This window comes from Macrotis lagotis, chromosome 2 (genome assembly GCF_037893015.1).
Source record: "Macrotis lagotis isolate mMagLag1 chromosome 2, bilby.v1.9.chrom.fasta, whole genome shotgun sequence".
Taxonomy (NCBI): Eukaryota; Metazoa; Chordata; class Mammalia; order Peramelemorphia; family Peramelidae; genus Macrotis; species Macrotis lagotis.
This window is the reverse complement of record NC_133659.1, coordinates 294,839,891-294,984,069: the sequence shown is the minus strand read 5'-3', so window position 1 is coordinate 294,984,069 and position 144,179 is coordinate 294,839,891. Positions and strand designations below refer to the sequence as shown.

The 144,179-nt window shown below is 35.8% G+C and overlaps 1 long non-coding RNA gene across 2 annotated transcripts; it reads right to left on the bottom strand.

Annotated features, from left to right (window-relative positions):
• Positions 1–59,623: 59,623 nt before the first annotated feature.
• LOC141511743 (uncharacterized) lies at positions 59,624–143,197 on the bottom strand. Of its 2 annotated transcripts, none has more exons than XR_012475382.1 (4): positions 143,121–143,197; positions 132,503–132,593; positions 63,710–63,891; positions 59,624–59,710 (listed from the first exon to the last, which is right to left on the bottom strand). It is a non-coding gene; the product is annotated as an uncharacterized LOC141511743 (long non-coding RNA). The 2 variants fall into 2 exon arrangements; XR_012475381.1 differs by lacking the exons at positions 132,503–132,593; positions 143,121–143,197 and adding exons at positions 100,690–100,720; positions 100,990–101,131.
• Between the last annotated feature and the right edge of the window lie 982 nt (positions 143,198–144,179).

Here is a 144,179-nt window from a genome sequence, read left to right as displayed (position 1 = left end):
TTGGCAGCGATGTAGTTTGAGGTTCGACTGTTCTTGTTTATAAAGGGAGAAAACTCTGCTCTTCAAGTTTACTTGAAGGTGTCTGATGTTAATTGGTCAGAGAACATAGGCTTGAGTGTTAATTTGTCAGAACACATGGGCTAAGACTTGTGCACAGTCCTTTTGTAACTCTAATAAGCCTGAACATACATACACAAATATATACACATTTACATGTGTATATATACATATATGTATTTATATATATACACACATGTATATATCTGTGTGTATGGATAGATAGATAGATGATAGATAGAGATAGAGATAGAGATAGAGATAGAGATAGAGATAGAGATAGAGATAGAGATAGATAGAGATAGATGATATATAGGTAGGTATAGGTATAAGTATAGGTATAGGTATAGGTATAGGTATAGGTATAGGTATAGGTATAGGTATAGGTATAGGTATAGGTATAGGTATGGGTATAGGTATAGGTATAGATAGATATAGATGATATAGATATAGATATAGATATAGATATAGATATAGATATAGATATAGATGATATAGATGATATAGATGATATAGATGATATAGATATAGATGATATAGATGATATAGAAAGATATAGAGATAGAGAGAGAGATATAGATATAGATGATAGATATAGATATAGATATAGATGATATAGATGATATAGATGATATAGATACAGATATAGATATAGAGATAGAGATAGAGATAGAGATAGAGATAGATAGAGATAGATAGAGATAGATAGAGATAGATATAGATAGATAGATATAGAGATAGAGATAGAGATAGAGATAGAGATAGAGATAGATATAGATATAGATATAGATATAGATATAGATATAGATATAGATATAGATATAGATATAGATATAGATATAGATATAGATATAGATATAGATATAGATATAGATATATAAACACTGGGCAATGTTTTCCATGTTCATGATTAGTCTCTGACCCTCAGAATCTTCATTCTCTGGGAGTTAATCTCCTATCTGTAGGACTCTGGGTCATTTATTTAACTCTTTAGGTCTCAATATCCTCATCTGTAACATTTTTCAAAATGTATTATATGAGTTAACAAAGTCTGAACTCACTGGTGGTTTAAGAAAAATAATTTCACTTTAAAGTTTAGAACTTCTAAATAGGGCAACTGACTAGATATTTCAGTCAATACATTAGACTCTTAAAGTTCAGGGTAGGGCCCTGGTAACTTTACCTTATCTTTGAAAATCTGAATCCAAATAACCATTCCAACCTGTCATATTATACCATTTAACAATGTCTGGTTTCAAACTGGACTACATACTATTCACTGAATATTCCCCTCATCTCTTCTACCTAAATGTTATTACTCATACAGTTCTTAATATCTATTACACTTTTCTTTTTTAATTATATAAATATTTTATTTGTTTTCCAATTATGTGCAATAGTATTTTCTACCAATCATTTTTTTGGCAAGGTTTGGAATTTTACAATTTTTCTCCCTTTTCTCCCGCCTCCTCCCAACAGAAGGCAATCTGATATAGTCTTTACATTTGACTATCATATTTTTCTCCCACATCTCCACTCATCCTGAAATCCTGCTTGCTTCTCAAGCCAAGGTTCTAAAGTCAATTCTTCCCTGAAGACTTTTCTTAATATCACCATCTTCCCACCTAAAGGGGATCATCACGGTCCAACTTGAAAATTTCTACTAATGGAGAATTCATTACTCTATGAGACTTTATTCTGTTGGTGTATACCTCTGTCAGTAAGTCTACTTTTAGGGGCGGCTAGGTGGCGCAGTGGATAGAGCATCGGCCCTGGAGTCAGGAGAACCTGAGTTCAAATCTGACTCAGACACTTAATAATTACCTAGCCATGTAGCCTTGTCCAAACCACTTAACCCCATTGCCTTGCAAAATCCAAAAAAAATAAAAAAAAGTCTACTTTTATGCTAATGCAAAATTTTATCTCCCTAGCACTTCTGTCTTCTGGATTGAGTTCTGGTCCTAATGACATAAAGTCTCAGAGAAGGGTAGTCTCAGTCCCTTGGATTGGATTTTTGAATATCACTCAAGTAACCAAGACCTCCACCAAATCCTGTCCTGATGGCCAAACAAGTTTACAAATGAAAACAAGAGGAAGAGGGTATCATATCCAGGAAATCTATATGTCACTAGTATCCTTGTGTATTCTTGTTGTTTTAGGGCAATTTAATTTTCTTTTTATTAACTGTTCAATGACTGCTAAATACCTCATTTCATCCCAACATCTAACCTGCACTAAATGTCAGAATTAGAGCTTTCTCTAATATCTTCTTTTTTTTTCAAAAGTAAACATGTCCTGCTCCCCTTTTACGAAATATTCTCCAGACTGAACTTTCTTGATTCTTGCAACTGATCTGTCTGTGGTATTAGAATACACTCATTATCCTGAACACCCTTTCTAGAACTACTCTAGCATCATTATACTTCCTAAAATGTGACTTCTCAAACTAGATATATAGCATAACATTTGTAGTCATTATTTCAGATGCTTTTATTTATCCAGGCTAAAATTGAATTATTTTATTTACCTACCACATCATTTATGTTGATTTATATTGAATTTGTAGTTCCCTTAAATACAAGAATTTCTCATATTAACTACTACCTAGTCATTATGTTCATTTATTTTACATTTATTCAAATTTAATTTTGTCTTAGAGAGAAACAATGGGTTGAAATGTGATCTTGGAGTCAGGAAGACCAGGGTTCAATTCCTACTTTTTACATATACTGTTTATGTGACTCCATGTAAGTCACTTAACTACTGATGGCTTCAGACAACTCTGAGACTATTAATTTTAGAAGAGTTAGCAATTCTGGATTGGTGAAGGAAGTTTTCCTAGCCAAGAACATACTTAAATGAAATCACAGATCCAAACCAAAAAATAAAGTCTTACTATGTCTTACCTCTCTTTCTGCTCTGCTGAAACCCTTTCTGAATCCAATTCTGGCATCCCCCTATCAGTTTTTCTTTTACTTTCTTGACATCCTCAAAATAAATGGTTTTTTGAATTGAACTGAAATAAGCCTAGTTTTCAAATGCTAGTAAAGCTCTGCCCAAGTTCTAAAAACCATTTTGGGGACAATTGAGTAATACAAATATCAAGTTACTTCTTACTTAAATTAAAGCAAGTAAATAAACTCTTGCCAAAAAAGGCCAATGGGGGGAAAAAAAGAAAAGGTTGAAGCAGTATCAGGTGAAGGGTAATAGCCACGCTGCAATGCAATAAATTTATCATACACGAAATCAAAAGTCTATTTTAATAACAATAGCTAGTATTTCCATAGTATTTTAATGTTTGCCAAGAACTTTGTTCACATGATCTCATTTGAGCAGCCCTGTGAAGGAGGTATCATTATTATCCCCATTAATCAGATGAGAAAACTGAGATTGAGAGGCAAAGTGATTTGCCCAGGGTTACAAAGGCAAGAGTTTGAGATAGGATTTGAATCTTGGGCTTCCTGACTCTAAGGTCAATGCTCCATGCACTGCCCATCCTCTTTCCAAGTGGCTGCCTATTAGAATCAAGATACAAAACTGCTGAAATTTATTTGACTCATCCAACTAGCTAATGGCATTTTATTAAGTACCATGTTTTACAAGGCACCATGCTATGGGTACTGGGCCTACAAAGACTAAAAGAAAAAGAGTCTTCACCCTCAAAGAGTTTGCATTCAACTGAGAAGATACAACATATATCAACAAATACAAAGTAATTTCAGGGATAAGAGAGAGAGCTAAATTCTTGGGGAATTAAGGGAACCTTGGTGTAGGAGGTACCACCTGAACTAGAATCTGAAGGAAATTCAGATGTCTAGAGGCACATGTTAAAATCTATGACACTTTTAAAAATTAATCTCTCATCAGAGCTCCAGAACATATGATTAGTTGAAAATCAGTTATGTAGTGTTTTTTCTTTTACCAAAAGGGTCAGCACTAATGTGTATTTAGAAATATAATTTACATATTAATTTTCACTTAAACATAATAATTTTCCACATTTCTGAGTAAGAAAACAAGGAAGATTCCAGAGGAGAAACCAGAAGCTGACTCCAGTTGAATTTAGAATCTCACTAAATAATTTTTTATTCCTAAGAATTTGGAATTAGCTGTGTCTGTCTTAAGTTCCAAGTAAAGAGATTTATTCTGTGTAATTAAATCATTCTCTCTCTATGAAGCATAAATCCAGTACAGAGCAGATTCAAAGAAAAATAACTTCTGCAATAGCATGCCAGGGAATCACCACCAACAAAAAGATAAAACTACAGATGAGAGGAAATCAACAAATTCGAGTGTATTCGGAGAGAACAATCATAATGTAGAAGGGTCCAAAGACTGTGATCTATGAAGATCATTTGAAGGACATAGATATTTAACATGAAGAAGGAAAGATTTGATGGGGAAGAGAAGGGAAAGAGAGGATAATTTTTATAGTACTGGAAGTATCATAGGGCCATATATTTAAAGTTGGAAGGAAGTTAAGAGGTCACGGAGTCCAAATCTCCTATTTTACACATGAGGTAACTGAATCACATCAAGGTTAAATAATTTGCCCAGGGTCACAAAGTGTTTGAGGTAAGATTTGAATTCATATCTCCTTACCTTCAAGTCCAGGCTTACTATCATATGAAAAAGAAATCAGACTTGGCCTCCTTGACCCCAGAGAAGAAAGCCTAGGCAAATCACCTAATTATTCTGTGTCTCAGTTTCCCCATTATAAAATGAGTAGTTTGGATTCAATGGCTTCTTAGGTTTATTCCTATTCTAAATCTAGTTATTCTTTGAGTCCACAAACTGAGAATTATCACCACTACCCAGCAGAAATTTCAAAGAGTCAGTATTAGAGTAAAAAATAGAAACATCCATTAAGAAAAAAGAGCTGTCCAAAAATATTAGGAGTTGGGGCAACTAGGTGGTGCAGTGGATAGAGCCCAGAGTCAGGAGGACCTGAGTTCAGATTTGACCTCAGACACTTAATAATTACCTAGCTGTGTGGCCTTGGGCAAGTCACTTAACCCCACTGCCTTGACAAAAAAAAAGAAGAAAAAATATTAGGAGCTATTTTAGGAGATCTTTAATCAGAGTTTTGATAAAGATAACTGATGGATCCTTTGAGACTCAGTCCAAATGTTCTCTTCTCTAAAGATCTATCCTGATCTAATCAACTGCTAAGGCTGACCAGAAATTATTTTGTCTTTAATTAGATTTTGCATTTAATTAATTGTGCTGTTTCTTCCCCTGCTACCCCCAAATAAATTACTATTTCATTAATTGTCTTTGTATCTCCAATGCTTAGCACATAATTGACAAATGCTTATTGAAAGATGGCAACATCATCCTAGGGAAAAAAGTACTGGTCTTTATTAAGAAATAAAAACTGCATTTAAATCCCAGTTTATTCACTTTTGTGACCTTGAACAAGTTACTTAACTGCACTAGTGTCACTTTCCTCCTCTGCAAAATGAGAGATTTCCACTAGATGACCTCTTAGAGACCTTCCAGTTCTCTAAAAACTGTGAAATTGAATTCCTTTTCATGAACAACTTAGAGAGCAGATGATGCCACTCTATCATTCTATGATGACATGACCATGCTGTGTTACCCAAGCATGGTCTTTTATTATGGTCTCCAATGTTGAAGTGCACACACACACACACACACACACACACACACACACACACACAAACACACTCACATACCTATAGTCCACTGGATAAAACACTAGGGTTTAAGTCAAGAAGTTCTGGTTTCAAATCTCCCTCTGACACTTACTAGCTCTGTGAACCTGGACATGTCATTTCACCTCTAGGTTTTTTTTTTGCCTCAGTTGTTCACATCTGTAAAATTGAGGTAATAATAGTCCCTACCTCCCACAGTTATTTTGAGGATCAAAAGAGATAATAAATTGTAAAGCACTTAGCACAGTGCCTATAATATAAAATCACTATATAAACAAACATTAGCTAATATTATTATTATGGTCACTTAGTATTAACCTTATCTCCTCTCTTTGTACTTTCAAGTGGACAAAAAGCACAGGCAAAGGCATGAGGAGAGCCAACCTAAACTGAGCCCTTGAGTTTTTGTCAGCCCAATGAGCCTTAATGGGGGGAAAAAAGAACTTTAAAAGAAAAAGTCTTCTGACTACCTTAGTTTTCGAAACCAAATCTGAAGTGCTGAGAGTGTTCTGTGTTAAAGGAACTGCCACTGGCTTCCACCCACCCGCCTTCCACCACAAATAGAACCTCCCAGCATGCAGTTGGTGAGAACTTGTACCACACAATTTTATTTAAACTATTGTGCAAATGTCTACCCTTCAAGGGAGAAAAGGAGCATTCTAAAGAAAGCTAAGAAAAAAGGTTTCCATGGGGGTTTTGAAAGCAAACACATGCAGCCCAGCATGAGCCACTGAAAATCAGGACAGGGGGTGGGAGGGCTGACCTGTCTTTTTTCCCAAATTCATTATGTTTTTACTCCCCAGTATGCAAGGATTACCAAATGCTCACCAAACTGTCTATGATCATTTGCCACTGGGCAAACCCCCATAGAGAGCTAATAAGCACTCAGAATGAATGCATACAGTAAAAAAATTTTAAAAGAAAATCAAAAAACTAGAAGGTTCTTGGATTCTTTGAAGTTTTGATAGAGAATAGTTGAATAAAAGTACTATGATCAGAAAAGACTCAAGAAATTGTAATAAGTACTGGTTGATTGAAAAGGAATAAACATTCAAAAAATAATATTTTCTTCCTGTGAATAAGAAAAGAGATGTGGTGGGAGTGGGAGAAGGGGGGCTAGAAAAACAAAAGAAAGAAAAAAAATTATTTGACTTTTACAGTAACTGAAAAGAGAATGAATCATTTTCCCTATTTCTTTCCCCCTCGCCAACCCACAGCATCCAATGTGACTTTGTCATAAATATTCTAAGGATGTTTCACAACCACAAACCAGAGGAGGGAGGGAAAAGTACAACTTTTTTTCAATCAAATAATAAGTTTCTACCTACTTAGTGATAATAAAACAAAACTGGTTTGAGAGTAGAAGTTTTGAAATTATTCAAATAACATTTACTAGTTGGAAAAATTGAGTTCACTCTGTCATTTGTTCAGTAAAGTCAAGTATTGTGTTTACTATGTGTTAATCATAATACTAAGTTATTGGCTTATAAAGTAAGGTAAAAATATAGTCCCTGTCCTCAAGAAGCTCCAATTCTAATAGGGGAACCAACACGGAAAGAAGTAGGTAACAAGAGATATCCAGAGTAGAAGGAAGGTAATCTGACTGGGGAAGTATCTGTAACTAGGGGACCTAAGAAAGCCCTTCAAGAGTAAATGGAATTTGAGTCTCGATGAGGTAGAAGTCAGAGAAATGGAAATGAAAAAATACAAAAACAGAGAATGGGCGATGGAGAAAAGTATTTGAGAACCTTCAAGTGGGACAATGTTGTTGGAATACAAACATTTATTGGGGACTCAATGGAATCAAAGCTTCATTGTTAAATGAACATCTATCTGCTCTGACTTTTCCCTACTATGGCTAAGTAAATCTTTGTTTTTAATGGGCAGATGAATTTCCAGTTTCTCATTTTATCACAATTTCAGACCCTATCTGAATCAGTCCCGGCTATGAAGTGAAGGACAAAAATTTCATGGAACCTGGGAAGCTTCCAAAGGCATTTTGAAATTACCCTTATTTAAAGAAGACAACTGAAGAGCAGAGGAGTCCATTCTTTATGGTTCAGTCATAGCATCTTTAGCCCTTGAAACCTACTCCATCCCAGGAGGGCTCTCACAGATTATACCAATGTTTTTTCCTTTCCCTAGCATCTTCATCTCTGAACCTTGCAGAAGCAGTGTGAAATAGTAGAAACTGAAATGAATCAGCAAAATCTTGGTTCATATCTCACATTAGAGTATGTGAACCTGAGTCTCCATCTGTTCATCTGCCAAACATGGGAGAGAATAGTACCCATCTCACAGGGATGCTTGGAGGATCAGATGCAATAATATATTCATACCTTTAAATGATACATAAATATGAGCTCCTACTATTATCTTACTGCAAAGTAGACAAATGCCCATTTGACAGGAAGGGGAAAGAGCAGGAATGAGTCACTTAAACTATCAAATGGTAGCTATAATTCACTCAGGACCTCATCTCACTTCTGCTAATGCAAATTCCATTTCAATGAAAATGGTGAATAGAAATAGAAGGCTTAGTAGGTTTATTGAAACACATGGCAATTTCAGCTTGTTTTTTTAGTCAAGCCCTTTAAAAGTCTTTATATAAAACTCACAGATTATTTTTGTGGCCTTTAAAAAGAAAAGTTTGAATTAAGAATCAAAAGAAAATCATTTTTTCTCCATACTTCAAACTCAGAAAGGCAATACAGGCAATACAATATTTTTCTCTTATGAACTCTGTCTTCCCCATCATCTTAGTCTCCCTTCTATTGTTTAACATGTGTGAGGCCACAGAAAGAAATGAAAAATGTTCTAAGATGCAGAATAATTCATAGATTGAAATATCCAACTTATTTTGCATGATTTTTCATTTGCATCAGTGATGGTTCTACATTGTTTTCACTTATGGACAAAATGAAAGAGTTTAATAGAGTATGTAATGTAGTTATGTATTCTTATCTTTGCAAGTGGAAGAGCAAATCCCATGTTCAGTAAATACTTTGCTTCTTTCTTTCTATTGTCTGTTGGATTTATAATCTGGTCAATGATATTTCCTTAGATGGAATATATCACAACCCAAACAGGTCTTCCTCATCCTGTACCTTTTGTCCATGTCCTCCCATAATTCCTCCAAATAAGTTTCATTCAGTTTTGGAGGTTTGGGGTTTTTTGGGTTTTTTTAAGGAGGGGAATGGTTTAGGGAGGATTTGGAACAGACAGAGTCTTTTCTTTAGATATCATTTCCTAAATATAATCATTTCTTAGACTTCAGAGGCCATCAAATCCAATTCCTTCAATTTACAAATGAAATCAATCAAAAAAGTTGATATTAGAAAATTTAATTGACTTGCTTAGTATCACAAAGGTTAAAAAAACAGGAAACCACTATGACAATTTATCAGCCATTACCAGATTTCACTATGTGACCACCCTACATCTTTTATGTGGTTTCTGAATAATTGTGCTGCAGCCTGCTCACACTAATCATGCACCTCTCCATTGCCCTATGGGTGACCCTTATTCATTCTGTTGTTTTCCCTTTTTAAAAAAAATATTTTAATGCTTTTTTTCTTGTTTTTTTTTTTAACAAATAAGCTCACAATTTAGTTTGGTTCCTACAAAGCAATGGTCCCACCAAGCCACTGTCACTTCCCAATACCTCCCTCAATTGAAAATATCCCCTGTAACAAATAAGTCTAATTGAACAAAAGAAATCAACACATTAGCGTAGTAGTTTGTCATTGCTTGTTGGGTTGAATTTAATCAAACCTTATGCCCCTTGAAGGAAACTTCTTTATAATATAGGTTAGATGGTCATCAATTCCCAACATATAAGACACATCTCTATTAAACTTTAGCCTTGGGTCTCAGATTTTACGTCCAAAATTTGGTTCACTCAAATTTTTAATTGAGCAATGTAAATGGCAATATTTCTTCAATACAAAAATAATGGAATTAAGCAAGTAAAATACATTCCATTCTAGAAATAACAATTTCTTACATAGAACTAAATGACCCATGACTTCCGTAGTAATAATTAGAACAACTCACATTTACATTCGCACTAAGATTTGCAAAGCACTCTCCTTATAACAACCTAGTAAGTTAAGTACAAGTGTTTTCAGATGAGGACATTCAGGCACTAAAAGGTCTAATGAGGTGTCCATTCCCTGATCTACTGATCATTCTACCCTATTATAATTTTTGTCTTCCTTATCCATTAAAGAATACTGCCTGCTTCATAGAATTTTTTCCTCTTTTTTTAAAAACTGATTTAAGGCAATGGGGTTAAGCGAATTGCCCAAGGTCACACAGCTAGGCTATTATTAAGTCTCTGAGGCGGGATTTGAACTCAGGTTCTTCTGACTCCGGGGCCAATGCTCTCTATCCACTGCACCACCTAGCTGCCCCACATAGAATCTTAAAATTGGAAGGAACTTGAGATTGTATATAGTTACGATACTTCATTGGACTAACTAGAACATCAATAAGGAATCTCTGTGATTGCCTAATAGGGTGATCTATGGTTATACTGGCCTGAGTTTGATTTGGACAATCCTTAGAAATTCAAGTCTGATATTGGAATGAAATTCAACAGTTAATTAAAGGAGATTTGCTTAGCCATAGAAGATGAATGCTGCAAGGACACAGGGAGTTGATTCAGCTCCCCTACTTAGGAGCTGCCCAAGATTGCTCCCCAGCTAAAAATCAGATTAGGCCTGAGTCCCTTGGGGCTTTTTTGGTACTCAGACAACAGGAAGTGGTATCAATAGACCTGAATCAATAAAGGATGGTTTTGATAAGGCAGAACTAATCTAACTTGAATGAGGGCAGGAAGGATTAGGATATTGTACCCACTGAAATCATTTATAATCATTTATTTTTCTTTTAACAACCCTGTGACAAAGGTAGAGCACAAGAAGTAATAGTGAAGATTAAGAAACTGAGTCCCAGAGAAAAAAGTGACTTGTCCTGTGTTGTATAGTTGATTAGTGACAGAGCACAATATATTCCATCCTCTGTCAGCTTCTGGGAAAAGCCAAGCCCTTCAAACATGTAAATGAATAAATAGAATTTAATTAAAAATTCATGATAGTGTCTTTTTTAAAAAAAGAGTTTTATTAATTGGAAGTTGGTATGGCACAAACTTGGGTTAGACCAACAACTCACACCCTATTCCAAGATAAGATCAAAATGGATATAGGATTTAAACAATATTAGGATAAAAACAATATTATAAGCAATCTAGGAGATCAAGGAATAGTTTATCTGTCAAATCTATGGAAAGGGAAGCAGCTTATGACCAAAGAAGTGATGGAGAACATCATTAAAAACAAACTGGTTAATTTCAATTATATTAAATTAAAAAGCTTTTGAACAGACAAAACCACTGTAACCAAGATCAAAAGAAATGTAACAAATTGGGAAACAATTTTTACAACTAGTATTTCCGAAAAAGAACTCATTTCTAACATATACAAAGAACTGAGTCAATTTAAAAAAAAAAAAGCCATTCCCCAATTGACAAATGGCCAAAGAGATATATACAAAGACAATTTACAGATGAGGAAATCAAAGAGATCTATAGTCATACAAAAAAACTGCTCTGGATCACTAATTATTAGAGAAATGCAAATTAAAACATCTCTGAGATACGACCTCACACCTCTCAGACTGGCCAATATGACCAGAAAGGACAATAATCAATGTTGGAAAGGATGTAGGAAATCTGGAACACTAATACATTGTTGGTGGAGCTGTGAACTCATCCAACCTTTCTGGAGAGTAATTTGGAATTATGCCCAAAAGGCCAACAAAAATGTGCTTCTCTCTCCAATATTATCAATTGACCTCTTACTTACTAAATCTAATGGTCTTTTCACAGTATTAATTGTTTTAACCTCTCCATTGCAGTTAACAGCATTAGCTAACCCATAAGTAAATATAAAGTCTATACAAAGCAAATACAAATTTATTTGGAGGGATCTGGAAAAGTACCTTAAAGGAAATAGCACTTGGGATGAATTTGAAAAAGAAATAGATTCCAAGAGGAAGGAACTGAGAAGTGAGTATATCCCAGGTCAACTTACAAAGTCACAGAGATAGGAGATGGAATGTTTTGTAGGGAGAACAGCAAGTAAGAGTTATGTGAAGTAAGTCTTGATAGGTAGTCTGTAGCCAGACAGTGAAGGACTTGAAGAACCAGACAAAATAGTTTGTGCTTCATTAGTCAGGCAATAAGGAGCCACTAGAGATACATGAGCAGGGGAGTAACAAAAATGTTTGAAGAGTCAATACCATTTTGAAAAAAAAAATTTAAATTAGAAAAAGAATACCATTTTGGCTGTTGAGCAGAGGATGGATAAGAAAGAGAGGAGAACTTTAGGACAATGCTAATACTCTCAATTGTACTATCAACTTTAATTCATCAGAAAATGGATGAATGCTTTATAAACTTACATTCTAAAATCTAATCTAACCCCAATTTGCTTAGGGGAAAAAAATGAGGCTTGGTTTTAGTAATTTGCTCACCATCAATTCCTAACCTTAAATTCTAATTGTATGATGTTGATTCTCAAGTTAGTTGCAAATCTTTCAAAGTTTTTTTTAATATTTCCACAAATCTGTGATGATAATGGCATGCCCAAAACACATCATAATTTATCAGTATTTTAGCTGATGATTTAAAATGTTGCCCACGTGTGAATAAAGCACCGGCCTTGGAGTCAGGAGTACCTGGGTTCAAATCCGGCCTCAGACACTTAATAATTACCTAGCTGTGTGGCCTTGGGCAAGCCACTTAACCCCATTTGCCTTGCAAAAATAAAAAAAATAAAATAAAATGTTGCCCACCTTTTCATGATATTCTCTGAGTTTATCTAGGAAAACCTTTGAACAATCTTTTTTTGTGATGGTGAGTGAATTACTAGATGTGGCTGAGCCTCCGTTTTTTTTTTCCCTAGGTAAGTTGGTAGCATTTGATTTACACTAGTAAAACTGAAAAACCCAGGGTCACCTCCTCACCACAATATGGCAGTAAAATGAGAATGATGCTAACAAGGAATAATTCCTCCACTATACAGGGGATTCTTGTCTGAGATACTGGGATTCCTTAATTAAAGGTTTCTAATTTCAATTTCCTTAGAGGGGCATTTTGGAGACTCATACAGGTATTAGCAAACTGTGACTATAGTGTATCCCTGCCCCTCACCATCCAAAATCCCAGAAAAATGTAAATTCCTTGATAGGAACTAGCTTACATTTGTATTCATGTCCTTAGGACCCAGAACAGTCCCTGGCAAATAATCAGTAAGAGTTTAGCAAATGTTGGTTCATTGATTCATTAAAGTCTGCCAAACCCTGAATGTTTAAACAATTCTAAATCTTTGAGTGTTTTCTCTAATTACTTAAAAAAGGAAAAGCAATAAAATAATTTTAAAAGACTTAAATGAATACTTGAACACAATAAATGATGCTGTATATTTCCATAGCCTTTGTTAACTTACCAAGGGCTTTAAACTCATTATCTCATCTAATTGGAGCTTCAATGGATACTCGCCAGACACCAAACATGAAACTTTTAAATGCAGTAGGTAATCATTAAAGAGACATTAATAAGTGCCAAGAACAATTTCACACATTTATGCTGGTCCTAGAATTGGATTCTGAGAAATGAGCCAGTTCCCAGAAATAGTTAGTCACTTGATGAGAGTGTTTCTCATCTGGAGGAAAGCAGAATAATTCAATCATCAATCTGTATGATACCATAAATAAATAATTCACTTATTTCTCTTCTCCTTTTCCTCCTTCTTTCTTTGTATCTAGATATTAGGTATCCCCAGTTACTCTTTTTTTCTTCAGCAAGTGTGTTAATTTGACTGCTGTGATTCATTAGCAGTTTGAGTTACTACCTGAAGAAGGAAATTAAATAATGGATTGAGTCAGCATAATTATTGTTTCAAAAAGTCATTTCAGAGGGCAACTGGGTGGTGCAGTGAATAGAGCAGTGGCCTTGGAATCGGGAGGACCAGAGTTCAAATGTGACCTCAGATACTTAAAACTCACTTAGCTGTGTGACCTTGGACAAGTCACTTAACCCCATTGCCTTGCAAATTTTTTTTAAAAGTCATTAGAGGAACTCAGAAATTCACCAAAGGCAATCCAGTCCCATCACTTCCTCCTCTTCAAACTGAGATCCAACTTGTTGTCCACCTATTCTAGTTGTCTCAATTTATAGAAACTGGTGGATAAAATCCACAAGGGGTACAAATTCACGTTAGGACATAAAAACATGGAATGAAAAGATTCAGTTTGTCCAGTAGAGTTTACTAGCCAATCCAATATACAAATGAAAACTGGTCATTGAAAAGAGAAATGCCATTACAACTCACTTTCATCAATCAATGGATCTGGAAATCTCATTATGGATTCTCCTTTCTCTAGTGCTAATCTTAACACATTGTCACTCTGCGATTCTTGGTCTATGTCTTTCTATGAATACTCTATAGGGAAGAATCCAGCAAGGAGGCCTTACTCTGAATCTTTTCAGTCAATCAGAAAAAAAAGCATTTCTTAAGCTCTTTCTCTGTGTCTAAGGATTCAAAAAAAGGCAAAGGTCAATCTTTGTCCTTGAAGAGCTGACAATCCAATGGGAGAGACAAGATATAAATAACTATGTATAAACAGACTATATATGGGATAAAGAAAATAATCAACAGAAGAAAAGCACTGCAGAAAATGAGATTTTAGCTGGAACTCGAAGGAAGTCAGGAGATGGAAATAGGGAGGGAGAACATTTCATATTCAACCAGTGAAGATGACCTAGAGTTAGGAGATGGAGATGAATAGCTGTTCTAGGGGGCCACTATCATTGGGAATAAGAGGCAGGGTATATAAAACATAAGAAGAATAGAAAGGGGGCAGCTAGGTGGCGCAGTGGATGGAACACTGGCCTTGGAGTCAGGAGTACCTGAGTTCAAATGCGGCCTCAGACACCTAATAATTACCTAGCTGTGTGGCCTTGGGCAAGCCACTTAACCCCATTTGCCTTGCAAAAATCTAAAAAAATATATACAAAAAAAAAAAAGAATAGAAAGGTGGCAGGGAGGACAGTGCTAGATTTTGAATGGCAAATAAGGGATATCTTTTAATATCTTATCAATACCAGGACAATACTACTTGATTGGTTCAGTCCTCTCATTATTCTAGTCAAGATTAAGTGTTTCATAATAATAATGGCATAGCTAACATTTAAACTGGAATCTATGATTTCTAAAGCACTTTACATATATTATCTAATTTGATCCTCAAGAGAACCCTACCGTGAAAAATTCCATCAAATAAACCAGTCTATGATAATCCAAAAAACATATTAGAATGTCATTCTCACTTATCAAGATATCCTCATCAGCCTAGGCAGAACATATTTCCTAGAAGTAAAATAGGAAATAAAACACAAAATTTTAATTCACTTAATAAGATAAGTGGCTGAAATCTAACCCATCAAAAGATGTAATGTTTTGTTTTTACTATGATTTCTTCTCCTCTTATGATACAGCAAACAAAGAACACATTAATTCAGTTTTTTAAAAGCTATCATAATCTTATATGTTGGCTGTTGTTCTTTATAGCTAAACTTTAATGAAGGTAAACCTGTTGTTGAATCAGGACAGGCAGACTCAGCTGTATAAAAATCATATAATGGAGTAATGGAGCAATTGATTGGAGTTGCTCTGTGTTTGAGGAGAAGTGAGACACCATCCAGGAGTCACAATAAGAAAACAGACAAATTTAAGAAAAATTAATTCATTTTTAATTCTTGTCAATTTTGTCCAAAAAATAATCCCAAAATGACAAGAAATGTGCAACAAACTTCCAAATACTACCGAGGTATATACAAAATAATTGAATTATGGCCTTCCACAACAATGTAAAACAAAGGACTGTATCTTCTTCTCAGTTGGTCTCAATAATTGCTGAATACAATGCTGACTATGTACACCATGATAAGATGTCTGTCATGATTCAGTATTTTGACAATGAACTAAGAACAATTTTGAACAATGTATATTTTTTTTTCAGAAGTGAGTAACATGTACTCAACCTCTTCTGTTCTTGGCATTCTTAAAATTGAATTGTCTGGGGCAGCTAGGTGGCACAGTGGATAGAGCACCAACCCTGGAGTCAGGAGTACCTGAGTTCAAATGCAGCCTCAGACACTTAATAATTACCTAGCTGTGTGGCCTTGGGCAAGCCACTTAATCCCATTTGACTTATTTAAAAATAAAAAAAAACTAAAAGAAAATTTTAAAAAATTGAGTTGTCATCCATGACATCTTTTTTGACACATCTGAGGAAGATTGGCTTTAATGTTCCTTCAGGTCTCTTCCAGTTGTAATATTGCTAGTCCAACTATCTCCAAAACACAGTCATCAAGCATTCATGACACACAAGGCATAAAAATCTTTATTTGTTTGGAAAAGAAGGAATTTACTTATTTTGGAGAAACTGCAAACAAACACATTTAGCAGTGAAGTTGGAATAAAACTAAAAGCAAATCATGCATGGATCATAGAGGAGATTCTTGTTCAGGTAATCCTTTTTTCTAGAGCAAGGATAAACACCTAGCCGCCCCTAACAATATAGTTTTTAAATGAGTATTGCTATAAAGAATCATAAATGCAATAGGAATATCTATTTGAACATACACACTTTAGGGCAGAAATATGTTCACTAACCCCAGACAAAGATAAATTTGTATAGGTAGATTTGGCAAAGGAAAGCTTTTTACATTAACATCATTGAAGGTATTAATTCAAAGACATAATTAGGAGAAGACTGTGGCTCAGCAAAATTTCAAAATACTAAGGAAACTTTTTTCCTTATCCAGCAAATCACAGAATGTACTTGTCTATTTTGACTACTGCAGTTAACTTGAAATAATTCATAAATGCTGTATCCAAAAGCAAATGTAATTAAAGATTCAAGCCTTCATGTCATGAAACCTTGTTATTGTACTATTATTACAATACTCAATGGCCAAAAATGCAAGAAACCCCATTGTTCCTTTTCTATGAGATAAAAGAATGGCAGATTAACATTTTTTAAAAAGATTTGATATTAGAAATTATAGGTGACAATCTCTACCTAATGATTTCTCATTCCATTTTCTCTCCACCCCCTCTATTTTATTACTACTATCTCAGAAAATAAAGAATCTCTACTTGAATCACAGTGTTCATGTTTGTCTTTGGGACACTTCATAGCCATCATTTTAAGGGAAAGGACCTTCTATGAGTTTCTCTGTCAATATGATCTGTTACATTTGAAATGAAAAATCTAATAAGATCAAACATTTCAAATAAACATAGTTGCAAGGTGTTTGATAAATTCAAACACCAGGGTAAAGACCACTATTCAACAAAAGCTTTTGGTAATACTAGAAAGCAACTTGGCAGAAATTAAATTAAAACCAGCATTTCACACCATATAGCATAAGAAGCTCCAAACAGAAACATGGCCTTGAAAGAAAAAGCTACATTAAAAAATTTCTAAATACATTCCTCATCAGTTATAAAGAGAAAACAATGAGACGTTACATGTATATACCATAATTTGATGATCAGAGAAGGCTTCTTGATCAAACAAGGGATAAAGAAGATAAGAGATTAAAAGGACAACTTTGATTGTATAAAATTAAAATACTTTTGCACAAAGCCAATGAAATTAAAATTGGAAGAGACAAAAACATTGCAGCAAATTTCTCTGATACATATCTAATATCCAAAATACATAGGAAACTGATTCAATAAGAACAAAAGTCATTATTCAAAAATGATAGTAATGGGGCTGCTAGGTGGCATAGTGAATAAAGCACCAGCCTTGGAGTCAGGAGTACCTGGGTTCAAATCTGGTCTCAAACACTTAATAATTACCTAGCTGTGTGGCTATATATATATATAATATATATATATATATGTATATATATATATATATTATATATATATATATTATTATTAACTCATTTGATAAGATTCTCATAACAACTCTGTGAAGTGGGAGCTATTATTATCCCCATTTTACAAATCAGGAAGGTGAGGTTGAGAGAAGTTAAATGATCTGCTCATAGTCATACTTCTGGTAAATGTCTGAGTCAGAATTCAAACTCAGGTCTTCTTGCCTCCTGAGTCAGCTAGATAAACCAGTGTGATTGTGCCAAATGGAAAGTCAGAAAGACCTGAGTTTAAATATCCTGCCTCAGATAATTAGGCCCTGTGTGACTGTGAGCATGACCCTTCACCTCTCAATCTTTCTTTTCTCATCTGTTAAATGTAGATAAGAATAATAATATTTAACAGATTTTGTAAAACCCTTTGTAACCCTCAAAGTACTTTATAGCTGTTATGGTGTTGGTAGTGTTGGTAGTGGTTGTTCTCTTAAGTCCAGTTCTCTCTCCCCTGTATCACCTACCTTACAACATATAAATGGGTAAACAATAGGAAGTGGCATTTCACTAAAGAAGAAATCTGTGTTATCAGCTATCACATGAAAAAATAATCCAGATAAGTAGTAAAATGTGAAATGTGAAATAAAAATAATTCTGAGCTTCCATCTCACTGCCACAAGTTTGATAAAGATGACAAAAGAATAAATGACAATTGTTGGTGGAGATGCAAGAGAGTAGATACGCTAATGGATTTGTGGATTATGTAAATTGATATATCCATTCTGGAACACACTTTGGTGCTATAATCAAAATGTCAGTAAACTGTGAACTTGTGGATAAAACCTTTGACCTTGCATTACCACTAATTGTCAAATACTTCAAAGAGATCAAAGAAAGAGGAAAGGTCCCATATGCACAAAAATATTTATTGTACCATTTTTTGTTGTAGAAAAAACTGGAAACTAAGGGGGTGACCATCATTTGGGGAAAAGCTGAACAAATTCTAGTATATAATGTAATTCATATCATTTTACCTTAGGAAAAATTATAAGGGATATATTTAGAAAAACCCAGGAAGACTTCCATGAACTGAAGAAGAATAAGTGAGTAGAGCCTAGAAAACAATTCCCAAAATGCCTGTTATGTTGTAAAAGTTAACAGCTTTGCAAGATTTAAGAATTCTAATCAATGAAAACACCATACATTATTCCTGAGGCCAGATCATTCAGGATCAATCCCACCTAATAGAGAAGTAACATGAAAGGTGTGCAAGGAGGTGATAGCACACAGGGGAAAAGGAGTGAATGAGTCATAGAGATCATGATGCAAGAAAAAGAAAAGAAGAGAACATCAATAAAGTATTTAATATACCCTGAAAAGAATAAATGGCATTTAGAGGATAATATAAACTATAAAAAGTTTCAACATTAATATAGTGAATTTATTTTATAAACAGACTACATGTTATAGAGATTTGGACTTTCTTATGCAATACTCTTATTCTGTTATTGGTATAAAGAAAAATTTCTATTTTTGGAGGGGGCTGTAAAATCAAGGATAATTTAAAAACTTTTAAATTTTGAATATATATATGTGTGTGTGTGTCTAAGCATACATAAGTAAACAAATATTTATGTGTATAGATATGTAAATTTACATATATATATTCTGATCTCAAAAAAATTCTAGAATTTGGAGCTGGAAAAGACTTGGAAATCATTCAATCCTCTCACTTTACAGATGAGGAAACTGAGACTCAAAAGGGATGATTTTAATTTTTGAATCAAACAAAAAGCAGGTAACAGAATCCAGTTTTGTGGTTCAATTTCCTAACTCTCTCTCTCTCTCTCTCTCTCTCTCTCTCTCTCTCTCTCTCTCTCTCTCTCTCTCTCCCCTTCCACCCCACCCTCAATTCACTATGGTCCAGACAACAGAAACTTATCTGGTTAATATGAAATCTAACTTTGCTTGAACTCACAAACAATTGGAATGAATAGTTGTTAGACACTATAGAAAGAAACAGGGGTCTGCAAACCAAGAAACTGTGTCCTGAGTTCTATTGTCTCCCCTGGGAATTGAAGCAATAGTGATTTCTTAAGCCAGGTTGATTCTATCGAGTGCAACAATGTGTTCCAGGCAGTCAGCATAAGGAGAGAGAGACAGAAGATAGGAACAGAGAGTCCTGAGCACAATCTTGGGGAAAAGATGATAGTAATTTTTCTATAGCTTTAGAAATAACTGATAGCAAGTCTCTTTATTTTTTATGTTCATTTCCTAGAATCACAAAATCCTATTCAGAAGGAACCTAGAGGTGGACTCATTCATTCACAGCAGGTAATACCAAGAGAAGGGGAAAAGAGGACTAAAAGGTTTATTTTCCACAGCCCCTTAAATGTAGTTCCAAGAAATACACTTGTGGTTTTGGTCTTGTTTCGGTTGTCCTTTTCTATTCTAAGAGCAGTGAGTGGAGCTCACAGCAAAGCATGAGCCATGGAGAGCTTGGGTCCTAGAATCTCAGGTCAGATATGGCACCTAGATCATCAGGAAGCCCTGAGAAGCCAAGGTCCTAAATGCAAGTCAAGATTGGGGGGGCTGGGGAAAAGGGGGAAGGGGAAGGATAGAGTTTAGACAAAAACATTGGTGGGACTTATGCTATGTAGTAATCAAACTGACCTGTAAAACTCCTATAGCCAAAGAGACCAAAGTGGTGCACAGAAGTCTATGCACCTGTGATATTGAGGGGAAAGTGTGTTTGCTCTTATTATACCTTTTTTGTTTGGGGTTTTTTTTTTTTTGCTTTTACAAGGCAATGGGATTAAGTGACTTGCCCAAGGTCACATAGCTAGGTAATTATTAAGTGCCTGAGATAGGATTTGAACTCCAAGACCAGTGCTGAATCCACTGAACCCCTCAGCTACCCCTCTTATTATACTTTTTAAAATTAATATTCCTTTGTAAAAACTAATCCAATATTGGATACTTAAAAAGAACAGGATATCCTAATTACTGTGCCTATGAAATTAATGATGGACAGTCATGGGGAGCTTCTCAGCAGCAGAAGTGAGAGGCATTCCTTGGGGTACCAGAGAACACTTGGCTCTCAGACAGTGGGGTCCAAGGTCACTCATGTTATACATGTATATAATAATTTCTCCCCACTACCCCATAGAATGCGAGTTCCTTAAAGGGGAAACACTATTTTTTTGTTTTTCAATCTCCAGTATTTATCCCAATGCCTTGTGCTAATTGACTGCTGTCATTTGTAGCCCCAATCCTTAAAACAATTCTATGTACATAAGTAATCAATTTTTTTATTTATTTGTTCATTAATTATAGAGATTATATTCAATGACCTGAATAACACATGTGTGTATAAATATATATATATATTATATATATATATATATTAAACATATTAAATGCATTTTCTTACCTTAATGTTGATTATGAACCTGAGGAACCTTATACATTGAAGATCTTTGAAATAAACCTCAAAGTCAATGCATTTAATTTTATATGTGAATTTTCCTCATTATATAATAGCACTAGGATCACTTCCTTACATATAATTAGCAAAAGGAACTATGACAAGTGTGAATTAAGGAAATAAACTAAGTTTTGGATGCTGCCAGAGAAGCATATCCATATCCAATAGTCATATTTTTCCCTGTTGCTAATGTCAAAAATAGATTCATGGAATTCTGAATGATGCTAGCTTTCTATGCTAAATAACAAAATATCAGTGTTCTTTCTCTGCAAGCTGAGTTATTTAAAATGAGTTGCCAAATAAATTATTTTTTCAAATAGTTGCTGACTACAATGTAAGTTACTTCTCAGAATACTTAGGTAGCAACTGTTTAGAGTCATATCCTGAATTGTTTTCAAAGTTGCATGAAACCAGTTACATTAATAACTCAGATGAATGCTTTTTCCTCCCACAATAAAAAAATGACAAGAAGGATGGGTGCCTGTACAAGTGCAGCCTTCACTGGATAAAATGGGCAATAGAGACAGCTGGCCTTCTGTGTCTTGAAAGAGAGAAGAAGGAATAAATCATCCAAACAGATGTAGATATTATTTGGGGCATTTTTGCCTACATATGTTCACATATTATTTCAGCATGGTAATGCGAGACGTTAAAGCAACTTGGGCATATCTGTGGGAGTGAGGAATCTCTCTGTGAATGAAGAGTGTCTTTATTCAAGGGAGTGCAATGGAAAATGAGCCTTAACAATAGCTTCCCTTTACAGAAAATCACTGTTCTAGCCGCCTATATTCTACAGCACGGGAGAATCTATGGATTGGAGTCAGCGTGTCCAAGTTGGAATAATAAAGAGAACACTGTGTGGTAATGCATACTTGCTATGACACTCATTAAAATGTATTTTCCTCTGTGGAGAATTATAAAGCAGAAGGGTGTGATAACAATGATCTCTGCATTAATAATAAGTCACTAGACACAAGAAATTTTTCATAATAGGTAGACTCCATGTGGCACAATTTGAAACAATCTATAATTAAAAGCTATTTCCTTCAGGTGGCCTGGAGGTGACCATAAAAAGAAAGATAAACTTAAGGCACAACTGAAATCATTCTAAATTCCCATAGTAAACCATTTAATTTCTACCTCATCTACCTCATCCTTTACATCTTGGCAAACCCCCATGTCAGATTATTCCTACCAACGATCTCTTCCATTCTTGCTACACAATAGAGCTGGAGGAATTCTATGAAGAAGAGGGACAAATGAAGTGACAAAGAGGCCATAAGTTGCCAGTCTTTGTTCTCCACTTTTCCTGGCTGGTAAGAAGGAAGACAAGAATATGATAGCAATGGCAGACAGCTGCATACTTTCATATTTGGGGCAGGGTGATGTAGTGAATGTTTTAGGAAGACCTGAAATCAGATCATACCTCTTATTCTTGCCAATTATGAGATTGAGTTCAAATCTGGCCTCAGACATTTCCTAACTGTGTGACTATGGCTTAACCTTAACTTAAACTTCTTTACTTCAGTTTCTGAAATGATCTGAAGAAAGGAAATGGCAAACCACTCTAGTATCTTTGGTCAAAAAAATCAAATGGAGTTATGAAGAGTTGAATACAGTAGAAACAACTAAACTTTAAAGAGAGATATTAATGTCACAAAGGTATTGATAGCTAGGTTATTAACTAAACTTTATTTCTTGGGTTTTTTCTTATGCCCTCTCACCTGGTACAAGTGTGTTTGATTTGGAGGCACATATCCAGAATTTCAGCTTTGGGATTTCATATCTACCCAGTTTAAAGTTGACTTCTCTCCCCCATTATCTGGTATATTGTGATTTAGTGAAAAGAAATATCTCTGAAAACAGCTATGAAAACCCTCAAAAGCTTGGGACTGGGGCAACTAGGTGGTGCAGTGGATAGAGCACTCACCCTTGAGTCAGGAAGACCTGAGTTCGAATATAACCTTAGACATTTAATAATTGCCTAGATGTGTGACCAAGTCACTTAAACCCATTGCCTTAAATAAATAAAAATTTTAAACTACTGAAAAAAGAATATAGAAATTGGAACAAGACATCCTGGGTTTAAGTATTGGTTGTTGCTTAGTGACTTCAGAAACTTAACCTTCCTGAACTTCCATTTTCTCAATTCTAAAAGAAAGATAGTAATATTCACATTACCTACCCTCATAGGGATGTCATGAGGATCTAATAAACTCATCAATATAAAGCATGTGAGAAATCATGTCATAGGAATTAGAATTTATTTACTTTTTAAAAGGTCTATAAGGCTCTTAATCAAGCATTAACCTTTTTTATTGCATCTTAATTTCTTTGTAGAGGCATTTGGTATATCACTCTAGATTATCAGTCAGAATCAAAAGACGTAAATTGGGATCTGATTTTATCATTTAGCTGTGTGACATTAAGCAAGGCATTTCATCTCTCTGAGCCTGGTTCCCTCATTCATAAATTGAGGATAAGATGGTATCAAACAAAATTCAGGTTAATGCATGACTAAGGAATATTTTTTCTTCCGATTCCAAGTCTAATATAGAATGAATCATTTATTTATAAGTGACTTATACATTCTCAGAAGCATGAAGGAAGTATCAGGAAATATTATCATTTCCTTCTGATATATCACATTTAATTAAAGAAACACTTATTAAAAACCTACTACAACAATGCTTTCAAAAAAATAGTGGCTTGAAAAAGTTTGCAAAAGGCTTTGCAAATATTATTTCCTTTGATTCTCGCAAAAACCCTAAGAGGGGGCACCATCATGATACTCATTTTACAGATGAAGAAACCAAGGCAGGCAGAAATTAAGTGATTGGCCCAGGAACATTTAACTCTTAAGTATCTGAGACCAGACTTTAAGTCAGGTCTTCCTGACCATTGACCCAGGGCTCTATCTAGCCTGTCTAGAATCACAGAATGAGAGGATCAGAGTTAAAAAAAAAAAAAAAACCTCAGGAAATATTAAATTCAACTAAATAAATGTATATTTAGTACTCTTTAGCACTCCTATGGATCAAGCTTTATACTAAAACCAATCCTTGCCCTCTGGTCCAGTACATACTTAGACAGAAATTCCCACCATAACCTATCCAAGAAGTGACAATTCAGCCTCTTCTTGAAAATTTTCAGAGTCAGGGAACTTGCAACTACTTCTGGTGATGCAAGAACCCCTTCTCCTTCTGGAACATTCCAGCCCAAATCCTGAATCCTCTATGTAGCTTAGGAGTAACATCATTGAAGATAAAATATTAATTCTTCAGTAATTTTGCTTCTTCATCCATTCAACTTATTCCATAAAGCACTGAACATCTCATCACATAGGTGAGGCTTAATAAACAATAGTTAATCAAAGTTTCCAGAACCCTTTTTACTAGATTAAAGGTACTGGCACTGATGCTCTGGATATCTTCCAATGTTCGTCATTCCATTCAGCCTTTCCAAATTTGCCCTGTAGTTTCTGTCGAATAAGGTATTCTTTTGTACTTGCATTTCCAAAAATGTTTAATTGTGCCCTTTTCACTAGCTGCCCCTCACTGTTCTTCCAGTTAAGGCAATATTAATCCTTGTACTCCAGAATATGGGTAGAAATCTCTGAGAGGCACAGGCCACAAAATGTAGCAAACATAGGAGGTCATTGATATCATATTAGCCTCATTGGTTATTTAGATAAAATTAATGAAACATAATGAAATAAGGAAAAGAGCCCTGGATTTGGAAGCTGAAGACCTTAGAACCAAACATCAAATCTGGAAACAAATCCAGAAGTCATTTTGTTCAATTTCTTTATTTTACAATAAAGTGACTAAGACCCAGCTAGATTAAGCAACTTGTTAATTAATTTTATAATTTAATATTTATATTTTAATTCATATATAATTATAATTTAATTAATTAATTAAGATCGAATCATTTATCCTTTTAGGCTCATTTTCCTCCTCTGTAAAATGATAGTTTTTGGATGATGTTCCCTAAGGTCATTTCCAGTTCCAAATCTGTGATCCTACAACTCTCTGAAGTGGAAGTTTGACAACTAGTTATCAGGATCACTTCTTTCACCTACCATACTTAAGAATGAAGTCTCAAAGAATGTGCACGCTACACAAGAGCACCTGGAAAGAGGGGGTAGTTATCTTGGTGGCCTTAGATAATTTGTCTTTTTTAATCAGATGATTAGTGAGTCGTTAAAAAATTAGAGAGCTGGTAAAGATAGAGTCCAACCAAGCTTTGTCCTGGAGAAGAGTTTAAAACTTCAACTCTTTCTCCTTTCTTTGCAGAAAAAGAAGAAAAATAAATAGGAATACTGCACATAAAGTCATCCTGTTCATATATTGGTTGATTTTGTTATGCTGCTTTTCCCCCTTTGTCATTTTATCTTCTTTGTTATAAGAAGATAGGGATGGCTTATTGGATAGGGAAAAGGGAGGGGCATAGTCAAAAGATAAACATAAACTAAGCAGTTTGTTACTGAAAATAGCAAGTATTTTTGCATAAAGCAAAAATAAAGTCAACTAACTGGTAAAAGATATTGCCTTTATCATAGATGAATGTCTTGATGTCTGAAAGAAGTGGGAAAATCATTTTGACTTAACAAAAACCAGTAAATATATAAACTATATAAATATATATAAAACTAGTAAAATATATATGAAGAAACATCACTTTTAAATGAGATTTTAGCAGTATGTGATGGAAAATGAACTTTGACATAAATATAAAGATGATAATTATCTTGTGAAATTTGTAGGATGGTGTCTTATTTATCCATGAACAGTCTAATAATTTTAAAAAGTAAAGAAAAAATCTTTATTTTATTAAAAACTAGACAATATGAGTATGTTGAAACAGGTCAAGGACATAAAATGATACGTTGAACCATGTTGAGGTCTTTAGAGCTGCAGAATATTATAGTCCCATGGTTCCTTTACATACAGTTATTTTATGATTTAGGAGGGGTAAAACTAAAAACTGAGAAATTATATTAGAAACTGAGGTGCAATTGAAACTACTGCCCCACAGAGATCACCTAAAGATTCAAGAAGTGAAGATTTTTGGAATATTATGTTGACCTTTTCTATCTGCTCCAATTGGAAAGGGAAAAACAGAACATACTATTGCTGCTTTGCTGTATAAGGAGAGCTGGTGAACCTAGTTTGCTCTGCCCAGAGGATCACTCTGGTCATAGTTAAACTCTATGATCTTTTTTGTCTGATTGAACAACGTACCATCCTGGCAAGTGAATAGTCTGCTGGACTGGGTCGTATAACACAGGTATAGCCAGTCTGAAATGGAATTGTATTATTTAAAGGGAACAGCTCATTCAAAGTAGGAATGCATACTTTTTCAATGCCCATTTGAGGGCATTTAAAAGAGCTTGCAATGTTGAAAAGAGCTAGCAAATGCTAAGCGGATTTATCTACTTGGAGAGTAGAAAAGACCAAAGAATAATTCCCCGACGGTAGCCATTTTTGTTGAGTAAGGATAGTTTCTGAAAGATAAGAAAAGTCTTCAGGCTAGAAATGCAAGTTATCGCTAACATAGGGGTTTTCTACCTTCCTTCCAAGTTTTCTGTAAGTATGTGACCCAGGCTTATGTGTGGACTATGAAATATTTAGCACTTGTGTGCCTTCTTCATACCTAAAATATTATCTTCTTTTCCCTTATGTTAGATGCTTATTTGTAAGACTTAAAATGTTCATGTAACACTGGAGTTTTTACAAAGGAATAGTTACATCAAGGAAGTAAAATCACAAATAGACGGAACTTACTATCTCCCCTCCCCCCAAAAAATATAAATCCTCTGTATCTGAGGAAGGGAAGAGGATTGAATTCATGGCTTTGTTTGGCTCTTACCTTTGTATGCTTTCTAGCAGTTCCAAGTCCAAAATCCTTCTCAGTCTAAGTCTAGGCTCAGGCATCTAAGGACTTCAAGTCAACCTGGATGACTTGATACCCCAATTTACAATATTGTCTCCAAGGTCATTATAATTTGATGGTTCAAGCTCCCAATTTATACAGATCTCTTCTGGCACCTGAGACTAAGGACAAATAATGCCGAGCAGAAGCAAAAGCCAAAGAACCATTACAATTTTTCTCCTAATCTTGCTTCCCTCCCCCTACCCCCCACAGAAGGCAGTCTGTCAGTCTTTACATTGTTTCCATGGTGTACATTGATCTAAATTGAATGTGATGAGAGAGACATCATATTGGAATTTAAAATTCTAAACAATCTGGCCCCATCCTAACTTTCAAGTTTTCTCACACTTTACTCTTCTGGATACTTCTGTGACCCAGTCATACTGCCTTACTCCTAATGCCTCATATAAGACATTCATAAATACTCCTGTCCTGATGTTTTCCACACCTGGAATGCACTCTCTCTTCACCTCAAATTCTGAGAACCCCTGACTTTCTTTAACAGTGAGTTAAATGCCACCCCCTCCAGAAAACCTTTCCTATTCCCCACTGCTTCTAATACTTTCCCCTTTAAGAAGACCTGTCAACCACTCTGTATTTATCTTGTACATATGAAAAATAATGTGCAGAAATATGTATATAGAGTATATGCATGTATAATTGTACATATAGAGAAAGAGACATCTATCCATACACACACACACACACACACACAAACAAATACACTTGGTTCATTTGGTTAACATTTCTGTTGTGCCTGACCCCTCATGACCCCATTTGGAGTTTTCTTAGAAAAGATATTGTAGTTCGTTGCCATTTACTTCTCCAATTCTATTTACTAATGAGAACCTGAGAAAACAGTGACTTGCCCAAGGTAATTGTATGAGGTCACATATCAATTCAGGAAGATGAATCTTCATGACTTCAGATCCAGCACTCTATCACCCCTACACCACAGAAAATTTACACAGATACATTAGATAGAGAGAGAGAAAGAGAGATAGACAGACAGATAGATATATTGAGAAATAGAGGGATGGAGAAATGGATGGTTAGATAGATAGACAGACAGAGAGAGAGAGAGAGAGAGAGAGAGAGAGAGAGAGATGATAGATAAACAAAGATACATATACACATATATATGAATACATATGTGAATATATAAATACATACCTAAATATATATGTTAGTACAGAGCTGATGATATATATTTGTGTGTTTGTGTGTGTGTGTGTGTGTGTGTGTGTGTGTGTGTGTGTGTGTGTGTGTGTGAATGTGTGGAGAGGGGGAGAGAGAGAGAGAGAAGAAAGTTTTTGGAAAATGGACAATTTTGACTTTTTTTTTTTGTAGGCAATGTTGAGCATAATGGAAGCCGATGCTTGGTACATAGGAAGGACTTAATAAATGCTTGGAGGGGAAGCTAGATGGTGCAGTAGATAGAGCACTGGCCCAGGGGTCAGGAGGACCCGAGTTCAAATTCTGTCTCAGACACTAAATAATTACCTAGATGTGTGAACTTGGGCAAGTCACTTAACCCCATTGCCTTGCCAAAAAAAACTATATATATACATATATATGTATATATACATATATAAATACTTGAAGATTAAAATAATCTCAGCAAAATTTTAATATCTAAAAAAAGAATCTATACATTATCATGTTACCAACAAACTCAGTACAAAAAGGTAGAAAAAAGAATTTAATTTAAAAATTAATAAAAATTCAATTTTTGAAAGGTAGAAAAAGAATTTAAAATAATTTTAAAATGCATAAAATATTTAGCAGTCTATATACCAAGATACACAGGAATAATTTGAATTATTACAATTATGATTACAATCACAAACTACACTTTGAAGAAATAATAATATAACTGGAGAAATGTTAGTGGCTCATGGGTAGGTTAAATCAACATAACAAAAATAAAAGAATTATTTAAATTAATTTTATATTCAGTACCATACATTTCAGCCTATCAAAGAATTACTTTAGAGAGCTAAATAAAAATAATTAAATTCATCTAGAGAAAAATGTTCAACCTTTTAGCTCTTCTGGATCCCTAATATTTCTACTCTCCCCCCAAAAAGGAAGGTATAAATATCAAATTCATTAGCTCAGAATACCATCACCATATAAATATCAAATTCAATAGCTCAGAATACCAACACCATATAAATATCAAATTCATTAGCTCAGAATACCATCACCATGTCAGACTAATATTCCCTGCTAATGATTCTTGATCTATTCCATCTAGTAATGGCCATACTGTTCATCAAATTTAAGCTCTAGTGGCTGCATACAAGATTTAACTATAGAAAGGTGATAAGCAATATAGCCTTCATGGTGTAAACTATTATTAACCATATGAGTTTAAATGACACATAGATATAGGGTTAGGGAGGGTTTTAGAAATTATCTAGTCTAATATCTTAATTTAGAGATAAGCAAAACGAGACCTGGAGCCATTAAGCAACTTGCACAAGGTCCCACAAGAAGGAAGTTTCATAAATGTAAAGTAAAACTGGATCCTCTAACTCCATGTCAGGAAGGTCACCTGAAGAAAGTTCAGTTTTCAATGGATTCCTGCATCTCTACAAATTTTCTCTATCTTCCCCCTCATTAAAGATTCAATGAGTAAAGATCTTACTCCACTATGATATAACCCACATGGCTCTGTTCAAAACTCTTCAGATATCGTCATAGACATACTACAGCACATCAGCCTATATTATAGTACAATACTATAGTACAGTAAGGTAGCTATCCAGACTAAGAATATCATTTTAAAAAAAAACATAGTAGGCTTATTTCAACCCCTTCCAACTCAAATTTCATCTCTGGGAAACAGACTTTACTTTGTCATAGATCTATCTTTATCTGAGATGTAGGATGTTACTTTAACTACTATGATCACTGTAGCTCATCTTCTCCCCTATTAAATTTCCTACAGCCACTAAGGCTATGTACCTAATTCTAAAAAAAAAAAAAATGTTATGGCATCATGGCCTCTTCTTTATATAATTTTCTATTTGAAGTCACAGAATATAAATTGAATTTTTTAAAATTAGAGTTGGAAAGGAACTAATAGTTCACTTTATCCAACACTTTCCTCAACTGGAGCCCCCATTAAAATAATCCTGATACTATATCTACATGAAGACCTCAGTTGATGAGAAGCCCATCTTCTCCCCCAAAGGCAGTCCAATACACTTTTAGATAGCTCAAAGTCTTGCTAATAAGCAAGTTTTTCCTCTCAGCCAACCAAAGCCTACTACCTCTGTGACTTCCAACCAGGGTTTCTGGTTCTGCTTTCTGAGGTCTGGCCAGAATAAACCTGTTTGTTCTTTTCCATGAAAGTTTTTCAAATACTTAGACACTTATCATGTTCCTTCCCTCTCCCTAAAGTTTTCTATTCTACAAGCTAATTCCCCAGCCTTTTTTATGGAGCCTGATGAATTTTTCCTATGCTTCATATTTTTTCAAAGATCTCCCACAATGGTTTGGCGACCATAGCTACCAATCCTTTCAGCACCTTAAGGTGTGGTTTGTCAGGTTTGTGAATCAGACTCACAAGCTAGATGACTTGTACCATCTTGTCACTTGTCTTGAGTACAGATAATGTATTTAATTTAATAAGTATTTATTAATGTAACATGCAAGATGTACAGTAAGTTGTGTGTTGTGCCCTTGCATCTTATGGGTGTCTACATGGGTCTGATTAAATATGATTTATAGGGAGACAAGAAATGACATCTCTAGAGTCCTCTCTGCCCCCATACTCACTGAACTGTCTACAAAGGAGATTTTGATTCCTGCTATAAATGGAAGCAAAAGATTAGCTACAGAAGCTGACCATTCTGCTCTCTTCAGAGCCCCCTAAATATGATTACTTTAGAGGAAGTGATTTTAAATTCAAGCAAGTTTCAAAAATAACTATCCTTTAATGAGGAAAGAGGACCCCAAGTTACATATCCAAGGCTTAACTCCCATCCCACCAAATTCTAGTTCCAAAATGAACATATAGCAAAAAAGCAAATAATCCCATTTATCCAAGCCAATAGTAAACATAAATTAAAGAAGGTATACAGATGACTATATATATATATATATATATATATATATATATATATATATATATATAGTCAAACAAGAAAAATTTCTAGATCTCAATCAAAGGAAAATTCTCTAAAGTCTTTCTCAGAACTCTTGTCCTTCATGCAAGCAAGAAGTATTGAGTCCTAAGTCTTCACCAGTGAGGAGAGTCCCATACAAACAGGATTTGATTAGTTAGATGAGTTAGATAAATTCAGGAAAATTTATAAAAGCTGATGCAGAGAGAAGGGAAGAAAACCAGAATTGATCAAATGGCAACAATATAGAAACAACAAATAACTTTGAAAGAATTAGAAATTTTTATTATTTTTATTATGCCATTTATTTTTTTCCAATTACTTGCAAAGTAGTTTTCAACATTCATCTTTTTGTAAGTTTTCGAGTTCCAAATTTTTCTACCTACCAACCCTCCCTTTCTTCCCCCTTCCCAATGGCAGTGAGCAATCTGATAAAAATTATACATGCACAATCATATTTAACATATTTCCATGTTAGTCATGCTGTGAAAGAAGAATCAATCTTAAAAGGGGAAAAAATGAGAAAGAAAGAAAAAATATAAAGAAAGTTTTAAAAAGTGGAAATAGTATGCTTTGCACATACATTGATCATTTTTCTTTTTAGTCATTTTAGCCAATCTGATAGATGTGAGGGGACATCTCAGGGTCATTTTAATTTGCATTTCTCTAATCAGTAATGATTTAGAGCATTTTTGTATATGATTATAGATAGCTTCAATTTCTTCATCTGAAAACTTCCTGTTCATATCCTTTGTTCAGATCCTTAATCAATTGGAGAATGATTTGATTTCTTATAAATTTGACTCAGTTCTCTATAGAAATGACTCCTTTATCAGAAACACTAACTGTGTAAATTGTTTTCCAGTTTTCTGCATTCCTTCTAAAAGAATCAGGAATTTTAATCAAAGTAGTGACCAACCACAGTTACAGAGAATTAATTACCTTACCTGAAGGAGACAAATATTTTGGGACATGGTTCATGCAGAATTTTCTTTCCTGTATTCAAATGGTTTTTATAAATGCGTGTGTGTGTGTGTGTGTGTGTGTGTGTGTGTGTGTGTGTGTGTGTGTGTTTTCATTCTCAATTGATTGATCTCAATTTTGGGGGGGGTTTTGCAAGGCAATGGGGTTAAGTGGCTTGCCCAAGGCCACACAGCTAGCTAATTACTAAGTGTCTGAAGTCAGATTTGAACTCAGGTACTCCTGACTCCAAGGTGGGTGCTCTATCCACTGCACCACCTAGCCACCCCCAAGACTTTAATTTTTTTTAAAACATCTACCATTTCCCTCAAGGCCCAGTTATCTCCTAGGTACATAGAAGACAAAAATTATATTTTATTATTCTTTGTGTCTTCCTACAGTAGTTTTGTGTCTTGCATATAATTGGCACTCAAATCTTCCTAGAATGAATTTATTTTTGGACCAAACCTATGATTTCAGAACTAGGAATCTCCTAGGGATAAAACTCAATCTCAATGCAAATCAACACTTGCTCCTAAAAGTAGCCTAGAGGCAGCAGCTCTTTAGTTTTATGGGTGGGTCGTGAAACTCTGTTAGTCAGGTGAATGATGTTTTTGAATGTTTAAAAGAAAATATATAGGATTACAAAAAAAAAACAATCATAGTGAAAGACATTTATCAAAATAGTAAAAATTTTAAAAAGCCATAAATTTATGGATTCCAAGGGTTAAGAATGTCTGTTTTGAGCAACGTACCCTGGATCACACTACCAGAATATATCAAATATAGGACTTCAGCCACATCTTCCTGATTCCATTAATCTATTGATTGCCTCTTTGAGGCTCATGATTTGCACAAAGTATACTTCCTATTCTTGTCCTTTTTCATTTTATTTATTTGCTGGACATTTTTTGTCATTCTGTACAGATACCCTCAGGAATAATTTCAAACTCTTAGTACAATACATTTGTTCCTATTCACTGGAATAAATAAGAGACTTATAATAAGGTATAATAAGGTCTGTTAAGAGCTTCCATGTTTGATGATCTCCCTTATGTAGAATAATCATCTTATGTCTAGAGTTAAAAACTTTCATAGGTTCTGTTCATATGTTATTTGCTACCAAAAAAGGGCATTGCCCCATGGAAACTAGAGAGCCCAAGTACTTCTCTTTTGAGAGTTGTTTGAGATGGAAAGTAATTATATATAGCCACAAGACAAATAGCAAAGGCAAAACTGTAGGTTAATAAAGTTCTGTGAGTTTCTCTTCAGATTGAAAAGACACTAGCAAAATTTTCAGACTGACTTGTAATTTTTGTCTCTGACATAATATGAGTAAGAACACAAAAGAGTAGGGTTTTTTTTTTAACTGAAAAGATAAGAAAGCCAAATAAGACTGCCTCTCCTTAACCACGGCTAGCCAAAAGTTTCTCCTACAAGGGACAGTATAAAAGAAATTTAAAACCACCTGCAAGATTTTTGATGCAAATCTGATTGATCTCAATAACTAACTTCAACAATTTGCACTTTTCATGAGAGCAAATTAAAGTGTTTGAGGTTCTTAGCCCTGTGCTGATGGAGCATTCTGTCATTCTAACTCAGTAGAGGACAGATTCACTGGAATCCAGGGTAGCCCATGCTATAAAGTTTTGTGTGTGTGTGTGTGTGTGTGTGTGTGTGTGTAAATATAACAGTTATAGCAAATAAAGTTGCTTAAGGGCAGAGTAGTCTAAAGGAGGAATGTAGGCTGGAGAGAAAACACAGAGACATTATTTTAAAAGAACCATTCCATGAGATCTCTAGATCCTTTGAACACTGTTTCCTATATCCATCCTGGTTTATGTTCATTGTTGTTCATAATCCTTAGTTCCCCTGTACCCAAGCATTAGACAGAAAACAAATCATATATTGGAGCAGAAAAAATCAGAGAAGCTACTTTGTATTAGAAATTTTGTGTCAGGAAATGATACACATACAGGGAAACAGTAGTAAAGGAGGAAAGAGTAATAAATCAACATACAAATTCAATTCAGCAAATATTTATTTTATACTTCATATATACATATTCATATGTATGTATATAAATGTAAATATAGAAATAGATGAAGATGGAGAGAGAGATAGAGATAGAGACAGAGATAGAGACAGAGAGATAGAGATGGAGACGGAGATGGAAAGAGACAGAGAGAGATAGAGAGATAGAGATGTAGATATAGATGATGTAGATGTAGACGTAGACGTAGACGTAGATGTAGACGTAGATGTAGATGTAGATGTAGACGTAGACGTAGACGTAGACGTAGATGTAGACGTAGATGTAGATGTAGATGTAGACGTAGATGTAGATGTAGGTGGCAGGGGCTACAAGGTGCCAAAATAGACAGTGCCAGGTCTGAAGTCAGGAAAACTTATCTCCCTAAGTTCAAATTCAGCCTCAGACATACTGTATGACCCTGGACAAGTCACCTAACCCCCTTGGCCTCTGTTTTGTCTTGTGTAATGTGTAAAATGAACTGGAAGACTTCAGTATCTTTGTCAAGAAGACCTAAATGAGAGCATAAAGCCAGATGGTTGGAAAGGTATAGATTTAGGTCCCAACTCTGACATATACTATGGACTCTGTAGAGTTGTGTGTGTGTGTGTGTGTGTGTGTGTGTGTGTGTGTATGTGTGTGTGTGTGTAAGTATGTATGCATAAATAAAATCACCCAGATAGCAAAGCTGTTACTGTACGCTTAAGACACTGTGGGCTTTGGAATGTCAAAGGCCAAAGTACAGGTCCTGATTTCATACCAGGAGGATCCCCTCATTCAAGTGGCAACATCATAGAAACCAGGGTCTAATGGGCTTGAGAGTGGGGATGAGGGTAGGGAGCTAACCTTTTGGTTAGGGCTAGGACTTTCAGGAAAACTTTCCTTAGGACCAAGGGAGAGTTAAATATTAGATAATTATATTTATATATGCATATATATATATACATTTATATATGTGTATGTGAGTGTGCATGTCTGTTTGTATACTACTTAACACCTGAAGAAAAAAAAAAGAAAGGCAATTATGATACATAAGAGGGTCTGGTCTATTTTAGTAGTCTCAGGAAAAGAAAGAAATGGAAAGAATTGGGGGGGAGTGGTATGCTGAGGAAGAAAAGAAAGCAAAATCACTATCTTACATAAGAGAAGTGCATTCAATGGAAAATACTTAAACATAGAAGAAAGAGTAGAGGAAATTAATTTTATCAAAAATCTCACTGGACAAAGGAGAATTGAACACAATAACAAACAACCTCATATATATGAACATCTAAAGATCCTAGTACAGCAATATAATAAATTCAAAAGAGAAATAGGAGGGGATAGAAAGGAGGACAAAGAATGGAAGAGTTTAAGAGGAAGTAAAGGACAGGTAAGAGAACAGATATAGACAGAACAAACTCCAAAGTCAGAACAGAAATACAAAAGGGGATTAAAGGAAAGAAAACAAGAATTTAAACCTGAGATCAAAGTGGAGCAAGGAGACAGGAAGAGGAGCAAAAAGAACAAAATCAGATCATTTCATTTATAGATAATTACAATGTTAGGAAAATTCTGTCTCTTTTATCATCTTTTTTATTTGTAAAGAGAAGACCAAGAGCAAAAAGAAGAAAAAAGCACATGTATGTGAGAGTGCAGAAGGACATGATGGAAATAAATATATAATGAGAAAACATGTAAATGGATGAAATCATCCATAGTAGAATGGATTAGGAAAAAATAATTTTATATTTAAATAATATTAATATATTATGTTTAAAAGTACCAAAAATAACAAATCAAAATCAATATGTAATATGTGTTTATGTGTATCTAACTATCTATACTAAATAGCGTAGCATCTAAATGCTTTAAGGAAAAACTCAAATTGCAAAGGAAAATAGTAAAGCCATATAGTAAGAATCCTCATGGTATCCTGATCAAAAGATAAACAAGAAAGAAAATAAGCGTTCAAACAGAACTTTATGAAAATAAAAGAAAAGAAGTTCTGACCATCACTGAATGGGAACAGAAAAGAATTTACATATTTTTCAGTAGCACATAGAAGCTTTACAAAAATGAACTGTGCATTAACACTTAAAAATTTCTCCAAAAAGAGAGAAATACTATAGATATCATTTAAAGGTCACATTGCAATAACAATTATATTCAACAAGACCCTTTAATGGAGCAAATAACATATCAGAACTTATGGGACATAGTAAAGGTAGTTGTTAGGAGAAAATGCTTTTAGAGGAAAAAAAATCAACAAATCAATGAACTGAGTACATAACTAAAAAAAACCCATAGAATAACAAATATCAAAATTTATGTACTTTGGAGACATTTATTTCTTATCCCCTCAATGGCATGTGAACATTTACCATATCATATGTTTGAATAAAACAAATACACACATTTCCATTGCAAAATTAAAATCATCCAATTAAACAAAAAATATGATAGTATCTTTCCATGCGGAGAGATTAGAGAGTTGATTGCCTCTGAGAGACAGACAGTGACAGACAGACAGAGATACAGAGAGATACATAGAGAGAGACACAGAGAGACAGAGACAAAGAGAGAGATAGTAGGACTAGGGCTTGCAGGAAACCTTTCCTTAGGACCAAGGGAAAGTTAAATATTTGATAATTATATTTGTGTGTGTATATATATATATATATACATATATATATATAATTTATACATGTGGAGGTGTGCATGTCTGTAAGTATACTACTTAACTCCTGGGAAAAAAAAAGAAAGGCAACTATGATACAGAAGAGGGTCTGGTCTATTTTAGTAGTCTCAGGAAAAGAATGAAATCAAAAGAATAGGGAAGGGGCACTATACTGAAGAAGAAAAGAAAGGAAAATCACTATCTTACATAAGAGAAGTGTATTCAAGAGAGAGAGAGATTACTTCTGGGAGAACTGTGATGATATATAAGGGAAGATATGTCATGTATAGACATTCTATAACATATACTAGTTGGCTAACCATGTGTTTTAGAAGAAGGTCTTCAATTGACTACAGAGGCTGTTAAAAGGCCTTCATCATCACTGCTTACTCTTTTATCTCACTAGCTCTTGGCACGTTCAAAGTTGTAAGGGGGAAAGGATTTGAGAACTTCTCTGAAATCATAAGGCCCAAGAGGGACCTTGGTCCTTAGTCTTTGTATTGTTCTTTTGTGTTCTTGGTGAAAGAAATAGAGCGGTCCAGAGTTGTGGAGTTTGAGGGCTTGCAGCCAGTAAATCACAGATAACCTGAGAAGTGACCTTCAGAAAACTGGTCCAGCAACAACTGAGCCAAGGGCCCACCAAGAGAGATGAGAATGAACTTTTGTCTGTGAACTTGATGGGATTGATGCTATATTAGAACTGAAAATAAGTTGAGCCCACTTTCCTCCAGGGAGGATTATGCCCCTGAGATGCTAAGGAAAATGTCTACATATTTCTTCTTGCTATAGTTATGAAATAAACATCCCTTTATAAAAATCTTGTGTTGTGATTAAATGGAACTCAGGTTTATGTGACCACCTCCTAACAATGTGGGGAACATAGTTCAAGGATTTGACATTAGAGGACAGATACCCCAAATTTAGAGTACTCTAGAATCCTAAGGGGAAAAAAGGAGAGTTTTCATACTAAGGAGGAAGAGTTTTCCTACTAAGGAAGGAGAGTTTTCATACTAAGAGTTTCCTACATCAATGAATTGATAGCCATCAGCAATAGCAAGAACAAAAAACCAGCATACAAAAGCACTGTGCTGACATCAAAATAAAAAATAAGAAAACTGAAAATAGTTGACTTATATAGCCCTTTAAACAATTCAAAGGGCTTTGTGAACATTTTATATTATTTTGTATATGCTTTTACTTATTTGTCTATGTATACACAATATTTTTTCAATAGAATAGTTCCCTTCTTGAGGTAAGGATTTGTCTTTGTCTTTATATTTTCAGTGCATGGCAGTATATTTTAGATATGCTTAGCAAATTTTTGCTGAATTCAATTTTAAAAGTTTATTGGAGGGGCGGCTAGGTGGCGCAGTGGATAAAGCACTGGCCCTGGAGTCAGGAGTACCTGGGTTCAAATCTGGTCTCAGACACTTAATAATGCTTGGGCAAGCCACTTAACCCCATTTGCCTTGCAAAAACCAAAAAAAAAAAAAAGTTTATTGGAAAACAAAGTCTAAGTCTAAAAGTCTATAGTTATCCATTCTTTATCATGGGGACTTTTATAATCCCCATTAATACACCAATAATGTATATTTCTGGCTGAGTAACATTCTTTACTACCCCACTTCACACACACACACACACACACACACACACACACACACACACACACACACACACACACACATATCCCCTTTTTTCCTCTCCCTCTTCTAGCACAATGTAGTGTGGAGAACAGATAGGATCATGACAACAGTAAATGGAAGGGCCAGATATTTTTAAAAAAGAAGGCTTTGTTCTCACTTTATATCCTGCAACTAAATCCCTTTCTATATTATTTCAAGGATTAGAGAGAAATCCAGGTGAAACAAGTGTCAAAAATCTGACTCTCATTTTTCTCCTAACATTAGATTTTGGCTCACTTATAACAATGACAGTAATTGATACTTATGAAATCTCCTTAAAGTTTTCAAAGTATTATATATATATATATATATATATATATATATATATATTGAGAGAGAGAGATATTAATAATAATAATAACCCAGCCCTGGAGTTAGAAACACCTGAATTCAAATCCGTCCTCAGATACCTAATGCTTACTTACTGTTTGACCTTGAGCAAGTCACTTAATCCCATTGCTTTGCCAATAAAAAAAAAATAATAGCTAACTTTTACATTCCTTTAAGGTTAAAAAAAAGACTACATATATTAATCTCATTTAACCCTTACAATAATCCTATGGATTAGATATTAGGCCAATTTTACAGATGAGGAAACTGAGGCAAATAGCAGTTCCATGGCTTGCCCAGGGTCACACAACTATTAAGTATCTGAGGCACAATTTGAATTCAGGACCACCTTGACTCCAGACCTAGGTGAACTGTGTCACCTTGCTATTTCTTTGAAATGTCACCTCAACCTTGTCTTCACAAGGCATAAAGAATGTTTATTATCCTCATTTTATAATAAAACTGAAGCTGAGAAAAGTTAAACAACATGTCCAAGCTCTCACAGTTTACAAATGTCAGAAGCAGAATTTTCCATCCTCTATGATGAGAACTCCCTCTTTGATGCACACAGAATACATATTGGGCTTTTGGGGTTTTTTGTTTGTTTTCTCTGTGTGTGGGTATTTTTTTCAGTTTATTTATATGCTGAAAGTATTTTCCTGGGAGTCATCGACTCTTTGTAGATGAAGGATGATAAAGGGGAACTGCATTAACTCTGAAGTCTGAGGATTTGTGTTCAAATCTGCCGGTGTGACCTTAAGAAAGTCACTCTACTCCTTGCCTGGCCTCAGTTTCCTCCTTTGAAACTCAGGACTCAGTTATCTTTGAGATCCTTCTAGTTCTGGTATCATGATCCTGTACCTTCAAATATAACTCCAGATTCTGGGAACAATAGAATAACTTCTATGTTTTAGTTTTAGAGCTAGAATGAGCTGCCTGATTCCCATCAAAGAAACAAAGATAACCCCTGAAGGTTGAGTTTAGAAAACTGACCCAAGGGACCCAAAAGAAACGCTGAATAATGAATTCCCCAGTTTCTGGCAGTGAAGTGTCACTGTGGCAAGAGGCTGGATCTGGAATCAGAAAGACCTGATGTCAAATGATCCCGGGCAAATCTCTTCTGCCCTGTTTGCTTCAGTTCCTCATTTATAAAATGAGCTGGAGAAGGAAGGGCAAACGATTCCAGCGTTTTGGACAAGAAAAGTCCAAATGGGGTCATGAAGAGTCAGAACACAACTGAACAGCAACAACACTCCCTAGCTTACCATTCTAAATGGCACGTGATTATGCCACAGACATAGCTAAAAAGAAACCAGGAGCTTCTGATCTGTTGATCGTTGCCCTTGTACAGTAAAATAATGTTTTGGGAACTACTGCAGCAGTACTATTTGTCAAATAATCCCCAGTCTGCTCTCATATTTGGAGTATGTAGTCAAATTACTTTCTCAGCCAAATAATTGAACTTTTAGTCATTTGGGAGTGTGGTTACTGACCAATTAACTCAGGACTTCCATCAAATGACTAAAACTTTTTGGCATTTAGTAAATGACTAAAAATATCACCATGACCCTAACCGTACCGTCTCCTCTATAAAAGAGAGCAAGACAAAAACCAGTACAACTTCAGAGAAATGTGTCTCCTGTGATGAAGCTCTAATAACAGTAGCAATCTTGCATCTCCCATCTTTCCTCCACTCACATGGGTATCACCTCAGTCTGCGTCTTATTCATTTCATAGTTGAATTACTGTAATATAGAGTCTCCTAATTGTTCTTCCTCCTTCTAATCAATCCATCAGTCAAAAAGCATTTATTAAACACTTGGCAGGCAATAGAGACACAAAGAAAAAAGCAAAAAATCATTTTCCTGCCCTCAAGAAGCTTACATATTCACAAGGGAGATGACATTTACAAAAATAGGAAATTAGATTCATTAAAAAAGTATTTTTGTACTCTGTACTGGAACCTTGAAGGAAATGTCATTAGCAATTAGATGGACTGAGAAGAGCTTACTGTGGACGATGACATTTATTTGAGTTTAATCTTGAAAAAGATCAGAGATTCGAAGAGGGAGATAAGGAGAGAGAACATTCCAGCAACAGGAATAACCAATAAAAAGGCATGGACATGGACGATGGTGTGTTGGGCATGAAGAATAGCAAACAGGCTGGTGTGTCCATAGAGTGTAAGGAAGGAAGTCATGTATAAGAAGACTGGAAAAATAAGAGGTGCTAAGATGTTAAAAAAAAAAGTTTGGGGGTGGCTAGGTGGAGCAGTGGACAGAGCACCAGCCTTGGAGTCAGGGGGACCTGGGTTCAAATCCGACATCAGACACTTAATAATTACCTAGCCGTGTGGCCTTGGGCAAGCCACTTAACCCCATTGCCTTGGAAAAAATCTAAAAAACTAAAAGTTTGAAGACCAAACAGAAGAATGCATCCTAGAGGCAATAGGGAGCATGGAAGTTTTGCTGCAAGAAAAGGCAGAGGAGATGTCTTGGGCAGACTGACACTTCATGAAAATGACTTTGACATATTTATAAATGATTGAACAAAATGAAAAGAGTCGAGTCGAAGAGTCTAATTGGGGAGGCTCCTGCAATAATCCAGATCATAACTAATAAAAGAGTCCAGATCTGGATCATGGCTATGCAGGTGGCAAAAGGTGGCCATATAAGAGATATGTTGTGAAGAATGAAATGAACAAATCTGGCAAGTGAGGATATGTGAGGAGAGTAAAAGTATGGAAGCAATAATTATATTATTATTGTGAACATGAGTGACTGGGAAGGTGGCGGCACCCTTAATAGTAGAAAGTTACTTGCCTCTCTAGGTCATGGGCATCCAAGTCTTTCAGTCACAGGATGCATGAAATCCAAATACGTGTGAGCTATTTGTATTCAGTTCCAATTACAGTTAAAATTGATCTGAAACAGCTAGCAAGAAACCTGGCAGAAATCAGATATGAAGTCGTAGCACAGGGCTACTATAGATTTCATGTGCATTCCAGTTTATACATGTTTGTTCATTGGGCAAAAAAAAAAAAATCTCAGGTAGACTACACCCCAGATTCTACCAGCATTGGTTACAAGCATTTTGTTGGACATCTAGGCTCCAAAAATGGTTTGAAGGATAGAATGAGAAAAGTCGCTTAAGGAACAATGAGTCAGTCCCTGTGAATAGTAGCATATAGTGACGAAGAGTTTGGAAAAGAAAGTAGGTTTGGAGAATATGAGATGCCTAGAGGACAGTCCATTTGAAATGTTCAATAGGCAACTGGTGATAGAGGACTGGCTCAGAAGAGAGACTAAGTTTGTTTAGATAGATAGATAGATAGATAGACAGATAGATAGATAGATAGATAAATGGATGGATGGATGGATAGATAGATAGACAGATAGATAGATTGATCTAGGAGTATTATACAAAGAAATTGATAATTGAATCAATAGAAAATGATGAGATCATCAAAAGAGAAAATATACAGGGAAAAGAGAAGAGAGTTCAAAATAGAACCATAGGTACACTAATGGCTAATGGTTATGACATGATTGAAGATAAAAAAAAATTAAGGAATGATCAACTATGGAGAGAGAAGCAAGAGAGAAGCAGCATGAAGAGAAGAAAGAAAATTCAGTTAACAATGTCAAATGCTTCAACAGGGTCAAGGATGAAGACTGAGGAAAAACCATTAGATTTGGTAATTAAGAGATTATTAGTAGCTATAGAAATTGCTGTTTTAGTTGAATAATGAGGGAGGGGAAGCAGTTTGTATTTCTTCCAACAAACTAAGGATGCATTCTCATATATACAAATACCATCCACAGGAAAAGTGAACACACAGAGGAAATTTGTATGGAAAGGAACACACAAAGAAACTATATTTAAAGAATACATGGGACTGAGACACCCTCCCTCCACAAGGATGAAGAGGTATCTTGCAGTTTGATATTCTGGGGCCATCAATGGTCTCCAGAGATGTCACCAGTTTCATAAGCCTTATAGTCTTCTTTGCCAGGCAAAGCACTACTGGCCTTTTGGTCACTATGGGATAGTATTGCACTTATTTCATGATCACCTCCCGTCCAGTCTAAGTGGTTGTAGAACTTTTCTCCAATTCTAAAGTCAGCAAGCAAGGTATCATCATAACTCTATAAGAGACCTATGGATCAGTTCTACCACATTTCTTTTAGCTTAAGTTTCATCTTTTTTAGGAAGACAGGGTTCCTCATTCATTGTGTTACTAAAGGAAAAAAAAAACTTTAACTTTCTTCACCCCATAAAGAGAGATCTATTAGTTCACAGAAATATAGTTGGGGGTGGCTTTCCTCTCCAAAAGGATGTATCTGACTTCAATGGTCAAGATGTTTCAGAACACAGAACAGTCAGGGCCTTTAGAATCTTATAGGTACAATTTCCAGTAGTTACCATAAGGCAGCACTGGGTTTTTTAATAATTAATTAAGAACTAAGACCAAATATCAAACAAAAATGGTGTTCCTGCTGTTCTTATATATCTCATAAGCTATTTCTTCTCTTAATGAATCCCCCAATATCCATATAACCATGGGTATGAACTCCCTCTTAGGAATGTGGTAAGGATGATAAAAAACACTTTAAGTAAATATTTATAAATTTCAAAGCTTAAAAAAAATTTATGGAACAGAGTAATCAGGTGGCACAGTGGATAGAGCACTGGCCCTGGAATCAGGATGACCCAAGTTCAAATCCAGTCTCAGTCACTTAATAATTACCTAGCTGTGTGACCTTGAGCAAGTCACTGAACCCATTACCTTTCAAAAAAAAGACTGTAATGTCCTAAGTCTCACATATTTTGCCTTCTATATAAAAATAAAAACACAAATTAAGTTTATTTGCCTTCCTAGGTCATGAGCATCCAAGTCTTTCAGTCATAGGCTACATGAAATCCAAATAAATGTGGGCTAATTATATGCAGCTTCAATTACAGTTAAAATTGATCTGAAACAGCTACCAAGACACCTGGCCAAAATCAGATATGCAATTGTAACACAGAACTATGATAGACTTCAAGTGCCTACTAGTTCATACGTGTTTGCTAATTAGGCAAAAAAAAAATCTTAGGTAGGCTGCACCCCAGAATCTACCAGCATTTGGCTACAGGAATTTTGTTGGTCATCTGGGCTTCAGAAATGGCTTGAAGGATAGAATGAGAAAATCTGTCTAAGGAACAATGAGTCAGTCTCTGTGAATAGCAAAGATGAGTTTGGAAAAGTAAATTGGGATATGACAGTGGAGGGCACTGCATGAGTTTTTAGAATTTAAGTAACAGGAAACTATTGAATGTTATTGAGCAGTGAAATGACTTGGCAGAAGTGGTGCTTAGTTTTAAAAAAGTGATCTGATCATAGAGTTAGGGAGAAGAGATTTGAATCACAAAGATCAGTTAGGATGCAATTTTAGAGGGCATAAAGAAAGGCAACAGGAAACAGCAGAAATGACCCTGGAAAGACAACTTAAAATTTTTGAAAGAACACTGCATTTTTCTTAGAACTGACTTTAAATCCAACCTCTACTACCCATTACTTGTGTGATCCTGGGTGGGCAACTTACTTTCCCCATTTTTTTTAAATGAGATCTCTAACATCTCTTAAATTTTGATACCCAAACATAGTACATTTTAATACCCAAATAAGAGAGTACCTTCTGTCAGTATCAATGAGATCCAAGAAGACAATCTTATTTATTCTGTCTTCCTGCAAGTCCCTATCCCCTAATATTTTATTCTTCCTACTCAAAAAAAAGGAAAAAGAAAAAAAATAGTACAGAGCTCCCTTCTGGATAGTCTAACAAGACCTTTGGTATTTTCTCTTCCCCATGAAAGAACATTTACATGTTGTTAAAATTTTAGCCCATCTCTTTTCTTCAAACTCTGTTCCATTACCCTTTAATACTCTCTCCTCACCCCCAAAGTCATTTCAGATAAATAGCTTCATTAACACTGAACTGGGATTCTTTACTAAAAACTGATAGTTCCAGTAGTTTTTTTTTAACATTTTACAAGCTACTAAGCCCTCTCCTAACAAAGACTTTGTCTTTTTTTCCTTGACAACCTCATGCATTTTGGAACATTCTGACCTAATATACATAGCAACCAGTTACCAAAAATTTATATAACAGTACAGCTTTCTCCATACCACCTACAGGAAAGTCCTTCATAGAGCAAAATGAGTAATTAGAGGTGCCTTGAGAATAAAGGACAAATACTGTCATGAGTTATTTATTTACTATATTAATGCAGGGATTTTTAAATTTTTTAATATTTTGTTCTGTCTCTCACTCCCCCCTTCCATACTAAACAATTAAAAAAGAAAAGAAAAAGAGACCCTCAAAACAAATATTCAAATCCATCAAAACAAATTCCTGCATTGTCAATGTCCAAAAACGTATGCCTCATTCTGAATTTTCTAGTCCATCCATTACTCTAGTAGAAAATGTGCATCATGCTTCATCAGGTATACTCTGAAATTACAGTTGGTCTTACATTGATCAGAGGTCTGAAGTCTTTGGGCATTGATTTTCTTTATAATGTTTTCATTATATAAAACATCTTCTTAGTTCTACTCACTTTAGTCTGCATCAGCTCAGAGAAATCATCCTAGTTTCCTCTATAACTAGTCATCTTTTCATTTCTTCTGGGGCAATATTTCACTAAATTTGTCAACAATAATTGTGTAGCCATTATCCAGTAGAAGTCACTTACCCTTACTACTATTCCCCTTAGTTTCTTTTCATTGCTTTTACTAAGAAAAATGTTGCTATATATTTATAGAGATGGATATGGATATGGCTATGGATATGGATATAGATGATAGAGATAGAGATAGAGATAGAGATAGAGATAGAGATACATATACATATACATATACATATACATATACATATACATATACACATACACATACACATACATATAGATGTATATAGACAGATAGATGGCTTCTTTTTATCTCTCATGGATCTCTTTGGAGTATAGAGTCTAGTTGTAGTTTTACTGAGCTAATTCCATATTATTAGTTAGTTCTCAACTCTACCAACAATGCATTAGTTCTTCTATTCTTTAACCCTTCCAAAAATTGCTATTTTCCTCTTTTTTGCCATCTTTACCAATTGGATGGGTATGAAGCAGAATCTCAGAATGTTTTTGTTTGTATTTCTCTAATTATTCATTAAGGATTAAGTGAATACTACATTCCAAATGCTACACTGGTTTTTTTTTTAAATTTTTGCAAGTCAATGGGGTTAAGTGACTTGCCCAAGGTCACACAACCAGATAAATATTAAGTGTCTGAGGTCAATTTGAATTCAGGTCCTCCTGATTCCAGAGCCAGTACTCTATCCCCTGTGCCACCTAGTTGCCCCTACATTGTTTTAAAAGATCTCATTTGGTCCTCTGAGAGGTAAGCACTATCAGCATCACCATTTTACAGTTGAAACAATTGAGACAAATACAGAGGTTAAGTGATTCGTCCAGGTCACACAGATAATAAATGAATAAGTCAGGATTTGAACTCAGGTCTTCCCAATTCCAAGCCCAGAATTATCTATTCTGTCACCCAAACTGATTTGGGGGATTTTTTTTTCATAAAGTTATTGCTAGTTTGCATTTCTTCCTCCTAAAACTTCCTATTCAAATCCTTGACCATCAGTTTTTTGATGAAAAGCTTTGTTCCTGTGAATTTGAATCAGTTCTTTTTCTATATACTAAATATATGTGTGGGTTCATTTTATTTCACCTACAAGTCTGCTGAATTTATTAATTTTTCTATTCATTTTTGTAAATTCTTTAGGGTTTTATAAGTTAATCATCATATTATCCATGAAAAGTAACAATTTTGTAAGCTTTCTGTAAGTAAACCATCATATCATCCACAAAAAGGGACAATTTTGCTTCTTCTTTGTCTATATGTATTCCCTCAATTTCTCTTACTTATTACATAGGTTAGCATTTCTATTACTGAATCAAATAATAATGAACATAATAGGTACTCTTACTTCATTAGAAAGGCTTCTAATCTTCTTCCTTATATATTTTCCTTAATTTTATATATTATTTATTATATTAAGAAGAGATACATTTATTTTTATTCTTCCTAGTGCTTTTAAAAATGAGTGTTGGGGCAGCTAGGTGGTTCAGTGGATAGAGCACCGGCCCTGGAGTCAGGAATACCTGAGTTCAACTCCGGCCTCAGACATTTAATAATTACCTAGCTGTGTAGCCTTGGGCAAGCCACTTAACCCCATTGCCTTGCAAAAAAAAATTAATGTTGAATTTTTTCAAAAACTTTTTCAGATACCCAAAGTTAAATAAGACAAAACTGACTAGATATGTATAAACTGTAATATTTGAGGTTAAAAAAATCAATTCTATGGCCCCAGAACAGGGACAGATATAAAAAAAAAGCTTATGGGTTTAAAGATACTAGAAATTAAACAGGAATTTTCGATGTGAAGTACCCATGAAAAGAGAAATGTCCATGTTTCTTTGGTTCTATAGTCTCATCAGAATGGATATGCATTCCCATACAAAGAAAGCAAAAAACAAAGGCCCTGCTCTCAAGGGATTTACATTCTAACAGGGGAGAAATCATGAAAATAACCATGTATATATAAGATAGACAAAGTGCAAATGGAAGATAATCTTAGAGGAGAAGCACAATGTGGGTGAAGGAACAAGATGGAAAATGCTTCCTTGAAAGGATGGGTTCTGAACTGAGATTCAAATTAATTGATAATTGATGGAAATAAAACTTTAGCAAAATAGCAGAGCATAAAACAAACCCATACAAACCCATATAACTCATCAATTTTTTTGAATATTTCTAATTAAAGTCAGCAAAAAAGACACAGGAAAAAATACATTTAAAATAACTACAGAATGGACCAAATTTTTGGAAGTCCACCGACCAGATACACACAAAAACTATTTTCCTGCAATTCTAAAACCTTCTTTATAGAAATAAAGGCAGATTTAAACAATTGGAGAAATAATAATTTTTCATGATTAGAATATATTGGTATGAGGGGCGGCTAGGTGGAGCAGTGGATAGAGTCCGGAGTATACCTGAGTTCAAATCCGGCCTCAGACACTTAATAATTGTGGCCTTGGGCAAGCCACTTAAACCCATTGCCTTGCAAAAAAACTTAAAAAAAAAAGGAATATATATAACAATTAAACTTCAAAGGATTATTAGTGTATAAAGCTAGAGGGACAAAAGTCATCTAATGGAGCAAAAGAACAAGATACCAAAGGAAAACAAAAATTAAAAAAAAACCGGGGAAGTCTTGAACTATATAGTACAGAGCAGAAATTATGAAAACTATTTGGTACTGGTTAAAATGTATAATTGATAAGTAGAATTGAATAAATACATGAGATCCAGAACCAAAAGAAAAGAAAAGAGCCTCAATGAAGAATTTAAAGAAAATATATAAAAACAAACAGAAGGAAGTTCAGGAACAAATCAAGATGGTCTGTAATAACCATGCTGAAGTGAGTATATAAGTAAGGAAAAACAAGCTGTACCAAATGAGATTCAAAGTTCCATATAACATCCTTTTCTCTCCCATTTTTGATAAATGAAAATGTTCACTGTTATTGATTTTTCCTCACATTCAGAATAAAATATTAATTTTTTTAAAAAAGATATAGTTGGGGCGACTAAGTGGTACAGTGCAAAGAGCACCAGCCCTGGAGTCAGGAGAATCTGAGTTCAAATGTGACCTCAGACACTTAATAATTACCTAGCTGTTTGACTTTGGGCAAGTCACTTAACCTCATTGCCTTGCAAAAACCTAAAAAAAAAAAAAAAAAAGATATAGTTACTGGTGGGCCAACTCAGTGAGTTGCTCATCCAATTTGCATTTTATGTACATTATAGGTCTTCTGAAAACAATGAAGCTTGTTGGAAAAGGAAAAGCATTGTAATGCTCAGGGACTCATTGCATTCAATATGAATTTATCCATGGCAAATGGTGATGGAAAACCTTTTTATCAATAGGGAAGCTCCTTTTTGGACCCTGTGCAAGACCCTGGTGAATCTTCCATGATATTGGTGAATACCATGAGTGAGCATTTCCTGCTGGTCTTGACCATAATACTTATAGTGAATGTTACAAAGAGCAAATGAGGTAAAATTAGTAAAGCATTTTCTAAGCCTTTAAGTGCATTTTAAATAATTGCTATAATTATTGTATTAGCAGCAGTTATTATATAATGGATAACACTTGTTCAGTGATGTGATTGTGAAGAGAAAGATTACTATAGATTGCCTCATCTTTTTCATTCACATATATAACTTCTTAGCAAGCTTTCTTGTAAAAATGTCTCTCATAATATTCCTTAAAAGCAGAGCCTCAGGGTGGCTAGGTGGTGGCACAGTGGATAGCGTATGGGCCCTAGAGTCAGGAGTACCTGGGTTCAAATCCAGCCTCAGACACTTAATAATTACCTAGCTATGTGGCTTTGGGCAAGTCACTTAACCCCATTTGCCTTGCAAAAACCTGAAAAAAAGAAAAAAAAAAGCAGAGCCTTTTTCGAAAAATCATGTATTCAATACCATGGAATGACACCATAAGAAGCAAAGAAGATAGAGAACTCAGATAAACCTATGTGAACTGATGCAGAGTTTAAAAAAAAACAGCAAAACCAAAAGAAAAATGTACATTATGACCCCAGCTACATAAATGAAATCAATGTTAGATAAATATTTCATAACCAAGGGCAGCAAAACCTTGACCAACTACAATTGACAATCACTTGCTAAAGTCCAAGAAAATGTATTTCCTTTCTTTTAATAACAATTCATAATAGGATAAAGCCTTAATGGTAATCATTGGGGTTTTTTACTTAAATATTTGCCAAGGAGATTCTATGTTGGTAATTTGTTAATGTATATGTTTAGATTTGTCAACTTTATTCATACCAAATGCATCAATTAAAGTTCACAAATGAAAATATTAAACCTTAAATCAAGGAGAAGAAATGTGGGAGGAGAAAATGAGTGGAATGTATTAGAACAGGGGTTTTCTTTGTATTCTTATGTCTTTTATTTTGCACATTTAAAAACATGATTCTGAGGACTCCATAGGTTTGGCCAGTGTGACAAAGGGATCTGGGGCGGGGGAGGGAGGAGTAGAGAATTTCTGAACTGGATCACTGAAAACCCCCATACAGCTCAAAAATACAACCTCCTTCCATTGTCTGGTGACTCTCTGAACACTGATTTTGGCATTCAAATACTACGCAGCATCATATGACCAGACGTATTTCCTATCATAAGCTTCTGGAAGGTAGAAGCCATTCTTTAAACTAATTCTGCATCCTACCTAAAAGTTCAGAGTTCTGAGGCATTCAATAAACTTTGAGTTAATGAATCAATAACAAAACATTTTTTCCAACCAACTTCCTTCAAAGCACAACATGGGTGTTGGATTATAAGAGAGCATTTTCTGATCCCCCTCACTACAGTTGAAGTAACCCTATGTTATCTGTATTTACTTCCCTGGCACATATGGAATCCCTTCAGTAGACTGTAGGTTCCTTGCAGGCAGGACCCATTTCACTTTTGACTTTGCATCACCCTCCCCCCATCCAGCCCTGAGCATGATTTCTTTGAAAAATGGATACCCAATAAAAAGTATGTCAAACTCAAATAAAGTTGAATTCAAACTGCATTATATGAAAATGGTTCTTGGGCCTTTAGCTTTAGCAACAATTTTGGAAATTGGTCATTGGTGGACATAGTCTATCTTTAATTTGGAGCCCCTATTCCAAATGAAACATCTCTCTACCCTAGCCCATCTTCACCATGGCAACACTTGGCTGGCATTGCCCAACTATACACTCAATAACCCATGACTCAATGTGCGTAAATGGCAAACTTAGCATTTTCTGAGTTTATTTTTAAGTCTCCTTTTATGAATTTTTTTTAATTAATGAAGAAGGGAAGAGTACAATTAATGGGAAAGAAGAAAATATACTGAGGGGTGGCTAGGTGGTATAGTGGATAAAGCACCGGCCTTGGAGTCAGGAGTACCTGGGTTCAAATCTGGTCTCAGACACTTAATAATTACCTAGCTGTGTGGCCTTGGGCAAGCCACTTAACCCCATTTGCCTTGCAAAAAAACATATATATATATATATATGTATATACTGAAAGGAAACCCAAGGTGGCATGTGCTTTCTAGAACACAGATTTTTAACCTTTTTGTATGTATCAATGACTTCTGAAGTGCAGCTACTTGGGGCAGCTAGGTGGGACAGTGATTAGAATGCCAAGCCTGGAGTCAGGAAGACTTCCTGAGTTAAAATCTAGTCTCAGATAATTACTTCAGTTACTCATCTATACAATCTGATCTGGAAAAGAAAATAGCAAACCACTTTAGTATTTTTGTCAAGAAAAGCCTAAATAGAGGGCAGCTAGGTGGCACAGTAAATAAAGCACCAGCCCTGGAGTCAGGAGGACCTGAGTTCCAATCTAGACTCAGACACTTAATAACTACCTAGCTGTGAGACCTTGGGCAAATCACTTTAACCCCATTGCCTTGCAAAAACCTAAAAAAAAAAAAGGCCAAAATGAAGTCATGAAGAGTCTGACATGTCTGAAACAATTAACAGCAAGACTCATCAGAAACTCTGGAGAAAGTAATGGATGCCATCTCAAGATGTTTTTAAATGAGGAGAAAGGAATAAGCAATTATGTAGTACCCACTTTATGCTAGACTCTGTTTTAAACCCCTTCACAAATACTGCCTCAATGAATCTTCGCAATAATCCTGAAAGAGAAGTGCTATTATTAACCCAATTTCATAATTGAGAAACTGAGGCAAATAAAAGTTAAATGATTTATTCGAGGTCACCAGCTAGGAAGTGTCTAATACCAGATTTGAAATCAAGTCTTTCTGGTTCCATACCCAATGCTCTACTCACTGTATAAATAAAATAAAACATATAAGATTGCCAGAGAAACCAATTATATTGAAATGCAGTTATCAAAACATAGTTGTTGTTATATATATATATTTTTTTTTAAAGTTTCCAGGTGTCAGGTGAAGCAGTCCTATTCTAGAAGCTTTTGTCTTTATTTGATTTCTTCTAGATTCAGAAGCCATGCCATAGCTAATATTTCCTTCACAGGACACTTTTAAATACATTCCATCCATGTGGAGATGGGCGCCTCATAACTTCATGACACTTCCCATTTCATACACCCCTCATGGTATTTTCAAACATTCATAATTTCTCTCTTTCTAAACCACTTGTTTAGAAAAGAGCTCATCCTGAACACTCTGTGCTGTCATGAGCCAGAAACAATTCTGTACTCTCATAATCCAGAGACAATTTTCTTCAGTCATCTTTGTGAACAAAAACATAACCAAATTTTTGCACCGAGGGGGAAATTATTTTTATTTCTCCCCTTCAAAATATGGCTAAAGGGAATTTCCTCACACTCCCCAAAAGATACACTTTGGGCCAGAAACCAATCATATAGCAAGGAAAAAGTCAGGAGGGTGCAACAGCTTTTTCCTAGCTTACAGCCTAGTGATCACCAACCATCTGTCAGCACCTCTTCTGGTAGCTGTGTCTCTATAGTCCACCAAGAAAGAGAAAAAAAATTTGAGAACCCAGCCATGTAACTGCAGGGGAAATAACCGGAAAGAATGGTGGAGCAGAATAGTTGTGGGTAAGGAGAGACACATGGACAAAACTCAGAGCTTTGTTTTATTTCAGTTTTGTGACTATTAGATCACATGAGGAAAAAAGGCATTTTCTACAGAAAGGGAAACTGTTCTCTAATTCACATATGCTTAAGGAAAGGGATCTATATTCAGCAAGATTATATCATAGAGAAGTTATTCCTCTCAACTTCCTCCTGGGATTCAGGGGTCAAAGTAGTTCAAAACTAGCAATGTTTTCCAAGAAGAAGAAGAAATTTGAAGGAAAAAAAAAGAAAGAAGAGAAGGAGGAGGAAGGAAAGGAAGGGAAAAGAAGGAGGATGAGGAAAAGGAGAAAAAGAAGGAGGAAGAAGAGGAAAAGAAGGAGGAGGAGGAAGAGAAAAAGAAAGAAGAATTAGAAGAAAAGAATTCACACATGGTGATTTGAAGTTTACAAAATGCTTATCTTAACAATAATCTCATGAACTGCAATTATTTTAACCATTTTACAGACATGATGCTTAGGGATTGTGACTTCACTTTGTCAGGGAGAGTGAAGAAAATTCGATGTACTACAAGATGACCCATTATTAATTCCTTGCTAATCTGACTCTAATGCAAGTCCCTTTTCTTGCCCTTTTTAAAAAATCCATTCGTGGTTAGCTAATTCTTTCAAGGGAACTGAAAGTTCCTAGAAAAATAGCTAGAAATGAACCAAAATCAGATGTTGTCATGATTTCTCAGAGCTAGAACGAAATGATCCATAGGATTACTATGAGAAGTCTACTTCAATCAATTCTTTCTGAACCCAGAGCTATGGATCATACACTGAAGGAACCCTGGTTTTAGAAGGAGCCGGGCTTAACTCTGTTACGTATTAACCATGGGCAAGTCACTCAATGTCATTTATTTTCATCTTTCTCATCTGCAAAATGGGAATAATAGTAATTGCATTATCTACATTGAGAGGTAGCATGGTATAGTACAAAGGAAATCTCAAAGTCAGGAAGACTTTGGTTCAAGTCCCACCTCTGACACAAATAAGCTTTAAGACTATAAATTTCACAAGTTTGGAATTCTCTTTAGCACTGAAAGAGTTAGTGGACAACCCATGTGCTCACCTGATACCCAAATAAAGCCCAAAGGAAATGAAGAGAGAGCTCTCAGCAAGTTGAGAGGATTCAAACTTGCAGGAAGAGATGGACATAGATCCATTTTCTAGTCCTTCCTTTGCTCTCCAGAGAATATGCATGTTCACGTCTACAGAGATTTTTGTGTCTTTGACTCACAATTCTACAAGTACATTTGATGATGTATAGCTTTTATTCCCACATATTGAGGGATTCAATACCATTTAAAAATATAATATTAAAAGAACAATGTTATTCAATCTTTTAATGATCTTTTATTTAACCAAGTCTCCCTATGGCACCAAGCCTAGAGGAACAGAGGCTACTTCCAATAGGTTGTTCCAATCCCACTGCTGATTAGCCCAGAGGCTTTGACCTACTCCTTTGTAACTTGTTTTGGTTCAACTTTCAATGAACAACCTGATGGTTCTCTGCTCCCTGGGACTCATTGTATTGGTGTTGAACTGAATGAGAGCACCCAAAAGGTTTCACCCCTGTTAGCTCAGACTCTTAAGGTCAAACGATCTAGCCTCAGCATTCTCAGCATGTGCCACTATGCCTAGTCTCCTGGTTTATTTGCTTTCTCTCCTGGAACAGAGGTGCAAGTTAAGCCCCCAAAATAAGATTCTCACTTTTAGAAATCAAACATCCATCTCTTTGTCTAAGTAGCTCCTGGATTTCCTGTTCTCCAACCATCTTTACAATGAATACCTTCTTATAATCCTGGGCTTAGTTCACTGCCTGAATAGTAGAGTTAAAATCCACCCCCTACCACACCTCCAGAATTTGGGTTATGAAGTTTCAAGCTATTTGGAGCTTGCTTTGAAGAGACAGGATCCCACTACCCTCAGGTCAAGATTCTACACCAGAAAGAAAAAAAAATCAAGTATAAGACATAATCCCCATAATTGCATTCTAAATCCAAAGGAAAAAAAATTTATCAACATTTTAAAGTTGATAAGCTTTTGATAATTCTATTTCTGAGCAAAAGAATTGAAAGCATCTTTGCCATCTACCAAAATCAATTAAATAAAGAAGATAAACTGTAACTGCAAACTCATTCAGAAGCTATAATTGCTGAATTAAATCCATTTTAAAGAATTAGTGCCATTTTCACAATCTAATGTAAAGAAAGAACTCTTCAACAACTCAGGAAGCAACTGAGAGCTGAGCTCTAATCCAGGTACTTTGAGGTATCATCGCTGATAGCATTTAAATCCTCTGTTGGCTAAAGAAATAAGAGAAAATGTTTGTTTCACTTGGTTGCTGGACAACGGTACTGGTTTTGATTCCGTTTCCAGTCATTTTTAAAACAGTGACAAGATTTTGAGAACAAAACAGTATCATCTTTCACCCAACTTAATAACAAAAGATTTGAAAACAATTTGTCTTGGTGGAGTCACTATAACTTACACATATTTTGTTAATTGTTTTCTATAATTTTTATTTCAGGGCATTTGGGAAAACGTTTTGCTCTAGTCGTGATTTATACTTAAATTGTACCTGACTATAATTCTGTCCTAGGTTACAGAGCTAACATAGACTTCAAAGCTCTGAAATCTGTCACCTTACCTCTAAGTACACAAAATCGCGAGATGACATGGTTCAGAAGTGGAAGGAGACTTAGAGGCCATAAAGTGCAGTTTGGTCATTTGACAGGGAGAAGGTAAGCATTGTAGAAAGTAGCCAATAGCTTCATTTTGAATTACTCCCCTTCCAGACTGTAATTCAAACTGATCTTTTCTTCCATAAGAGCAAAATGACACCTTCCATATCATTATCTTGGAAATGCCTGTCCCTCAAATCCTAGAATTCTACCTTACCTCTGCCTTATGATATGCCTCACTTCAGTCACCACCTTGTAAAGGAAATCTGCCCTGCTATATTCAGCTACTAGTGGCCCTGTATTTATCTATTTTGTAATTACTAGGAATTTCTTCTTTTTAGATTCATTATATATATGCATATACATAAATATGTATATATGTATACAAATATATGTATGTCTACAAATGCATAAACAGAGAGTCATAGAAAAAAGAGGAAAGAGAGACAAAGACAGATAAACCATTTATTAATTACTAACAATATGCTTGCTGGACAGTGTGCTAAGATGTATAATTACATATATTCTTGCTCATTAGAATATAAATTAAAAATTATAAATAAATTTAGTCTTAATTCACTGTATCTGTAGAGCCAGAAGACCTGAGTTCAAATCCAAACTCTGTTTTACTTTGTGACCTTGAAAAGTCTCTTTAAGCTTCTTGGACTTCAGTTTCTCAGTGATAACTAGATGACCTCTAGGTCTTTTCCAGCTCCAAATCTATGATTTATGACCATGGAAATTAAATGAGTTGATCAAAAAGAGGCATGTCATTTTTCTTTACACTTTTATTCTTACTTCTTTACACTTTAACATCATATAATACATACATATAGAAGTGTTTATGTATATAAACATACATGTGATAAGTGTATTTGTGTGTATATAAGCATACACATAAGCATGTCACTTAAGGAAACAGTTATAGAAGAATTATTTGCAAAACACCCATTCTTTAAATAATTATCCACTATCTCTTTAAATGTAAGAATAAATTATGCTATAATTGAGTCAGCAATTTCTTTAGCCACTCTCTAATTAATGGACATCTATTTTCTTTCCAATTTTTCGCTATCAAAAAAAAAAGTGATGCTATAAATATTATGACGTAAATGGAACCTTTATTTTTTCCAAAGACTTCTGTGAGTATACATTCTTTTTTTTTTTAGGTTTTTTTGCAAGGCAATGGGGCTAAGTAGCTTGCCCAAGGCCACATAACTAGGTAATTATTAAGTGTCTAAGGTTGGATTTGAGCTCAGGTACTCCTGACTCCAGGGCTGGTGCGTGGGAATACATTCTTCTGCAGCAATCTATTGGTCAAAGGATATCGACATTTTAGTCACATTATTTGCATTATTTGCCTACTCTAAATTGACTCCACTCCACCAACAATGTACTAGCATGCCTATCTTTCCACATTGCTTCTAACATTGACTATTCTCATTTTTTTAAATCCTTGTTTATTTGCTTGATAAGAGGTAAAATGTTAGGATATTGTTGATGTAGATTTCTCTTATTAATGCTTTGTAACATTCTTTTCTATGATTGTAAATAGCAATTTTAAGGACAATGTGCTTATTCCTATGGTTACTTATGTATTTGGGAATGACTTTTGATTATATATATATAGATATATATATCTATATATATATATATATACATATATATATGTATATATATATGTATCTTTCAGTTATTTATATCTTGAAGATTAAACCCTTGTTAGGGATAGATAATGCAAATATTTCTATGCATTCAACTGCTTCCCTTATTATCCTAAATGCATTAATTTTATTTGTGTAAAAGCTTTGTGATTTCATGTAATCAATGTTTTTTCTGTTTCAACTTTACTAATTACCTTCCTTGATTGGTTAAGAAGTCATTTTCTTCCCAAACTGAAAAACATTTATTTTCCCCTTTTCTTTTAATTGTCCTGTGGCATGATCTTTATTATTTAGGATAATTCAATCTATTTTTAGTTTATTGTGTGGCATATAATATAAGATGTTGGTCTAATATTTTCCAGACTACAGTCTAGTTTTCTCAGAAGTTTATGAATTACAGAGTTTCTTTTCTAGGTAATTTGTCTTTTCAGGCTTATATACTAAATTACTTAGTTCAAATATTTTTCATTCTTCTGTCTTATCTGTTCCAGCTAATTTTTTAATCACTTAGTAAACAATTAAATTGAATGGTTTTGATGATTGCTGCTTTGTAATATTTTTAAGCCTGGAAGTACCTTTTCAACCTGAGTTTTTTTTTTCATTATTACCTTTGATATTCTAAATCTTTAGTTTTTTTCAAATGAATTTGGTATTATTTCACTTAGTCCTGAAAGTTCCTTTATTATTCTTTGGTTGTTTAACTGGTTTAGCACTAATTCTATTTAGAAAACTAACTTTGCAAGTATTATAGTTTTTGTTATATTGGCATGGTCCAGGCATGAGCACTGAATATATTTCCAGCTAAGTTCTGCTACATGTCTTTGTAAGTGAATCTAAACAAGGATTGAGTGTACTTTAATAGATTGACTTCCAAAGATTTGGGGCATTATGTGGTTATTTTGAATAAGATTTCTCTTACTATTATTGCCTCCTAGATTTAGTTATCATTTAGAAATTCTGTTGAATTTTTTTCAGATTTGTTTCATAGTCTGAACCACCAGGGCTATTATTCCAATTATTTTTTTTTGCAAATTTCCCATGATTACCTAAGTAAATCATCAGGTTGTTCATAAATATGAATACTTGCAGATCTTCTCTATCTCTCATTATGCCTTCAATTTCTTTCTCTTTTCCTATTGTTGCTAACATTTTAGGATATCAAATAGATTACCCAGAAGAGCTGTTAGAGGGTTGCATAAAATCAGACATTTTTCTTAACTCTTGCATTTATTGGGACAGTTTCTAATGTATTTCACTGCATATAATGCTTACTTGTGGTTTTAGATACTCTATTCCTCTATTCCTATACTTTGTAGGTTTTTTAGCATAAATTTGTGCTGAACTTTGTCAAAGATTTGTTTTCTCCATTCATTAATAAATCAACTTCAATAAATCCTAACCTGGGGTCCCAACAAGAAACGCATAAATTGGTTTGTCCAACATGTCAAATTATGAAGCCTAATAAGGGAGGAGTCTCAAGTGAGTGCTTAAAAGCATTAGCTTTATCTATTGTTAATTCATGGGGTGGCTAGGTGGTGCAGTGGATAAAGCACTGGCCCTGGAGTCAGGAGCACCCGGGTTCAAATCCGAAATCAGACACTTAATAATTACCTAGCTGTGTGGCCTTGGACAAACCACTTAACCCCATTTGCCCTGCAAAAACCTAAAAAAAATTGGAGCTATTGTTAATTCATGGAGCTTTTGCCATGTTCTGCTTCTTGCTTTCATGTCCTGTGGATCCACAGGTAATTGTTCAACCTCTAGTACATATTTGGGGGATACATACATAAGGTGAGACTTCATAAGGACTGAAAAAAATGTCTAGTACCACATCTTGCTGATCACATGACCTAGAAGCTCACAATTCTGTGAATATTTAAAGAATATCAAATGCTTCATATTAAAAAAAAAAAAAGACCAAATGAGCATTGCCTTCTTTGAAGAGGTCACTATGAGATGGTAATATAAATTTGCTGAGAGAAATCTACCTTTGCTCAAAACATCTATGGTATGTCTTTTTTAATCATCTTCAGATACTATAGACAATGAGGAGGAAATCACTGATATGGAACTCAAATAGAAAAGAGGCCTCAAAACAAAGCATAAAGATAGATCCCTGAAGGTTGAATGTTGAATTTGAAAATCACATATTAGAATTATCTGTGTTCCATTGTAATTTTATTTATTTTTGACAAATATTTTTCATATTCTTTTTTAATCTAGCACACACAAGAATGTTACAGGCTGCAAAGAGTCCCAATATATTTTACACCTATGATGTAAATAATCACACTAAAAAGTAATCAGACTCTGATAAACTGCAATGAATCATTTTGCTCCAGAAAAACTGATAATGAAATGCTTGTCTTTCCTCCTGGGAAAAAAAGTAAGGAGGTGCAAATTATAAATTAAAAAAAACTTTTTAATATGTTTTTAATTTTTTTGAATCCTAAATTCTCTGCCTTCTTCTTCCCCCTTCTCTCTTCTTGAGAAGGCCAACAATTTGATATTGATTATACATGTGAAATCATTTAATTTTTATATTCATCTTGTTGCAAAAGAAACCATAATCCCCTCCAAAAAAGACACAACAAGAAAGTTAAAGTAAAAACAGTTTGCTTTAATATTCATCCAGACTCCATAAATTCTTTCTCTGAAGGTAGGATAGCTTTTTTTCATCATAGCTTCTTTGGAACGGTCTTAGATTCCTGTATTGATGAGAATAGCTAAGTCATTCACAATTGGTAATCATACAATAATGCTCTCCTGGTTCTGCTCATTTCACTTTGAATAAATTCATAAAAGACTTCTCAGGTTTTTCCAAAAATATTCTACTCATCATAGTATTCCATCACAATCACACAGCACAATTTGTTCAGTCATTCCCTAGTTGATGAGTAACCCCTCAACTTAAAATTCTCTACCCACAAAAAAGAGCTGCTATAAATATTTTTGCACATATAGGTCCTTTTCCTTTTGCTTTGATCTCTCTCAAGTACTGACCTTGTAGTAGTATTGCTGGATCAAAGAACAGGAATAGTTTTATAGCCCTTTGGGCACCATTTCAAACAGCTGTACACAAAGGAGGAGTCACAACTCTACCAATAATGCATTACTCTCCCAATTTTACCACATCCCTTCCAAAATTTCTCCTTTCTTTTTACCAGTTTGATAGGCAGAAGGTGGCACTTTAGAGTTGTTTAAATTTATATTTCTCTAACCAATAATGATTGAGAGCAAACTATCTTATTTATATTCTATTGGGGAATTTCTCATTGGGAAGTAACATATTCTTTTTGACTCAGTTCCTATATATTTGAGAAATGAGGTGTTTATCAGAGAAAATTACTATAAACATTTTCCCCAGTTTCCTGCTTTCCTTCTAATCTTGACTCTACTAATTATGTTTGCAAAAACTTTTTTTATTTAATATAATCAAAATTATACATTTTACATACAATAATACTCTCTATCACTTTTTGGGGGTCATGAATTCTTCCCTTTCTCATACATACATCAAGAGAATACCAGCTGTAAAATATGAATAAAGGCTCTATTTTTAAGATGCCAAAAATCCAAATGTTTTCAAATGTTTGATCAAGTAGAATGTCATTATGAGACCCTACATTCTTCATAACACTTTAAATTTCTAAGAATAAAATTAATGCAACATATCATAAGTATAAAATCTGGATATTTTAGCATCCAATCTAATGATTATTTAGATTGTCTGCCTCGGGGAATTAACTAAAGGCAAGAGAAGCAAGACTTTATTAAGTACCTAAAGGAAGAAAGCAAAGTACTGGACTTGGACCTGAAGCTGCATAAATGCAAACTCTCCATCTTTCTGCCCTATGACTCTCAGGGACTCCTAGAGGGATTAGGGGATATAAATGCATAAACAGTTAAGATTCATAAACTCTGGGTTTTTAGGTGAACTTGATGTCTCCAACTTCTGACAATTGGCCATCAGCTCACACCTTTTTGAAATCCAGCATAAAAACACTAGTCTTAGAAATAATGTAAAATATTTCCAATGTTTTCTATGTGGTTCAACATGAACCCAAAATGCAGGTCTGGGTTTACATGACCTTTGATCAATTTTCAAGACATCTTCCAAAATTTCTATAGATCGGTTCTCTTCTCCAAGGTTCTACCCTGGGTTCTACCCAGAATTTAAGTCATTAGGGTCTAGGTCTGCTGCTGAAAGGAAAAGAACACTGAGCTACAATACAAGTACTCAAGCTACCAGGATAGGGTGGATTTATCCTGATGTCCATCTTAAGGACTCATCCCTGAGCTCATAAACAATCAAGACAGCTCTTTCTCTCATCTTCTCCAGGGGCCAATATAGGTCACATGCCTCCCAATACCAACAAAGGTTGAATTCCAATTACTCCTACCCCAGACCCTGGCTTCTTAACCTCTCTCCAGAGAATGCAGTCCTATTTTTCTGGTTTCATCAGAACCTCTCTCCTTGACTTTGGGATTCTACTCCTGAGAATTGTGTATCTTCCCTCCTGGTGGGTATTGCCTATTACTGTGATGTCTCTATGTCTCAATCTTTCTTTTTGTCACTGTCTGTCTCTGCCTCTCTCTGTTACTTGTCTCTCCGTCTCTGTCTCTCTCTTCATATCTGTCTTTCTATCTCTTTGTCTCTGTCTCTCTTTCTCTCTCTGACTTTCTGTCTCTCTGACTCTGTTTCTCTCTTTGTCTCTGACTCTGTTTCTCTCTCTCTCTCTCTCTCTCTCTCTCTCTCTCTCTCTCTCTCTCTCTCTCTCTCTCATATTCTTTGATACCAGAACTTTTTGGCTCGACTGTGGGGTAACAAGGATTCCAGGCCTAGACAAGTTCACCTTGTCAAAGAATTAAGTTTCAGAACTCCCAGAATTTCATACCTTGCTTAGGAGACAGTAGAAAGGAGAGGGGCCCCTCTGACTTTTCTGTAGCATGTGATGACAAGCCTGCTACATAAATATTATTGTTTTAACCCATGACATTCTTTTCTTTATGAAGTTGATTTTCCCACTGCCCATTTAGTGTTTGGAGGACCAGAACAACCCTTTGTACTACTAGACTCTTAACTGCGGCACAGAAGCAATATCTTACAGTCATGAAGTCCAAAGGTCACCAACTTATAACCAGGGAATATTTTAGACTCTGGCAGCATCTGACTCCTTTTTTAAATATATTTACCTTTGAACATTGTACATTAAATAATCAGAAGAATCTTTATAATTTCAACTTATTTCATTTTCCTTTGTCCCTCTGCCCATTTCTCCATTTATTTTTGACCCCTATTCTTTCTAGTGTTACTATTTCATTTTTTCAAAAAATATATACACTTTTCCAAGGACATAATAAAGACTTTTATGAAGTAGTATACCCATTTCTATTTTCTGCTTTATTTCTAATTTTTTAACATTAAGGTAGAAGGGGCCAGATTCATATGATTAACCTCACTGGAGACCCCTCCACACTGAGACCTCCATGTAAAGTATGAGTCACTGAACAAAAATATGAGATAGACACTCATTTTATTGCCTTTTGAGAGCATTGTATGTGTTTCTAAAGGCACCAGAATAGTCAAAAGCTTTGTTAGAAAAATAGATTCTTTCTTATATCATAGAAAAGATTTCAAATGCATATTCTGCCCAAATTCCCCACCCCAACCAAGGATCTCATTATTATAACACAAGGGCAGTTGAATTGTCACTTTTTAATTCCTGCTAGCCTTCTCTGCTTTTAATATAGGCTCAAATCCATGTAATTTCATCAGAGTAATTTCAACCATGTATAAAGATTCTACATATGAATCAATCAACAAGCATTTATCATCTGCAAAGAATGAAATAGATCGTACTCACAGAGATAAATAAAACATTCTATTTTTTAGATTTTAATTAAGAAAAATTTTTTTCTTCTCACTTCTACTTCTCTTACCCATAGGAGTTTACGTTCTTTTTTTAATTTCTTTTAGTTATTTAAAAAATATTTTTCTCTCTTTTCTTACTCCCTTATCCATAGGAACTTACATACAATCAATGATACAACAAATGCATGTTTAATTACAGACAGCATAAATATAAAGTGAATAAATAAATACATAGACATAGGGTAGGTTAAGAGGTAGGGCACTGGCAAATAGGAAAAATCATAAAAGACTTATTGTAGAAGAAGGCCTTAGAACAGTTTAGGACAAAGACAAAGAAATGAGTATCATAGATGGAGTATCATAGATGAAGAAGAGAGAGAGAAGGGGAGAGAAAGAGACAAAAGATGAGATGATGGAGATATGAGAGATGGGGGAAGAGGGAGGGAGGGGGGTCAAATTTATGATTTCCTGCAAAAATTAGCTCAGGTGCCTCCTACATGAGGTCTTCTCTGATGACCAAATGTGCTTGTCTCTCCCCCTTCAATTTTTGGTAACTATTTGGCATATTCTAATTTTTATTAGATAACAGGGGAGTTGATTGAAGAGGATCTCAACTATGAGGCCATGCACAGGGAATCCATGTGAATATATGCAGAGTCTACATCTGGGTGTGTACAAAGACATAGAAGGTGGGTTCCCAACCCAGACAGAGTATATTCAGGTATTGTGCATAGGTATTCCTATTGGCCTGACAGAGGAAGAAAAGTTCATTAAATGGCTACAGAATCAAAAGTGATAAAGTATAGAAAAGGCACTGACTGGCCAAACTGACCTCCCTTCTCTGGAGATGAGGCAGGCAATGATGATTATGTACTCCTTGGTGAGTCAATCATTTGGGGTCTTTCAAAATAGATTGTTACTGCATGGTCCAAAAACACATGGAGCTTTCTGTTCCTATTATACCTGGTTTTTTTTTCCTTGTTCATACATGAAGGAGATTGAAGATTGATTGACCTGGTGAGGTTGCAAAGGGAGGAAAGAGTAGATAGAGGTTACCAATGATTTTAGTTGTCCCAATCCCAAGGAAAGACCTGTTTGACTCACCCCACAGTGAAGCCATGCAATACCTGAGACACTGTGCCCTTATAGCAGTAGAACGACTTATTTACTGGTACAGGTGAACCTGGAGAGGTGAATGTTAATGGTAGATAATTTAATTTTGAGCCACTCTCCTCAGGAATTGAGGTGGGAGAAGTGGGAGTAATATCAGATTTGGGAGGGGGACCTGTTCTTATACTTTGTCTTTTATTATAGCTGTTCAGAAATTATCATCTTATAAAATTTAATTGGCATGAATTGCTTATTAATAATATCAAGGAGATTAGCAAATTATATTGGGCATTAATAAATGGCATTTATATATTCCAGAGAACACCCTAGAATGGGGACTTGAACTGGTCACATTAAGAAAAAACCCACAATCCCTGAAGGTTCACTTTAGAATTATGAGGTGAAGATCTCTCCGCCTTCACTCTGGGAAACCTAGCTTTCCAGTTCATGTATAATTTGGGAGAATAAATCCAAAATTTCAATACATTTATACATCTTCATGCTGGATGCATTGTCTTTGCTTACAGAATATACACTTCTTGAGGTCGGGTAATGTTCTAGTTTTAACTTTGTATTCCTAGTACCCTTCCTGACCCATAAATAAATACTTATTGATTTTTGAATGAATGAATGATTCTGAATCAGAGGAATATATAAAACTATCCAAATTTAGAGCTAGCATCCATATACTCTGAAAAACCATACCACAAAAAATATGGAATGGTCTGAGACATTGTGCCAGCTACTACATAGTTGGGAAACTATGCATCAGTTAAACAATAAAATTAAACACATTGAACCTGCTATATTTAAATATTTAAGTGCCATATTTTAAACAAATCATATTAATGGGTCTTCATGAATAACCTTGAGGATTTCAAAGATGAAAATGAAGTCTGAACTTTTGAGAGTTTTCTCTTTCAGGGAGGGGGGATAGAGAGGGAGGCATAACTTCATAACTTCATACAATGATGCTATTCTGTTCTGCACTTTTTTTTCAAATGTTTTCAACTTCTTAGAAGCTACATTGTTTTGTAAGAATAAACTGTAGGTCTTCCAAAGTGCCTCTCTCCCACTCAGTTCCCCCAGGGGATTTGGAGCCTCTGCACACAGCTTATTTTCATTTCCTTTGCCCCAAAATGATCAAATAAGGACTGTATTTCCCTACCCAACATTTCTAGGACAAGGAGCTCTGACAAGCGCAATGCTATCACTACAAATATCTCTCTTCTTTCCTGCCGAGGCAAGTCCAAAGGGGGGGAAAAAAGACTTTAATACGCACTAGCCTCATTAGATCCAGGTCCTGAGAATAATAACAGTGAGATACAAGGTGAATGTTCAGTGTTAAATAATCAAAACGAGAACACATTCCAGCTCTCTGGAATCCTGCCACCAACCATTGGGAGAGCTCCATGAATGCTACCAAATCAGTGCAATTCCATTTTGGAATCCACTCTCTCTTGCCACCAAAATAGATGCTTCTTGGCTGTTGGACTCTAAGTGTCCTGGTTCAAATAAGGATACTGCACATTACATATTCTTTACTATTTTGAAGTTGCCATGGCAGGAAAGAGAAGAGATATTTTTGTTGCTGTAGCTTCATTCGACACAGCTCCTTATTTTTGTCCTCCTGGCCTTGTGACGCAGTTTTACAGATCTGGTTTAGAATGCCTCCATGTTTTGTTTTGTTTTTAATTTGAAATAATTAGCATTCCAAGAGACTAGCAAGAGTAGTTTCTATAATATATGAACTATTAAAATGAACACCTGTACTGGAGTAAAAGACTAAAAGAAGTCAGATGACAGTGTAGCCATCAAAATTTCAATCAGTTCTTTCCCTTTCATAGGAAGCTTCTTCTATTTCTTCTTATCTTGTTTTTTCTTTATCTCAAAAATTATAACTTTGAAGCAGTTGAATTAGGTCTTAATTATTCATTGTAAAAGGATTCAGGTCAACATTACAAAGTATATGTGGTATGCAAATATGAACACACGTATGCTAAAGACTGAGATATAAAGTTTAGTTAAGAAATGGTCATAGGGTCATAGTCCTAGAATTAGAGGAGTCCTTCCAAGTCATCTAGTCCTAACCCCTCCCCCAATCTCCAAGGCAGGCTTTGAAACCCAAACCAGGATTCTTTCTACTATGCCACAGATATGATATGGGAATATTATGCATACACAAATAATAGTACAGAATAAAACATTTGTGGTGCAAGTCACCTCCGGGTGAGGTAAGGTGATTATGAAATTGAAATAGGAGGAAACTAAGAAGAGCTTCCTAAAGAATGGATAAATATCTGAGTTGGGATTTAAAGAACAAATAAGAATTCATTTCGTGAAAGATGAAAATGAGTGAATCAAAAAACAAATCATAAAAAGAAGTAATGATTTCATCCAAGACAATGACAATAACAAGACAATATACCAAAACTTGTGGGATACAGTCAAAGCAGTTATTTAGGGAAAATATTAAATCTCTAAATGCTTACATGAGAAAGAGGAAATCAATGAAATTAGTATGTAACTAAAGAAAGTTAAAGAATAAAGTAAAAACTAATTAAATACTAAATTAGAAATTCTGAAAATTAAAGATGAAATTAATAAAATTGAAAGCAAGAAAACCGCTGAACTAATTAATAAAACCAAGAGTTGGGTTTTTTAAATCAATAAAATAGATTAATTTCTGGTAAATTTGATTTATAAAAAATAAAAAATAAAACCAAACTTACTAGTAACAAAAATGGAAAAGATGAATTCAACAACAATAAGGAGGAAATTAAAGGAATAATTAGAAACTGTTTTGCCTAATTGTAAGTCAATAAATTTGATAATCTAATTGAGCTGGATGAATATTAACAAAAATATATATTTTCAGGTTAAAAGAAGAGGAAATTAAATATTTAACCCCATTTGAGAAAAAAGAAACTAAATAAACCAACCATGAACTCCTTAAGAAAAAATCTCCAGGGTCAGATGTATTGATTCACAAGTGAATTCTATCAAGCATTCAAGGAACAAGATTTCCAATTCTATAAAAAGAGTATATTTTTAAAAATAGGTGAAGAAGGAGGTCTGCCAATTCCTTCTATGACACCAATATTGTGCTGATACCTAAACCAGGAAGAATCCAAACATAGAAAGAAAGTTATAGACAATTTCCAAAATTCATATGAATGCAAAAATTTTAAATGAAATATCAACAAAGCAATTGCAGCAAGTTAATACAAGGATAATACACTATGATCAAGCAGGATTTATACCAGGAATGCAGGATTGATTCAATATTAGGAAAACTATAAGCATAATTGACCATACCAACAATACACCTAAGGGGAATCATATGATGATCTCAATAGATGCTGACAAAATACAGCATCCATTTCTACTAAAAACATTAGACAGAGAGGGAATAAATGGAATGTTCCTTAAAATGATAAGTAGCATCTATCTGAAACCAAAAACAAGAGTTATATGTAATGAAGATAAACTACAAGCATGCCCAACAAGATCAGGGATGAAACCCTAACAAACAAGGATGTTTGTTATCATCACCATTATTCAATATTGTATTAGAAATGTTAGCTTTAGCAATAAAAAAAGAAAAAGAAATTGAAGGAATTAGAATCAGTGATGAAGAAACAAAACTCTTACTCTTTGCAGATGATATGGTGGTATAACTAGAGAATCCTAGAATACCATCTTTAAAAAGTACTGGAAACAATAAGGAACTTCAGCAAAGTCACAAGTTATCTAAAAAAAACCCAACATAAATACTCAGCATTTATATACACACATATATATATATGTGTGTATATATATATATATATATATATATATATATATATATATATATATATATATATAAAACTAAAAAAGAGAAATCCCATTCAAAGAGCTTCAAATAACATGAAATATTTGGGAGTCTATCTGCCAATGAAGACCTCAGAAACTTTACCAAAACCACTATAAAACACTAAAAAATAGATCTAAATAACTAGGTAAGTGTCAATCATTCATGGTAGGCCAAGCTAATATAATAAAAATGACAATTCTAGCTAAATTAAATAACTTATTTAATGTCATACCAATCAACCTTCCAAAAATGCTTTAGTAAGCTAGAAAAAAATCATTAACTAAATTCATATGGAGGAACAAAAGAATAAGAATATCAAGGGAATTAATGAAAAAAACAAAGTAAGGTGGCACTAGCCATGTTAGATCTAAAATTATATTAGAAATTATCAGTCATCAAAACTGTTTGGTACTGGTTAAGAAATAGAGTGCTAGATCCGTGGAATAGATTAGGTGCAAAAGAGGCAGCAGGAAATGATTGTAGCAATCTACTCTTTGATAAAGCCAAAGATTCTAGTTTCTAGGATAAGAATTCACTCTTTGATAAAAACTGCTGGGAAAACTTGAAGATAAGATAGCAGAAACTAGGCATAGACTAACAGCTCACTCCCCATACCAAGATAAGGTTAAAATAAGTGCAGGATTTAGACATAACGAGAAATATTATAAGACAATTAGGAGAACAAGGAATAGTTTACCTGTCAGATCTAAGGAAAGGGAAGGAGTTTGAGACCAAAGAAGAGAAAGAGAACATTATTAAAAAGCTAACTGGATAATTATGATTACATTAAATTAAAAAGGTTTTGCACAAACAAAACCACTGTAACCAAGATTAAAAGGAATGTAGTAAGTTCAACCAGTGTTTCTGACAAAGGATTCATTTCTAAAATATAAAAATATACCTATATATAATAGGTAAATATATAAAGTATATAATATATAAATTATAAAATATATAAAGAACTGAGTCATTTAATAAAAAGCCAATTGATAAATGTCTAAAGGGTATGTAAAAACAATTCTCAAAGAAATCAAAGTTATCTATAGTCATATGAAAAATTGCTCTAAATCATTAATAATTAGAGAAATGCAAATTAAACCATCTCTGAGGTTCCACCTTTCTGATTGGCCAATATGACTAGAAAGGAAAATGATCAATATGGAAGGGAAATGAGAAATCTGGGTCACTAATGCATTGTCGGTGGATTTGTGAACTGATCCAACTTTTCTGAAGAAAAATTTGAAATTATGCCAAAAGGACAATAAAAATGTACATACCCTTTGATCCAGCAATATCTCTAGTGGTCTGTATCTTTTTTTTTTGCAGGGCAAATGGGGTTAAGTGGCTTGCCCAAAGCCACATAGCTAGGTAATTATTAAGTGTCTGAGATCAGATTTGAACCCAAGTACTCCTGACTCCAGGGCCAGTGCTCTATCCACTGTGCCACCTAGCCACCCCTACTGGTCTGTATCTTGAAGAGATCATGGAAAAAGGATAAAAAATCCTACATTCCAAAAGTATTCATAGTAGTTCTTTTTGTAAAGGCAAAGAACTGGAATTTGAGGGAATGCCTATCAATTGAGGAATGGTTGAACAAATTGTGGTTACATATGTGTGTGTGTGTGTGTGTGTATGTGATAGAAAACTATTGTTGTCTAAGAAATTATGAGGGATGGGATTTCAGAGAAACCTGAAAAGACTTGCATGAACTGATGCTGAGTGAGATGAGCAGAACCAGAAGAACACTGTACACACTAACAACAACATAGGTGAAAATCAACTATGATGGAGTTGCTCATTTCAGCAGTACAATAAACAAAGATAATTTTAAAAGACTTATGATAGAAAATACTGTCCATAACAAAAAAAGAATTGTAACATATAAATGAAAACCAAAGCTTATTAAATTCAATTTTTAGAAGTTGTCTTATGTATTTAATATTTTTCCCCCTCTCTAATGTTTTCTTTCTTCTGTTTGGATCTGATTCTTCTTTCACAACATGATCAATATGGATCCGTGTTTAGCATTGTTATAAATGTAAAACCTAAAGGAGGGAGGGAGAAAAATGGTAAAACTCAAAATCTTGCCAAAAACAGACTGGTAAAAACTACTGTTGCATGTAGTACAATATTTAATTTTTAAAAATTACAATCTAAACCCTTTAAAATGATTTACAATTGAGACCTTAAAACTCTCATCGTTGCCTAGCCTAACCAAAACAACCAAAACATTCTTTATACAATCCTTGACAAAGCCCCACAAACATAACACAGTTCCAAGTGATACTGGGACCCTTTTACTATACCCTAAGCTCTACATGGGGTACAAGTGTCACACAGACTCCCTGGTTTCTATGATGTTTATGTTTCTAGGTTTAGAACCTAGCTAGCATATGGCAAAGAGTCATCTTGCAACACCCAATTGTTTCTCAAAATTAGCTAATATTCTCTTTCCCTCCAAAACTGCTTTTTTCTGCTTCTAGATACCAACATCCTTCTATTATCTGTTTATTCTCTGTCATCTGCTGCAGTTGTTTTCTGTTGTCAAGGTTTCTTCCTCAAAAGTAGCACTTTGTGACTTTCTTAAACTGCCTGGTCTGCACACAAGTAGCTTATCAACACATTTTCAGTTCTTTTGATAGTCAATAATTAGATTCATAATTATATCCAAGCAGCAACACAAAAGAACCCTTTAGGTCAAAATCTTTCCTTTCCTTTCCTTTTTTTTTTAACAACCTAATCCTTAATATATAGTCCCGTAGGATCATCTCTTGACATTTATATTAGGGAAAATAAATACTTTAAAACTGCCATCACTTACTTACAGAGTGACCTTGGGAAGCTTGTTAGCAACTTTAGGTCTCTCTTTTCTCAAATATAGGATAAGAGATTACATTAGATGACTTTGCTTCTTCCATATCTAAATCTATAACCCTATAGTCCTTTCCCACCCTGGCAAATACTTCAAATACCTTGAAGCATGAAAAAGCCTTGAAGATCATATCAAACACCCTGTAAGGGACAGGACAGAATTGGGAACCCTTATCACTATACTAAAGTTCTTATCCATAAGTAGATATTTGGTAGAAACAGCTGTTTTGTTTTTTGAAACATTTGGTAGCAAAAACAAAGAGAAAAATGAAAGCCCTGCAAGATGGGGTGAAAGGATCGACACTTAGGTGGATATATGATCCCATCAGTATGCGTATTCCCCTAATGGTGCAAATTGTAGTTTATTCTTTGTTTCTCATCCTGTCCCTGTCTTCCAATTAATCCTCCATAGAGGAACAACTAGATGATTGAGGCATAAAGCTAATGTGTCCCAGAGTTTTTCCCCTCCCAAAGATAAATGAAGCCTCCATTCTAATATTCACACTACAGATCCCACCAAGAAAAGGAGAAGATCCAAAGAAGCTTTCAACTATAGACATCAAGGAGGATCTTCATGAATGTCTGTCTCTTTGGGGGGGAAGGAGAAATAAGGGGCAGTTAGGTGGTACCAGGGATAGAGCACCAGCTCTGGAGTCAGGGGACCTGAGTTCAAATCCAGCCTCAGACATTTAATAATCACCTAGCTATGTGACCTTGGGCAAATCTCTTAATCCCATTGCCTTGAAAAACAAAAAACAAAAACAACAACAACAACAACAAAAAACGAAAAGAAGTAAAGTCCAGGAGGCAGGAGAGTGGGAAGGACAGCAGGAGGCTTTTAGCCAAGTGCAATCCAGGTCCCAACAGCTTAACATCACCAGAAGCCACAGAAACTAGATAGCAAGTATGCAGGGAGGACTCCAGCCCAATAAAAAAGTCTGAACCCAGGGGCAGCTAGGTGATGTAGTGGATAGAGCACCGGCCCTGGAGTCAGGAGGACTTGAGTTCAAATATGACCTCAGACACTTAATAATTACCTAGCTGTGTGGCCTTAGATAAGCCACTTAACCCCATTGCCTAGCAAAAAAAAAAAAAAACTAAAAACAAAAGTCTGAAGCCTGAGAACACCAGGGTAAAAGAAAAGACTGGGTCAGGGATAAACCACTGCTAAGTCAGAACCTGGACATAAAGGAGCAAAAAAGCAAAAAAAACCTCTGCCAAGGCAAGGCCTGGAGTGAAAAGGCAACATCTTGGCCAATGGCAAGCCAGGGATCAGACCCCAGACTCAGAAAAAAAAAGCTTGGATCTATATTCCCTGTACTCCAGGAGCAGTGCTAAAACAGCAAAGATGAACCAAAAAACTAAAGGAGCATTCACTATAGAAAACTACTTAACCGACAAAGATGACACGAATGCCACGTCTGAAAAAAAAAAGCAGTGAAAAATCATTCACAGGAGAAGTATCAAAACAGTCTATAAATTGGACTCAAATATAAAAGTTCATCAAAGGGCTTAAAAAAGAATTTAAAAGCTAAAGAAGATAGCAAGAAGAAAAATGGAAAAAAGAATGAAAGTCGTACAGAAAAATTATGGAAAATGGACTAAAGAAATCAACTCTGTTTAAAAGTAAAAATAACCAACTAGAAAAGGGAACACAGAAGCTAACTGAAGAAAACAAAACTCTAGAAATTACAATTGTACAAATATAAACCAATGGATCTACAAGACTACAAAATTACTTCAAACAAAACTAAAAAGTCTGAAAAAAACTGAAGAAAATGTAAAGTACCTTTTAGGGAAAATGAATGACCTGGAAAATAGATGCAGGAAAGATAATTTATGAATCACTGAACTACTAGAAAACCTGGACCAAAAGAAGAACCTGGAAAACATCATGCAGGAAATTATAAGGGAAAACTGTCCAAATCTACTAGAATAAGATAACAATATAACAGTTGAAAGAATCCACAGAACCCCTCCAGAAAGAGACCCCAAGATAAAAATTCTAAAGACTGTAATAGCCAAATTCCAATAAAGGAAAGAATATTGCAAGCAGCAAAAAGGAAATAATTTCAAATATAAGTGAAACAGAATCAGAATCTCACAGGACCCATCAGCCTCAACACTGAAGGGCTGGAAAACCTGGAATAATATATTTCAGAAAGCAAAGAACCTGGGATTACAACCCAGAATGTACTATCCTGAAAAATTCAGCATATAATGTCAAGGAAAAAGATGGATGGTTCAACGAAATAGAGGATTTCCAGAATTTCCTGACACAAGACCAGAACTGAACAGAGAATTCAACTGCCAAATACACAACTCAAGAGTTGCATTTAATAAAAGATAAATGAAAAGGGGAAGGAAAAAACAAAATAAAAAAAAAAAAACAAATATTGGTCAAGAGGATCTATCCAATACTCTCTAGATCTTTTAACAATCCTTGAGCACCAAGGCAGCATCTGGGATTGTCTAACTCATAGCCCTAGGCTTCATCAGAGGATTATTCAATCTACTTTTTCTGAATGATATCATTTACTCCTGAAGATAGGTAAGATGCATATTACTAACTTAGGTTCAAATACATTTGATCAAAGGATGACCAATCTGATAATTTTTTTGGTAATAGTCACTCTATAGATCATCAAATAAGTTATAGAGAGGTTGTGTAGTACACAATTGGAGGAAGTAACTAGGCTGAAAAAAATTATGTCTTTGAAACACTGAAATATCATTTATTCCATGTTTTATGTGCAAGTCAACATTGGCAACCATTGAAACCCACTTATTTTGCACACAATGCATCTTTTAATTAACCTTTGGGCTATCTGCAGTTTTTATGCTTCAGGGATTATAAAATTCTAAAATTCACAAATAGCAAACATGGAGGAAATAACTATTTCCAATTCTTTGCCACCACAAACAGGACTGCTATGAATATTTTTGTACAAGTGATGTTTTTACCCTTTTCCATCATCTCTTCAGGGTATAGACCCAGTACTAGTATTACTGGATCAAGGGGTATGCATATTTTTGTTGCCCTTCGGGCATAATTCCAAATTTCTTTCCAGAAAGGTTGGATGAGTTCACAGTGCCACCAACAATGTATTAGTGTCCCAGATTTCCCACATCCCTTCCAACATTGAGCATTGTCCTTTCTAATCATATTGGCCAGTCTGAGATGTGTGAGGTGGTATCTAAGAGATGCTTTAATTTGAATTTATCTAATAAGCAATGATTTAGAGCAATTTTTCATATGACTATGGATCGCTTTGATTTCCTCATCTGTAAATTGCCTTTGCATATCCTTTGACCATTTGTCAGTTGGGGAATGGCTTAACAAACTGTGATACATGTATGTCATGGAACACTATTGTTCTATTAAAAACCAGGAGGGATGAGAATTCAGGAAAGCCTGGAGGGATTTGCATGAACTGATGCTGAGTGAGATGATCAGAACCAGAAAAACACTGTCCACCCTAACAGCAACATGAAGGTGATGTTCAACCCTGATGGACTTGTTCATTCCATCAATGCAACAATCAGGGACAATTTGGGGGTATCTGTGATGGAGGATACCATCTGTATCCAGGGAAAGAATCGTGGAGTTTTAACAAAAACCAAAGACAATTACCTTTAATTTAGGGGGAAAAAAACTGTTATCTTATTATGTAATTCTGCTATCTCTTATACTTTATTTTTCTTCGTTAAGGATATGATTTCTCTCTCATCACATTCAACTTAAATCAATGTATACCATGGAAACAATGTAAAGACTAACAGACTGCCTTCTGGGGGGAGGAAGGAAGATTAGGGGGAAAAATTGTAAAACTCAAAATAAATAAAAATCTTAAAGAGTTTAATGATCAAAAATAAGTAACTATTGAGGGACAGGTAGATGACTCAGCAGATAGAATACTGGCCCTGGAGTCAGGAGGGTGTGAGGTCAAATCTGATCTCTCACACTTGATGATTACTTAGTTGTGTGACCTTGGGCAAGTCACTTAATACCAATGCCTTGCAAAAAACAAAAAACAAAAAACTTAACTTAGGATTCTTATTTTAGAATTGTTGAAATCATTTAACAATTTAAGAAATGCAACCCAGGAAGCAATCTTCCTTCTGTTCAATTTTGGGGTCAGTTCAATGAGTCATTCATCCAACTGCACATCATAATTTGGACAATAAATATTCTTCATGCAGCTGATTGTTTCTAAGTCAGCTCATTCTCTTGAGACATCAAGAATCTCAGAGACAAGGCTTTATGATTCTGGTACCTGATACAAGTAACACAAAATCAACCAAAAACAGGAACAGCTGAAGGACCTCAAGATCTATCAGAATTACCACCCAGATTCTGCTTAAAACAGTACAATGATAAACTAACAAGCTTATTTCTTCCTTCAAGACCCAGATCAAGACCACCCTTCCGCAAGAAGCCTTCCTGCTAAGACTACTCCGTGTATCTTATCTATCTATCTATCTTTCTATCTATCTATCTATCTATCTATCTATATATATATATATGTTGATATATATAGATACAAATATACACAAGTGTGTCTATGTGTATTTAGATATGTATGTATATATATGTGTATTTAAATACATACATACATATATATATATATATATATATATATATATATATATATATATATATATATATATGTAGTTTGTCTTTGGAAGTTGTCTCCCCAATTAGAGTCTGAGTTCTCTGAAGACAGAAATTGAAATTTTTGTCTTTCTTCCCCCCCCAGAATTCAGTATAATGTCTGGAACATAGTAGATGTTTATTAAAGAGCTATGGACTAGCTGATTTTTGCTTTTCCTAATATTGGTTGTTAGAGGTTTGTTAAACAAAATTATCATTGAGGTTGCATCTGTGAAGTAATCTTGTAAAATGTAATATACATAAGAAATACCTTGCTGAAGAAAAGTCATTAAAGACATATTTGCCTCTGCCACATCATTTTTTTTAAAAATAGCAACAAACAATAAACTAAGTGGTATCTTATATTCTCCTTTTTGTTCACTGTCTGGCTGTGAAGATGAGGTATGCTTTATAAAATCAACTGTGAAAGTAAGCACATTTTATTCTGATACATTAAATAATGCCCACAATACATGTGTAAATTGGACTTGTAAAAATGTATAAGGCAAAGGAATTTTTTTTTGTGGTAAGAAAATTATTCAGTTTCCTTCTAAAGGCTAAGATCACACCAAAGACTGAAATTGATGGCTTTATGATCCATTTAAATTTTTTATTGCTGTTTTACTTTTCCAAATATATGTTATAAAAGTTTTTTAATATTCATCCATATACCTATATATATTTCTAAGTTATAAAATTTCATTCCACCCTCCCTTCCCACCCACCCCCCAGCAGCAGTCAGGTTAATATTGTATTTACACATTTGTGTTAAGCATATTTACAAGTTAGCCATTTCAGTATGAGGAATTAGAATTAAGGGAAAGAAATAGATATTATTTTTAAAAAGTGAATGTAGTGTTCCTCAGATTCTGAAGAATATTTTTTGTTTTGTTTTGTTTTGCTTTTCTTCCTCTGGAGGGGGATAGCATTGTCCACAGCCAGTCTAATACAGTTGTCCCAGCTCTCTGAACTGCTGAGAGAAGCTGCATCCCTCAGGGTTGATCATCTCACTATGTTGTTGTTAATGTGTACATTTTTCTTTTGGTTCTACTCCCTTCACTCAGCATCAGATCCTGTAACTCATTCCATGCTTCTTATGGTTTCTTATAGAACAATAGTATTCCATAATATTCAAGTATCATAACTTGTTTATAACCACTCCCCAATTGATGGGTTTCCCTTCGATTTCTGATTCTTTGTCGCTACAAAAAAAGAACTGCTAAGAATATTTTGAAATATGTGGAACTTTTCCCATTTTTTATGATTTCTTCTGAATCTAGGCCTATAATTTGAATTGCTGGGTCAAAGGGTATGATCAGTTTTATTGCTCTTTAGGCATAATTACATATTGCTTTGCAGAATGGTTGGATTAGTTCACAACTCTACCAGCAATGCATCAATGTCCCAATCCTCCCACAACCTCTCAAACATTGATTATTTTTCCTTTTTGTCATCTTAGCCAATCTGATACATGTGAGGTGATACCTCAGAGTTGTTTTAATTTGCATTTTTCTAATCAATAAAGATTTGGAGCAATTTAACATATAATTATATATATATATATATGTATATATATATCTTTAATTTCTTCATTTGAAAACTATCTATTCAAATTCTTTGACCATTTATCAGTTGGGGGATAACTTATAATGTTATAACTTTGATGCAGTTCCTATATATTTTAGAAATGAGACCTTTATTAGAACTCCTAGTTGTGAAGATTGTTTCCCAGTTTTCTTCATTCCTTCTAATTTTGGCAATGTTGATTTTATTAGTGTTAAAAACTTTTTAATTTAATATAGTCAAAATCATTAATTTTGCCATTCATAATGTCCTCTTTTTTCTTGTTTGATCATAGGTCAGATAGATAATTTCTTGCTCTATTAATTTATCCATGGCGTTGCCCTTTATGTCTAAATCCTGTCCCCATTTTGACTTTATTTTGGTAGAGGGTGTGAGATGCAGATCTATGCCTAGTTTTTGCCATACTATTTTCCAGTTTTCCCAACAATTTTTGTCAAATAGTGAATTCTTATTCCAGAAGTTGATGTCTTTGGGATTGTCAAACAATAGATTGCTGTGATTTCTTTTGACCCTACCCTAGTCCACTGATGCATTACTCTATTTCTTAACCAGTGCCAGGCATTTTTGTTGACTGTCACTTTTTAATATAGTTTTAGATCTAGTAGAGCTAGGCCACTTTCCTTTATTTTTCATCAGTTCCTTTGCTATTCTTGTTGCTCCAGATGAATTTTGGTACTATTTTTTCTAGCTCAGTAAAATAATTATTTGGTAGTTTGATTGGTATGGCACTGAATAAGTAATTTAATTTGGGTAGAATCGTCATTTTCATCATATTAGCTCAAATTAACCATGAGCAATTGACATTTTTCCAATTATTTAGATCTGCCTTTTTTGGGGTGAGAAGAGTTTTATACTTGTGTTCATACTGTTTCTGGATTTGTCTTGGGAGACAGATTCCCAAGGATTTGTTACTATGGTTATTTTAAATGGGATTTCTCTTTATATCTCTTGCTCGTGGGTTTTGTTGTTCATATATAGCAATGCTGATGATTTATGTGGGTTTATTCTATATCCTGCTACTTTGCTGGATTTGTTAATTGTTTGAAGGAGTTTTTTGGATGACTTACTTAAGTTCTCTAAGTATACCATCTTATCATCTGCAAAGAGTGAAAACATTGCTTCCTTATTGCCAATTCTGATTCCTTCAGTTTCTTTTTCTTCTCTTATTGTTAGAACTAACATTTCTAAAACTATATTGACTGGCTATGGGCATCCTTCTTTCACCCTTGATCTTATTAGAAATGCTCCAAGTTTATCCCAATTACATATAATATTTGCTTATGGTTTTAGAAAGTTACTACTTATTACTTTAAGGAAAACTCCATTTATCCCTAAACTTTCTAGTGTTTTTAATAGAAATGGATGCTGTATCTTATCAAAGGTTTTTTCAACATCTATTGAGATAATCGTATGATTTCTCTTCATTTTGCTATTGATATGTTCAATTATGTTGAATGTTTTCCTAATACTAAACCATCTTTGCCTACCTGGTAAAAATCCCATCTGATCATGGTGTATTATCCTACTAATAACTTGTTGTAATCTCATTGCTAAAATTTTATTTAATGTTTTTGCTTCAGTATTCACTAGGGAGATTGGTCTATAATTTTCTTTGTCTGGTTTGGTTCTTCCTGGTTTAGGTTTCAGTACCATATTGGTGTCATAAAAGCAATTTGGTAGAATTTCTCCTATTTTTTTTAATAATTTATGTAGTATAGGAATTAATTTTTCCTTAAATGTTTGGTAGAATTCACTTGTAAATCTATCTGGAACTCCGTAGGGAGTTTATTAATGTTTTCTTCAATTTTTTTTCTGGAATGGGATTATTTATGTATGTTATTTTCTCTTCTATTGATCTGGGCAGCTTGCATTTTTGTAAATATTCACTAATTTCATTCAGGTTAAATTTATTAGTATATAGATGGACAAAGTAGCTCTGAATTATGCCTTTAATTTCCTCATCACCCTTCTCATTTTGATACTGATAATTTGTCTGACTTCTTTCTTTTTAATCAGATTAACCAAAGGTTTATCTATTTTATTATCTTTTTCATAAAACCAACTCTCAGTTTTATTTATGAGATCAATGGTTTTCTTACCCTCAATTTTATTAATCTCTCCCTTGATTTTCAGAATTTATAATTTGGTATTTAATTTGGAATCTTTAATTTGTTCTTTCTCTAGCTTTTTTAGTCACATACCCACTTCATTGATCTCCTCTTTCTCTATTTTATTCATATAAGCATTTAGAGATATAAAGTTTCCCCTCAAAACTGCCTTGGCTGCATCCAAGAAACTTTGTCTCATCATTATCATTTTCTTGGATATAATTAATGATTATTGCTATGATTTATTGTTTGATCCATTCATTATTTAAGATTAATTATTTAGTTTCTAAGTAAGTTTTAGTTTCTCTTTCCATGACCCTTTATTACATATAATTTTTATAGCATCATGGTCTGAAAAAGTATGCATTTATTATTTCTGCCTTTCTGCTTTTGATAGAGTTTTTTTATGCTCTGGAACATGATCAGTTTTGGTATAGGTACCATGTACTGCAGAAGAAAAGGGGTATTCTTTTCTATTCCCATTAAGTTTTCTCCAGAGATCTATCATATCTAAGTTTTCTAAGATTTCATTTGCCTTCTTGCCTTCCTTCTTGTCTATGTTGTGACTTATCTAGTTATTATTATACTTATCTATCTTATTACAGACCTATCTCATTCTGATTCAGGGAGGTTGAGGTCCCCCACTATTAAAGTTTTGCTATCTACATCTCCTTGTAATTCACTCAACTCTTCCTTTAGGAATTTGGATGCTGTACCATTAGGTGCATACATGTTTAATAATGATATAGCTTTATTACCTATAGTGTCTTTTAAAAAGATGTAGTTTCCTTCTTATCTCTCTCTTAATGAGATCTATTTTTGCTTTTGCTTCATCTGAGATCAGGATGGCTACCCCTGATTTTTTTTTTTTACTTCAGCTGAAGCAAAGTACATTCTGCTCCATCCTTTTACCTTTACCCTGTGTGTATCTCTCTGCTTCAAATGTGTCTCTTGCAAACAATATATTGTAGAATTCTGGTTTTTAATCCATTATTCTTCTGCTTCCATTTTAAGGGACAGTTCACCCCATTCACATTTACAGTCAAGATGACTAATTCTGTATTTTTCCATGCTATCTTTCCCCATTTATATTTTTCTCTTTCTTTTCCTCTTATTCCTCCTCATGAAAGTTTTACTCCCTTTACCCTTTAATTTTTCTTTTAAAATTTAACTTTCAGTTTATTTTCACTCATTCCTTCACCTTCTCTTTTCTCAGTTCCTTCTTCCCTTATCTGTCCCATCCCTTGCCCCCCCCCCATTTCCCTGTAGAGTAGGATAGATTTGTAAACCCAAATTGGAATGTATCTTATTCCTTCTCTGGGTCAAATCTGTTGAATAGAATTTACTCAGTGTTCACACCTTCCCTTCTTTCCCTCTAAAATTATAAATCTTGGAGCAGCTAAGTAGCACAGGGGATAAAGCACTGGCCCTGGAGTAAGGAGTACCTGAGTTCAAATCCAGCCTCAGACACTTAATAATTACCTAGCTGTGTGCCCTTGGGCAAGTTACTTAATCCCATTTGCATTGCCAAAAAAAAAAAAACCTAATAAAAAAATAAAATTAAGAAGTAAATTTATCAAGAATCTTGAACTACATCAACTTAAAATCATTTTTCCTTGCCCCCTTTTTCATATACTCTCCAAAGACACATAATCCTCAGGGGCCAAAGTATCATACAAATCTAATCGTTTCATGAACCATTTGTACCCCTCCCCCAAGTCTATTTTTTCTCACACTTTACCCCACTACCACCACCCAGGATACTTAACACCTTGTTAAGGGAAGTAAGAATTAATTCAAACCTTGATTTAATTAACTATAAGAATCTTCTAAGTAATGGGAGACTCTGAAGGTCTCACTTGAGAACTTTACAAATGATTATAAGTTATGGGAGACATTGACTCAAGACTACCCATTTTATGATGCCTTCATCAGAGAAAGTGTTATGCTTTGTCATCATAGCAGATTTAAAGTGGGTGGAATTAAAAGTGTTATATCTTCTCTTTTAGGGTTATATATAATTTGATGTTCTTGAGTAACATTTGTTTTGTTTTGTTTTGCTTTTTCCTTCCCCTTTTCATTTACCATTTTATGAATCTCTTGAGTTTTGAATTTGGCAATTAAATTCTCTGTTCAGTTCTGGTCTTTGTACCAGGAAATTCAGGAAGTCCTCTATTTCATTGAATATCCTTTTTTTTCCCCTGACAATATATGTTGAATTTTTTAGGGCAGTAAATTCTTGGTTGTAATCCCAAGACCTTTGCTCTCTGATATATAACATTCCAGGTCCTCTGGTCCTTCAGTGTTGAGGCTGATAGATCCTGTGTGAGTCTGATTATGTTTCCTTTGTATTTAAATTGTTTCCTTTTTTGCCGCTTGCAATATTTTGTCCTTTACTTGAGAATTCTTAAGTTTGGCTATAACAACCCTTGGAGTTTTTATCCTGAGGTCTCTTTCTGGAGGGTTCTGTGAATTCTTTCAATGGTTATATTGTCTTCTTGTTCTAGCAGATTTGAACAGTTTTCCCTAATAATTTCCTGCAAGATGCTTTTCAGGTTCTTTTTTTGATTTAGGCTTTCCAGTAGTCTGATGATTTGTAGATTATCTCTCTAAGATCTCTTTTCAAGGTCATCCATTTTTCCTTAAAGGTACTTTATGTTTTCTTCAATTTTTTCAACCTTTTTATTCTGTTTGATGGACACTTGTAGTCTTGTAGATTCATTGGTTTCTATTTGTTAAATTCTAATTTTTAGAGTTTTATTTTCTTCAATTACCTTTTGTGTTTCCTTTTTAAAGGTGCTGAATTCTCCGGTCAATTTTCCATAATTTTTCTACATGACTCTCATTTCTTTTTTCCATTTTTCTTCTTCCTCTCTTCTTTAATTTTTAAATTCTTTTATAAGCTCTTCTATCAGGTTTTGGATTTGAGTACAATTCATAGACTGTTTTAAGGCTTCTCCTGTGAATGATTTTACACTGATTTCTTCTTCTGACATGGCATTATCATCTTTATCTGCAAAATAGTTTTCTTTTTTAAAAAAGATTTTAAGAGGCAGCTAGGTGGCACAGTGGATAGAGTACCGGTCCTGGAGCCAGGAGTACCTGAGTTCAAATTCAGCCTCAGACACTTAATAATTACTTTGCTGTGTGGCCTTAGGCAAGCCACTTAACCCCAATTGCCTTGCAAAAAACCTAAAAAAAAAAAATACTGGGAAAATTGGTAGTATGGAAGAAACTTAGATTAGACCAACACCTCACACCCTTTACCAAGATAAGATCCAAATTGTTAAAGGACTTAGACATAAAAAACAATACTATAAGAAAATTAGAAGATCAAGGACTAGTCTACCTGTCAGATCTATGGAAAGGGGAGCAGTTTATGACTAAGGAAGAGTTGGAGAACATCACCAAAAACCAATTAGATGATTTCAATTACATTAAAAAGCTTTTGCACAGATAAAACCACTGTAACCAAGATCAAAAGAAATGTAGTAAATTGGGAAACTATCTTTACAACTAATGATTCTCACAAAGGACTCATTTCCAAAATATATAGAGAACTGAATCATATTTTTAAAACAAAAAGGCATTCCCCAATTGACAAATGGTCAAAGGATATGCAAAGGCAATTTACAGATGAGGAGATCAAAGCAATCCATAGCCATATAAAAATTCTCTAAACCATCAATTACTAGAGAAATGCAAATTAAAGCTTCTCTGAGGTACCACCTCACACCTCTCAGACTGGCCAATATGACCAGGAAGGATAATGATCATCCTTGGAAGGGCTGTGGTAAATCTGGGACACTATTACACTGCTGGTGGAGCTGTGAACTTATACAACCTTTCTGGAAAGCTATTTGGAACTATGCCCAAAGGGCAACAAAAATGTGCATACCCTTTGACCCAGCAATACCACTACTGGGTCTACACCCTGAAGAGATGATGAAAAAGGGTAAAAACATTACTTGTACAAAAATATTTATAGCAGCGTGTTTGTGGTGGCAAAGAATTGGAAATCAAGTAAATGTCCTTCAATTGGGGAATGGCTTAGCAAACTGTGGTATATGTATGTCATGGAACACTACTGTTCTATTAGAAACCAGGAGAGATGGGAATTCAGGGAAGCCTGGAGGGATTTGCATGAACTGATGCTGAGTGAGATGAGCAGAACCAGAAAAACACTGTACACACTAACAGCAACATGGGGGTGATGTTCAACCTTGAAGGACTCGCTCATTCCATCAGTGCAACAATCAGGAACAATTTTGGGCTGTCTGCAAAGGAGAGTGCCATCTGTATCCAGATAAAGAGCCATGGAGTTTGAACAAAGTTCAAGGACTATTCCCTTTAATTTAGAAAAAAACAGATATCTTATTGTCTCATCTTGTCACTTCTTAGACTTCTCTTCTCTTCTTTAAGGATATGATTTCTCTCTCATCACACCCAATTTGGATCAAGGTACAACATGGAAACAAAGTAAAGACTGACAGAGTGCTTTCCGTGGTGGGGTGGGGGGAGGGAAGCAAGATTGGGGGGAAAATTGTAAAACTCAAATAATATCTTTAATAAAAATAAATTTTAAAAAACCTTAAAAAAAGAAAAAAGAAAGATTTCATTTATTTTGAGTTTTATACTTTTCCTTCCAATCTTGCTTCCTGACCCCCACACCCCCACAGAAGGCAGTTTGCTAGTCTTTACATCATTCCCTTAGTATGCATTGATCTAAGCTGAACATGATGAGAGAGAAATCATATCCTTAAGGAAGAAATATATAGTACGAGACATAGAAAATTACATAAGACAACATTTTTCTTATAATTAAAAGTTATAGTCCTTGGGCTTTGGTCAAACTCCACAATTCTTTCTCAGGATACAGATGGCATTCTCTATCATAGATACCCCAAAATTATGTCTGATTGTTGCCCTTTTGGTATGAGCAAGTCCAATAAGGTTGATCATCACTCCCATGTTGCTGTTAGGGCGTACAATGTTCTTCTGGTTCTGCTCATCTCACTCAGCATCAGTTCATGCAAATCCTTCCAGACTTCCCTGAATTCCCATCTCTCCTGGTTTCTAATAAAACAATAGTGATCCATCACATACATATACCACAGTTTATTAAGCCGTTTCCCAATTGATGAACATTCATTCCCTCAGCTTCCATTTCTTTGCCACCACAGAGTTGTTATAAACATTTTTGTACAGGTGATATTTTTACCCTTTTTCATAATCTCTTCAGGGTATAGACCCAGTGGTGACATTGCTGGACCAAAGGGTATGTACATTTTTATTGCCCTTTAGGCATAATTCCAAATTGCTCTCCAGAAAGGCTGGATGAGTTCACAGCTCCACCAACAATGTATTAGTGTCCAAGATTTCCCACAGTCCTTCCAACATTGATCATTGTCCTTTCTGGTCATATTGGTCAGTCTGAAAGAAATGTTTTAATTTGTATTTCTCAGGGGCAGCTAGGTGGCACAGTGGATAGAGCAGCAGCCCTGGAGTCAGGGGTACCTGAGTTCAAATCTGGCCTCAGACACTTAATAATTACCTAGCTGTGTGGCCTTGGGCAAGCCACTTAATGCCATTGCCTTGAGAAAAATAAATAAAAAATTTGCATTTCTCTAATAGTGATTTAGAGCAAATTTTCATATGATTATGGATTGCTTTGATTTCCTCATCTGTAAATTGACTCTGCATATCTTTTGATTCTTTGTCTATTGGGGAATGGTTTGTCTTTTTAAAAAAAAATTTGACTCAGTTCTCTGTATATTTTAAAGATGAATCCTTTGTCAGAAACACTAGTCATAAAAATTGTTTCCCAATTTACTACATTTCTTTTGGTCCTGGTTACAGTGGTTTTGTCTGTGCAAAAACTTTTTAATTTAATGTAATCAAAACCATCTAGTTTGTTTTTAGTGATATTCTCCATTTCTTCCTTAGTCATAAACTGCTTCCCTTTCTATAGATCTGACAGGTAAACTAGTCCTTGATCTTCTAATTTTCTTATAGTGTTGTTTTTTTATGTCTAAATCCTGTATCTATTTGGATCTTATCTTGGTAAAGGGTGTAAGGTGTTGGTCTAATCCAAGTTTCTTCCATACTAACTTCCAGTTTTCCCAGCAGTTTTTATCGGACAGAGAGTTTTTAATCCCAATAGCTGGATTCTTTGGGTTTATCAAACAGCAGATTACTATAACCATTTCCTGCTATTGCACCTAGTCTATTCCATTGATCCACCACTCTATTCCTTAGCCAATACCAGACAGTTTTGATGACTGATGCTTTATAATATAATTTTAGATCTGCTAGGGTTAAGCCACTTTCTTTTGCACTTTTTTTCCCATTAAATCTCTGGAAATTCTCGACTTTTTATTTCTCCATATAAATTTACTTATAATTTTTTCTAACTCATTAAAGTAGTTTTTTGGAATTTTTATTGGTAGGGCACTAAACAAGTAGTTTAATTTTGGTAGAATTGTCATTTTTAATTATATTTGCTCAGCCTATCCATGAGCAGTTGATATTTGCCCAGTTATTTAAGTCTGATTTTATTTATGTGAGAAGTGTTTTGGAATTGTTTTCTAAAAGTTTCTGAGTCTGCCTTGACAGGTAAACTCCTAGGTATTTTATATTGTCTGAGGTTACTTTGAATGGGATTTCTCTTTCTCTAGCTCTTTCTGCTGCATCTTGCTAGTTATATATAGAAATGTTGAGGATTTATGAGAGTTTATTTTATATCCTGTGACTTTGCTAAAGTTGCTAATTAGTTCTAATAGTTTTTTAGATGATTTTTTGGGATTCTCTAGATCATGTAATCTACAAAGAGTGAGAGTTTTGTCTCTTCCTTCCCTTTTCTAATTCCTTTGATTTCTTTTTCTTCTCTTATTGCTGAAGCTAACATTTCTAATACAATATTGAATAGTAGTGGTGATAATGGACATCCTTGTTTCACCCCTGATCTTATTGGGAATACCTCTAGCCTCTCCCCATTGCATTTAATGTTGATGGTTTCAGATAGATACTGTTTATTATTCTAAGGAACAATCTATTTATTCCTACATTCTCTAGTGTTTTTAACAGGAATGGGTGCTGTATTTTCTCAAAAGCTTTTTCAGCATCTATTGATATAATGATATGATTTCTAATAGGTTTGTTATTGATATAATTAATTAGACAGTTTTCCTAATGTTGAACCAACCCTGGATTCCTGGGATAAATCCTACTTGGTCATAATGTATTATCCTAGTGATAACTTGTTGTAGTCATTTTGCTAAGATTTTATTTAAGATTTTTGCATCTATATTCATCAGGGAGATAGGTTTTCTTTATCTGTTTCAACTCTTCCTAGTTTAGGTATCAGTACTATATCGGTGTCATAGAGAGAGTTAGGCAGAGTTCTGCCTTCACCTATTTTTCTGAAAAGTTTACATAGAATTGGAACCAGTTGTTCCTTAAATGTTTGATAGAATTCACTTGTGAATCCATCTGGCCCTGGAGATTTTTTCTTAGGGAGTATAATAATGGTTTTTTGAATTTCTTTTTCTGAGATAGGGTTATTTAGGTGTTTAATTTCCTCTTCATTTAACCTGGGCAACTTATATTTTTGTAAATATTCATCCATTTTATTTAGATTATCATGCAAAATAGTTTCCTATAGTGAACATTCCTTTAGCTTTTTTGCTCATCTTTGTTGTTTTAGTTCTGCTCATGAGATATAGAGAGTATAGGTCCAAGATTTTTTTTTTTGGGGGGGGGGTGCCCTGGCTTGTCACTGGCCAAGATGTTGCCAATGCAGTCTAGGCCTTGTCTTTACAGAGGTTTATTTCCTCTTTTTGCATCCAGGTTCTAACTTAGCAGTGGTTTGTTCCCAACCCAATTCTATCTTTTTCCCTGAGTATTCTCAGGCTTCAGATTTGTTTGGGGTTGGAATCCTCCCTGCTGGCTTGCTATCTAGATGTCAGGATCTCTGCTGTTGTCAAGCTGTGGGGATCCAGATTGCACTGTGGCTAAAAGCCTTCCACCGGCTTTCCCACTCTTCCACCTCTTGGGCTTTACTTCCCCTTTTTCCCCAAAGAGATAGACTGAGGATTTTCCATGATGCCTGCCATTGAAAACTTCCTTGGATCTTCTCTTTTTTCTTGGTGGGATCTGTAGCTTGAATGTCAGTTCAGGGGCTTCATTTATTTTTGGTAGGGAAAAGTTCCAGGAGCATGTTAGCTTCATGCTGCCATCTTGGCTCCACCCTGGAAGTCCTGCCTCATTTAAATTTAATTCATACTAGGGCGGCTAGGTGGCACAGTGGATAAAGCACCGGCCCTGGAGTCAGGAATACCTGGGTTCAAATCCAGTCTCAGACACTTAATAATTACCCAGCTGGGTGGCCTTGGGCAAGCCACTGAACCCCATTTGCCTTGCAAAAAAAACTAAAAAAAAAAAATTTAATTCATACACAAGTCAAGACATCCCTCCTATGATGTCATTGGACCCATTCAAGAAGGAAGGATGAACAACCGCAAGATCATACAATGAAAACACCAAACAACAGTATAAAGAATTCTATCAAATGGAGTGAGGCAGGGTGAGGAAAGTGGAAACAAAGAACAATATAAACAATGTCCATAGCCATATATATCAAGATAATTATACAGGTCAACAAAATTAAGATCAAATAAATAGATCACTTGGCAGTCAACAAACATTCATTAAACTTGCATGACGTGTCAATCTCTGTGATAAGTATAAGGAATACTACTACAAGTAAAAAGAAAGTCTCTGACCTTAGGAAGCTTACCTTCTAATGATGAAGATAATACATGAAAAGAAATTGAAAAACAAAGGTCCAGGGACTAAGACATCAAGGCTGGAACATGATGGGTTGCTGGAAGCTTACCTTCTAATGATGAAGATAATACATGAAAAGAAGTTGAAAAACAAAGGTCCAGGGACTAAGACATCAAGGCTGGAACATGATGGGAGCAGCTGGGCTGACTGCAACAAGGTGGGAAATGAAGAAATAACTGGTCTAAGTAACCCTCTTCCTTTAATGGAGATTCTGGGAGGAGCCCTTCACTCTGTAACCAGAGGGAGGAGCCCCAGGGCAGAGAGTATTTCTGGGATATGACATCCATCGGTTCTAATCAAAGTTCAAGCACATCCTTCCTTTCTTTGAACAAACAGGTATAATGAAATACATGAAAACAGGTTTAGCTCTTCTAAGGGGAATGGTCTCCAAAGTGGGTGGCACGGCCCCAATTGTTATGTGATGAACCAATTGTGGGAAATTGAATCAAACAGTACCCTTCCCATGACAATCAAAGGTTTGGGTTTTTTTGGTTTTGTTTTGTTTTTGTAGGAGGGGACTTGCTAACACAACATATTCTTTACAGAAACATTGATTGCACTCTGATGTACAATGATGTCTTTTTATGAGTCTGTGTAATATGGGATGACCTAGACTAATTTATTCAGGTCACAAAAATGAACTTTCAACTTTTAACAATGATAAGGGGTGACTAGGTGGTGGAGTGTATAGAGCACCGGTCCTGGAGTCAGGAGTACCTGAGTTCAAATGCGACCTCAGACACCTTGCTGTGTGGCCTTGGGTAAACCACTTAACACCATTGCCTTGCAAAACCTAAAACAAAAAAAAATGCTAGAAAAGAGTGGTATCTTCAAACTCTTCCCCTCTCTGCCCCTCCCTTTGATATGTAAACTTTGCAAGACTCTCCCCCACATACACACACACACATACACACGCGCGTGCGCGCACACACACACACACACACACACACACACACACACACACACACACTTCTGAACTAGACCTTTACCACTGATCCCAAAAGGTGCCTTGGCATTTAAGCAGCTTGCTGAACCTGTTGCTGCCTCTTCCTGACTTTCGATGTCAAACTCTATCATAAAAAAAATCTGAAAACTTCAAAAGATGCTTCTTTCATTTTTTCTGACTTTTCTCTAAGCATATTACATCCCTTACAATCATCTACATTGTAGTCATTCCAAACAGTCCTTTCTACCTCTGTCACACTGGTTTTCAGTATCAAGTTTTCTGTTTGCTTCCCACTGCCAATGTCCAGACTTTCTATTTAGCAAAGGAAAGACAGAGAAGTAGTTCTCTGCTGAGACAACAGGGTTGTACAATCAACCCACTGACTTCTAGGAGCTTCCATTTCAGTGAGTGGATCTACCCATTCGTTGCTTCAGGACAAAAATGGTAGCCTAGGAGGACTTAAACAATAATCTTAAAAAAGACAGCTCTATCCTAGGAAACAAAAGAGACTAGTGGGTGATCCATATAGACTAGCATAAAGTGGAGGCCCTATCTCAGTGATAATATTTCTACTTCAGCAAAAGATATAATATATAGTTCCTTATCTTGACAAACTACTATTATCACATTCATAGTGTTTTCTTTCTCAACAATGCCTCTCATTGATCTACTAAAATACCCAAAATCTTTTCCATCAGTACTAAAAAGCTGAAAGTTCATTTTATAACTTAAATGAATTAGTTCATTCCAGTCTATAATACATGAACTTTTAAAAAGACATTATTGCACAGCAGAATGCAATCAATGTTGCCATAAAGAATATCCACTTTAGGGGGCGGCTAGGTGGCATAGTGGCTAAAACACCGGCCCTGGAGTCAGGAGTACCTGGGTTCAAATCCGGTCTCAGACACTTAATAATCACCTAGCTGTGTGGTCTTTGGCAAGGCACTTAACCCCGTCTGCCTTGCCAAAAAAAAAAAAAAACTTGAAAAATATCCACTTTTAGACGATGTCATCTTTCCTTAAACCATCAAGGAACAAGCACGCATTGAGTGCCTACTAGAAATTATGCTACATGATAGGGAGATAAAGATAAAAATAAAATATTCCCTGTCCTCAAGAAGCTTACATTCCATCAGGGGAATCAATATGTACATTAATAAGCATACACACACACACACACACACACACACACACACACCACAATAAATTCAAGGTAAATTGAGAGGTGGTGGAAAGGCATCCCTTTATTTTTTTTAGGTTTTTGCAAGGCAGACGGGGTTAAGTAGCTTGCCCAAGGCCACACAGCTAGGTGATTATTAAGTGTCTGAGACCGTATTTGAACCCAGGTACTCCTGCCTCCAGGGCCAGTGCTTTATCCACTGCCACCTAGCCGCCCCTAGGCATCCCTTCTAAACCATTCAGCTCACATCTCATTCCTCATTGTCAAATTCCTAAGAAAAATACCCCATATCTGATTCCTCGACCTCCTCAATATCATCTTTTGCTTGAGCCCCTTGCAATCTGATACTTACCACTATTTATTTCTTTCCACAATCCTTACTTCATTCACCACTGATGTTCTTTTGAAACCTTTCTTTCAAATGTCATCGATTACTTCCTAATAGTCAAATCCATTATCTTTTCCTCCACTTCATCTCCTTGACTTATCTCTTAAACATCCTTTCCCTTGGTTTCAAAGATACCACCTTAGTTCTACTAAGCACTGAAATATTCTTTATCCTCTTTCCAATCCCTTAAAAGGAATATTCCCCAAATTAGCCTTGTCTTTCTTTTCTTTTTCTCTACCTTCTCACTTGGCAACCCATGTACTCTCTCAGTTTCAGCTCTCACTTCTAAGGTAATATCTCTGAAATTTCTATTTCTAGGTCTGATTTGTGTTGTTAAGTTACAAAATTGACTTTTCTACTGTCTGTACATAGTCTCCTATATTTAAAACCCTGGAGTTATTTTGGACTCTTCCCATGTTCAATTAGTTAACAAGTTCTGTTGCTAACGTCTCAAAAATATTTCCCTATTCTCTTTTCTCACTGCCACCATTTTTTACATACCTTTATTAAAGTCCATCAGAACTACCATAACAGTCCCTTAACAGCTCTTATTAACTTCATTATTTCCATCTTTCATGTCTTTATTGAGTTGATTTTTCTTACACCAGTCAATCAACAAGCTCAACACTAGAAATACAAATACAATTAGGAAATGAGATAGTCCCTGCCCTGAAGGATCTGAGATTCTAATGGGGAACAACAATACAAAAAAGAATACTGGAAAGGTATGGAAAGACAAAGTTTTCCAGAAGTGGGTAATGGGAAAGGAAATTTTAAGTGCAAAAATAGAATAATGGGATATATCTGACCCGGCCATTCTCTTGAAATGAAGGTTTGGGGAGGGGTCATCCAACCAGAAGGAGAAGTTAAATTCTCCTTCTAGAGAGAGAGAATTCCATGTCAGGAGTGTGGCAACAGAATGAAGATCTTGGGTATGGCAGAGGAGGTCCAGGGTACATTTTGAAGAGTACTGTCCTTTCCACGTTGAAATGGAAACTGCTTGACAATGAAGACAATCCTTCTTAGAGCATTCATTTTTCACCAGAGGCCTCAAGGTGAGGAGCTCTAATCTGGGATCTGTGGATATTTTTAAAAACATTTTTTGATGACTACACTTTGAGATAATTTGTAATTCTGGGTATTTTATTTTATGCATTTAAAAACATTATTCCAAGACAGCATCCATAGGCTTCATGAGATGACCAAAGGAGATCATAAAATAAAAAAAAAAAATGTTAAGAGCCTCTGCTTTAGACTAAATCTCTGGTTATTACAAACATTAATAAATCTAATTCTTCCATTATGTAAATGGACACCAATTCAATTAGATGTTATTGCATGTGAGAAGGAAAAAAAAGAAAGAATCACAAATATACAGTCTCGCTTCTCTGTCAGCAAAGGCATGTTTATGTCTTCTTCCCTGCTATAGAACTGTGTTCAAAGGATCCTAATGTTGATCCCTATTTGCTCCTTTCAAGAAAAAAAAAAGAATGAGAGTAAGGCTCCACACAACACAGACATGGCCTGTTTGCTCTTCTTCCGGCCCAGGATGCATCTTCTCTGCACACACACACGAGGGACTATTCTGGCCACACACAGTGAGCCTCAGAACCTCCACACACCCTCTCAACAAGCCTGGCTTCCAGGCTACTCAGAGAAGGTTGCTGAATTCCAACCCATCCTCCCTGAATTCGTTGTTGCCAATTTATCTGAAACGTTATTTTGGGAGTACCAGTGTGTGCACAGCCCCGAATTAGATACTGAAGCGCAAAGGCTGGTGGAGACAGGAGGGTGTGGGGGAAGGGGAAAACAAGGGAAAAGGCAAGAATTTCCTCAAAGCTGAGCTTAAAATGTATCCTGGCAATCCAGGCCTTCTTCTGAAAGATCAGCCTCATTTAAATGTTGTACTGCGTAGAGGAAAAAAAAAGAAATTCAGGCATCCCTCCCTGTCTTTAACACATAGATGTTCCAGCAACCCCTACTTCTTCCAGTTGGCACCCTGATCAAGACGTTCCACCTTCCAGCCCTGCTTGAAGAGTTGGGCGCCTGCTGATGGCTGGCTGAGGGTTTGGAAATCAAGGACATTCTGTTACCAAAAAAACTAAACCCAAAGAGATCCATCATCGTCGTTTCAGAGATAAAAATAAACTTTGTTCATTACTGGGTGACGCTGAGCATCTCTCAAAACTTCAGTTCCCCAATGGTCAAAGAAGAAAGTTGGAGTAAATGACCTCTTAGACCACTTTCCAGTATAGATGGATGAACTCCAATTTCACATCCTAATAATAACCAGCATTTCTGAAACACTTTATGGTTTTTCAAGGCATTTTACAAGTATTTTCTCACTTGATCCTCCCAGGAACCCAATGTGGTAGGTGCTATTATTAAACTCATTTTGTAGAGGAGAAAAGTGAGGCTAGGTGATGTATCCAAAGTTACACATGAACTATCTAAGGCAAGATTCTAACTCAGGTCTTCCAACACTCTCTTCACAATACCACCTAGCTGCCTCTAACAATTTTACCTCTGATAAAGGCAAGATTTCTCCATCTTCTATGACAACTTGTCAGCTGCAGACCAAGACATCTAATTGAATTGGTGTCCATTTACATGTCTTGCTCACTTTGGCCAGGTTTGAAGGGAAGATTGGAAGTAGGAGGTATTGAGGCTCACTATTTTATTAATATTTGGAACTCAATCACCACAGATCAACAGCTCTAAAGAAATTTATAATTTTAGATATTTGCCCAAGATACTGAGAGGTCAAGGATGTACCCAGTTCTTACAGTATGTGACATAAAATGGAGGATTTGAACCCAAGATTTACCAACTTTGCAGCTAGCTCTCTCTCTACTGGACCAGGCTTCTTCTCTGCCTTGTTCATTTTAGGTATTTAGTATCAATAGTATTTTTAAAGGCATAAAATAAAATATATGGAATTACAAATTATCTCAAAGTGTGGTCATCAAAAAATAAAGATGTTTTGTATATATTACCTTCTTAGAGTCCCCTGACAACCTTATGAAATGTTCTCATTTCCAGATGGCAAAAACTGACTCTAAGGGACATTAAATGTCATGCTTATTTTCACCAAGAAAAGTGTTGGGACCAGTTCTTGATTCACAGTCACCCCTCAGACAAGCTTACTGAATGAAATTGGATGGGATTTTCCTTAAAACCTAAGCAGGTCCCTGATTTCTCCTCCACTATATCCAGACATGTGCCATCCTCACAAGGGTCCCCACTTTCCCAGGAACACAACGATAAGATGTTTCACTTGAACCATTGACTGAAATCCTAAATCAGAGATGGATCACCAAACCCACAGAAAGCATCAATTGAAAAAAGAAATCCCAGTTACTGCCAGGGTGGAAAGTTTGGGTTTATAAGATCCTGTGTGAGGGTTCTAGCGGGCGAATCATATACATCTTGCAATAGCATTCACTAACAAGACGAAAAGGGGAAAATTGGGAGGAAAAAGAAGAGAAATATGTGAAATTATCACTAGTGCAAAATTCTTGCCAAACACTGGCTAATGTGTTGTTCCTGTTCAGTCATTTGAATCATGGCTGACTCTTTTGACCTCATATAGGGTGTTTTTTGGTAAAGATAACAAAGTTGTTTGCCATTTCCTTCTCCATCTCATTTGATAGATGAGGAAACTGAGGGAAACTGAGTAAGTGATTTGCTTATGATCTCACAGCTAGCAAGTCTCTGAGGCCAGATTTGAATTCAGGAAGATGAGCTTCCTGACTACAGGCCTGCCACCCTGCTCACTATGCTATCTACCTAGCTGCCCTATGACTGATGTTAACCCAGTCCAACCAATTCTCCTTCCTCCCCTAAAGCTTTTGCCTAGTAAGCCTAGGAATACCCCAGGAACAGTCAACTAATCTCTTCAAACCCCTGGTATTTCTTTGAGGAAACATAAATTCCCCTTGTCCAGAGTAACAAACAGCTGAATCATGGGAATTTGTTTATGGAAACAGAGGGATTTATGATGGAAGTTCAGAAGCAGGTCATGGCCATCAGAAATGAGAGAAGGGCTTTTCTCAAGGAGCCCATAATGCAGATTAGGCAAAGGAATGGTGAGAACTGTATAGCACATCAGAAAAGGCAGTGGGTGGAGTGCATAAGACACTGGGCTAGGATTCAGAAAAAACTGGTTTCACATACCATCTCTGATACTATCTATGTAATGCTAGACCACCGAGCCTCTCTGGGTCTAAGTTTAATTATCTGTAAATGAATTAGCTGATTTCTAAGATTCATTTAAGCACTGATGCTATGCTCCTACAGGTTCCAAAAACTCAGTATCTACATGACACCTAGCAAGATATGATTTGGAAGCAATTATACATCAAAAGTTCACTGTATTTCAAGAACTGATACATAAAAAATCTTCATACTACAAAAAAAGAGCTCCAAACATTCTTGGCTGCTTAATCAATAAAATTTTACTATAACCAAAGTATTAGCACAGCATACATTGTTGCCCACATAGCCTACATGTAACATGAATCCATAAAGAAGTCATAACATTTTTAAAAGACGTTGTCATATACCAAATACTCATAATCTCCAAATTATATAGAACAAAAAAGCTTAGCAGGAGCAATCAAAATCATATGGAATTGTGCACATGTGGTTTGTACAAAGGATGCTTTCATGGGCGGCTAGGTGGCGCAATGGATAAAGCACTGGCCCTGGAGTCAGGAGTACCTGGGTTCAAATCTGGTCTCAGACACTTAATAATTACCTAGCTGTGTGGCCTTGGGCAAGCCACTTAACCCCATTGCCTAGCAAAAAAAAAAAAACCCTAAAAAAAAAAAAGGATGCTTTCAGTGATCCTAGAGAAAGTGAGATTGCATTCTAATATTTTTATTGGATTACAAAAAGCAGATATTTTATTTTATCTACCTGTGCTAGTCTACAAAACATTAAATATAAAATAGCAATAGCAGGGGAATTGCTCTTCTCTATTTACATATGGTTTTTCTCTAGTAGAATGCAAAATCTTTGTGAGTTTCATTCTTGTCGTTGTATCCCCAGGACCTAACATATAACATAAAATTATTCATAATTATTGAATGAAGTATGAACATTATTATTCCAATTTTATAGATGAGGAAACTGAAGTAAAGAGAAGTTAGTACATGGTCATAGTTATCCAAAAAATAGGCATCAGAGCTGAGATTCAAAGTCAAATCTGCTGGTTCCATATCTAATTCCTTGGTATAAATTTGGGAGTCATCTGAAGAAATGAGAGTTGACTATAAACTATATATTGGAAGCCCCTTAAGGGTGGGAAGTGTTTCCTTCTTGCCTTTATATATCCAGTCTAGGTGTTAGTAGGCATTTAAGTGAAAGTTTGTTGATTGAAGAAATGAAAGTCATTGAGATTTCCAAGTGAAAAAGTTCAAAAAGAAGACAAGTAATATCTATATAGATCCATGGAAGTATATCTATAGAGAGGTAGATATTTGAATGCCTTATATTTATTTATCTCTACTTCTAAAGATATTCCATAAATGATGCAATGTTTAAAAGAGAAAAGATCTGTCAAGTCTTCCAGTTAGGGCATATCATGTATATCTAGAGTTAGAGGCATACATGAATATACCTACATACAGTTCCAAAATGATGAAGAATTATAAAGATAAGTATTTACATATATACATGCATACATACATGCATGTACACATAGACATTCAGAGAGATAAACAGATAGCTCTAGAGAAAGACAGGTAAATAGCTGAATAGAGACAAACAGACAAGCAGGAAGGCAGGTAGGTAAACAGGCAGATATTTACATACATATGTGTCCAAGTATACATACATAAACATGCTTGTGTATATGCATTTATAAGTACATTCATTCAGCATGCACAATGTCGTTTATTGGGAGAGTTCTCAACCAACTTGAAGGTTTACTAGGTAGAGAAACTTTGCCTGAGAACGCATCTTTCTGTGGAGGATTCTGGACCATTTCACTGATAAGCTCATTGACAGGATTGGGGAACATCTATTAAGTAATGTTTAATAATACCATTTGGAATGGAAAGCAGAGAGCAATACATCTTCTCTAAAGTCATTTCCTTTGATTAAACCACATCAATTTCTAATATTAACTCATGTTACAGTGTCAAGGACTTTTCAGTGACAAGAACTTTCCTTTTTATGTCTTCAGGAGCTGTGTTTGCTAAGGAGTCTGGGGTCACAGGAACTTGCGGCTATCAGGTCAAATCTCTAGAAGGGTTTGTTCCCAGTGGGTGGCCACAAGGTTCTGGTCCAGTTGTCCAGCCCTTCTCTGTTTGTACAAAAGAATGAAGATACTCTATTGATCCTCATATTTCCATTTTAGTTGAACATCCTTACCACCATGTTTATACGGAGCTTAGATAAAATGAGTAACCAGATATTTGGTAAATTATTTGATGATATTGTTGTTAATCACTTAGCATTTACAAAATATAAATTAGTTTAGAATAGTAATCTACTACCAAGAAAAACTATATATACATGAAGAAACAATCATATGCTGTTGACAAATAACGATTTGATACCTTAATCTGGGTAATGAAAATATGGTCTGAATCAAACATAATTTGCAATTAATGATTTTGCCATGACCTTTGAGATACCACATTACTGTAGGACTAAAGCATGAAAAAAAATTTTTGAATGGTGATCTAATAGAAAAGTGTAATGACTCACTTTGTACAGCTCATGCTTTTGAGCTAGAAGGTCAAACAGTCACATTGAAACTTGTGCTCATTCTGAGTGGCAGTGCTTTGGTTTGAGGGGTGGGGTGGAAAAGAAAAGAAAAGAAAAAGGAGAAAGCAGCAACATAACTTAAAGTTGAAATGGCTAGACTGAATCTTGGGTATCAGCCAATTTTTAGAAATACATATAATATAGAAGATATATTATTATGTGTATATGTTATGTTATATGGTTATATGTATGTATGCACACACACATACACATACACATACACATACACATACACATACACATACACATACACATACACATAAATACGCACAAAAACAAGTAAGGATAAATTTGGTATTCTGACCTAATGGCTTTATTTGGAAAGCATCTCCTCAACCATCCTTTTGGCTTTATACTCTCCCTAAGCACAAGACTCACTGATATGGATTGATAAATGTCCTGATGGGTTTATACCCACCATGCATCAACTTCACTACAAGGAAATCAAGTCGACTTTAAAAATCTTAAGTGCCTACTACATGCAGGAAACCATATGAAATTTTGAAATGTCCATGCCAATCATCTAGCACAATACCCAATACATAGGAGGCACTTAATAAATATTTGGCGATAGCTTAATGTTGTCCACTCCAGGTCTTCTAGTGGGGCTTGCAGACCTAGATTACTTGTTCTTATCACATATGGAATTCTCAAAAGATCAGTATTATGAACTTTGTTCCTAATCTGGTAGGGAGTTTGGGAGAATAATTTGAAATACCAATATGCTAAGAAATAAACTGTAATACATTTTGCTAATATTTTTCAGAAATCTTAAAGTTATTCTTGAAAATAAAAAAATTGAAAGGAAATTCATTTAATTTTAGAAAATGGATTGTAATCAACACTCATATTCTGAGAATTTAAATCTTGTACTTCAAAAAGGTTTAAGTATCATCATAGAGCATTGTGATGGGTCCGAAGGATACAAAGACAAAAAAAAAATCAATTCTACCCATCAAAGATTTTATGCTCTACTGGAGGAAAACAGAAGAGAATTAGTACAATAATATAGTTGATCTGACACTTTTTCTCACTTTTGAAAAATCGATCTAAAGTATCAACAGCATTCCTTTAGACTATAGAGGCAATTTTTCCAGTCTTCTTGATGAAAGAAAAAGTAACAATTCCCATAAAGGACTCAATGTTTCTTTGGAAAGAGATTTGCCAAGCCCTCCAGCTAGAGTAAGGCTAATACAGAACATGATTGCAATCTCCTTACCAAGCTGTAACAATGCTGTTTGAGAGAGAAGAAAGATTGGAAATTGGAATTTGCTATGGAGACCAACAAAACACATAAAGTCCCAATTTGAGCCATATTATCTTCACTCTGGAGCATTTTTAAAAAATTAAAATTATACCTTTTCAAAGAGTACTTTAAAAATTAATTTAACACTAGTTTAACTCAGAAAAAAGTGCTAAAAATAATGGTTTGTTCCAGAAGACAGATGATGAAACATACTTCACTGAGAAGGAAATGAAGAAATGCAAAACTTTTTCCTTTAGGGAGATGGTAGACTGGTTTTAGAATGGTGTTAACTCAGTTGCTAGCTAGGTTAGTTTTGCTTAACTATTTTTCTTTGTTACACAGTAGGCACTTAAATGCATATTGATTACAAGGAGGAGTTTGCTTTTAGAGGGAGAGTATATTCAGAAATGATTAGGATATAAAAAATAAAAGATATCAATGTATTCTTAAAATTTTTTAAAGTTAAATTTGCCCCCATCTTGGTAAAATGATAGAGGATTACAAGTGCAGAAAGTCTCATAAATTATTAGACTATTATAGTTGCTATATTGATCAAATTTGCTTGGCTGTTTTCTTTAATTAAGGCAACATTGGGAAATGATTTGGTTTAATACACAAAAGACCTAAAAAGTTTTTTAAAATAAAGAAATAAACTTTAACAAAAAAAATGTGTTCTATTAATGTTTTCCATTTGAAGTGTTTTCACCTCACAAACACCACCCAGTTTTGCTGCAAGTCAAAAAACAAATAATGTCTCTCCAAGTATAATGCTTGGCTTACTGCCAAGCCTGCTGCAAGCCAAAGGAATGACTCTAGTTGGATTCCATAGGTTGCATGCAACCCTCTATCCAAGCAAAGTCTACACCAGGGAAATGCATGTAAAAAGCAGCCTGTCTGGACAGCCATCCATTATCTCCACCCTGAAGAGATGTGCCTTGGACAATTCCTTTCCACTGAGCAACGTGCCAGTGACAGTTACCCTCTGGTCAGATCACACGATTTATCTACCCAACAAAGGCATGTTTCCGGATGCAGGGCATTGGGATTCACTCCCAAGGAAGCTATTTGAGCACTCGATGTCACTCCATGATATCCAAAAGACTACTTTTCCTTCAATATATCTACTGCTCAAAGTAAATAGACTTGGGTTGGGTTTTTTTTTCAGTTTTAGGTTTCTGCAAGGTAAATGGGGCTAAGTGGCTTGCCCAAGGCCACCCAGCTAGGTAATTATGAAGTATCTGAGGCTGGATTTGAACTCAAGCACTCCTGACTCCAGGGCCAGTGCTCTATCCACTGTGCCACCTAGCCACCCCAATAGACTTGTTTTTAAAATAATCTCTGGTTCCTTTAGAAATCATTTGGGTAAAATGAAAACAAAAAAAGGACCCCATGATGCCAGTATCTATCTACTGATAATGCTGAGTTTCCTTCACAGATATAAATTCCCATGTCAATGTAGCCAAAAGGTAATAGGGAGAGGCAAACTTCATTCAAAGCAGGCAGAAAGGATAAAAGAGAGAAGGCTCAAAGAGAGATGTGAAGTTTAGCTTAATTTCACAAGATACCCCACCACTTTAATCTACAAGCACTTTATCTAGGCTTCTCACTTAGGGACTGGCAAGGGTATGAGGAGCAAGGCCCATCTGCTAAACTTCAATCACATACTTACAAACCACTTCCCCACCCCACCTCCCCACCCCCACCCTCCCACAGAGATAAACAAACACTCACCCACACCAGAGAGTATAAATAAAGCAATACATATAAAGCGTAAATAAATAAAATGGAATGGCCTTTGCTCCAAGACCTGAGATTATTCAATATTGTATGTTCCAAGTGTCCCTATTTCTGATGCATCAAGTTTTTGGACTTTGGACTCTGCCTCCCTAGACATTCCAAACCTGTCTGACACTTGTTAGGTGACTCCCGAGATTTGACCTATTAACAGCTGTTATAGCTCTGCTTAGTCTGTACAAAGTTTTATTTCAGGTCTCAACCTATTTCCTGTGTAATCCTCACTAGCTGCCACGCCTCACCTCAGAACTTATCTCTTGGTCATCCTTATCTTGCTTCACCATCCATACACCAGCATATGAGGTTCATACCCCTCCTGAGCCATCTCCAACCATCCTGTTCCATCTCTGGCCACCTGATCCAGGTGGCTCCAGAGGAGAAAGTGAAACTGTGCTGGTGACTTAACCCGGCATCCCCCTCACTCACAGCATCCACTTTACTTGCTTACCGCAGCATCGCCTTCCTGATGTTAAGGTCTTCTTCAAGAACAAAGGACAAATTTCAGCATCAGCATGAGAGTATATTCATTAGATGAACACAAACAAACAAAAAATGAATGAATAAATGAATAAATGAAATATGAATAAAATAAAAATAAATGTCTACCTCAAAATCAATAGTGATATCATTATCAATTATGTTTTGTTTTCTTGCTATTTTCCTTTTTTAAAATAATATTACTCTCAGTTCCCAATAGCTTCACCCCTATAACAAGTGAATATAGTCTAGAAAAAACAAATTAACTAACTGGCAATTTCTGAAGGTGTACCCCTCATTCTTCACTCACAATCCACCACCTTACTGCTAAGAGATGGGGAATATGCTTCACTATCAGTCTTTTAATAGTTCTTAAAAAAGATTATTTACAAATCCACAGTAACATCCCTTCCAGATCCTTTCCTCATTTTACTGAAGTATTCCTGTCTAAAATTAGAACCATTGTGAAGTCACTGCAACCTCTCCCTCTCCACTAAGGTACCCTTCTGCTCTGTAGCCATGGACACAATCTACACTGAGTTCAGTTTTGGGGAACCAACCCATCTAAAAGAAGGACCAGATGCCTCTTTCTGTACTTCTTGAGCCAACTACACCTCCTCCACTTCACCCCAACAAAGTCCAGGAAAAATGTAGCTAAAAGTTGTGTTTTGTCAAATCTACATGTCTGCATCCCTCAAGGTGGGAATCGAATAGTATTTAATGTACAATATAAATCAAATAGGGGATAGGTTGTTATTTCATAAATACAGTAGAAATGCTCAAAAGTCTTTTATAAGCTCCCATTAACAAACAAACAAGTCTGTAAATAACTATAGTTATACTCTGCCAGCAATCTAATACAATCAAAATATAAAATATTTTCAAGGACAACAAATTAGGTTTTTTATCTCTGGGGTATACTTTCTCCTTTAAGCCAGATCTATTCTGGTCTTATTCAGCCAGCGATCATATTCTCCAAGAGCTCTGGAATAGTTTTTGGGGACTCCTGCAAAGAGTAACCAGAAATGACTGGAGACATGGGATCATCAGCCCTCTTAAGCTCACATGATTCCCTCCAAACCTGGACATGTTCATTTAAAAATCAATATTAGGATGAGGCAAAATAGACCAGATAGCCAGAGGTGTGAACTCAGTTTACCCTATGGAGACTCTCTGCTGTGGCTGCCAGGGGGAGCAGTTGATATACTGCTGGAACAAAGAAGGGCCACACCTCCTCCATGCCTCATGGGAAGTCCTGCAATTAAGTAGTAATAATAATAGGTAAAATTTATACAGATTTTTTTAAAGATATATAAAATCTGGGGTGGCTAGGTGGCACAGTGGATAGAGCACTGGCCCTGGAGTCAGGAGGACCTGAGTTCAAATCTGACCTCAGACACTTAATAATTACCTAGCTGTGTGGCCTTGGGCAAGCCTTACTTAACCCCATTGCCTTGCAAAAACTTTAAAAAAAGATATATAAAATCTTTAACATATGTTATTTTATTTGATCCTGAGAGCAACCCTTTGAGGGAGATACTGTAGCTCCATTTTACTCTTAAGGGAACTGAGGTTGAGAGAGATTAAGTGACCTCTCCAGGGTCATACAGCTAGTAGATGTCTGAGGCAGTATTTGTACTCCAGTTTTCATGATTAAAGATGCAGCATTCTTCAGCCACTATTCATGCCACTTGGAGGTTTGAAAGAAAAAAAGGGTCAGGAGCAAAGTCACCCTCTTTTTAAAGGGCCCCTGAGTCATCATCCCTTCTAACAGTATCCATTACAGGAATTACTTAATCATTCCCCAAGCTCCCAAGCTCTGAGACAGCACATGTGGTCAGTCAGAAGCAAAGAAGTTATGCTCCTTGATGCCCTGTTACTCCTATTTCCAAACTCAGACTTATACAAATACACACTATTTCCCCCCATCTTCCTGTTAGTGATCTTATGTATACTGAATTCATTTAAAAAATAGTTTTCTTAATTAATATATTGTCCCAAAGTTTACAGAAATTTTCATCTACACAGTCACTTCACACAGTTCCTAAACAGAAAAAAAAAATCAAAATCTGAAATGAAAGCAAAGATCCCACTCCTTACCACCTTTCCCTCATCCACTCATCAATAAAGACAAAAAAATTATCTTTAACATTAATGTTCAGGAATATTTCAAAAACTATCAAAGCACACACACACATAAATATTGGATAAAAATGCTGTCTGTCCATATGCAATTGTGCTTTTCATTGCAGTCAGGTCACCAGGAATGACATGTCAGATCCCATTAAGGTAAGGACTTAATAGTAAATTTGGAGGAGAAGTGATGACTGCAAGGAAGAAGAAAAAAAGCAGAAGTATCTGGCAACAAGAACTGAATATGCTTTCTGGGAAAGAAACAAGCCAAGTTCTTTTGCAGGGAGGAAGTAAGAAAGGAATCTTCTCAGGGGTTCTCCCCTTTGAGTATATCATAGATTCATTATTAGTCAGCTTACAGAAGAAAGGATGCCCTTTTAGAATAAAGCTTTTTTAAAAATGTTTAAATTAATAAGATAGAATACAATTAATTGCAATATTGGTTTTTTAATATTTTATTATTTTTCCAATTACATGCAATAAAAGTTTTCAAGTCATTTTTTTTGAGGTTTTGATTTTCACATTTTTCTCCCTCCCCAGAAAAAGCAATCTAAAATAGGTTATACATGTATGCAATATTGTTCTTAAAATGACTGGGCATTTAAGTTATTTTGACTATTATAAATATTAAAATTAACTATAAAGGGCATATGAAGAAAGATGCTCTCAGGGGGTGGCTAGGTGGCGTGGTAGATAAAGCACTGGCCCTGGAGTCAGGAGTACCTGGGTTCAAATCCGGTCTTAGACACTTAATAATTACCTAGCTGTGTGGCCTTGGGCAAGCCACTTAACCCCGTTTGCCTTGCAAAAACCTAAAAGAAAAAAAAAAGATACTCTCAGCATCCAGAGAAAAAAAACTGATAAATAGAAGTATGTATAAAATACCTATTTGTATCTAATGGAAACCATGGGAGGGAGGAAGAAAACAAAAAGAGAAATTTATATGATAATTTTGCATATTTGAAAGGAATAGCAAGTTGTATAATTTGCAGTTCAATATGTAATCATCTTTTTTGTTATACTATGTTATAGAAATGCTTGTTTTATTCCATAAATTAAAAGAAATTTCTTCAAATTTTTAACTAAAAAATGCTAAATGTCAATTAGAAATTAGTGAAAATAAATAATTCTTCCCATGAAAATTCATGTATTCTTTGAAATCTATTTATAAATTCTTTGGGGGTCTGTGGAGCCCAGGTTAAGAATTTCTGTAACTGTTATGAGAGGAGCAGTTTTGGTGTGAAACAGAAAATGATGGCCTTTGTTGTTTTGTTGGTATCTAGTTCAGATATAAGAAAGAATAATAGTAATGCCAGCAAATGTGATGGGTCATTATGGCAGAGAGAGTCAGGAGCTGTCTTCAGGAAGACATTATCTGAATGCAATTATTGGTCACCAGCAGTATCTTTCTCATGAGACTGTAATGTCGCTCAAATGAACTAACAGCTTCATAAACTTTAAAAGGCTATATAAATGAAACAGCATTATCATATGGACAAGAAACAATCAAGTATAGCATCAAGACAGGCCTGGAGCCAAGAAGCCCTGGATTCAGATTTGAACTCTGCAACATACTGGGGCTATGTGACTCAGGTCTAATCATGTAAATTCTGTTCCAGGCAATTTCCTAAGGCAAGGTAATAGAGAACATTCCTTATTGTGGAGTTCCTATTCCACACAATTTATATTAGCATCACTTCCTTGCTGTCACTTTATTTTATCCTTTATACCTGTGTTGTCAAACTCAAACAGAAACAGAGGCCTCTAATCCGTACATAAGGATCACTGAGGGCCACACACTGACTTAGATTTAAAATGTAATATTAACTCTGTTTTGTTGAATTTTTCTGTGTTTTCTTAAGTCTTTCCCAAAGGCATTTTAATCTGGTTCCGGAGGTTCTTAGAAGTTTTGAAAGCTACATGTTTGAAACCTCTGCTCTAAGACCATACCAGAATGTCTGAGGAAGCTTTGTGATGGTGAAAGAACCCTCAAAGTGGAATCAAAAGATCTAAGTTCAAATTCTAGTATTTACAACTACTGCTATACTAGTCCAAAACTAAGAAAGTTAACACAATATCAGTGAAGAAGGGTGGCTAGGTGGCGCAGTGGATAGAGCACCAGCCCTGGAGTCAGGAGGGCCTGAGTTCAAATTTGACCTTGGACACTCAATAATTACCTAACTCTGTGGCCTTGGGCAAGCCACTTAATCACATTTGCCTTGCAAAAAAAAAAAAAAAAACCTGAAAAAATTTTTAAAAATATCAGTAAAGAAATACAATGAAGGAGAGCTATAGGCATTGGTAAAATGGCCATTTGTTTAGATGTCATAGCATTGTTGGAGGGTGTATTCCTGGATTGGGGGGTAGGTGGCAGAGGAGGTAGGAAGTTGAGTTCAAATCTTGTCTCTGAGACTTCCTGGCTATGTGAAATTTGGTAATGACTTACCAAATGTACATGACTGTACACTCTCTGCTTCTCAGTTCCTTTATAAAATGAGGGAGATGGACTTGGCCCCTAAAACTCCTTGCAGGTCCAAGATCCTATAATCTTATCAAGTCCTTTAATCAAACACCATTCATTCTTTCGTTCAGAAGTCTGTTTGCTATATTTGTCTCCTCTCCAATTCATCAATGTTACCATTGCACCATCCATCTCCCAGAATACTTCTCTGGATTTTAAGACTGTGGCTTATTGGAAAATGTCTTGACATGATCTGGAGCATATATAATTTATCTGACTTTTATATTCAATTTCCAATCTCATTACTAGGCTAGGAGGTAACAATTATCACCTTTTAATTATTACCTAGGATATTCTGAACTCTGTATTCCACTTACCCATCCATGATTAACAGGACAGGTTAGAATTCAGTGGAAGTAATTCAAAGTCAAGTTGGGTTGCAGCAGCAGATGGGCCCCCTGGTCAATAGACCGCAAGACTTCTCACTTGAATGATAAGGAAAGAGCCCTACTGAAGGCTATTTCTTCCCTAAAGAAATCCTTCCATTGAGGCAGCTAGGTGGTACAGTGGATGGAGCACCTGCCCTAGAGTCAGGAAGACCTGAATTCAAATCCAGCCTCATACATTTAATAATTGCCTAGCTGTGTGAACTTGGGCAAGTCACTTAATCCCATTGCCTTAAATAAATAAAATTTTAAAAAAAGAAATCCTTCCATATTATCCAATAAGGGGCTACTGCTTGAGGTAGGGGGTGAGTACCTTGTGCCTGCTGCACCACTAGATGAAATGCAATACAATCTCTACCAATGCCAGGTGCACTCTGGAATCTCAGACTCTCGTGGAGCACTGCTAATCCCCCTTTGGTTCCACCCTTTCATGGTTAGCATCAACTTCTTATGTCAGATTGGAGGGAGAGGGGAAAGTGCCAATACCACAGCTCATCTCTTCCTATCCCATGATTCTTCTTTCCTTCTGTTCTCATTTAAGGTAACATATAAGGAAAGTCACTTATAAGGAAAGACTGTTTAAAAGGCTTTAATTGGAATAATAAGAAGCAGCACTGAAAAGAGTGCTTAACTTGGGTCCCCAGGATCTAAAAAGCAGCAAGAGGTAGTGAATAGGGTACTCTACTTTGAATGAGAAATATCTCCATTCAAATCCTACCATAGATACTAGCTGTTCAAGTTTTTCTGTGCCTCGGTTTCCTCATTTGTAAAATGAGAGAAGTGGCATCTGAGTTTTCCTCCAACTTTAATTATATGATCTTACAAGACAGCCTGCACATATATTTCCATCTTGTGCTTCTGGCAGAAAGGGCAAAGGCCCAGAAATTCAATTCTCCATACCTCCCACTCATGGATTGGAGTCACAAACCACCTGGGTGAATCAACTTCCCATTAAAAGTGACTCAAATTCAGTTGGGATAAGTGACGTGGGTTGACCAAGAAGGGTGGCACCTGGAATTGACTTTACTTTGAGGTGAACTTTGATCACTGGCTTTCTGTCTCACCTTTATATCAGGAATGTTTTTTATTACATTTATTTTAATGCATTTAATTGCATTTGTCTCTCTAGTACAGAAATCCTGAAGGGCAGGAATGGTTCCCCCACTGGCCTGAGCTTCCAGGCTATCATAGTTCACCAGCAGATAAGGATGTGGGTGCTCACTGGCTGAGCTTGTGTTTCATTTTCCTTACCTTTCTCTCAAGTTCACAGTCAGTCTCTTTTTTTAACCCCAGTGCAGTTTTTTTTCCATCACTTGCTTAGACACAGATGAGGTTCTAGAGCAGACCTGCCTCTTTCTCAGGACACTGTGAGCAAAGATGATTGGGGAAAGCATTAGCTATCAGGATCTCTCTCTATCTCATTTCCCAGAATGGGGACCAGTTAGCTTATTTTAAGACTACACTCCCCCATAGGTGAGGTGAGTTTTTCCATAAAAGGAATAGAATCTGTCTCATATCTAATTCGCTTGGATTGACATGGCTTCCTGGTCTCTAAAGAGTACACAAAGTTCACCTCTTCAGAGTAATATGGTCCCACAGACTTAGCAGAGGTCCAGTGGCTTCTGAGTCACAACACTCTGACATTTTGACTTGATGTATTTCTGAATGGAAACTAAGGGGAAGTGGGACCTACCTGAGCCAAGTGTTTTGTCTTTGAGTATGCTTTCTAGGTTTTGGCTAAGCAAACCTCTTTGTGTTAACTGATGAATCACTGAGGATCATTTACTTCCAATATGAAACCTAAATTACCACAGGATGAATCCAAGCCAGACTTGGCCAATGCAGAGGGGCATACATGCCACAAGAAAGACCTGCCCTCAGCCTTATCCCGGGCTAAGCTGTTAAGAGTGGGAATTCATACACCCAAAGGGCAACAAAAATGTGCATACCTTTGATCCAGCAATACCACTACTGGGTCTATACCCTGAAGAGATCATGAAAAAAGGTAAAAACATCACTTGTACAAAAATATTCATAGCTCTATTTGTAGTAGCAAAGAATTGTAAATTGAGTAAATGTGCATCAATTGGGGAATGACTGAACAAATTGTGGTATATGTACATTATGGAACACTATTGTTCTATTAGAAACCAAGAGGGATGGAAATTCAGAGAAACTTGGAGGGATTTGCATGAACTGATGCTGAGTGAGATGAGCAGAACCAGAAGAACATTGTACACCACATGGAGTTGATGATCAACCTTAATGGACTTGCTCATTCCATCAGTGAAACAATCAGGGACAATTCTGGATTATCTGCAATGGGGGAATACCATCTGTATGCAGAGAAAGAATTGTGGAGTTTGAACAAAGATCAAAGACTATTATTATCTTTAATTTTAAAAAAATCATTATTATGTAATCTTGCTATCTCATATTTTTTTCTTAAGGATATAATTTCTCTCTCAACACATTCAATTTAGATTAGACTGCCTTCTGTGGGGGCTGGGGGCAGGGAAGCGAGATTTGGAGGAAAATTGTAAAATTCAAAAAAATAAATTTTAAATTTTTTTTTAAAAAGTGGGAATTAATAAACAGTCTAATTTTAGCCAGCAATCTTGGTAGTAAAAGGGAATTGGGTGTGGACTGGAGAGTAAAAGGATGGCTTTACTCTCATTTACTTATCATGATTACCTGATAAAATCCACCCACTTCTAGAGGTGCTTGCTTCCTCCAAGGAATGCATAAAAAGGTCATTTTTTTCATGGTAGTATCTAACTGCACTGGATTTACCCCAGCACCCACCCCAAATGGATTTCAGAGTCATAGGCACTCAGTTACCATCTGACTGGAAAGGGAATTTGTTTGGGCTGGAGGAATAAGACAAAGTAGTCAAAGTTCCAATTTCTAGGGTAGACATGGAGCTGTTTAGACTTGGTTTAAGACAAACAACCTGAGTGAAATACCCCATCTTGGAAATGAAGTATGGGCTAAATTTGGGATCTCTAAGTTCAACAGGATTCCATGTCAGATCAAATTATAGTTCATAGAGTATCCAAGGTCTAATCCAAGGGATTAGTGACCATCCAAAACTGGGAAAGGAAGCAAGGATTTGAGGATATTCATTCATCCATTCATTCAACAAACATTTGCCAAGCCCTTACTACATACATGCCCACTACTGTATACTTAAATTCACATGAAACACTCTGCCCTTCAGGAAGCTAATATTCTTCTCAAAGAAGCCAGCTTGCACATAGTTAAGAAAATACAGAATATACATAGATTCATTTGAAGGGAAGGATAATCAGACAAATGCAGAGCAAAGGACAGAGGAGCCGGGACATCAGCAAGATAATGATTTGTCTCAGAAAATCTCTCCACCCAAGACAATGTGGCATCTTTGACATTCTCTTTCCTCTCTTCTATGTTCTATTGCTGCTGTGGTTCCATTTACTACTTAGCTGTATAATGTAAGCCAAGGATACCTCCCTGAATTTTTATTTTTTTTAATAAGGTGGTGGGGTTAAGTGACTTGTCCAAGGTCACACAGCTAGGTAATTATTACCTGAGGTCACATTTGAACTCAGGTCCTCCTGTCCCACCTGAACTTTGATTACTTCTAATATCCCTCCTCATAGATTGTCATGAGACCCAAAGAAATAATGGATCTAAATGCACTTTGTAAAATACCAAATAAATGTCAAGCATTCTTCCTGAATGTTACATTTACACTCTTCTCAGTCAAAAAAAAAAAAACACACACACACATCAATGTGTAAAGCTGAATAAACTTGGCAAGGAACAAGGTTCAGTAAATGTTCAAAACTACTTTTGAAACATCTTGAGTACAACCAAACCCTGAGAATACTTTTCCAAGTTCAATCCCTCGTGTATTTGCAAGGAAATGTAATCGCTGTGGTTTTGGTCAATTTACAGTTAATTCATCAAAATGCCGTAGGAGTTTATGAGCTCTTTGACCTCTAAGAAATATTTTGAGCTTTCTTAAGTGGAATAAGCTTCCCATCATCCCCCCCCCCACAGAAGTAGGATGGTATATTTTGAGAGAAGGAACTGAATTTAAACCCCAAAGAAACTGGATTACATTTTAATGTAAGTAAAAGACATTCTGTTGTCTATAAAGGTCCCCAGCTCCAAAGGGTTGGGATGATGGGTCAACATGACTGACATGGAGCTTTGTGGTGATAAAAGTCAATTGTTAATGGGAAAGGAGATTATGTCTAGGAGAAAAGTCTGTTTTTAGAGAGTTTTGTGAACATATACAGACCACACCAAACCACCCTAAACTTCTTAAGGAAACAGTCACAGATTCTATTTCTTGCAACTTCCTCTGGTCTTGATCCCTTGATGTTTCATGTTTATCTGCTTGTTCACCAATAACTTTTGAAGGATTTAACTAATTCTCACTAAATTTGGTGCATGCTCATACATAGTAAAAGGCACTTTGGGGTCATGAAAGTTGTGGTTTCAAATTCACCTTAGACATTTAATACCTAGATGACCCTGGTAAAGTCACATAACCTTTCTCAGCCTCTATTTTCTCAAATGTGAAATGAAGACAATAAAAGCATCTAAGAGGGGCAGCTAGGTGGCGCAGTGGATAAAGCAGCGGCCCTGGAGTCAGGAGTACCTGGGTTCAAATCCGATCTCAGACACATAATAATTACCTAGTTGTGTGGCCTTGGGCAAGCCACTTAACCCCATTTGCCTTACAAAAACCTAAAAATAATAATAATAAAAAATAAAAAAGAATTAAAAAAATAAAAGCATCTAAGATCAAGTTTGCTTTATATAATGGATATAAAATTCTTTGTAAATGTTAAGATTTTATATAGGATCAGTCATAGTAGTATTAGGAACTTCAATTTGTGAATCATGCTGTATCCCAAAATAAAATGACAATTGGCCTAAAGAGAACATTAATGTATTGGTTTGATTTTTTGGTTTGTATTTCTGGAGCACTTATTGTTCAATTCAAATTCTGTTTAGATGTATTAAGTGCCCATTGTGAGCAAAGCAATGTTCTAGGCATAAAAATGAAATCCCCACGTCTAAAGGAGACAATATTGATAGTTGTTATAGTACTGCATTTCAGATACCACTGAGTTTAAATTTCACCTCTGATATTTAATCAGTTGTATAAAGTAAAATGTTGGGAGGATAGAAATGAGGGTCCTACTCACACCAATAATAGCATACTTAAAACAGAAAAACTCCAGGAGACTGGACATTATTGAAGTGCTCTCCAACTGATAATAACTCCTTCCCAAAATTATCTTATATTCATTTCACAAACTTTCTTTATAATTTATGTGAAACGTGGTATCTCCCTCCCTAGAACATACATTTGAAGGCTGGGGTCAGGACATTTTCTTTTGTCTTTGTAGTTCCATTACTAAACAAAGTATATGACTTACACTGTACACTTAATAAAGGATGGTTGATTGAGTGATTGATTGAGCAATCACTTCTCCCCCTCCAGGAACCAGAATATTCCAGACTGACAAAAACTGAAGGCATTAATTCTGCAAGCAAGAAGCCAACTTGGGGGGGGGGGAACCTCATTGAGATGCTACATTCTATCTTGAATTCTGAAAAATATTGACTACAAATCCTCTAGTGGTTTTTTCTGTCAAAGCAATTTGCCACAGCAATCTACCTCCTGGCCTCTTCTCATACAGTCTCAGGGTCTAGAGTTCAAAAATTATGCTTAAACCATCTCTTTCTAAAATTTCATCCAAATTCTAATCACCCTACTCTCCTCAACCTCTTTTCAAAAACTTGATACATGCTCAACTGATTCCATGGTACCCTTGGAAATCTTTCTTCCATTGTCCATAAATAGCCTCTATATCTCCAAATTTTTCTACTCCTATTTCTTCCATTCCTTTGAACTGAAATTTGAATTTTCTGGAGTACATAAACCATATCCTTTAAATGCTTTTCCAGTAGTGACTACTCCTCCCAATGTTCTCAAGTCAAAGGGCCTAGAAGAGAGCCAAGTATAGCTCTTGCTTCCCTCTGCTGTTTCCATACTATTGAACCTTCTTTACTCAATAACACCTTTTCAGTCCAGGAAATCTACTTATACCCTCTCTTCACACTAGTGGTTATCAGCTACTGAATGTCATGTCATTCTTCTAATGTTCTTGATGATGTTAGTATCTATCCTTCTATCTTGTTCCCTGCCATCATCATTGGAGATTTCTGTATTTATTTTGACCACATCTAACCAAAAAGCTGATCCCCTCCATAGTTCCATTGACCTGCTTCTTTACTCTACTTCAGTCACATACAAAAATGATCACATATCCGTCAAAAATTGCACCAACCCCCAAATCCGGAACTTTTAAAACACATTGTCCAACCACAACTTCCTCTTCTTCTATTTCTCCTATTCTCTCCCACACTAAACATACGCTGCCCTTATTATGACCTTCAGTTTCTTGGTCCAACCCTATTTGCCCAGTTCATCCATTCCCAATACTATCTGAATTTACTTACAAACATATTCTTGATCCCATAGTTTTGCTGACCCTCTTACACTGGATTAGACAGAGTCATCTCATTCAACTGTTCCATATTCAGATCCAGCTTCTTAAGAATCTTGCTACTCTACCCTTAACAAGACTTTTTCCCCTTTCCCTACAATGACTTTTTCATATCTTTTGATTTCTCCTCTCACCACCTATAGTAGCACCACCCTGACCCTGAAACCCAGTGATCTGGCCTCCTATTTCACAGATAAAATTGGGGTTGAGTTATGTGAACTTGTCCAGCTCCTTTCTTCTTTTCTTCAAAATTTTCCAGCCCTGTCACCACCTCTGATCCATCTAGTAACAGAAGACCTAGTTCAATCATTTACAAAATCCTCTTTATACTCATATTTTGCCTACTGTGTCCAGGTACTTGCTCCATTCTCCTTTCTATCCCTCTATTTTTTCTTCTTCCTCTACCTTTCCCCCTTTTTCTACTTTTTTTTCTCCTTTTCCTTTTTTCTTTTTCTTTTTTTATCTCTCCTTTATCCTTCTTCCCTTTAATCTCTCTACCACTGACTTCTTTAAATCATTAAACATGTCCAAATCTTTCAATTCTTTAAAAAATATTGTCTGCCAATGACCTTCCTATTGTATATGACTATCTTCCATTCTCTTTTCTCTCCCTTGCTATTAAAATTCAGTAAAATGTTGTCTAAACCAGGACCTTGCATTTTCTCAAAACCTACTCCCTCTTCAGATTGTCATCTAAATTCTACTCCCACTACTCTAATGAAGCTGCTTTCTCTAGACAATAACCTTGTCACCAAATTCAAAGACCTTTTTTTGCATCATCAGCCTCCCTGACTTCTGTAACTTTGGACAGAGTTTGCTAACTCCTCATACTGGACACATCTCCTGACTTGGTAGACATCACACTCTCCTGTTTTCTTCCTGCTGCTTTAATGAATTCTTTTCAGTTTCTTTTGTTAGTTCTTTATTTTCTTTCCAATCCTTTAATATGGACATTCTTCATGCATCTATACTTAGTCCTATTTCTTCTATGTTTATACTCTTTTTAAAGTAATCTTATTCAATCCAAATATCATTTCTGTGCAAAAGATTCCCAAATTCATATATATATATATATATATGTATATATATATATATATATTATACACACACACACACACAACCTTGAATTCTCAAGATCTCCAGACTCACACTTCCAAAAAGAACTAGAGACGGCAGTTTTTGCATTTGAGGGAAGATATTTATTTGCCCACAGCAAGCAATATGAAACTTGCTTCCAAACCAACATTTTCAAGACAATTTCAGTAGAAATGGGAAGAATCCAAGAGACCATCTAGCTAACCTCCTGATAGAGAACCTACAATTTTTAGGTTGCTGCTAGGAACACTATCATGGAGCCAAGAGAGTAGTATGTAATCCATATGAGGAAGAGCTCACCTGGAATGCAACTTCTAAGGTGAAAATTGCTCCATCTGGTTACTTTGTATTTTATATAATTATTCTTGAGAAGTAGTCAATCATAGGATTCTTGATAAGTTCAATTATTTCTATACTGTGAAAGATAGGCCATGTATTCCAAATCTTTGTCCTAAGACAAAGTTTAGACTGCCCCATTAGATTGTCACCTTTAAGATATCTCTACCCACTGTTCCTTAGAATGATAAGCATTAGCTATCTGAAACCATCAACAAGTATTATGTTCAATGGGGAGAGGCTAGAGGCATTCCCAATAAGATCAGGGGTGAAACAAGGATGCCAATTATCACCCCTGCTATTCAATATCATATTAGAAATGTTAGCTTCAGCAATTAGAGAAGAAAGAGAAATTGAAGGAATTAGAATTGGGAAGGAAGAAACAAAACTCTCACTGTTTGTAGATGACATGATAGTATACCTAGAGAATCCCAAGAAATCATCCAAAAAAACTACTGCAAACAATTATCAATTTTAGCGTTGCAGGATATAAAATAAACCCTCATAAATCCTTAACTTTTCTATAGATGACTAGCAAGATACAGCAGGAAGAGCTAGAAAGAAAAATCCCATTCAAAGTAACCTCAGACAATATAAAATACCTGGGAGTCTATTTGCCAAGGCAGACTCAGAAACTTTTTGAAAACAATTATAAAACACTTCTCACACAAATTAAATCAGATTTAAATAACTGGGCAAACATCAACTGCTCATGGATAAGTAGAGCTAATATAATAAAAATGACAATTCTGCCATAACTAAACTATCTGTTTAGTGCCCTACCAATCAAAATTCCAAAAAAATTACTTTAATGAGTTACAAAAAGTTGTAAGTAAATTCGTATGGAGAAATAAAAAGTCAAGAATTTCCAGGGATTTAATGAAAAAAAGTGCAAAAGAAGAGGGCTTAGCCTTACCAGATCTAAAATTATATTATAAAGCATCAGTCATCAAAACTGTCTGGTATTGGCTAAGAAATAGAGTGGTGGACTAGTGGAATAGATTAGGTGCAATAGCAGGAAATGATTATAGTAATCTGCTGTTTGATAAGCCCAAAGAGTCCAGCTATTGGTATAAAAACTATCTCTTTGATAAAAACCGCTGGGAAAATTGGAAGTTAGTATGGAAGAAACTTAGATTAGACCAACACCTCACACCCATTACCAAGGTAAAATCCAAATGGATACAGGATTTAGACATTAAAAAACACTGTTATAAGCAAATTAGAAGATCAAGGACTAGTCTACCTGTCAGATCTATGGAAAAGGAAGCAGCTTATGACTAAGGAAGAAATGGAGAACATCACTAAAAACAAACTAGATGATTTTGAATACATTAAATTAAAAAGCTTTTGCACAGACAAAACCACTGTAACAAGATCAAAAGAAATGCAGTAAACTGGGAAACAATCTTTACAACTGATGTTTCTAACAAAGGACATTTCTAAAATATACAGAGAATTGAGTCATATTTTTACAAAAAGCTATTCCCCAATTGACAAATGGTCAAAGGATATGCAAAGACAATTTACAGATGAGGAGATATAGTCATATGAAAAACTGCTCTAAATCATTATTTATTAGAGAAATGCAAATTTAACTTCTCTGAGGTACCACTTCACACCTCTCAGACTGGCCAATATGACCAGAAAGGATAATGATAATTGTTGGAAGGGTTGTGGGAAATCTGAGACACTATTACATTGTTAATGGAACTGTGAATTCATTCAACCTTTCTGGGCAGAAATTTGGAACTACGTCAAAAGGGCAACAAAAATATGCATACCCTTTGATCCAGCAATACCATTACTGGGTCTATACCCTGAAGGCATGATAAAAAATGGTAAAAACATCACTTGTACAAAAATATTCATAGCAGCCCTGTTTGTGGTGACAAAGAATTGGAAATTAAGTAAATGTCCTTCAGTTGGGGAATGGCTTAGCAAACTGATATATATATATTTAGAAAAAAACTGGTATCTTATTGTCTGAACCTGATATCTCTTATACTTTGTGTTTCTTTCTTAAGGATATGATGTCTCTCTCATCATACTCAATTTGGAACAAAGTATACCATGCAAACAATGTAAAGACTGATAGATTGCCTTCTGTTGGGGGAGCAGGAAGTAAGGTTAGGGGAAAAAAACTGTAAAACTCAAAATAAATAAAAACTTTTAAACCTAGAGGAACCCGTATATGTTAGAATGGTAATTATTTCATGAGTGGGTTGAACTCAATAGGCAAGAATGCCCCCCCAACAATTAAATTATGTAATTCTGGAATCATTAAAATATTGTACAATCCCCCCCCCCAATAAAAAAGACTCCTACTACGCCACCTAGCCGCCCCTTCACCAAGTCTTAATGATTCCATGTCCACAAATGATTTTCATCTGTCCCTTAATTTCTATTACCATACCTTAAAGACAGCTAGCTACAGAGTATAGTGGACAGAACTCTAGACTGGGGCTTAGAAGAATGTGAATTCAAATCTTTCTTCAGATGCTTACTAGCTGTGTGACCTAGAGTAAGTCACTTAACCTCTGCTTACCTCAGGTTCCTCACTGCAAATAATAATAGCATCTCCTCAGAATTGTTTAACTATCAAATGAGTTCATATATACAAACCTCTTTGCAGAACTTTAAATCCTATATAAATATTAGCTAGATTTAGCAGTGGCAGAAGAGCTTTCAATGTAGTCTTCAAATATCTGCCAGAATGATCTTTCTTAGGCATAGATCTGGTCATGACACTACTCTGCTGAAAAAATCTTCTCTGGCTCTTTGTCACTTCTTAAAAGATATCTTTAACTTAAAAGATAGAACTCACTAGCTAGGCAGTGCAGTAGATAGAGCACTGGCCCTGGAGTCAGGAGAACATGTGTTCAAATCCTGCCTCAGACACTTAATAATTACCTAGCTGTGTGACTTTGGGCAAGTCACTTAACCCCATTGCCTTGCAAAAAATAAAAAATAAAATCAAGATAGAACTCACTAGCATGTCATTCAATGACCATCATAATTTGATACTAACCTTTCTTTTCAGTCTTATAGTCTTCTTCTTCTTCTTCTTCTTCTTCATGATCTATATATTCCCAAACAACTCTGGAATTGCACTGTCATAGTTCCATGCCCTTGTTTAGGTTTTCCCTATTCCTGAAATGTAGACCCTTCTTCTCTTCATTGCTCAAATTTCTAGTCATCTTTTAAATTCCTTTTCCATAAAAGCTTCTATTTTTCTCATGGTAAAGATTTTCCACTTCAGACATTATATGGCACTTTATTACCAAACCTTTAAATAATTTTTCATGTAATATTGAGTATTATAACTCTTTTATCTTGGAGATTGACTATCTTCCTAGACTGTAAGCTCCTTGAGGGCAGACTTCTTATCCAAACTTTTTATTTCCCTAGCACAGGCTCTATATACTCCAAGTGCTTAATGAATGTTTATATTTGTAATACAAATTACTCACTTTATCCTCACAACTGCCCTGTGAAATAAGTGCCATTATTATCCCCCCTCTGTAGACACAGAGTGTCTAATAAATCTTTATATTTGTACTGCTTAGAGTGGAAGGGAGTATAAAATGTGAGGGAGTCATTCAAGGATATACATCCAGGTACACAAAATACACTGGCTTATTCATTTATTAATCCAAGATGCATTTGTTAAGAATATGTGCAAATTGGGACAGCTAGGTGGCACAGTGGATAAAGCACCGGCCCTGGAGTCAGGAGTACTTGGGTTCAAATCCTGTCTCAGACACTTAATAATGACCTAGCTGTGTGGCCTTGGGCAAGCCACTTAACCCCATTTGCCTTGCAAAAACCTTAAAAAAAAAAAAAGAATATGTGCAAATTATGGTGTTAGATATTTGAGAAAGACAGAAAACCTAGAGTCTTAGTGTACAGAGTGCCATAACTAACAGTACAACCAATAAACGTGCTCCCCAGCTGTTCCTGCTCTCAATTCCCACCTAAGCCCCACCCTGCCTTTCCTTCATTAACTACTATCCAGATAGCTTTTAAATAACAACTACAACTTTTGGCCCACCTTCAGTCATCAGATCTGATGGCAAAGACAAGTGTCAATTGTTGCTCCTCCCAATTGCCTCAGGGAGGTTTAAAAAAAAGTAAACAGTGATATAGGTTCAAGGTTAAAGACAGCATGGTAGAAATATTGTACATAAGAGGAACAGAGGTTTCATATGGGAATATGTCATCTCCTAATCCTCATCCTCCCTTTTGTCCTGGTCACTCATATTGCCACCACTCAAGGCTGTAGTTGTTCTCCACTCTAATGATGGCAAGTACTGGTCCAGTTAGAGAAATATGTCTTTCTAAGTTTTTCCATTTGAGAATGAAGCTTGAATTTCATCCATATTTGTCTTGGCTATATTGAACCCACACTGAAAAAGCAGATAGACTATTGGGTAACACAAGCACATCAATGATCTGTGTTAATAATGAGCTGTGTTGGGGGCAGCTAGGTGGTGCAGTGGATAGAGCACCTGCTCTGGAGTCAGGAGTACCTGAGTCCAAATCCGGTCTCAGACACTTAATAATTACCTAGCTGTGTGGCCTTGGGCAAGCCACTTAACCCCATTTGCCTTGCAAAATCCTAAAAAATAATAATAATAATAACATCTCCACTGAATCTAGCTTCCATGTGTAGAATTAAATAAAGGGGGAGAGTTCTATAAAGGTTTAACACCTAGCTCTCCAGAAAACAAATGTATATACATACTTTTAAGCTAATCTCTGTTACTAACAGAATTATTTTCTCCATTTTTTCTAAGTCTAGACAATCAAAAGAATAATAAACTAAGCCCTTTTTAGTGTTTGCCAAGTTCCAAGGGGGATATGTTCATTCTAGAAATTTAACAACAGATTGAGAGCATTACAAGCTGATTCTAACCTATGCCTCTGTGGAGGTTTTAGATAAAGTGGTTGAATGGGAAAGGGGGGGGTGGGTTAAGAGGACATTTCAGAGCAACTAAAATATATGTGATTACTTGAAGGGACAATGATTCTTTAGCCATTTTTCTGTGCCTTGAGCTAAGGGATGTGTATGGTGTCTGTTTTTCCTAGATTGTCCATTCTTCCCAAATCTCTATGAACATAGCTAACATCCATCACTTGCTCAGTCAATGAACAGACATTTATTAAGTATTGACTATGGGGTAGGCACTATTAAGCACTAGGGATACAAAGAAAGCCTTTTTTTTCATCCTTTCCCCCCCACCCCCCCAAAAGTAGCACCTGTTCTAAGGGAGCTCGTATCAAACACACAAGGGTAAGTGACCTCTATTTCCTTTGTAATATTGTGGGGAAAAAAATGAAAATACAAAGTGCAAAGTGAAAGCAATAACCTATAAATAAATATAATCAGTGCTGCTGTTAACTGCTACAAGCAATGTTGTTTTCTCACACCTTCCTCCACAGGATGGAGTTGAGCCAAAACCTGGAGAAGTACAACTAGATAACAAAGAGAAAACACAGGTAAAGTCAGCAAGTGACAACAAAGCATTAAATACAGAATATTATCTCCCTCTAAGATTCAAATCTTATCAGTTATCCTTTGGAAATATTCAGATAATGTATTACTAATCAATTTCTTTAATCAATCAATCAACAACAAAATAAAGTGCCCACTGTGTGCCAATAAATATGTGCTAGCTGCTAGGGATAAGGGTAAATAAGAAGTGCTTGTCCTTGGGGGTGACTAGGTAGCACAGTGGATAGAGCACCAGCCCTGGAGTCAGGAGGACCTGAGTTCAAATCCTGCCTCAGACACTTCATAAATACCTAGCTGTGTGGCCTTGGGCAAGCCACTTAACCCCATTTGCCTTTCAAAATCTAAAAAAAAAATAGAATTAGAAATGCTAGCTAAAGCAATTAGAGAACAAAAAGAAATTGAAGGAATCAGAGTTGGCAATGGGAAAGCAAAGCTTTCAATCTTTGCAGATGATATGATGGTATACTTAGACAACCCAAGAAAATCATCTAAAAATCTTTGAACAACAAATTCATCAAAATAACAGGATATAAAATAAACCAACATAGATCATCAGCATTTCTATATATGATCAACAAAGCCCATGATAGAAAGAGAAATTCCATTTAAACTAACCATAGACAACATTAAATACTTAGGAATCTATCTCCCAAGATAAACCCAGAAACAGTATGAACAGTATAAATTATAAAGCACTTCTCGCTCCAATAAAGTCAGATCTAAATCATTGAAAAAAATGTCAATTGCTCATGGTTAGGTCGAGCTAATGTAATAAAAATGATAATTCTACCCAAATTGAATTATTTATGCCATCCCAATCAAACTACCAAATAGCTATTTTACTGAGCTAGAAAAGAATAACAAAATTCATCTGGAGCAACAAAAGAATAGCAAGGAACTGACAAAAAAAATATAAAGGGAGATGGCCTAGCTCTACCAGATCTAAAACTATACTATAAAGTAGCATTCATCAAAACCACCTGGTACTGGTTAAAAAAAATAGAGTAATGGATCAGTGGATTAGGTTAAGTTTGAAAGAAACCACAGGAAATGACTACAGCAATCTATTGTTTGACAAACCCCAATACATCAGCCTCTGGGATAAGAACTCACTATCTGACAAAAATTGTTGGGGAAAATTGGAAAACAGTATGATGAAAACTAGGCATAGACTCACATCTCACACCCTATACCAAAATAAGGTCAAAATAGGTACAGTGTTATCCCCAACCCGAGGAAGAACAAAACAAAACAAAAAGTAACTCTTCAGAATCTAATGAACACTTTATAAAAAATTATCACTTATGTATCTCTTTCCCTTAATTTTAATTCCTCATACTGAAATGACTAACCTGCAAACATGTTTATCAAAAATATGTATAAACAATGTTAATCTGATTGTTTACTACATAGGGGAAGGGAAGGATATTTTGTAACTTAAAAAATATACATATGCATATGTATGAATGTTAAAAAAATAAAATAGATGAACTTTAAAAAAAATAAAAAAGAATAACGGACAAAATGTCAACCATCCTACCCCAAACTCTCTGCTGATATAGATATTTATCTAATGTATGGATCACGTATTTGTGTCTAAACCTTTTTGTACATACATATACACATGCATGCATGCATATTATACATACATACATACATATATACACATATACACTTTGTATACTGAAGAATAAAAGAACTAGACCAAGGACACATGGAACTCACCATTTACTTGGGAAAATGAGATAAAAAAGTAAAACAATGTTATAAGAGAAATCTGAAGCTCTTAGTGATTGCCAGCATAAGGCAGGAGGCCCCTGGAGGATGCTGCCGACTTGTTGAGTTAGCATATGTTATGCAAATTGTCCTGAAGGGGGTAGATGACAAATATAATCCAGTGGATTTTAACAGAACACTGGTCAGAATAGAGGATACCCAAAAATGCTGGTGGAACTGCCTTGGGCTGGTCTGTGGCTTTCAGAGTTTGTTGAAACTTTTAATTGAACTTTGGACAGGCAAACTTAATGTGGTATATGATAAAAGTTATAATCTTTGTGGTCTCCTTTTTGTCCTTTTTCTCGCTCTCTCCTGCAATTATCTTCCTGGCTTTTGAAATCTCAAAACACAGAATCAAATTAATGATATACTCAGCTATGTATGAACTTGAAAACTTTTTTCAAGTACTAGGGGTTCAATTCAACTAATTAATGACACAAAGATAAGAATATTTAAAAAACATGAATGCCAAACTGGGTCAGACTCGTGGTCCACCTATAGAAAGATGGATCCTCACTTTGTGCACAATATGGTTACCCTCCACATCAACTTTGCAAACTTAATGTGCTTCTTCCCCCTTTTCCAAAGCCCCATCCATTGTCTTTTAATAATTTTTAGTAACTTATCATGGATAAGTAACAAAATTCAAATAATGGTCTCTAAGGAAATTTTTGAAAAAGCATCCTATTGTCATGTCCCTTGGAGGATTCCTATCTTTCATTAGTTCTCTCCCTGCCTTACCCCTGCCACAGATGCACACACACACACACACACACACACACACACACACAGAGTGAAGGGGAGTACTTTTAGAAGAAGAAGGCTTGAAGAGAAAGCAGGGAAAAAACTTCAATTAAGATTTTTAAAAAGGGTTTGCAAGTAATCCCTCCTTCAAAGTCAAATTAAACTCTTCTGAACTGTGTCTTTATCTGCAACAAGAAGGGAGAGGGGGGGACTAAACTAGATAATTTCCAAGGTCCCTATCATTTCTAAAAACATTCTCCCCTTTTCAATTCTGCCAGTTCCCAAAAGCCTTCTGTAATAGCCTTTCCATGCAGATCTGGTGTCAAGTGTTTATGGTAGCTAAACACTAGTGAAAAGCTTTGCCCAACAGTATGATTCGCTATTATTTTCAGAGAGAGCTGATTCAAAGGAAAAGGACAAACCTAGAAACCACAGTTTAAAACAAAACAAAAAAAAATTGGGAAAGGGGAGGAGACTGTGGTGCCTGAGGGAGTCATATAAATCTATTTACTGATAAAATGAAGTGCAAATCAATTTAATGTTCAAGTGTCAGCCTTTGAACTGGCAGAGAGCCAGACTGACATTCTGAAGTGAGGTTAATTCTGTAAACCTTCTTGAATAACAGATTATATATCTTCTGAACAGCTCCACTCTGATCTCACACTGCAGTTGGGCCCTTTTCTCCTTCTCTAACCAAAGAACATGAACTGGAAAGGATTCTTTTAAGGAAAAATCTGCTTGTGCCTCCACTTCCAACCCACTCTCCTTTCAAATGTCATCTCAGAAATTCACTTATTTATTCAAATACTTATTAAGCACCTCCTATAGGCACTTGGAGCTGGAAAGATGATAAAACATACTGTTTTTTTTTATTTTATTTATGGCAATGGGGTTAAGTGACTTGCCCAAGGTCACAAAGCTAGGCAATTATTAAGTATCTGAGACCGTATTTGAACTCAGGTCCTCCTGACTCCAGCACCAGTGCTCTATCCACTGCACCACCTTTACTCCCTGTTTTCAAGGAAGTTATAATCTGATACAGAAGATAATCTGTACAGAGATGAGTGGGATGTAGGTTAGAATGTTATAAAGTATTTTAGATCTGGAACTGGAAGGGGTCTTAAAAGCAATCAAGTCCAACCGTTTCATCTTCCAGAGGAAAGATGAGAGGTTAGTGACTTGCCCAAGGTCATGAAGCTAGTGTCTGAGAAGACTCATCTTCTTGATTTCAAGTCAAGTGACACTGTATGGACCACTCTGGTCAGGGGCTCAGATAAAGCTCTATAAGAAATATAGGGTTTCTCCAGACCCATAAAAGGATCTGTACAGTTCAAATGCAGACCAAAACTTACTATCTTCAATTTTTAAAAGTTGTCTCAGGCATTTTTTTCTCTCTATTGCTTCCTCTCTCACAATATAACATAGATCTATGTTTAGTATGATTATATATGTAGAACTATGTTGGATTGCTTTCATGAAGGGGGGAAGGAGGGAGAAAACTGTAAAACTCAAAGCCTTACAGAAAAAATGATTGTTGAAACTACCATTTAATGTAATTGAAAAAATAAATTAAATAATTTTTTAAAAAAGAAATATGGGGTTGGGGGGCAGAATATCACTTTCAGCTAAGGAGAGATAAAGGAAGACTACATGAAACAATTAACAACAGTAATAATAACAATGGATTATAGTAGTTAGCATTTATGGTTCATCTACTGTCCTCTGAGTACTGTGCAAAATGCTTTACAAATAACAACTTAATTGATCTTCATAACAACCCTGAAATGTAGGTGCTATTATTCTGCCCATTTCACAAGTGAGGCCATGAAGGAAAACAGAGGCTAAGTGGTTAAGGGTTAAGGTTAACTTGTTCAAGAACACACAATCAGTGAGTGTTTGAGGCTAAATTTGAACTCAGATCTTCCTGAATCCAGGTCCAGCACACTATCCTCTTTACTGCCTTTGAAAGAAAAGGATAGGGGCAGCTAGGTGGCACAGTAGAGAAAGCACCGGTCCTGATGTCAGGAGTTCCTGATTCAAATCCGACCTCAGACACTTAATAATAATTACCTAGAGGTGTGGCCTTGGGCAAGCCATTTAACCTCATTTGCCTTGCAAAAACCTAAAAAAAAAAAGAAAGAAAGAAAAGGATGCCAGTTAGCAGAGATGGAAAAAGCATGAGAAGCAGTCTACACCATGGGTTCTTAATCTCTTTGGCAGAGTCTATGGATCTTTCAGAATATTGTTTTTAAATGCATGAAATAAGGTACATGGGATTACAAAGGAATTGAATTCTATTGAACTATAACTATCAATTTTTTTTAAGTTCTTCAACCTCAAGTTAAGAACCCTTGGTCTATACAAATTCAAAAAGGGAGGAGAGAGTACAGGGAGGGATTCTGGGACGACTAGCAGTATAGCTTGGCTAGGATGCATGATGCAGGAAGGGAGGAAATGAAATCAAGCACCAAGTTAGACTTGAGGGAGATTGCAGAGAAATGAGTTTGCCTTTTACACTATAGGCAACAGGATACCACTGAAAGCTTCTAAAAGGGGAAATGACATGATAACACCTGAGCATCAGGAAGATTACTTTGGCAGTTATTTGAAGGATGGGTTGGAAAAAAGGAATGGATGTAGGTGACAGAACCATTTTAAGGCTCTGGCAATCCTCCACGCAAATTCTAAGTTGATAAATTTTTAAAAACCCCACCATCAGCTGCCATGTAGAAATGGCTTAAGCAACTAGTGGATAGGCTTCAGGAAAGTGAAGTGGGATGAAGAAGCTTGGGCCAGAGAATGTCAGTAACAGAATGATCCCTGGAGGGAAACATGTCCTGATTCTACGATGAGTGAAATAGCCCTTGGGGAGATCAAAGGGCACTTCTTAGCCAGGCCCTGGAGGTGGGCTGTGCCAAAGATGATTGACCACTCACCCCCTGGAGGGCTAGGAGAGCTGAGGATTCTACCTTGAACTTCCAGCAGGAGGGGAAGGAAAGGCATTTCTTCCACTTGCCTCCTCCTCCAGCAACAGATGTCTGCTTCTGAAAGTGGTCCTGAGCTGGAAAAACATCTTTTTTTTTTTTAAGTTTGCTGATCATTGGCCTACACTCAGGAGAAAAAAATATAAAGAAATTATCCAAGACTCAGGTTGGTCTAAGTAAGAACACATCCTTGCTGCTATCAATGATGCCAGAGGGGAAGGGAGACAAATTCCTGTCCACCTCCTTACTGAAAGTCCAGATGAAAGAAGGGGCTGGAGGGGTCTCAAAAAAAAGAGGCAGTTCTCCGTTTCTTTAATAACACTTACACAAATTGAATGGTTGGCTCTTCCTGATTCTGGCCAATCCCCTTCAAGAAAATTCTTGTTACCGTTGACCAATCAGGAGCTGCTGCACCAACTCTGCAAGGAGCCTAGAGCCCAGGCTAGGGCCAGGGCATTATTCCATTAAATTGATACAGGAGCAGAAGTCACCAAAACTTCAGAAATGGGTAATGGAAGCTACACTAAGGCAAACAGCCATGGAAAGTAGAAAGAGCACTGTATCTGGAATCAGAGAATTTGAGTTCAAATTCCCCCTCTAATCCTTAGTACGTTCATGATGTTAGTCAATGAACTTCACTAAGTTTTAGTTTAAACATCTGTAGAAAAGGCCTTTGAGGTCTCTTGCAGCTCTAAATATAGAATCCTGACTAAACACAACAGGATTTGAAGTAGTGGGGTATATTGAGAGATTAAAGAAAGAACACCCTTCCTTTTCCAAAGAACAAAAGATAAGGGAAGGAATGCAAAAAGATCGGGAGTTTTCATACAAATTAGAGTATAGAAATTAGAAAATTAAAAAAAAACAGTTTCACAAGCTAGAAGATCCTAGATACAGATAAGAATGGGATTCTCAAATGACTGAGAAACATGGAAGCCTTGCCAAGTCAAAACCACCTTGGGCTAGGAATCTAGTAGTTTGGATTGAGATGCCATTCATGTAGGACTGAGGACTGGATGAATTTGGAGAGAGGGATGCTCAATCCAGTGCTTAGGACAGGGCCTGGGACACAGCAGGTGCTAATACATGTTTACTGAATTAAATTGAATATTTTTTTTTAGGTTTTTGTAAGGCAAATGGGGTTAAGTGGCTTGCCTAAGGCCACACAGCTAAGTAATTATTAAGTGTCTGAGACCGGATTTGAACCCAGGTACTCCTGACTCCAAGGCCAGTGCTTTATCCACTACGCCACCTAGCCGCCCCAATTGAATATTTATAGAGTCAGGAAATAGCTAAGGAGAGATAAAAAATATAGGCCTATGTCTTCCTCATTTGATAAAAAAAGGATTCATTTCTTAAATTATTTTTGTAGTGTCCTTCTAAAATTTTAATTTTAAACCCTTTAAAGTCTATCTATTAATTAGGAATTATCCTTCTTTTGAAACTTTTTATTTTATTTTTGCCTAGGCAAGAAGTGATGAAGACCTGACATGGGTCAGTAGCAGTACTAGTAGAGGATGTTAGGTCCCATGACTACTGCAACAAGTATAACTACGAAAACAGGAAAAATAACATGAAAGAAGCCAAAGGAAAAGTGTCCAAAGAATTTGTACATCTGGTCATGTCACTTTACTGCTCAAAAAAATTCAAAGCCTGCCTTTCTAATAAAAAGAATCACATGGGGCGGCTAGGTGGCGTAGTGGATAAAGCATGGGCCCTGGAGTCAGGAGTACCTGGGTTCAAATCTAGTCTAAGACACTTAATTACCTAGCTGTGTGGTCTTGGGCAAGCCTCTTAACCCAATTTGCCTTGCAAAAAAAAAAAAAAAAAAAAAAGAATCACAGATCCTAATGAAAAGGTTTGAAAGGAAAGGACTTCAAATGTTAACTATTCCAAAGTCCCTTATTTTATACATGGGAAAACTGATGCTCAGTTTCTACAGTTAGAGCCAAATTTACAAAGCTATACCTAGTGTGTTTTGACAACTCCAAGTTATTCCCCCATGATAAAATATACACTGCTTAGCTTGATATTAAAGGTCTTCCATGAAATTAAGTGAATGTCCTTCAATTGGGGAATGGCTTAGCAAACTGTGGTATATGTATGGAATACTATTGTTCTCTTAGAAACCAGGAGGAATGGGAATTCAGAGAAGCCTGGAGGGATTTGCATGAACTGATGCTGAGTGAGATGAGCAGAACCAGAAAAGCACTGTACACCCTAACAGCAACATGGGGGTGATGATCAACCTTGATGGACTTGCTTATTTCATCAGTGCAACAATCAGGGACAATTTTGGGGTATCTGCAATGGAGAATACCATCTGTATCCAAAGAAAGAATTGTGGAGTTTGAACAAAGACCAAAGACTATTACCTTCAATTTAGGGGGAAAAAAACCTGTTATCTTATTATGTAATTTTTCTATCTCTTATACTTTATTTTAATTCCTTAAGGCTATGATTTTTCTCTCATTACATTCAACTGAGATCAATGTATACCATGGAAACAATGTAAAAACTAACAGACTGCCTTCTGTGGGAGGTAGGGGGAGGGAAGTAAGAATAAGGGGGAAATTGTAAAACTCAAAATAAATAAAATCTTTTAAAAAAAATGTCTTCCATAATCTGGCTATGACTTAACTCTCCAGCTTTTATTTCATTCAGTTTCCCTTCACACAATCTACTTTATAACCAGGGCTATGCAGGAATTAGCTCAAACTGACTCAAAAGAACTAGTAGTTAAATTTTCAGTGTTGATATTTAGAAATTATCAAATGCTGCAAAAAGTTTTTGACTTATTATTCTGTTGATTGTCTAGATTTAAGAAAATATTAATAATATAAACTATATGATAAGTATGTCATAAGTACATTTCTATTCAGACACTTGATTGTTAGATATTCACCATCATACCTCCTTTTAGTCAAACTTACTAATATATTAATCATGTAATATGTTGTATATGTGAGTTATCTGTTCAGGTATCCTATTCTCCCACTAAACTGTGTTTTTTCTGAAGTCAAGGATCATGTATTATGTAAATTTTATACATACCTCTTTCCATCTCAGCACAGTGCTCTTTACACAGTGGATCTTTTATATGTTGATTAAGTGACTTAGCTCCTATCAAAAAGTCAAGGAGATTGAGATCTGAGAAAAAGACATTGTATTTAGCAAGAGATAAGAATAAAATCCAAGCAGAGAGTCATTTGCCAAAAGGACTATAGGACTGGAACAGAGACAGAGATCCATTTTCTCCTCCTGTTTTTCCCAATTACAGAACTCAATGTATCTTTCGCTATACATTCTATTCAACCAATCTGAATCTGGCGTAGACAGAAGCTGGTGGTTACAAACTGAAATGGAAGGAAGAACAAAATTTAAAAGGAACACAGGGTCAGAATGAGAATAAATATAGATACCATCAAGAAAGATTGATCTGTCTCACAAAGAAATCCACTAAATCTTGGTGTCCTGTCAACCTGAGAAATCCCAAGGGATTTATTTGCCCAAAACTTTTTCTTGTCTCATTTCTCCACTTTCTGTTTATTTGTTTGTTTTAATGTCAATACCAAAAGGATCAAAGATTTGATCCTGTAGTAAAGCAAGAAATACCTCTAACATCAAGACACAAATACTCTATAACTTCAGAGAGGTTAAGTGATTTTTCTCAAGGCCACACTGCTAGAAAGTGTCAGGAACAAGACTTCATTTATATTTTCATATCTCCAAGGTCATTATTCTGTCCATTAGGACAGTATTTTAACTCAGGAAAAAAGTGTTTAAATTTGTAGTTTATTAGTAATTCATTCATCATTCCTTATAATAATACCTGGCACTGGAAAGTGATGCCAAATCATTGTGAGATGACTATATAACTCTGGTTTGGGGCATGTTTGTGCTTAGGGCAGGCTTTGTTTTCTCTTAATGTAACAAAAACAGCTATAATTTTAAAATTTTTATATTATTTTATTTTGTACTATTTCCTTTGAAAATTTTTTGCAGGGTAAGCTGAAAAGGATATTTTTTAAACTCAAGTCAAATGAATTGAAAATTATAATATAAAACATAATGCACTACAAATAATCAAATATAAATACAGTATAAAAAAGAATATTTCTTTATATATTACTTGACTTTTAATCATTGAAGACACTGGAATAGTAAAGAAGACAAATAAAAGATTCCTAGGAAAAGACCAGGAATACAAACTGAAGAGACAGGAAGAGATAGGAAGTGATTTAAAATAGATTTCCACATAATATCTCAAAGAATAGCTAAGGATAGTTCTTGTTTGCATTAGGACTTTGGCACAAAGTAGAAAAGACAAGAAAGCCTCAGGAACAAACAAACAAAGAGGAAAATCTATATATAAAATTCTCATTCAACAACCTCCAGTAAGAAAAGATCTGATAGAGCTAGCTGACACTTTGCAACAGCCTTTAACCACAAGAAATGACAACAAGAACTGCAGTGGATTGAGTATTTCAAATCCAGTAAACACAAAATGTCCCAAAAGTGTGTAGTTCTGGTTGGTTCTTGTCCTTTGTTATAGAAGACCAAAATGATATCACTATATATGAGACAAATTACAGCATGCCCAACTGTGGCTGATCAGACCAACACAAGCTCTGAATGTTCTTGCACAGGTCAGGCACAAATAGTCCATGTGAATACCTGGGGTGGGTATTCTAAACTTACATATGTCACGTTTTCTTTGAACTGCTTCCATTCATTCTGCCTTCCTCATAGAGTGTAGCCCCCTCACTGATGAGGGCACACCATGCTGGGCAGTCCTATGACAGTGTCTCCCATGCTGTACAATCAATTTTAAAGTTCTTCATTGAGACCTTTAGGGTGTCTCAGTATCTCTCCTGACCCCTCAGGAGTGCTTGCCCTGTGTGAGTTCTCAATAAAATAGGGGATTTTTTGGTAAGGGTGCATATGGCAATCCAACAAAGTGCCCTGCCCATCATAGTTGCACTCTCTGTAGTAATGTTGGAATGCTAGGCAGTTTAGTTGAGAAAGGACTTCAGTGTCTGGAATCTTCTCCTGCCAAGTGATCTTCAGAATCTTCCTAAGACAATTTAAATGGAAGTGATTTAGTTTCCTGACATGGCACTGGTAGACTGTTCAGGTTTCATAGGTATATTGGCAATGAAGTCAATACAATAGCTCTGTAGATCTTGAGTTTGTTAGTCCAATACCTCTTCTCTCCCATACTTTCTTTCTGGGCCTCCCAAATACTGGGCTAGGTCTGGCAAAGTGAGTCAATGTGTATCTCTTTGGAAAGGACACTGCCAGGGCAAGTGGACTTGTCCACAGTACCCAAAATTTCTCCATTTGCTGTAATTGATGGTTCTACATATGGATGGTTTGGTGCTGGCTGATAGAGTACCTAAGTTTTCTTGATGTTAACTGTTAGACCAAAATTAGCACAAGCAGCAGAGAATCTATCCATACTTCATTGCATCTCAGTTTCAGAGGCTATATTGAGTGCACAGTCAGTCATCTGCAAACAGAAGATCAAGCACCAACATTCCCTCCACTTTGGTCTTGGCTTGTAGCCTTTTCAAGTTAAAGAATTTGCCATCAGCAGAGTAGCTGACCTTCAGGTCATATTTATCCTCATTGAAAATGTTTGTCTGATAATATGGCTGAAAATATCATGCTAAAAAGTATGGGAGCAAGGACATATCCTTGGTTCATTCTGTTGGTGACTGGGAAATCTCAAGAGCACCATCCACTATCCAGAATCTGAGCACAAATGCCATCATGGAACTGAAGTACAATACTGACAAACCTCTCCAGAGAAACAAATTTTGACAGAATTTTCCAAAAACCCTCACTACTGACAGTATCAAAGGCTTTGGTCAAGTCTACCAATCTGATATACAGACCTCTGCTCTGTTCCTCACATTTTACCTGGAGTTGTTGGACAGCAAACACCATATCAACTGTTTCTCAACCCTTTCTGAAACTGCACTGAAAATTCAGCATGGGTTGTTTTTGTCACAAGACAATCTATTCCCTTTACCTTTATATAGATGGATAATGGAGGCATCCTTATTCTTGGGGGATAACTCTTCATGTCATATAATCTGGAAAATATCAATTAGTTTTTGGATGAGCAATGGACCCCCCACCTTGTAGATCTCAGCTGGAATAGAATCAGCACCAGGTGCTTTGCCTCCTGAAAGGAGCCTAATAGCATTCAAAATCTCTTCTTCTGTTGGAACTTCAGCTAGGGATTGGCTGACTTCAACTTGAGGTAAATTGCCAATGGCTTCTGCATTGATTGATGATGGTCTGATAAGAACACTATGGAAGTGTTCAGCCCATCTCTCTAGGATCAAGTCCCTATTATTAATCAATGCGGATCCATCAACACTGAGTAGTTGAGATGCATTATATGTCTTTGGCTTATGAATAGCTTTCAGGGCACCATAAAAGCATTTTGGTTGTTACTGTCTGTGTAAAACTGATTTTCATCTGCCTTCTTACTGAGCCAAGAGTCTTGCATCTCCCTAAGCTTTGCTTAGAACATGCGATTGTAAGAAGAAGAGACAGACAGGATGTGAGAGTGACAAAGACAATGTGTGGTATGCAGTGTTGGACAGATCACAGACTCATCCTCTCTAAGTTAAATATTCATATTGAACCAAAGCGGTGGCCCCAAGGCAAAATGAATACTAGAAGAATTAATGTCAAGGGATTAGAGTGTCTCTCTGAGCATGAACAGCTTTTTTGCTAACTTAGAGGGAAAACTGAGCCAACACACAATTGGCAACAGCAAAGCAGCTTTCAGAGATCTGGTGTATAGCACTGCATTTGTTCATCTAGGCCAGAACACTAGCAAATACTAAGACTGGTTTGATGAATATGATGAGGAAATACAGAAGCTGCTAAATGAAAAAACGAGAACTCCACAGGATTTACCAGCAGGATAGTTCATCCATTTCTAAGAGGGGTAATTCTAAGTATATAAAGTTAAGGGGAATTTTAGACTGACTGGTAAAGTTTCATGTGTACACATTTGGACTCCCCAAATCCCCCTGAACAATCTAGCTCTAGCAAATCTTGTTACTTGTCTAAAATTCAGCATGGGTTGTTTCTGTCAGTAAGATTTAGAAATCATGGCCCAAGTTCCAATCCATGGCCTCTATTCAGAAATTCCAAAAGAGTTATAAATTCAAAGGCAAAATCACTTAATCTATAAAAGCAGCATAATTCACATGAGATTCAGGAAGCAAATTTGTCTTCTGTTCCTATGTTCAATGAAGTTCAACACTTCCCAGACACCAGGCTGATGATCTGCCTCTTTGGACCCCCTGCCTCTTGTATCCAGCTATAGGTGATATTCAAAAGCCTTTCCTCTTGGCCTCAGACTTCTCAGGATTCTACCAAGACTCCTGTATTCAGGGATCTCAAAGCCAAGCCAGTCTACAGATATTTTCTTATTCTGAATACAGCCTGTGGCTGTGTAACCTCTCAGACTACTTCCAACAGCCCTGAACCTTCCTAGAAGACTTGATCAGTCTCCACGTGATGACTCCAAAACATTCATTTTGGAATATGTAATCCAGAAAAAAACAATTCTCTTTAGGTCCCAAGCATTAAGAGAAATGAACTCAGAGGGACTTTTTCTTCTTGGTGATAAAGATCAAATACAAAATTCTACCCTGACTCTGTGTAATCTGAAACTCAAAGTTAACTTACATGAGACTCTTATTGGTCGAAAATGATTACTTGATATTGCCAGCATATTTGGTGCTATCTGGTCTTCTGTCTTCTCTTTAGTGAGGGGAACCTGAAGGGAGAAAAAGTCTGAGATGAATAAAAGACCTGTGGAAGACCCAGCACCTCAAGCATGATCCTATCCACAAACAGGAATTTTCTATTAAATGAGACCTGAAACTTTCTCTTAGTTGAACTCTCAGTTGGAGAATTCATTTACTCTGAGGATTGTCTGTTATATTCTCATTTGCATACAGAGTTCATTCACTTTGTGGACTGTCTGTTATATTCTCATTTGCATACAGAAATCTGATTTCTGTTTCCCAGATAAATGAGTCAGACTAGATAAATGAGTTTATTTGTTAATTACTGTGTATAATCTTTGTTTAACAAGCATTTGGAGGGAAAGGAGTCGTGCCTTGGATATATGACTTGGGGAACTCCTTCACTTTTAAGGTATAGCAATCAGGAGTGCAGCTTTAATTTAAAAATTAATTCCCATAGACATATTTAGGAACAGAGATAGATTTAATTCTAACCCAAAACCCTCTCTAAAAAGAACAGTGGCCAGTCTTGTGGCACCAATCTCCTACCCTCCCTCCTGGTAGGAATCTGTCTCTCTTAGAGAGAAATGGACAAAGACTAAGATATCAATTCATACCTCCCTGGAGCCATATCTAGGCAGATCCATGTGAACACACTTATCCTACACTGATAACATACACAAATGCACACACACACACACACACACACATCCTATATGGTTGATATCCTTTGTTCTTGAAGAGGACCAAAAATGACATCATTATGTCAAATTATAATGTGTCCAACTGAGGCTGATCAGACTAATCCAAGTTTAGAAGGCTCTACCACAGGTCAGGCACAGATAATACATGTGTACAGATTTGCTGGATTTGCCTAGCTGATGTTTCTTTTCAGCTACTTCAATTCTACTTTGTTCATAGAGAAAAGCATCTCCTTTGATGTGAGATTGCCATCCTGGGTGGTCCTGGGCCGGAGCCTCTCACTACATAATCAATTCCAAAGTTCTTTAAAGAGACCCATCCTACATAGAGAAGAAGGTAAAGGGGTAAAGAAATATCTCTATGCTCTCTAGATTGTTAGAAAAAAGAGAGAAATGTCCATGGAAAGAATGGATTAAGTGCTTCACAAAGAGTAAGCAAAGAGGAAAGCAATCTGAAGAGGAGGTGGGAAGTCCTAATCAATGGAAGAAGATGAGAGGGGGAAAAACTTGATATTGACAAAGAATAGAAGACAGACCACAAAATCTTTGGAATTATGTCAAGGTGGAGCTCCATTCAGTCAAGAGGAGGTGACTTTTCTTCCTTTATGTGAAATAGTGATGAGGATCCACAGAGGTCAAGAGGAATGAAAGAGGCTAATCAGATTCAGAGCATGATTCTTCTTTCAAAAGAAGAAATGGTGTTCCTGGGGAGATAGCCCCTCAGTCACATAGTCCTCCCAAGGGGCCTTCTTGTTCCCAGTGATATAGCCATGGAGAGGCAGCAGCAGAGACACCAAACTATTCCAGGAGAATGAGACTAATAGGTCCAGAAGATTCAGAGAAGTCCACAACCAGAGGTGGTGATAGAGTAAGACAAACTCATTGGGAAAAAGCCTTCTTCTGGTGAAAAAGAGGAATTCCATACTAATTCTTCCAACAAGTCTCCTAGAAGAGAGTCATAACCAATTGAACCAGAAGATGGAAAAATACCCTAACCCTCTAATTTCTCAATCCATGCAACTCCCATGACCTATTTCTCTACTTCATCTCAGCTATATACAGGAATAGAAATAGTTTTGATCTTACCATCACTTACAAGTATTCTACCTCTATGATTAAGATGTCTGAAATGTCCTGATCTGATCATAACATTATCTAACCATAAACTATCATTTCAGTCCTCCCTCTTCCATGCTCCTTTGGCCTAGCACAGCTCATGCCTTGCCACATCCTAACCCTGGCTTATCCCATGATCTTCCTTCTCCACTGTGAATATACTACAAGGTTCTCTCTCTACACTATCTCAACTGGTGACCTCATTAGTTCCAATTTTAAGTACCATTTCTACACAGATAATCCCTAGATTTATATGTACAGCTATATTACCTTTCCTGAGGTCTGGTCCCAAACAGCCTATTCAACATTTTTAACTATATATCTCCTAAGCATTTCAAACTCAGAATATTTAAAGCTATACTCCCCACTCCCTCCAATCTTAAACCTTCCAAATTTCACATTTCTGTTAAGAATATCATTCTTATGCAATGGAGAATGCCATCTGTATCCTGAGAAAGAATTGTGGAGTTTGAACAAAGACCAAAGACTATTACCTTTAATTTTTAAAAAATGTTATTTTATTATGTAATTCTGCTATATCTCATACGTTATGTTTCTTCCTTAAGAATGTGATTTCGCTCTCATCACATTCAACTTAGATCAATGTATACCATGGAAACAATATAAAGACTGGCAAACTGCCTTCTGTGGGGGGATGGGGGGAGAGAAGCAAGATAAGGGGGAAAATTGTAAAATCAAAAAAAAAATAAAATCTTTCTTAAAAAAATATCATTCTTAGGGGCACCTCGATGGCTCAGTGGATACAGTACTGACCCTGAGTTCAAGTCCAGCCTCAGACACTTAATAATTACCTAGCTGTGTAACCTTGGGCACTTAACCCCACTGCCTTGTTAAAAAGACCAAAAAGAATAAGAATATCATTCTTTCAGTCACCTAAGATTATGATCTTAGTGTCAAACCTGCTTCGTCTTTCCTACTTTCACCATATATACAATCAGTTGGCAAATCTGGACATTTCTACTTCTATAACCTCACATTTGTGCCCTTTTCTTCATTCACACTATTATTACCATGGCTCAAGTCCATATATAACTAAGATCTTGCCTGGGCCATTGCATGGCCTCCTAAATAGTCTTGCTGCCTCAAATTTTGTCTCACTTCACTTTACTCTCCACATAGCTGCCAAAGTGATTCTTCTAAGGTATAGGTCTGATCATGTTGAGGTCCTTCTTGACATAGTCCAGTGGTTCTGAAATCCTATACGATCAAACATAAGCTCTTCTGTTTGGCATTTAAATCCCTTCACAGTTTTTCCAGACTTATTACACATTACTCCCCTTTTCATATTTTGTAGTCCAATCAAACTTTCTTACTGTTCTCTTTATAGGTTACCCCATCTCCTAGCTTCATGCCTTTTCATTGACTTTCCCCATGAATGAAATTTACTTTCTCTTAACTTCTACCTCTCTGAATCCCTAGTTTTGAATGGTACAGATGACAACAATGTAAAATGACAATTTTTAAAAAGGCTAATCGGAGAATAATAATGTTGTCTCTGACCCAGATCCCAAGAAGCATTTTCGTGGTGGAGAAACCTCTGCCCTCCTATTAGTAGAATCTTCTTTGGAACCTTCATTTTAGAAGATACTTATGGCAGTGATGCTCACCTCAAATCTGCATACTCCCTGGACAACTTTTTCCACTTTCCCCCATACACATACCTGCTTTTCAGATCTCTTCCATATGCTGTCTCTCTCCTTTAGAATTCAAGAGTTTATTATTTGATAAAGGTAATATTGCACTCTAAGTAAGAGTCCTGGAATTGGAGTCAGAATGAACCAGTTTCAAAGCTGAACTTTGGTACTTACTATATGACCTTGAGTTCTCCATCTACAAAATAGGGATAATAATACTTGTAAGATCTTGCTCAGGATGATGTTGTGGAAATAAAATGTAAAAATGTTCTGCAAATCTTAAAAGCTCTACATAATGATTAGATGATATTGTACTCACAAGAATTCAGTAAGGGTGATCCCACAGGTACTCTTATTCTCATTTTTAGATAAGCAAACTAAGATTTTGAGTGGTTAAATTCCTTACTTGGAATAACACAGCCAACAGGTTGGAGGTAAGATTTCAAATTAGACCCCCTTGACTATTAGGCTAGCATTCTTTCCATCATACCATTGTGACTCTTAAAAATGTATGAACAACATAGTTTGTACAAAAATATTCTATGTGTTTTCTTGATGGATTGCCTAATGACACAAAATCCCACTTGCTATCCCCACCTTAAGGAAACATTTTTATGGACATATAAATCTTTGTCTAGCTATATGGCATAAAGATGTTTGTGTACTCTACTTTTTGGTATAATGAAAACAATACCCAATAAAAACAAGTAAAACAAGCAGCTAAAAGTCTGAGAATCTTTTTCAATTTCCTAAGTTCAATTTCCTATGATAGAGTTGGAAACTCCCAAAGCATAAACCTGAGAATGGAAATACTGAAGTATTGTCGATAGTTAGTTCCACAGGGACACTCTTGGCTTTTAAATGAAACCTATATTTTTTTCCCTCATATGAATACTTAAAAACATATTTGTTCAATATTTTAAGATCTTTTTAATGTTAACAGAGTTAGATACACATGTATGTACTGAAGTGCACAAATCTGAAGTTACACCAATTTTTATCAAATATTTCATTTTAGGTTGCAGAATTTAAAATCTCAAAAGCCACACTAATAAACTTATCTGGCAACTACTGTTTATTTTTTAAAGTAAAATTACCCAAACAAGGAAATCTCTTCATACTTATTAAGAAGTCCCAGGTTTGAATTCAGACTTGGTAGAACAGGAACAATAAGGGGGACAGAGCAGAGAGGCAGATTTTGTACAGAAGGATGCAAAGGGAGAGGGGAGTTTATTGGCTACCTTTGATGTGCCAGGCACTGTGGCTTTACAAATGTCTCATCTGATCCCTACAACAATCCTCAGGGACAGGTATTACCACTAACCTCTTTTTATAATTAAGGAAATCGGGCATCTAGAGGTTACCTGATTGGGCCAGTGCCACACAGTTAGCAAGTCTCTGAGGCTCAATGAACTGAGGGCTTCCTCATTACAGACCCAGTCGACTACCCATTGCAACAGGTGGCACAGTGGATAGAGCATTGGTCTTAGAGTCAAGAGGACAGGAGTTCGAATACAGCCTCAAAAACTTGACTCATATTAGTTGTGTGACCTTGGGTAAGTCATTTTATCCTGATTGCCTCACATCCAGGGGCATCTCCATTTGTCCTGATTCATATTTAGTCACTACACCCAGATGGTTCTGGAAGAGAAAGTGGGGCCAGTGGCTTAGCACAGTACCCCCTCACTTCAATCCAGTTCACATGCTTGTCATGGCATCACCTCCCTGATGTCATGGTCTTCTTTGAGAATGAAGGGCAAACATTATTGTTGCTCCTGAGGCAAGAGTTCTTAACCTCTAAAAAAGAAAAAAAATGTTTTAAATATTTTATTAAGTGTATTTGAATCTAATTGACTTCTCTTGTAATTCTGTTTTTTTAATTTTTTTCATTACCAAGCATTATTTTGAGAAGGAATTCATAACCCTCACCTAAAAATATGGATGAAAGGGGTCCATAACCTTACAAAAAAATTTAAGAACTCAATGTCAGGAAAAACTTTCTACCAATTAGAGCTATGGCTCACTCTGGAAGGATTGCTTACTACCTGGGTGATCTTGGACAAATCACTTGATTTCTCTGAACCTCAATTTCCTCATCTCTAAATGAAAAAGATTGGACTAGATATCACAGAAGGGATAAAGGACTTATATGAAAGAAAAATGCAGTGGTTCTGTCATGGCTGGATCCACTGAACCATACAAGAAAAATCAAAGAAGAAATAGAATCCCTGACTGGAGTGATAATAAAAACAAGAGCATTTATTTAGCTCTTTAAGATTTGCAATGTATTTTATATGCTATCTCACTTGGTCCTTGGACAACCCTGTGAGATAAAGTAAGTGTTATTTATTATTCCCATTTTGTGAATAAAAAAATTGAAGCTAAGAAAGATTATGTGACTTGCCCAGTTCATACAGTAAGGCAAATTTAAACTCAGGTCTATCCTTATAGAGTACAAGGAATTCTGATGATGATGTGTATCAGAGAAGATTTAACTAACTCCCATTGGCTTCTGTGTTAATTATCAAAGAAAATGCCCTTCAAAGAAAGAAGGAACCAAAAATAGCTAACATAAAGGAAGCTTCTTGAGGGCAGAATCTTGTTATTGTTCTATATTTGAATCTAAAGCCTAGGCCAGATTTTGGCAAATAAGAGGCACTTGATAAATATATGTTAAATTGAATTGAACTGAAGGAGAAAGTCATGCCAATGTACCAACTAACTTCACCAATTTAGAAGAGTCAACAAAGGAGGATAGATTCATTTACTTCTTTGTCATTTTGACCTAAAGGAGGATGGAATTTTAACAAAGGTGATTTTTAAAAAACTTCTTTATCTGTGTCCAAAATGTCTTAGCACTTCAATAGAATCAAAAGAAGTAACTCAGCTGGAAGACTAAAGAGAAACATTTTCAGATAAGTGTTCAAGATTAATTTGTTTTCATTACCCAAGAAGCAAGTGCACATGCAATGAGAACTTAATGTAGCAAAGAGTAATAGAGATCTGAGAGAAATCAAGCAACTAATATGTCCATATTTAGGCAAGAACAGTTTCTTCTTTTATTTAGAAAAATGCTTCTGATTATAAGTGAATTTCCATACTTCTCTGGCAAGAATTTCTTTGCAAAAGAATATTTAGTTCAATCATAATGAAACCACTGCTGCATTGCATCCACCACGATGATATTGCCCTCTACCTTTGAGGATAATTTTTAAAGTACTACTATCCCTTTGAAGGAATACAAATTGAAAAGAAAGCATAACCTCATAGCTTTTTCTGCCTTAAGAGCCAGGTAAATCCTGTCCCTCTTAACTATTTAATTTAACAGTTAGCTCACAGAATCCACCTCATTGTAATTTGGACTATTGATACACTCAATAGTGAAAAATCCTCAGGTCTAACATCTGAATGCTATGTTGTGACTCAAGCTATTTGTAAATTCCTGGAATATATTTAGTTCCATCATCTAATTAGAGCTTTTGCTCAATTGCTGCCATTTTCATCTGAAACTCACCCTGAACTAAGCATTTGGCATCATAGGATAAAGGTCATCTAACTGAAAAATCATTATAGCTCACTTAAGGTAATAACAAAACTTTACAACCCCAATACCTTCTCAAGTGAGAATACCTTCATTGAGTCAGCTAAACTAAGTTGATAAGAAGTAAAGTGCCTCAAACCTTTGGATGAAATGAAATTACACTATGAAGAAAGTGTGCTGGGATTAGTTATACTCTGGATCTTAAGTAAAAGCTCACTCAAAAACTAAAGTGGAAGCCACACTTACTAAGCTGCTGAGAAGTAGGGAATAAAAAAGGGCTTCTGTCACCCCTGCTCCTCTCTCCAGTAGGATGACTTTTTGAACTTTGGAAGATGGAAAGATTTTGTCCTTCCTATAGATATACTAGCAATGTCCCCAGAGTAGTTGATGGTAGTGTGCACATTAGTGTCTGAGGAAAAAATTTGATACCCCAAGGAAAGACAACTTGAGGACTCCACATAAGGGGAGGAAAAGGACTTTAAACAACTAGAAGCTATGAGTTCACCCTCTTCCATATTTGCTCTCTAAGCTTAAGACCATTTTTGCCCTGAATTTTCTATGTTCTTGTAGAAAAGTGTGTCACATACTTAAGGGGAATATTTGTACCAAATGTTCTAAGTATACTATTTAATATATTTTCATTTTGTAAAGCTAATTAATTTTGCCCAGGCTTAGTGATATCAACTAATAATCAGTGGAAGAAGTGTGAAAGTAGGGGCTCATGAGGTATAGCACTGGCTTTGTTTTAAACCCCAGAACCCTGAGGGAAGAGCTAGTTACCCTCAATTACTTGCCAAGATAAATGGATGTCAGGAGAGTGACTCCAGAACCTATCCCATAGTGAGAAGCAAAAAAATCACTTTTAAAAAGATAAGGTAAATTAGATGGCTAGTATGACAGAAAAGGAAAATGATAAATGTTGGAGAAGATATGTAAAAACTGAAGCACTAATGAATTGCTATTAGAATTGTGAACTGATTCAACCTTTCTAGCAGATAATTTGGAACTATGCCCAGAGGACTATAAAATTGTGCATACTCTTTGATCTGGCAATACCACTACTAGGGCTATATTCCAAAGAGAGGATAAAAAAGGGGGGAAAGGAGCCACATGTACAAAAATATTTATTTGTAGCAGTTCTTTCTGTGTTGGCAAAGAATTAGAAATTGAGGGGTGGAGCCAAGATGGCAGCATGAAGGCAGAATTTCCCAGGAACTCCTTCCTCCCCCCCCCCAACTCCAAAAGCCAACAAATTATGACTCTAGCCAAAATTTAAAGTGGAAGAACCCACAGAAAGACTGAGTGATACATTTTTCCAGTTAAAGATAACTTAGAAGTTCTGCAGGAAAGGTGTGTTTCACCAAGACCAGGAGTTGGAAAAAAGCCACAGTCACAGCACAGCCCAGCACAGCCCAGCCCAGCCCAGCCCAGAGATCACCGGCAACATCTTGAAGGTGCAAGGAGAGAACTCTGCTACAGCAGAATGAGTGTGGAGTGAGAAACTGCAGCAAGGATCTGGAGAAAGCAGCTTGTACCCCCAGAGATGGTAAGAGAAGTCTGCAGAGATTTCTCTGCTCTCCCTCCAGGTAGGACTCTGTGGCTAGCCTACACTCAGATCCAGGATGCAGTTTGGACTTCCATACTAAGTAACCAAGCAGGATCCCTCCTTGTAGCTTCAGAGCAGAGGGAAGTGCTGTGGTCATCTACATATCAAAGCACAGGCAAGAGAGCATAAGACCTTGGAGGAATAAAGGTCCCAGTGGGGTGTCCCAAAAAAAATCCCAAAGCCTTGGAAGTACTGTCTTGGGCTGAGGAAATGAGTAAACAACAGAAAAAGAAGAATCTAACCATAGAGAATTACTTTTAGTCCCATGGAAGATCAAAATACATATGCAGATGATGACAAAATCGAAGTTTCCATATCCAAAACCTCCAAGAGAAATAGAAAATGGGCTCAGACTATGGATGAGCTCAAAAAAGACTTTAAAAAACAAGGGAGGTGGAGGAAAAATTGGGAGGAGAAATGAGAGCACTGCAGAAAAATCATGAAAACCAAATCAACAGCTTGGTGAAAGAAATACAAAAAATACTGAACAAAATAATATGTTAAAAACCAGCTTAAGTCAAATGGAAAAAGCAAGACAAAAGGCAAATGAGGAGATGAATGCCTTAAAAAGCAGAATTGGGCGGTGGAAAAGGAGATAAAAAAGCTGTCTGAAGAAAATAACTTCTTCAAATGCAGAATGAAACTAAAGAAAGATGATGACTTTGCAAGAAATCAGGAAGAAATAAAATTTTTCTAAAAAAGCCAAAAATTAGAAGAAAATGTAAAATATCTCATCAGAAAACAAATTGACCGTGAAAACAGATCCAGAAGAAATAATTTTAAAAATTATTGGGCTATCTAAAAGCCATGAAAAGAAGAGCCTAGACTTCATTTTTCAAGAAATAATACAACAAAATTGCCCTGAGATCCTAGAAGCAGAAGGTAAAATAGAAATTGAGAGAATTCACCGGTCACCTCCTGAAAGAGATCCCAAAAGAAAAAACTTCAAGGAATACTATAGCCAAATTCCAAAACTCCAAAATCAAAGAGAAAATTCTGAAAGCAGCCAGAAGCAAACAATTCAACTACTGACATAGTCAGGATTACACAGGATCTGGCAGCATCTACATTAAGGGCTTGCAGGGATTGGAACATGATATTCTGGAAGGCAAAAGATCTTGGTTTACAACCAAGAATCAACTACCTAGTAAAACTGAACATCCTCTTTCAGGGGAAAAGATGGATTTTCAATGCAACAGGGGATTTTCAAATTTTCCTATCAAGATGACCAGAGCTGAACAGAAACTTTGATCTCCAAGTACAGGACTCTGGGTGGAAGAGAAGGACTAACTATGAGGAACTTAATGATATTGAATTGTTTGTATTCCTGCATGGGAAGAAGATATTGCTAACTCATATGAACTTTCTCATTTATAAGAGCTGTTAGGAGCATAAATAGACAGGACATAGGAAGGAGTAGAATATAATGGTATAATGTAGTAAAAAGATGAAGTCAATGGGTGATTAAGGAAAATACTGGGAGGAAAGGAAAGGAGAAGAAGAAAAAGAAGAAGCTATGAAATTTCACATAAGAGTCAAGGAAAAGCTTTTTCAATGGAATGGAAAGGGGGAAGGCAAGGGGGAATGAGTGAGCCTTCATTCTCATCAGAAATGGCTCAGAGAGGAAATGACATACACACTTAATAGGGTAAGGAAATCTATCATGCCCTGGAGAAAAATGAGAAGAAAGGGGCAGGATAAGGGGTAATGGGGGAGGGAAGGGGGGAATAGGTGATAGAAGAGAGGGAAGATCGAGGGAGAGGGTACTCAGCAGCAACACACTTTTGGACAGGGCTGGGATGAAAGGAGAGAGATAGAATAGAATAAATGAAAGTGGGGAGAAGTAGAGTGGAGGGACATACAGCTAGTAATAGCAACTATGGGAAAAATGTTGAAGCAACTTCTCTGGTGGACTTACGATAAAGAAAGCAACTCACCCCAGAGACAGAGCCACTGGAATACACAGACTGAAGTATATTATCATTCTCTCTCTCTCTCTCTCTTTCTCTCTCTCTCTCCTTGAGGTTTCTCATCTTCTTGGGGGGAGGGTTATGCTTACTCTTATGTTGACTCTTATAACACATTCAATTGGCATCAATGTGTGGCATAGAGATAATGTGGAGACTGTCAGACAGCTGGGGAGGGAAGGGAGGGTGGGGGGAAAATTGTAAAATTCAAAACCTTACAAAAAAGTGATAGGTATATATTACTATTGTATATAATTGGAAAACAAATAAAATATTAACAAATAAAAAAAAAATTGGAAATTGAAGGAATGTCCATCAATTGGGAATGGCAGAACAAGTTTGTGGTATGTGAATGTAATGGAGTACTATTGTTCTATAAGAAATGATGAACATGGGGCGGCTAGGTGGCGTAGTGGATAAAGCACCGGTCCTGGAGTCAGGAGTGCCTGGGTTCAAATCCGGTCTCAGACACTTAGACACTTGGTAATTGCCTAGCTGTGTGGCCTTGGGCAAGCCACTTGACCCTATTGCCTTGCAAAAAAAAAAAAAAAGAAATGATGAACAAGCAGATTTCAGAAGAACCTGGAAAGTTGGGGCAGCTAGGTGGTGCAGTGGATAGAGCACCAGCCCTGGAGTCAGGAGTACCTGAGTTCAAATCCAGCCTCAGACACTTAATATATTACCTAGCTGTGTGGTCTTGGGCAAGCCACTTAACCCCATTGCCTTGCAAAAACCTAAAAAAAAAAAAAAACAACCTGGAAAGTCTTACAAGAATTGATGCTTAGTGACCAGAATCAAGAGGACATTGTACACATCATTGTGTGATGATCACTATACAGTTAGCTGTCTCAGCAACACAATGATCCAAGATGATTCCAAAAGACTCCTGATAGAAAATGCTAACATATCCGGAAAAAGAACCAAGGAGTCTGAATGCAGAATGAAGCATACTAATTTTACTTCTTGGTTTTTATTTTTTCTTTCACATAGATTTTCCCTCTTGTTCTGATTCTTCTTTCACAACATGAC